Source organism: Talpa occidentalis, unplaced genomic scaffold (genome assembly GCF_014898055.3).
Source record: "Talpa occidentalis isolate TD23 unplaced genomic scaffold, MPIMG_talOcc4v2.1 talOcc4.11, whole genome shotgun sequence".
Classification (NCBI taxonomy): domain Eukaryota; kingdom Metazoa; phylum Chordata; class Mammalia; order Eulipotyphla; family Talpidae; genus Talpa; species Talpa occidentalis.
Genome location: NW_023601104.1, coordinates 33,613,410 through 33,746,383, shown reverse-complemented (window position 1 = coordinate 33,746,383; position 132,974 = coordinate 33,613,410). Strand labels below are relative to the sequence as shown.

Here is a 132,974-nt window from a genome sequence, read left to right as displayed (position 1 = left end):
TTTATGCTAAGAGCAATGTTTCATGTTTTTCTGAGATTAATCAATGCCATTAACTGATTCCATCACAACAATGAAACAAGGAAGGACTCAACCTGATGAATACTCCAAGTGGGCAGTCCCTAAATGGTGGGACTCTCAGGTTTTGGAGAATATCTACCTTGAAAATATTCCCCTGCTGGTTTAGTCGCAGCACTGTGAAGCTATCCGCAGCCACTGAAGCAACAGTTCGATCCCCTGCCAGGGGGCTGACCCACATGGAGCAGCAGACCTCCTCTGTCTCGCCTTCTGCTCCCGTCAGCAATATATTTCAGTCAATCTGCCTGTTGTGTTCCCCACTCTGTCTCTCACCCTCTGCACCTCTATCCTATACCCCAGTTCTTGTATGCATAAATAAATAAATCTTAACAAAAGAAAAAAGAAAGAAAATACACCCTGCTTGCAAACTGATCTCTAAAACTTCTTAAATAGGAATTCATTTAAGAATAATGAAAAATCAAACGTCAAATGCTAATTCCTCCAGAAAAAGGAACATAGCTACTTACATTTGCACTGAGGTGTAAAAACTGATAAACTCAATTTCCCTGGGAGCCCATTTTGAGGTCACAGGTTTGGAGGACAGGAGGAAATCTGATACCAAAAGTTAGGGGGGGAAAGTCACATAAAGGGAAAAAAGGATACATAAAAGAAACACTGGAGGCACCAGAGAGAATACCTAGTACATAGCACATGCTCAACAAACAATGTAGGAAGAAATGGAAGGTAGAAATCTATCTTATAAGTGGCATCTATTTCAGCAAGCGAATTGGTTCTTTTCTCTCTGAGCCCACATGTATCAGGTACTCATAAGACTAAAATCAAGGAAAGGAGAGACATGAGTCCAGGAGTCCTTGGGGACGGGGGTGGGGGGGTAGGGGGGAGGGGGGTGCATGAACCACAAGGAGAGGCTATGACTTTGCCTTCCAATAAGGAAGACATTCTGCTTGTCCCCAGGGGCCAGGAATCTGGGGAACCAGCAGGGATGGCGCCCCGAGAGAACAGTGAGTGTGCAGATGACCATGGCAGACACTGCACATGCATACCTGCAAGGTCAGCCTGGGCCCCCGGCTCTGGTGACCCCACATCTCGAAGGCCTCACTTACAAAAGCCACTGACATGTCTTTAGTGCCACCTGGAACAATCTGTTCATTATAAACCCCCGGAGGTTTCGTTCCAACAGCCCTATTGAATCATTATTACTGACCAAGAGTCATGGCCCCCTGTACACTTTTTCACATATGTTGGGGTAGACAAATCTGAGAAAAGCTGCTTTTGATTAGCTAAGGATGGTTTTTCTTTTCCTTTCTATGGACCATGAAAGATAAACTTCCTATTTTCTTTGTGCACCTTTCAACTAAATACATACTTTTGCCATATTCCTATAAGCCTCTGCTATCAGAATAAAAATACTTCAGGAACAGCTTAGTAAACTCACTGTGTTAATGGTAACTTGACCTTTCACTGATTTCAAATTAACCAAGAGGGCAACGGTAAGTTGCCTTAATCAAAGCATTATCTTCATTAAAGATTAGAGGTGAAGACAAGAGGGCTCCCAGAAAACTAGCAATTGCTCTGTGGTGGTCACAACCCCAGCGTTTTGAAGGTAGCATGATTGATGAGGCCAGAATTGAATTGGCTGATTAGTATCTGCAAAATATGAACCATGTTAACAATGATTCCTTCTCCCTGAGGTGTTCTAAAGATTGTTTGCATGGCAATCTACATTGTTTTTTCTAAATTATTTCTCATGCCATTTCCCCCCTCCATCGATGAAATATTTGTAAAGCAGCTATCATACAAGTATCTGTTGTCTGAACAAGTTCCCAAAAGGGGAAAGAGAGTATTTCTTGGAAGAAATGAAAGGCTGATACTTGTCAAAGAGAGCCCCATGTGTCAGATTTAAGTAGGACTTGAGGTTGTCCAGAGAGGGACTTTCTACTTGGCAATCAACTTGCGCTCAGGTGATGGAAAGACGTGCACACACACACACACACACACACACACACAAGGTATCCCCCCTCTTATCTTCCATCTCTCCTTAGATGTGTTCTCAGGAATTCAGTCCTTTTTAGGCTTTAGACAAATCATAAGCGGGGCAGGGTGAAGTGGACTGGATTGGTAGGAGATTTCCCTCAGAAAACAGATGCCTCCTGTGGTAGCAGAGACAATGCTATTTGTACAGCAAGCCATGCCATTTTCTCCTAGTACTCAGGAGAATTTCATTCTCTAGGTTTTAGTTCTAGCAAGCAAAGAGCAGAAGCAATGAACAGCATTTGTTGGTCAGGCCCTAAATTCTCATTAAATATCTTTTGCTATTTCACTGCCCTCATCTAACTGGTTGATGGGCTGCAGAGGAAACAGTTGAGGATTCTACCAAGGTTCTAGAAGATGAAGACATTACTGGATGGAAGGAGAGGGTCCTGAATCACCACTTGGTGAGCTGTCAAACAATTAAAATGATGGTGGTGAAAATGAACCTGTTACTGTGCTAAGCTGCTGCAATTTGGGGTTGTCTGTCATAGCAGTTGGCCTACCCTGATATTTGTCATTGAGATATGTGGGTTTCTGGGCAACTTCAGCAATAGAAAACAGCAGGAAGCCCTTATAGGGAAACAAAGTGCAGTGATTAGATTAGATGGAACAGGAAAGGGGCCGGAGTCCAGATCAGGGTCTACAAAGTACTATTAGAAAATATAGCCTGGCATTAGCTGCACATGAGAAGGAGTCTTTGGGGCTCCCACTGGTCTCTAGCCTTTAGGGAGTCTTTGGGCTGCATTACAGCATTTAGAAAGGAATCAGGCAGGGTAAAGTTTCAAACAAAAGGATAAGACATAGACCTGATGACTAAACCTGCAACACCAGGCAAGGGCTTGGACACAGAAGAACAAGACAAGAACCTCTTTTCTGGCAAAGAGATGTGTCAGAGGAGCAGCTACAGCATGGCTGACTCAATGTCAATCTTCTAGGGTAATGATATCTTGGGAGGGTTGAGTAGGGTTGTACTTACAGTAGAATACAAAGTGACTTTAACGACCACAGTCAGAGCATGGAGCACAGAGAAAAGTCAACCAGCAGAGAGAGAGATCAGAAAATAAGAGCTCAGGAAGTGAGACAAGAGTCAGGAAGCTAGTTGCAGGGTCAGGTGGGGACAGAAGAGGGGTTGGTGGGGAATGAGAGGTTAAAAATGTAATCTGAGGAAAATAAGCAAGAGGGACCTTCTAATATCAGGTCAGATAGACTAAAGGACAACCACAGGTGAGAGAAGGGGGTCAGGCAGTAACCTATACCAATCAGTAAGAAAAGGAGCCAATCACTCCTCCTAAGCATCCTCATTCCTCCCTTATAGGACCTTGACTGTGACAAAAGTGTTCAGTGTGTAGCTAAGGTCTGGCTTTCCATGGACATCCACTATAACCCACATGGTCTCACATAGAGAATCAACACTCATCTCATTCAGCTAGTAGGGAGTGAAATTATCGCTTTAGCTGCAGGCTCCTGGACAATGGCCTGTTACTTAGACTCTCATAAAAGAGTTTTTATAGGCAATGAGCTATGAGATTGTTAACATTTAGATTCTGCCCCATGCCTTGGAGTTTAGCTTGCTATATGTCAAGGATAAGAGTTCTGCAGGTTGATCATTATGAGGTGTACTGTATTTTATTTGTAAAGTGGTTAGCAGCTCTTGGAATAATTAAGCTCTCATCCAGAGACCAAGGAAACTCAAAATGACCGTGGCTGGTACAGGCATATTGAGTTAGATAAAGAGTTGAACCCTCTGGTGAAGAGTGGTAGATATCTCCTCACAAGACTCAATGTGAGTTGAAATTTCATTGGCCATAGGCGCAATCTCTACAACATGCTCTGAGAGACACGGTCTTTTGTTTTATAAGCTAAAGTCAAATTTCTAATTTAAAAAATCCTCCAAGAAATATCACACTGGCCTCTAGGCTATAGATAATCTCATTTATACTATAGTGTAAATAACTGATATTAGTTACTTTCCAGGGTTGGTTTTAATTGTGGAGAAGCAGAGGACAGAGTGTGAAAAGTAGAGGTAACACTACAAGGAAGTAAAGGTCACAGAAAGAGGAGTAACTGGTGAGACGACTGATATTCCTTTACAGTGTGACCTCAACTTATTGCTCCGGCCTTCTCTCCTGGTTGTCTACCACTGTCATCCCTGTCCTCCAACATTGATCAGATCACTGTGCATTTCTTGCATAGTGCCCTGTCACATCTCTGTGCTTCCCATGTGTTTTCCTCCATGCTCAGGACTTTCTCCACCCCAGCTGACCTGTGCAGCTCTAACCCAAAGCTCCAAGGGCAGGTGAAATATTACCTCCCCAGAAAAGCCTTTCAGGTTCCCAGGCAATCCTGCTGTTTCTTCCTCTGTGTTCTATTAGTGCTTTGTTAGGTGCTCTGCAGCACTGGTTATGTTAGATATCTTCTCCTCTAGGTTGTGAGGCCCTGAATGGCAGAGACCATCATTAATTTATTTCAGAATTCTATGTGGAACATAGAAGCAGGCCTTGTTACTTCCCAAGAGATGGCTGCTGGTCAGTGAAAACTTTTCTACTTCATTTCTTCCCTCAAAGTCCAACTTTTTCCTCACACTTCATCTTCTGTCCTTGGCTCTCTCTTATCTTCTCAACTCTCATTATTTTCTTTGTTAAATAAATGCACAAAGGTGGTGGGACAATTGTTGAAGATAAAAGTAAACTCTAAATATGAGCAAAACATCAGATCAACCTAAAAGAATTGCTTAGATGGCCGGCTTTGGAAAAAATTCCAAATCAAATCTTGATTTATTAAAAAAAAAAAAAACCCTTTACTAAGTAGCTTTTTACCTTTATTTTAATGGAATTTGTATACATTTTCCATTTCAATTTTCTGAGCTCAGATGAGACCAAAATGTTCCATCACTGGAAGATATTGTTCTCCTCAGCTGCCATGATAAGGATTTATATTTGAATCATTCTACTCACTAAATTAATGATCAGAAAGATAAAACTCAGAGCCAAAAACAGTATGGTGAAGTGGAAAGAACACAAATGTGAAGAAATTAGTTTTGGTCCCAGTTCTGCCTTAGTAGATGTGCACTGATTCTTTGTCTCAGGACTTGGTGAACTGTATTTTCCAAAGATGGTCACATTTGCTCCCATTCCTCATGCTTCTGTCACACTGTGACATTGGCTTGTGTTTCATCTCGTCCTCTCCCTTGGTCATGACTGAAGCTTTGGGACTGTCTCAACAGTAGATCAGAGCAGCAGCAATACTGTGTGACTTCTGAATCTAGATTATAAAAGAGTCACACAATTCTGTCTTGCTCTTGGGACACTAGCGATTCAAACTCAGTGACCATCATGTGTAGAAATCCAAACTGGCTCACATGACAAAAAATCAAAACAAAGAGAATGGTCACTGAAGAGAAAGGTTCCAGTCAACAGGCAAACCAGGTGAGTGCAGATGCATCAGGTAAGTCTAACCTCTAGCCTTGAGACAACCCCAGTCTTTTTAGTCTTCCAAGCTGAGGTCTCAGGCATCATGAAGCAGAAAAAAGCATTCCCTGTTGTTTAATATGAACCCTGGCCTACAGATCCATGAACAGAAAATGATTGTCTCATCCCATCAAATTTTGGGGTGCTTTGTTATGCAGCAATAGTAACTGGAATATTTGTGAAGATCCAATGAGATTAGCATGTAAGACTATGCTCCAGCAGTCTTTAAGTGGCCTACAAATAAAATTTGATAAGTTTACATGAAGCAGTTGTGCCAGCATTCACTAACCTCCTCACCCCCTGCCGTGGCAGGTGCTGAGGCACCTCTAAGGAACCTCAAGACACTGTGCAACCAGTTTGAAAACCACTATTCATTCTTATCAACCCATTCATTTCGTGCATGAGAAAACGTAGGGAGACCCAGAGTCACTTGTCCAAAATCACACAGCCAGCTATGTGCTTGCTCCTGTTTGTTTGCTACCTCCCAGAAGAGAACTATTTAGGGTAGGATCATACTTGTCTGAGAGCCAGAAAGTTGCAAGCAGGGACAAGCAAGATCATTGTGCAATATTTCTTTTCAAGTCTCCAACAGACACTTTGAGCTGTTGCCCAAGCATGCCAAAGACAAGCCTGTTTCATTTCCCTCGTTCCCTCCCCTGAGCCTCTCCCGCTGGGTCCTGTAGCATAGATCATCTCAGCAGGTAAAGCAGAAAGACAGAGCCACTTGTCCACACCCAGCAATGCAGCCTGTCAGCTCAGTGATGAATGGAGAGCTGAGTTCTTGCAGAGGTCTGCCTGGTTTGGGTGAAGCGCTGTTTGATTACCAGTCATTGGCATTCACAGCAAGTCCCTAATTGTCACTTGATGACGGGGTGCTGTGCTGTGGTTAAGCACGTAGGGGCCGCTCTAGGTTATTAACCTGTATGTTGCTCCTGTAGCAGTGAGGGCCATGGCGGGCCAGTACTCTGATCAAGTTACATTTAAGGCACTGCCTCTCATACTCAGCTAATATCCCAACTATTTCAACAGAAGGAACAAATAATAAACCCCCAAACCAAACCGAGCAGTAAGGATAAAGGTGAAAACTACCAACCCGAATGTAGTAATGCCTTTCCATCTGATGTGATAGGTCCTGCACCTGGGGAGCCCTGTGGTATTGATGAAGGTCTCTGACGCGCTGAAAGCTCCAGTTTCATAAATCACGGCGTTTGAAAGAGGCTTTGGTGCCTGTCCCCTGAATAAGGGTGTCATTCATTTAGGATTTATGACTCTGGGGAAGACAATTTATCTAAATGGCTACAGAATATTAATGGGAGACCTTAGGGTTTCTCATCCAGCTGATTGGGAGTTGTAGAGCTGGGAGATTTGAGAGAAACCCAGGCATATCAGGTTTAAATGAGCTTCCCCCCAAAATCTCTGGATGTGGCAATTAATGCACTAGCATTTGGTTGGAATATTAGTATCTGTATACTTGAGGAAGAGACTATGAATTATCTTTAAAGACAAAGCAAGATGTTTAACATAGTGCTTCCTGGCAAAGTGAGCAATTTTAAAAAGATGAACAAATTTTCAAAAGTGAACTTCTCACTGAATGAAACTTGGGAAATACAGAAAAGTTAAGAAAAATTAAATCCCTGGTATCCCCACCCTGCAATGATAATCACAGTGAACATGCCAGGTGCCTTCCCTCCCAGTTCTTTCCTGTGTACATACATGTGCATGTGCACGAACACACACACACACGGTTTTGTTATAAATACATATATATGTATAATTTATATTGAAGAATTTGTGTACTACTGCTTCGTATTCTGCTTCCTTACTTGACATTATGAGATATTACACATTCTTCAAAAGCATGTTTTGCAGAAGCAACAGAACATTTAGTCATCTGTATCTGTAGCAGAATATATTCAACAATTCCCCTATTATTAGATATCCAGTTGTTTCCAGTTTCACACTGTCTCTGAAATTTGCTTTCTGGTTCTGGTTAAATCTTAGAAGTGAGATTCCTGGATGAAAAGATATATACTTTTTCATAAGGCACTTGACACAAATTGCCTTTACGTTTCTCGGTCCCTGTACTTTTCTCAGTCCCTCTACTTTTCTTCGCAGTGGGCCACATGTGCTCCGCGGGACATCAGCCTGACTTCGCGTCATCCCTCTCCAAGAATGAGCTTGGAATGTGCTCTTCTTCCCCAGCATTCCCTAGCCCCACAACTCCACAACTGGGTTGTGTACCGTGGTCTTTAATTACTCCCACACCTCACCTGGGAATTTGTTTAGTCGGGGTTCCCTCTACCTACCCTGGCCTTGCCACCTATGCTCACCACTCACCATCCCTCCCTTCTCCCCTCCCACAAATCCCACCCATCTTCAGTTTAACTCTCTCCTCCCCCAATGAGGCTTTCCAGTCCACTCTCTGCACAGGCTTCTTCCCTTCTGAACTGCTCTATAATTTATTGTCTTCGCACCACTCCTCCAACAATTAATCACCACTTACCAGCTGCATGACCTTCAGTAATCCCAGAAGCTTGTGAGAATTTAATGAGATCAAGCCCATAAAATAAATACCTATCACAGAGTGGGGCCCGCATTGCAGTGGAGCAATAAATGAAAGCTGGTATTATTATTAGGGCCAGGTTGCCTTGGAACGCGTCTTTCTCCTGGTTAATGTTACATACCCCCTCCTCCGCTGCCATCAAACTGGGTGTGACCTGGATTCCAAATTCCCCAAGGCAGCTGCTTCGTGGCCACGCTGTGTCCTCTCTGAAGAAGTCAAGGGAATATTGCTGCTTGTGACCAAGTAGCCGCATCATCCAAGTCTCTCTTCCTTGCTTTCCCCAACTGGTTTTTGGCTCTCAGATGACCTGGGAACCCCGAGCTCTGAAACTTTCTGCCTCTGAATGACTTCCTAGGCTGCTGAAGTGCACAGAAGATTCAGCAGGTCACAGTGTTCCGTGCCAGCTTTGTGTTTCACTTGATGGAGGGGCAGACGTGACTATGTATGTGCATCAGAATTTCTGAGCTGGAAGGAAACTTACAGGTCACCTTGTCCATTGTCCCCACTGTCTGAAATGGGCAGGTGCCTTAGTACTGCATGAGTTTTGGTTGCTAGGATACCTGGTCTCTGGCTCTTTATTTATGAAGCTTTGTGTCCTAAACAAGTCACTGCTCTTTCTTGCTTTCAGTTCCCTCATGTTAAACTAGGACAACTGAACTAGATAACATCTGAAGTGCCCGCTAATGAAAATTTTTGATTCTCTAAGATGGACACCCAGAGAGGTTAAGAAACGTTCCCTAAAATTTCCCTTGAATAAAAATCTGACTCAAATTCCAGAGCCTTTTCAATCACTCTGGTCTCTCTTGCCAAGCAGAGGAACTCACCTTGCACTGTCCATCTGTTAGACACCCAGGTGGATCACAAACAGGTCTCAGTCAGGAGCCGGGTCCTCATGGAGCTCACAGTTTAGCTGGGAACACAGAGAGAAACAGAAAATTACAAAACTACTAGGTCATTCCCCAGTTTATAGTCTCCCCTTTCATTCACACAGGTAACAGAACTCCTAGTTTGAACTGGGCCTGGAGTGATACAGGACAAAGTCAACTGTCTCATCCTTTGTTGCAGCTCCATGTGGCCATGTGACGAGGTCGGGACAGTGGAATGAGACCGACCAGAACTGTTCTTGTGTCTCCTGGGTGACTGCTCCCTCCACCTCATTCCCCCGTTTTCCCACTGGCTGGAATGTGGACAGTGGAGGGGCAGCGTGAGCCATGAGGACAAAGGCATTCTCCTAGGGATGAGCGACAGAGCAGGAGCTGGGGTCTCTGCAGCTAGCACTAGCCTGATAATTCTTGCACTGTTAGGAAAGACAGGAATATATTTCTGGGTGTTAAATGAGGCACAGCTGTTATTTTTGGGTCTCCTTCACAGAAACTTAACTCACAGCCAAAAGTATTCATGGGCTAAAGGTAGGTCATTTCTAAAAGCGGTGGTGGTCAAGATCTTTATAGATGGTGGAGTATGAGTAGGGTTAAGAGAATGATGGGTGGAAGTTGAGAAAAGAGTCTCAGTGAAGTCCATGCATGGAGCCAAGTCACAGAAAGGAAGTGTGGATGGTATCTTGGAAAGGGGTGAAAGAGAAGCTACGTGTAAGATGATGGTTTCTGAACCAACTGAGCATCATAATCATTTGGAGATTTAAGAACAGATTCCTGGGTGTCAGTACCAAGTAACATGGCTACAGTAAACCAGGCTGGGATCCAAGAATCTGTATATAATGCTTCCCAATGATGGAAAGCACCATCTGCAAGAAGAAGTAGGTAGACGGGGACCAGGTCAGGGAGGGCCTTCAGTGCTAAGAATCCTATGCTCCCCGAGACTGTGCTTGGCACCACCTGGACTTCCTTCTAAAACTAGTTGTCAGGTAAGTAGAACTCAAGAGGAAGCATGTATGGTATCCTAGAAATAAGTCAGACCTGGGTTCTCCTGCTGGCACTGCCCACTGTCAGCTGTGTAACCGGGAGCATGAACCTCACTTTCTTTATCAGGAAAAACAGAAAACAAGTGTTGTTGTGGAGATGAAATGGGGAAATGTATGTGCAGATATGTAGGGCAGGGTAAACACTCAATAACGTCCCTGACACGTTAGCTGCCCTCCAGGCACTGTGCTCTGGCTCCGCCTGCTGTGCCCGAGGTGCGATGGTTGAGGGAGCTGGAGGGGTGAGGTGGGCTGGAGGCCAGGACTGTAATCCTGCCTCTGAAATTCACTCACCTTAGACCTTGGGACCCTGGCACTCTGCTAGAAGTGGGCCATGCCATCATGAGTCATTGGTCCTTGGATAAATAATTCAACCTTGTTGTTATTTAGTACTCTGTGGTCACTGCTGGAGACCTGCCAACATCAGACCAGGCCTCTGTGGTACTGAAGAGCTGTGGGGGACACCTCCCTTGCCACCCCCGGCAAGCTCAGCCTTCAACCTTGATTTCCATTAGCTCGAGCTAGAGGAGAAAGGGCACATTCTAGAAGCTCCCAGGGTTCTGCATTGAGACTTGGAGAAAATAAAAGGGCTTAATTACTTTGGGTTAAAGTACACAGGTATTTGACATTTTGAAAAATGGTTTTATGGCATTTTTTGATAAGTCTGAACCAAAGGCAGCTACTTATATTTTAGGGAGGTGACAGAAAAGGAGGAAAGAAGGCATGTTAGGAGCAGAGTGCTTAGTACTTTTCAAAGCAGTTTAACATTCATTACTAACTTATTTGATTTTCACAATTACTCAGCAAGGGAGAGCAGGCGGTAAAGAAATTCTGCCACTTACTAACTGAATGAACCTTGGCAAACTAAATCCTCTGACCTCAGTTTTCTTTTCTTTGAAATGGGATTATTGCCTGTCTGCAGGCTGGTGTTGACAATGAAGAGAAATGCTATCGTAAATAAAGTCTCTAGCGTAGCTGCTAGCGCAGAGCAGGGGCTCGCTGGCTGTGAAGCTCTGTATGTCCCCATGACATAGGTGAGAAAACTGAGGGGGGAAATAATGTGATTCTTGCCTGGTCTGGGGATTATTCTCATTACCGCAGATAGACTTCCCAGGAAAAGCTAGTTAACAAGCTAAGTAAATATTGCTTGTCCTATTTTCCCCCTGAATTCCATACTGGGAGAAAAGTCTAAAATGGACGTAGGGCTCTCAATAAGTAGGGTGGGAGGCAAATGGGAGGAGACAGATTCACTGTGGAAGGCAATGGCCAATCCCATGGGTGAGGGGAGAAGGAAGCTCATGGAGAGACTGGCTTCAGGCAGTGTGTCTTCTCTGCCAAGTGCCTAGTGGAATGAGCTGGCGGAGAGCACTGAATGAAAAGCATCCAGAGCTGGAGGAAGTTTGACACAAGGCTGGGAGGATGTGTCATGGCAATGCAGCAGCAAACCAAGGCTGGAAATGATCTCAACAGAATGAATGAAATGAAAAAGATGAAAAGCAAATGAATTAAACCCAAGGTCATGCATTGGCTTAAAATCCCAATTATACAAAATAATGAATGTGAAATACTGACTTGAAAGCAGAAGATGCTTTCTGCTTCCTCTCTGAAACAGAGCCAATCAGAAGGTAGTTTGCAGTAGATAGAATACTTGATCAGAAGTTGGGAACCTCTGTTTGCCCCCATTCTACGTAAACTGAGTCACTTCACCTCTCTGGGGTTCAGTCTCCTTTTATGGAAGAGTAGTGATTTGGACTATTGTAATAATCCATATGTTTTTTAACCTTATCAAGTAACTCTATCTCATTTTATCCATATCATGAGAACTTGGTAGCTTAGTTGATTCTAAGTTCAATAAGAGCTAAAAGTATGCAAATTGTGGTTGATGCAAACATCGGAGGTGCATGTAGGATGATAGTGATCCCTTAAGACAATAGTTCAGTTGACTTCAATTATTGGACAGACCTCTTTCTAGCAGTCAATTTGGGGACTAGGGCACATTTTGAGGGGTCTACAGGAAAATAAACATCTGTCCAGAGAAAGCTCTTCAAGACTGTGAGAGATTGTATTTGAATTTGGAAAAGTTGAGAAACTGGAAATATTTATTCTCAATAAGAAAACCCTGAAAAGGAACATAAGAGCTATAATTCCAATATCTGACAGGCTGCAGCTCAACAGATGAATCAGGTTATCGAACACTTGAACTCCTGCAGACATAGTCGGTCAAACTGAACTGAACATATGACTGCCCAGAGGAACTGGGACAGGAGACCCTTTTCTTGGAGAGAGCAGGCTATTGTTGGAGGCCTGCGCCAGAGGCCAGGAACCAACTTTGGGGAGACACAAGGTAAAACCAGATGTCCTCCAAAATGACCTCTAGTTTCAAGACCTAAGAATTCAAATCCAGGAAGGAGAAGGAAAGATTGAAGATAAGGCTGCTAGAACAACAAAAGGAGCAGGTGAAGGGAGGTCATGGGTCCAGAGGCTTGACAACCTCTGTAAGTGCAACAGTGGTTACACAGCCACTGCAGACAGTGTGTTAGGCCAATGAGGAGATGGGCAAGAAGCAAAGCCCCATGGCTAGTGGATGCCCTGCGCAGCCTGGGTGTGGGGTAAGTGATGAGGGTGGAGCCACAGATCAGCAGAGCTCAGTGGTTTCTGGTTTCTGTCAGTTTTGTCATTTACACTGTTGGACCCCAGAGAGCAGGGATTGTGTTTAGATCTTTCCACTTCCCCATCGGTGAACTGGTACTACTCAGTCTCTCTCACACACACACACACACACACACAGCTTGCTGCTCAGTAAACAACTTGTGATGGCGTGAATGGACAAAGGAACAGCTGGAGCTCAATAAACAGTTATACAATTAATTAATTAATTAATTAATTGAAGGAAAATTGACCCAGCCTTTCCTTCTGATCTCAAGAGGATGAAACTATGAGAAGGGAAGTTCACAGTGCAGACAAAGATGAGACCTAGGAAAGCAGGAAACATGCTGGAGGAAGGAAAAAAGAGAAGTGGAGAGGAAAACAAGATGCAAATAAAGATCAGTTATAGGGACCATCAACAGTGGCTTCCAGGAATGACCTTCCATCCACCCCTCTGTCTTTCCATCCATTCACCCATGCAGCCATCATTCATTCCATTATTCCTTCCTTCCTTCCTTCATTCGAGGGCCTGTCGTTCCAGCTGCTTCTAGAGACTGATCACCATTAAGCATAAAATTCAGCTACTGCTTCTAGTATCTATACCAGAAGATCATGAAAAGAATACTTGACCAAAAAATAGTATAAGAAACATGATGCTCAAGGTCACATATCAATTCTGTAGTTTCCTAGGTTGCCAGAGGCTGGATTGGAGGGGAGCTCCAGGAATACTATTTTAGAAATATTTCTCAGCTGTCTCCCATTTGTTCTGTTACACCTAAAATTTCCTGCCATGTATTTCTGAGGTTTCCCAGCTGGGGACATACTGTTTATGGGACCTCCGGGCACCTGACACCAGGCTGCTCATCTGCTGTTTTGCTGAGCTGAGGTGTTTGGTCACTACTAATCATATATGCAGTAGCCACAGAGGAGGCCTGCCAAAGCCGGTGCATTGGAGACCCTCCAAGGCCCTACAGCTGCTGCTGCTGCTACTGGTGTCCTCAGGTACTTGTGCTGGGGCCATTTCTGCCCCACACCTGTCTAATCCTATACCTTCTCATGCCCCACACCTGGCAAGATGCCCCAGTTGGAGACATGCTTTCTCTTCCCTATTGTGGCAACAGTTGCTGGTCCCAAAGCAACAGCTATCCTAAACTACCAGCACCCCCAAGACCATCAATGCAAGCTGCTGTTTTATCAATGATTTTTATAGTCCCTCCTAAAGAAAGGGGCTCAGACATACCCCATGGGGCTGGGCAAAACTCATTTGGAGTTGCAGAGTCCATAGTCCACTACCCACATGGGCTGTTCTCCCTAAATCTGACTTCAGTGACTCCCTTCTCTCTTTCTTTCAGATAAGTTCTTTTCTAGGTGGTTCCTTGGCTCTTCATATAAGTAGACCCAAAGTGGGCCTCCCAGAAGTCCACAAAACTGGAGTCTTCCACTACGGAAGTGGAAACCAAAGGAATTAGACACAAAGTAGTCTGGGTCCTAGCTGGTTGTGCAGCCAGGGGAGAGCTAAGCTTAGGGAGAAGGCACAGTGCATTTGTTATTTCATGTAATTAAATTCATTTCTGATGCCTGCCACATGCATCAGAAGGGCGGGGATGCCACATGTGCACATCTGTACCGTCCTGGCCTTGGTTACTATTTGTCTTAGGAGAGGAATGAATGGATTGGAAGGGAAGGGACTTACTTGCTTAAGAAGAGACAAATATTTAATAGTGACTATAAGGGCAGGACTGGACACAGTGCAGGTTTTCTGATCCCATGCAGACCGGGTAAAGGAGGAGTCAGAGTCCTCAGTGGTTTTTGCAGGTCTTTTATTGGGATTTACCCGGTACACAGCAGGCAGGGGTGCTGGGGGGCCGGGAGGTTGGCAGTGCTCCCAGCCCCCAGCAAGTCTTCATTCTCTCTGGGCTCTCCGACCTTCTCTCGGCTTCTGCTTCTCTTGCTTCTCTCTCGGCTTCTCTTTCGGTTTCTGCTGCCACTGGGTGATGGGGTGGCCTGGCGGGCTGGGTGGCCACGTCACCTGCCTCTGGGCCTAGCCTCGTCCCTGTGCCGAGTCCACGTATCCCCTGCGGTTGCCAGCCAAGTGGGGGGGGCTGTGTGGCTGGGCATTTCTGGCCTGGAGAGCTGGAACTTTGCACATGACATACAGGGTTGTTCCTGCTACAACTGCCCCCTAGCCCTGTTGATCACTACTGCTGCTGCTGGCGTCCCCATGACGCCACTCTAAAAGGCCAGTTTCTCAGCACAGGTGTACCCACTTCAGGTGCCTGCCATCAGGCATGCATTCAGGATCACAGGGTTCCCTCATCTACCCTGAGGGCGGGAGGGCAGAAAAGCTGATACCTTTTACCTTACTCTACAGTGAGTGTCTCTTTATCTCTCACAACAAACCTGAGAAAGAAATATTATTAACAACCCCTTTCACAGATGAAAATCTAAAATGCAGAGAAGGTAAGAAATTTGCTTCAAGTTCAGGCAGCCAGTAAGGAGCAAATTCAGGATACACACCCTGGTATGTGGAACTCCAGAAGTCCATCACACCCAGGGTCTCCTAGTGCATAGGCTGAAATGGATTGGCCCATAAGACCCTTAACAGTAGTGATGAGGACTCAGGCCTTACGCTAGACAGAGCTTTACCCAATCACCTCACGTAAGGAGGCACTGCAGTAGCACCCCCTGGCAATGATGATGCTGATAATGATAAAGACTGTGGGGATGTTGTGCAGGTCCCCCTCCTCATAAAGGGTTAGACTTCACAGCAGTAGAGAAAGGGTTAGTGGCCCCCAAAGGCATCTTTATATATGATAGATTATCAGACTGACTCCTGATCATTTCAAAACGCACATATTCATCAGCATTAACCAAGCCCCACGAGAGACCTCAGCCAGGAGATTCACCCAAATGCTTTTCCTAAATGCAGACTCTGTCTTTGTCCTCCTTGCTGACACCAACCATAGCAGACTAGTCACCTGATTGTGGCTAAGTGAGGAGGGGTGTCTGTGCACACCTACCATTGTGCAGGGGTGCTGTTCAGTTTAACAAAATAGGACGCACCTGTGCTTCACTCCCACAGTTGTGTACTTCCAAGTTTTGCCACTCTGGCTAAGGAGTGTTAAGGCTCCAAATGCTCTGCACCTGCCTACTGCATGATACCCACAAGTCCCCCTCCCCCACTCTATTCCACACTGCTCTTGGTGCAGGAAGTGTGTTGGCTACACGCTTCAACAGTGGATCTTTATGGAGGCACCGAGCACTCAGCCTGGTTCTGATCACTGTGAAGAAAAGAAAGATGGAGTTCATGGGCTCTGCACTCCAGGAGATGAGACCACCCAGGCACAACCACACCACGAGACACAGACTTAAGTGCAAAAGAAAAGAATTGAAAAATCAAAGGTAAATGCAGACCTGCATTCTCAGGCAAGGCCTCATGAAAGGTGGCAGGAGCTGGGGGATTAAATCTGCGTGTTAAAGGAGGTCTGCAGAGAAATCTGGGTTTGGGCCTCAGCTCTGTTCCTCACTGACTGGGTTGCCCTGGCCACGTGCCTTCTTTGAGGCAACGTTCTAGCCTATCAAATAGAACCATTTTATCCCCTTGTAGGACTATGGCCCCATCTCTACTCCCACCTCCAGGTGTCCAGTAAGGTGTCCCAATTAGGGCACACTCCCTTGGAAGCCTTTCTGATATCTCTACTCTGAAAACTATAATTGTTTTTTACAACTCATTTGGCAACCACATCTGACCCAACCTGACCTATTTGGCGGTAGAACCCAGCTTGATTGGATGGGAACCTGCTGAGGTTCTTCTTTACCCACATAGAGCAAATCATTACATGTTTCACTACAGAAATACAATGAATGTGTTCGATTCTGGTGCTGCCTCAAACCCCGCCAGGGGTGATAGGTAATTCTGAACTAAACATACTAAAATCTAAAGAGTTCTAGGGCCTGAAATACCTCTGGCCACAGAGCCCAGTGTTATTATATAACCTTGGCTAAAGAAGCACGGCAGGCATTTTCCTACTAGCCTGATGACTGTGACCGTGGCTGTGTGGAGAAGGCTGGCAGCTTTTATCTGTAAAGGGCCAATAGTAAATATTTTAGGCTCTGTGGGCTACATATGGTCTCTGCTATAACTATTCAACTCTGTTGCTCGAAAGCGATTACCATAAATAGGCATGGCTGTGTTCCAATAAAACTTTATTTACAAAAACAGACAGCTGGCTGGATTTGGCCTGCAGGCTGTGATGTGCCAACTCTGATGCAGAGGAATGGGTTTGAGAACTGGAAAGAACCCCAGAAGTCACCTACTCTATCCCATCGCCAACTCATTTTCTGAGCTCTGAAAGGGACAGAAAAAGGCAGAACGAGGTCTGGAGTTCAGGCCTGTGGTTCTCCCAATATCTACATCATTGTGTAACATTACTGAAGTGGACTTCACCCCAGGTACAAGCTGCTGACACAGAGCTGAGAAGAGGGCCAGGGAGCCTATTTTAATCTGACCCAGTGCCAGAGCACATCGGAAGCAGAAAAGAATCTGAATTTCCTCACGCAACAAAATGGAAATGCCAACTCAAAAATCAAAAGCAATGAGAAGTATAAAACCAAGTCCCAGTGCTCTTCATCTGTAAAGGCCATTTGGCCAACTGACTGGGCTGCAGGGTGGGTGTCACCAGCCAAGAAAGACCACAGCCAGAGTGAGGATGACAGATGACAGCTACCTGGGGCTGGTGGCAGGGGCAGCTCTGCTCACCATCTGCCATGCTCTTCCCTCTCCTCAGCCAGATGGGGGTGGAGGGAGCCCTGTCTTTTGGCCAGACACCAAGGGGTGCTAGCCCCTCCCTGACTTCATGCCAAGAAGCAGGAAAGCAATGACAGATGCTCACTGACAGCCCAGGGAAGGCACAGCTTGGGCAACTGGGGCAGGAGCTGGGTAGCAGGCCTGGGCTGAGGAGGCAAATGCAGAGATGATGTCCCAGAGCCTTAATGGATAGGATCTGTAGCAAAGTTTTCCTTCCACTCATGCTCCTGCACAACAGGGGAGAAGACTGAGACTCACCATCACATGTTTCTTAGAAGCAAAGTGGGAACTACAGCCATGTGTCCTGATTCTTGGCACACGTTTCTGTCCATCAAAAAATGCACCTCCTCCTTAAAAGACTTATGTCCATGGGAAAGGAGTCCATCTGTAAAAATGGGTGTGGTGTAGTGCCTGCGTCATGGGGTTTTTGTGAAGATTAAATGAATAACTACACAGTATAAGCTTTCCCAGAAGTGGGTTTCATCACTCGGCCTGTCCTATTGCTCCTCTTTGTTGATTCAGACTAATTGATTTTTTTCATGGATGAAAAGACTGATCTGGCTGGTCATTGATCGACTCAGTATAAAGAGTCTGCCTTTGTACTAGCCAAGAAAGAATGGTATGCTGCTAGATGGGTACACACACACACACACACACACACACACACACACACACACACACACACACACACCCTCTAACCTCCTCTATCGATATCCCTCATCATCTCTTCATTTATATATAAACGCCCTCCTCTTCCTGCCCAAGAGGTGGGAATGTGGGCAGAACATCCAGAAAGCCTTCTCCAGCACCCATACTCTGCACCCCTCGCAGGAGCCCCTGGTCAATGCTCCCTCTTCAAAGCAACAGGGCCCAAGCTGAGAGACGACGGTCCTCATCCCTGGCTCACTTTCTCAATTACACTGATGGACACAGGGTCACATCATGGCTAAGAATTCAGGGTCTGGGAGCCAGGATGTTGGGTTCTCATTTCAGCTCCATCATTTACTTGCTAGGTGACCTTGGGTTAGTTATTTAATCTCTCTGTACCTCACTTCCCCTATCTATAAAAATGGGGGACAATGGTAGTTGCCTTCTAGGTTTGTTGTGAGACTTCACCAGCTAATACACTATAAATACAACTGGCCTTCTGTATCTGCAGATTCAACCAATCTTGGATGGAAAATACCTATTATATATTCAGATCTACGATGGTTGTATCTGTACTGAACTTTTTTCCTTGTCATTTATTCCCTAAACCATATAGCATAATAATTACCTCCATAGCATTTATAGTGCATTCAGTATTATAAGTAACCTAGTGATGAGTTAAAGTATATGGAATGATGTATATAGGTTACATGCAAATATGATGCTATTTTATATAAAGGACTTGAGCATACCCAGAGGGTCCTGAAGCCCATCTTCTGCAGAGTGTGAGGGACAGAATATACACATTAGCACCATACTGGTGTGAGCTATTAGTGTTTCAGAAGTTCTGCCTCCTTGGGCCTGTCTTACTATTTTCAGGCCCAAAATGTAGGCAGGCCAGACCCCCATCAGACTGAGCCACCACTGCCCCCAAACATGCTTCGTACTCCAGCTTTGCCCTTGTCGGTGCTCTCACCTCCATCCTCCTTTTTTTGTCCCCCTGAGTGGTCCCTGTAGGCTCCTGCTGAGGGTGGCTTCCCCTGCTTTGGTCTGGAGGCACACCAACTCTGCCTTCCTCAGGTCCACACTAGGCAAGGCCTTGCACTGCTAGTGTAGTTCTGTTTCCATGAAAAAGAAGGGTTTGCATTCCAAGATTTTTATGTTGGGACCCTTGAATTGAACTTCCTGCTACTGAGTTAGCTCTCCTATGAAGGCTAGTCAATCTAGACAATCACACCCTGTTCCTCTTGCCTTTCTTTAATATTTGAAGTCATTGGTCAGCTTACAGGGGTGGCTCACCTTTTAAAGCATACAGCAATATTTCCTTGCTAGCAAATGTCTCCAGTGAGTAGCCAAGCAGCTCAGATTGGGTGTCTTCCCCAGGGTACCTTGAGAAGTACCCAATAAAGACTCTTGACCAATTGATTGACTGACTGAAAGGCATTTTAATGAGCAGGAGCAAGGCCCCAGGGCCAGCTTACAGAGCGGGGGGCTTGGTACTGCACCTGAGCATCCAGATGAGGTGAACCTCAACTCCTCTAAGCCCCCTGTCCTGGTTTCTTTGATCTTACTTCAGTTTTCCTTCTCCTGGGGACACACTTAGGCCCTAACTGGCTCCTGCAAAGAACCTGCTGGGATCCTGCCCCATCACGGCTGGGCAATCAGCTCCTGTGAGTACTGGGGCAGCCTTGATGGATTCTGCCTGGCGGGGGATTGTAGCCCAGTTTTCTAATTGACACTGCTCAGCAGAGGCCTTTTCAGATCAGAGCCAAAGAAAAATAGAAAGGGTAGTTTGCTTAGAATGGATCTTTGCTAGGTGGGCATAGTATTTTCTTTCTCTTTCTTCTCTTAGCTGCTTGTCAGTTATCTAGCTTCTCTTCCCTCTTTTTTCTTCCTCTGCCATCTTTTCTCTCTCAACACAGTAAGAGGCATTTATGTCTGGAGTGACAAAGTAATAGTTTTTAGTTTTGTTATATCTGACTCAAATAATTTTTGGAAGGCATAAAATAAATGGATGGATGAATGGACCGAAGCATGGTTGTGTCACATCAAGCTAAGCATGTGGCACTTGAACTTATCTGCCCATTATTATAAGGGACTCTTTTTTTAACCTGTTTCCTAGTCATTAGGACAGAGACAAATCTACAGCAAACCATTCTTCTTTAAATGGGAGGTCCCTACACTCCTATGTGTGGAGCGGATTTGTCGCCTCTTGCCTCCTTCCTGGGTAATTTCCTGTAAACTACACAGGCTTTCACCACGTGGCAGATCATGGGTGCCCTTTCGTAACCTGCTCTCCAAATGTCTACAGTTTCCATCATTGATTCTAAGGAACATACAACCAACTTACTCTGCCTTGTTCCTTTGTTTAATAGATGGAAAAACTAAAGACTAATGGGATTAGGTGACTGGCCCAAGGTCATTCAATGAGTTAGTGACAGAGCCAAGGCTAAGGGAAACAAATATGAGTTTCCTGGAGCTTAGAGCGGGCTTATTTTGGATTAGTATCAATTGAGGACTTTCATCAGTTGGAGGTATAGAGGAAATCCCAGTGACAAAGGATAAAAGAAACAAGAATAAAAAGAGGCTGCAAAAATGTTCAGACTATGCCCAGAGAGAAAAGGGGCTGGTTTGTAAAAATTGGGAGAAAAATAAGCTAATGTTTTCCAACAGGCCAGGCAACTGCCATGGTCACAAGGGTTGCCAAGGAAATGGAAATTAGGTGCTGGCTGGCCCCTGGCCAGCATGCCTCCCTGTACCACCTCCTGAGGTCTGGCCCTGACTCGTAGGTCTCTCTGGGTCCTCAGAAACCACCCTTACCCAATAGAAGACACCCACCTGTGACCTCAACTCTATTTGTCCTAGTGCTTCTCTATTTGCTGATCCCCTGAGTGATCTCTCAGAGCAGGACAGGCTATTGGAGGAGTCCCAGGAAAGTCATCTGTAAAACTGCCCAGAATTCTGGGAATTATTTAGAGATGCATACCTTTGCCTAAAGCAACCTTCAGGGTGTGTCAGAATCACTTGGAAAACTATGAAGACACAGGTGCTGTGCACTGCCCCAGTCTGGGTAGGGTCTTAGAATTAGCAATTCTAGCAAGTTCCAAGATGTTAGTGGGGCTTCAAGTTCTTCCAGTGAGACTACTTGACCTAAGTCTTTTGTACTGTCTCCATCCTTCAGAAGTAGCATGGCTAGATGGGAAGAAGGTATGATTTGGGATTAGATTAAGCGTTGCTGGGCAAGCCACGTCACTGTGCTAGGCTGCAGCCCTCTCACATATGAAATGAGAGGGTGAATGAGTAGAGTATTCTTTCTCTGAAGTTTGTCTTAGACACATTATGGTGAGGCGAGCTTGCCCAGCGCTGTGCCAGTGCAGGCAAATGCCTGCAGCCCCTGATCCCTGCACTTTACTCTTTACAAAATGGGTTCCCCTCTTGTGCCTTATCTGAACTCAGCCCACAAAGGAAATAGACATAAAACCACATGGAGACCAAGAATTCTTAAAAGGTGACACAAACAAGGCACCAACCTCAAGTTCTCGGCTTTCTATGGAGGAAACAAGGGGTGATGTGACAGCATGAAAAAGGATTCATTGAAGCTGAGCTTTCGCTGAGGGAAATGAACATGGGGGGATCCACAGCTGTGAAGTATGAGTGATTAAAAAAAAATAAAAACACCACTTCTCTGGTGTTCCAGGAACTAATTGGATGGGTACTGCTCATGTATTATCTGAAATTGCCACTGCTAAGGGTAACGCTAAGATATTTAACAACCACTAAGGCCGGGACACCACTCTGTCAGAAATGGCCCTGGTCACAGTTTTTGACCCCAGTCTGCAGGCTCCTTCTCACTGGGTGGCCTCCAGACTGCGATTCTGTGGCTAACTGGGGGCCTTGTCAAAGGGTGGCCAGAGTGTTTGGGGTGAAGGGAATCCAGGACTTAGGGTAGTAGTTTCACCAACCCCTCTGGAGGCATTTGAATGTTCTAACTACTGAATACCTCCACAGCTGTGCACCTGGCCGAATAACAACCTCTCAGGGAAGGTGTTGATATTCCCATTTCATAGATGAAGATGCCAAGGCTCAAAACTGAGGCGATTTCTCTGAGGGCCCCTGCTAATAAGTGAAATACTTGGCTGAGAAGGAAAGGATGCCAGAGCTGCTGGGAGGGGTAGGAGTGTCTGGGCCACAGTAAGGATTTCAGCTAGGAAATCTCCCCTGACAGTTTTCATCCGAGGAGCTTAGAGAAAAGCAGCCACTCATCGGATAGCTTACAAGGGGGGATCTCAAATCAGCTCCTTCCTCCCCAGGGAGCCCTGCATCTCACTTTAAATATAATGAAAACTCAGGAACCAGGCCCAGATGCTGAGGTCTCTCCCCACGAGAGGCAGGGCAGCACTCAGCTGCCCAGCTGCCCAGCACAGCATGGAATGTCCAGACACTGCTGGCCAACGGGCCATGGAACAGATCATTTCAACGTGGCAGCAGCAAAGGCCTGGCAGAAATCAAACCAACTGGCCAATTCTGAGAATTTGTGAAACACCTGGCATGTGGAGCCTTAGTGGGTGTAAAAGGTCAACTGGATTCCTGCACCACACAGAGCAGGGAGAAGGGAAAGCTGAGGGTCCCACTGTGCCTTCAGCTATCCAATCTCTCTTTCCTCTGGCATGTACTTTAGGGTGCTGATTTTAAATGCAAAGAGGGGTTTTAAAGATCTTAAAAAATTAATTTAAAGCTCTCATACCACTGGCCCTGCTCATTCACCACAATTTACTGATGGGAAAGTTGAGGCACAGTGTTGGCCTGCTTGCCTGTCACCCTGGAGAGTGTTCTCCTGATGACCTGTCCAATGCCTTTGGTCTTCCACCTCATCATGTGCCCCACATGGTGGTCAGCAAAGGGCAGAGTGATGATGTAGGGTAGGAAAAAATATCAGGCTTTTCTGCCCTCCCGCCATCAGGATAGATGAGGGAACCCTGTGATCCTGAATGCATGCCTGATGGCGGGCACGTGAAGTGGTTACACCTGGGCTAAGACTGTGCTTTTAAGGGCGGCGTCACAGGGACGCCAGAAGCCGAGAAAGCAGCAGCAGAAGCCGAAGAGAAGCCGAGATCACCAGAGAGCCCAGATAGAGTGAGGATTTGCTGGGGGCTGGGAGGCCTGCCAGCCTCCCGGCCCCCCAGCACCCCTGCCTGCCATATGCCTGGTGAACCCCAATAAAAGACCTGTAAAACCACTGAGGACTCTGACTCCTCCTTTACCCGGTCTGCATGGGATCAGAAAACCTGCACTGTGTCCATTCCTGCCCTTACAGATGAAGATAAAAATAATGCTGCTCCTCACGGGGCTGGGAAATCTGGGTGTGGAGAAAGACTGAATGCCTGAGGCTGCTGTCCCTGATGGATTATGTCTGGTAGAAAGTTCAGCTGCAGAAGCTCAGGGAGGGAGAAGTCAGTTGTTCAAGAACACTGGTGACTTGAGCTGGGCCCAAGGACGAGAGGGACTTGGAGGAGGGAAGAGAAGCAGGGAGACATTGAGGAGGAATGATGTAAAGGAGTAGGGGAAGGGAAGACCCCCACTTGGGGAGACATGGGATGTTAACCCTGAAGCTGTGCCAATCAGTTACTGTCTCACTCCCCTATGGTTCTTCAGCCAAATAATGGGGAGCTAGATGAGGGCAGTGGCTCCCCAACCCTACTGGCCATTAGAATCACTTGGGGGCTTTCTAATAACACAGGTCCTGGGTAGAGCTAGTTCTGAGGGAGGTGATTCAAGAATCGCACATTGAATATTAAAAGTAGATTTTACCATATGATCCAGCAACTCTGCTTCTAGGCAAACTTACCTGAAAAATACAAAAACGCTACTTCAAAGGGATCTATGCACCCCAGTGTTCATTGCAGCACTATTTACAATAGCCTAGCTCTGGGAACAACATAAGTGTCCAACAGCAAGCGAGTGGATAAAGACAAAATGTAATATATATACACAATAGAATACTACTTGAAATAAAAAAAAAGATGAAATCCTGTTATTTGCATCAACATGGATGTAACTGAGGGGATTATGCTAAGCTAAATAAGTCAGAAGGCGAAAGACAAATTCTGGATGACTTCACTCATCTGTGGAGTATAAAGAAGCAAAGCATTGAAACAAGCAAAACTAAACCAAAACAAACTCTAGAAACTCATGGAACAGAGCTGAGGTCACCAGAAGAAGAAATTTGGCGGTGGGTGGAGCAAAGGAGGGAGGGGGCCCAACCCAATGGACCAGCATGGAGGACTATGGGTACTTTCGTGGAGGGTGTGGTATAGGGACCTGCACCTGAGGACGGACCTATTCATACACAGTGTTGTAAACCAACATCACCTCAACAACCAATAATTTAATGTTTAAAAAAAACAACTACACTTTGAGAATCTTGAGACCCCAGAGTTCCGTTTTAGGGTCCTGAAATGCCATGACTTTATGGTATTTCCAACAGAAATTTGGATCTCTCCCCAAAGAATCAAAAAGCACACTATTCTCCAATATTTCCAGTTGAGAGGAGGCCCTGGGCCTGTGTCCAGAAGCTCCCGGAACAAGATCCAGAGCCTCCAGGAACAAGAGAAGCATCTTTCAAGGAGGGAAGTAGCCCAGCTCCTGATCCCTACAGGCCCTGCAGGTGCCCAGGCTGAGTGCTTGTCTGGCAGTCGTGCTTCTGCTCCTGGTAGTTATCCAAAGAGTGACGACTGTTGTTTGAAGTCATCTATTTACGGCCTTCTCCTCTATTGTAATCATTCTTTTTTACCTCGAAAGCCCCTCAGCTTCTCCCTTTCATCCCAACTTCCATTTCCAGGGTACATTTGTACCCCTTAACAACTGGGAGATACTTGAGGTTAGGATATATACTTTCACAAATTGAAAATAATTTTTTAAAGATTTATTTTTATTTATTTATACATCAAGAACTGTGGTGTAGGTCAGAAGTGCTGGGGGTGAGAGGATTCACCAGAGACAGAGTGGGGAGCAGAACAGGTGGATCTACTGAAACACACTGCTGAGGGGAGCAGTGGGCGAGACAGGAGAGGTCTGCTGAGCCATGTGGGTCAGCTCCCTGGCCAGGGATCAAACTCATGCCACAGTGGCTGCTGATAGCTTGATAGCACTGAAATTTTAACATTTGTACCACCAGGGAGGCCCTTGAAAAATTTTATTTTTTTGGCTATTTAACCTATGCTCATTAGAAGAAAATTAGTAGTTATATATTAGAAATATGGAAAGAAGAAAAATCATCCTAAATCTCATCTTAATCATATCTATTATTATGACCTGGAATGCATTCTTTCCAATTTTTTTCTAGCCAAATGAAATCCTACCATATTTCTTCAGCAAATTTGCTTTTCCATGCTTCTCACCTCATTCCTTTGAATAGAAACCTCATACTTGAACTCTCTTGACACCCCCAGACCTCTGAGCTTATTTCCATCTGTACACACACTCTCACTTTCCCTCTTCCCCTCTCTGCAAAGGAAGAGAACTTGCTGGATCAAGAACCAATACTTCTACCCCTGGGCACTCGATGTCAGCCCATCTCTGCCCAGTGACTGCTCTCCCATCTTCCCAGTTCTCATGCATTTTTGGGGTCGTCTTCTGGATCATTCCCAGTAGCATACAAACGTGCTCTAATATCTCTTCTGCTGCATGTGTTTCCCAGGCCTACTGTAAGAAAGCACCCCACAGCAGCGCTATGTCGTCTCGCAGTGAAGGAGCCTGGATCCCAAGTCAATCTGTTGGCAGGGTCATCATGTTTTTTTGTGGCCTGTGGGTGAGCAGCTTTCCTAGCCTCTTCCAGCTTCCGGCGGTAGCTTTTTGTTCCTTGATTCGCAATTGCCTCTCCAGTTTTGACCCCTGTCCCCACAGGTTTCCTCCCTGTCTGAGTCTCTTTCTTCTCATAAAAGGGCAACATTGCTTTGTCTTTCTCCATGTGACTTGTTTCACTTAGCATTAGTACTCTTTAAGTTCATTCATGTGCAAACGGCAAAATTTCATTTTTTTTTTAAATAATTGAGGAGTATTTATACATCCTGGATAGTATTTCATTGTGTAAACATGTTACATCCTCTTTATCATTCTCCCCGGGAGCTGCTATTCCCCTTCCAGGTATTTATCTGCGGAAATTGGAAACACTAGTTTGTAAGGATATATGCACTCCTCTTTTGGTTACAGCGTTATTGGCAACAGCCAAGCTGTGAAAACAATTGTGCTGAGTAAGGGCCCACCCTACTCTGATATGATCTCATCTTTGTTACTCCTGCAAGGACCCTATTTCCAAATAAAGCCATAGTCACAGATAGTAGGGGTGGGACTGCAACATATCTTTGGGGGGGAGGGGCACAGTTCAACCCACAACCACTTCCACTTCCTTCCTGCACCTCCCTTTCTCAGTTCCCACCTCCTGCACTCATCCCTGTCACTATCCTGGGCTCTTCCTTGTTCCTCTTCAACCTGCTTCCTAGTCCCACTTGTCCTGCGACTCAGAGGGGATTACTTCTGTCACCATCAAAGTCACTGTCACCAGACTACTCTTAGAAATGAACTGGTCTATTTCCACTTTTGCTGCTCAATTTATTCTCCATACTGAACCAGAGTGATGTTTTTAAAATTTAAATCAGGTTGTGTCATTGCTCTACTTAAAGCTGTCCAGTGGCTTTCTACTGCTTTTAGAATCAAATCAAAATTCCTTAGGTGAGCTATGAGGTTTTTCTTCGTCTGCCCCTAACATCATCTGCCCCATGTCTGCCTTGTTCACCGATCACTGTTTACTATTACCTTTCTCACTTCTATAGGGCCTCTTGCCACCCCCTGCCCTAGAATGTGATCTCCAGGCAAGTGAGGCTTGTCTCTGCTCACATGGGTACCCCCAGTGTTACCACTAGGGTCTGCTGCATAGTAGGCACTCAGAAACTGTGGCGGACAGCCTCCTAGAGGACCTCAATGGTCCCTGCCCCCAGCATTCAAGCTGCTGTGCCCCCCTCCACATGGAACAGGGCCAGTTTGGATTCTCAACAGAGCATTATGGAAGGATGAAGTATGACTTCTGCTGTGGGCCATGAAAAGCATTGTCATCTTTGCCTATGTTGTTTTTCATTGCAGTAAATCTGGTTTCCATAATTGTATTTGTTTTAGGAGCTATAGGTTCAAACCTCTCCAATTGTATGTTTCACACCTTCCCCACCACCAAAGCCCCGGTAATCCTCCACATTGGGCCCCCTCCCCTGACCCTACCACCTTCCTCTTCCTGTGGCCTCAGTTTTGCAGTCAGATTTCAAGGGTTTGCCATTGATTTGATTTTTCTCTGACCCTTTGTTTTACTTCTCTACATTCCACATGTAAGTGAAATCATCTAGGATTTGTCGTCCTCCTTCTGACTTATTTCACCTAACATTAGTGTCTCCAGATCCATTCATCTTCTCATAAATGGCAAGAGTTTAAAAAAAAATGAGTTCTGGTCATCTTTGCCTTGTTCTCTGGGATCGCCGGGAAGCCAGCTGCTAGGCCGTGAGGACACTCAAGCTGCCCTCTGGAGAGGCCCATGTGGCAAGAAATGGAGACCTGCCCACGGACATCTTGGTCTCTGAACCATCATCTCCCTTTTCTCTCTCCAGGGGTTGTGGCAGAGCAGGATCAATGGGGAGTCCTTGCAGAGGCCATTTTGGGGACCTGCTTACCTCTACAGATGAAGGTGCTGGCATTGTGCCCCCCACCTGCTGGCCATGTCAGGGGGCCTGGCAGAGTGAGCTCTGCTGTCTGGCCTCCATCACTGAGTAGGGGAAGCCTGTTCTCACTGATGGATGAAAAGGCACTGCCTCCACCTCCCACTCCTGTCCATTCTATCAAGGTGCTTGAGGAAAAGAAAAGAGGTGATATTTAAATTAATGCCTCGGGCCTCCCCGGTGGCAGCGCTGCGGGTTGAGTGCCATGCTGTGAAGATGTCCGCAGCCTCTGCAGAGTGAGTTTGATTCCTGGCCAACTAGGGAGATACCCACATGGCGCGCAGACCTCTCCTGCCGCCCGCTGCTCCCCTCAGCAGTGTCTTTGGTCCTTCTGCCTGTTCTGCTCCCCACTCTGTCTCTGGTGAATCCTCTTACCCTCCCGCGCTTCTGACCTATACCCCAGTTCTTGTATAAATAAATCTTTTTAAAAAATAGTTAGAAAAAAAAATTAATGCCTCTGACAAAACTTGGGTAAGGTGGCAGTCAGAATAAGCCCGGTAGCTCCACTCGTCAGAGAGCAGGTGGCTGTCCCTGCTTCCAGACCCTCCTGCTGGAGCTTCCCCAGGGCTGGGGAGAAAGCTGAGGAAAGGGGAGAAGAGGGAAGAGCCTGGGCCAGGGGGAAGGGAGGGAGAATGGGAAAGGAGGTGAGAAAGAGGTGGGGGAGGGGAAGGGGAGCAAAAGGCGGGAGAGAGCCAGGAAGGAGGCGAGGGGAAGGCTGATGAGGTCGAGGGTTGTTGGAACGCAGATTTGTCTGGCAGTTAGTGATGTCTCCAAAACCTACACCTCAACTCCCAGAGCGGGTGAGTAACGTTGCCTTCAAGGAGATCCCTTGGGTAGAAGGACAGGTTACGTCATGGCCCAGAGCTGTAGACCCTAATCAAAAGTCCCCGTTTTCCCCTCTACCTTAACTCTCCCACTGCCTGATTTTGTAAACTCCCTTTAATTTTCAAAGTATATCAAATGTTCATCTCAACTTTGGTGTCCACCCATTGGACACCCACCTGGTTTCTTGTACCTGGAGTAGCGCTCCCCTCCTCTGGGTTATTCTAGAATCTAGATCAACCTCTTATGGCTTCCATTTCCCTGGAGAAGCTGCTTTCCACAACCTTCCCACAACCCCCAAAGGCCCAGCTTCTTCATCACGGCTCTCCTAACTTATTTCTTATCAGAAATGGAACAGATGGTGCCAGCCTGGTGGATCTGAGGGTGTGGTAGGGCCACACACCTCTCCTGTGGTGCCATCCATTCCAGAGTTGGGGAGGTGGGTTTCCACCTGCCCACTAGGTGATGAGAAACCTGACCTCTTAGACACCTGGTGCTTATTTAACCATTTTCACAGCTCACAGTTACCTTCTTAGAACTAGGGTGAGGGGGAGGAAAGGAGCCCTCAGCCCTCTCCTGCATTTGCAAAGCCCTGCAGGGGCCACAAGAAAACCACGCTCCCATGAGCCCCTTGCTCAAGGTCACCGGGTCCACAGGGTCCGAGGTGGGACCAGTCTTGTCTCCATACTTGAGAACAACATTTCCTGGGGCATTGCACACGAAGTCCAGGTTGGACTCATTATTCTGCATTCATTACTCTTATATTAATTTGTTTCCCTTCTGACTTTAAAAGAAAGAAATAAAAAACAGTAAAACATTTTCCTGGGCCCCAGGCACAGTGCCCACTGTCCTCAGAGACCCGCCCTGCCGTCTCGCATTAAACACCCAGCACAGCCAGATACACTGCTGCCGGCTTTCAAAGCACCGCCACAGATGTGGAGGGAGATGAGATTATTAGGGGGGAAATAGAGCTAGCTGATGAATAATGGAAAACACCTGTGCACCTCACCGCCCTCCAACTGGGCCACACGCACAAGCCACATTTGATCCCCCAGCAGCTATGAGGCTGGAGTTCAGGTTTCCCCTGGGTGCCCTCAGTCCCCACCTCCCCACCCTACCTGACAAGGCGGGCTTCTGGCTCACCAGAACAGCTGCCTAGCACTCTGCCCTGTCCTCCCTCACCAGCAGGACTTTTATCCCAAAGATCAAGAGAAGGTACCTTGTGACTGGCAGTGGCTCCAAGTTCCAGAATATGCTGGGAGCCATCCTTCCATGAAAAGGCTGAGTTACCCTTTCTGTGGGAACCTTTGAAGATCCCAAGTAATGACTTCTGTAGTTCCACTGCAGGCAACTGCAAGGGTCACAGCCTGTCCTTTTCCTTCAGGGAGGAAGCACGGAAGCAGAAATGGCCCATGTGGGCAGCACAGAGTACCAGCCCCCTGCCCGCGTTGGAGCAGACATTTCCACAGCCATGCACTGTCTGCGGAGACTGGCCTTGAGTCCTTCACGGCCCTGACAGTGCAGGGCCCCTGTCACCTGTGAGTCCTCCCAAGTTAGCATCCCTGATCTCAGCCGTTTCCTTCAGGCCTTACCCCTCCACTTTTTCCCCAAAATTCTAATGAAATATGTTCATCAGGAATCCAAATATGGCACTGCATATTTTTAATCCTTAAAATAATTACAAGTATATTATCACTGTCCCTATTTTACAAAGCAGACACTGAGGCTTGAAGAGGTTAAATATTTAGCCCAGAATATAACAACCAACAAACGGTAGAGCCAGGGTTTGAGTCCAGGCTGACGAATCCAAACCCAGAACATAGTTCAGCGGAGCTACAGCTTCTAAAAGGGCTCATACCCTTAGATTAATGATGAAACATTGCCTCCGGAATTCCTGGCAGTGGGGAGCTAGGGAAATCAGGCTATCATTAACCCAGAACCACATGTGAGCCTGCCTTCTGAGACTGGGATCCTAATTTGTTCTCCCTTCAAAGGCTCAAGATGCTGTGTGAAGTCTTTAAAAGAAGTTTGGGCTACAAACCTCTATTTCTCCAGGGCACCTCTGCCTCTCTTGGGATGCTTTCAACTACGAGCCATTTGGCTCCTTGGGAGGCCCTGGCAGTGTGTGGGCAAGTCAGGTCCCCAGTGTGGCCTCTAGCAGCTGTTGGCTCTCTGTTAACTCGAAGGGCCCAGTTACAGCAAAGCTCATTCCCTGTATTTCCACCAGTCTCTAGGCACACACCCAAACCAGGTTAGAACGCGCTAGGAGGAAGATAAGCAAAAAGTCAGCCTCACCCAGCATCTGGGCAGGACGGTGGTGATGGGCCACCAGAGGCAGGACCCTCGCCACGGCGCCAGCCCCCTGGAACAAAGGAAAGCAGATGGAGGCTCCTTATCTTGTGTCTGCTCCTCCTCCCGGTTCAGCATCCCAGCCACTCCTATCACCTCTCTGACCTGGCTCACCTGTTGGAGAGACACAAATCCCCCACTGCAGACCCTCTCCTATCATGGCACTCAGACTTCTCCACGGGAAATGAGTTTGGGGCTATCTTATTTCACCTTTGGCCCTTTGAATTGGCTGTACAATCTGAATTTTATAGTCGTGCAAAACAAGTTGAAGAGATTAAGTAATTTGCCTGGGGCGACACAGCTAGAAGGCAGAGCTCGGAGCCTGTCCTAAGTCCGCCTGACTGCTTGAACTAGATGAGACCGTCCTCCCTCTCCCTTTCCTTCCTCTCCCTGGCTCATTCCAACCTCCTCACGGCCCATCAGGCTGAATAGTAGATCAGAGCTACGACCTCCTTGAGGAGGCTGCCTCCCTTCCCTGGGCTTACCAATGCTTCAGAAGCACCTGCAGGATGAGCTAAACACAGACCCTCCTCCCCCAGGTCCTTATGAATAAGGAAGTCTGGGGTGCACCAACAATTTGCAAAGCTAAGCTCCCTCAGCAGGCGGGGACCACATTTTCAGAAGTGCTGCTCCAAATCCTAAGATTTGACCTCTAAAGGCAGAGTTTCAGTCATATAGCAGGAAAATATTGGGGAATGGAGGGATTTTTCCAATGCCGCTGGAATCCTCCCAAGTAGGCAGCAGCCTGCTCATCCCCCAGGCAGGTGGCTTTTGTTGAACTATTTGATGTTCTTCAAGGTGAAGCCAAAGAGTACTTTCTGTAACTTGATCTTACGAGAAGGGCGCCTGGTCTCTGGCACTGGTCAAGCTGAGGGCGGGAACTGCAAATGGAAAACAGGACAAAAAGCCAGGCAGCAGCTGTGAGCTGCCCCTGAGGCTGACTGAGGTTTTCATTAGCAGGAGCCCTATTTGCCCCCGGGGTGAGTCTGACACGGAGGCTGACAGGCCACAGCAGATGCCGCCCAGTGGCAGCAGCTGCCCCCAGCTGCCCCGACACACACAAAGCAGTAACGGGGCTAAGAGGCAGAGCAACTGCTCACCCCTGGGCACCCCACCAGGGCGGGGTAGCTGCCTCACCACCAGACATATGCTGGCACAGCTTCAGATGCAGGAAGGAGCCACGTGCGCACCCTGGCAATCCCAGGAAACAACTGAAGCAGATATGAGTGGAATAAGGCAAAAAGGGCAGGGTCTGAATGACCAGTTCCCTGCCCATTCTGTCAAGGCTAATGTGTATTGGGCATATATTCCAGGTACCAGTCACTAGATGGATTGTCATTTGCTCCTTACAATAGCACTATCAAGGATTCATTAGTTTCATTTTACAATTAAGAAAAGTGGGGTTTGGGGAGATGGAAAATTTGCCTAAAGCAGCAGAGCTGAGACCTGTGTCCAAACGTATCTCCGCTAGATGCCGAGCTCGCTTTGGCATTCTCTCCCCACTGAGCTTGAATTCCCTTTTTCACTAGTCGGTTCCTTCGTTCATCGTTCATTCATTCCTACTGCATTCCCTCATTTAAACATTTTAGGCACCAGGGTAAGAAGGGGAGACCCAGTCTTTACCTTCAAGAAATTCACAGATATGGAGAAGAAAAACAAGTGATCCAGAGTGATGAATGTCATGACGGGTTAAGTGTAGGGACTTCTCATCATAATACAAACAGCCTCGTCTCCAGGACCCTCACGTCACTTATCCTAAATACTATGGTTCCAGGAAAGCAGAGTAAATCTGTAACAGTTCTTCCTAAAACTATTGTGGCATATTGTACTTTATGTCCACACAGCACTTGTGGCCAAGTGAGTAACTTCAAGTTTTCACGTAAGGTGTTACCAGCCTGACCTGCCAGCCATCTTGAGTTGAATAGCTAGAACTTAAGACATGACTGCCGTTCATCCCCGCTGGTCCCCATTCTGTCAGGGAGAATTTTGGCTATTTCCCCCAGTCTCTTTTGTACACAGTTTTGAACAATGTACCTTCCATGAAATCACCAGCTAGAGCCACTACCCCAGTGACACTCACCATCCTGAAGCAGTAACAACAAAACTGGCTAGAAATAATGGCGCTCCCAGGCACCTCAGATGTCACCAGTAATGTCACTCCATAGCTCCAGGATGAAAGGAAACTAGCCTATGTTCAGCACCTACTATGAGCCCAAATCTGCCCTCTCCCTCACCCTCACTTTCTACCCAAGTAGAGACACATCGCCCCACCAGCTCTGCGCCTTTCCCTACCCACATGAGTGAGGGGCTTTTCTCCACATCCTCACCTTCACCGCACCAGCCCCTTCTGGCACTTGAAGGGTAGTCTAGTGAGTGGTAGCTAGCTAGCAAAGGGAGAAACGCCTTGTCTTCTGCAGGTGAAGGCAGAGGAGCTCAGACCCAGAAGGAACAAGTTCAGCCGCTGGGCCACCTGCTTCAGGACTCTTGGAGAAGGATCCCAAGAACTCACAGAGATTCTCTACAGCTTCCTGGAGAATATTGCTCCCAGGCTGCTAGAGGAAAGAGGTTTCTTACTATTGAGACATGACTTTTCTCTGCAGCTGCAAGAGAGAGTGGCAGGTTCCACAGGCAGAAGACTTGCAGGGGTCCTGAGACTCACTGCTCATGGAGCTTAGCAGCAGGCAGGAGCTGCAGGAACTCTGGCTCTGTAGCTGGAGAGACTGGATGAAGGTAACAGAACCACAGGAAATAAGGTGGTGGAAGGGACCGGAATGTGTTTCCCTTGGAATCGGCAGGAAATGTAGAAAGCAAGCTACTGGGGCCTCCCCGGTGGCGCAGTGGTTGAGCGCTGGGTTGCGAAGCTGCCCGCGGCCTCTGCGGCGCCGGTTCGATCCCCGGCTGCTCCCCGGCCACCAGAGGAGGGTCCCATATGGCGCGCAGACCTCTCCTGCCACCCGCTGCTCCCCTCAGCAGTGTACTTTGGTCCTTCTGCCTGCTCTGCTCTGGCTCTGGCTCTGGTGAATTCTCTCACCTTCCCGCGCTTCTGACTGTACCCAGTGCATGTATAAAACAAACAAACAAATAAATAAATAAAACATGCCTCTATTAAAAAAAAAAAGTTAAAAAAAAAAAAAAGAAAGCAAGCTACTGTGTGTGGAGCAGGGAATGAGGGATCTGGAGCTTGAGCTGAGCCTTCAGAAGTTTTCTTGGAGGAGGCAGAAATAATCCCAGGGAGAGATGATGTCCACTAGGGCAGGTTCACAGCCAAAGCTGGCCCATCTCCACTTCCTAGACTCCTCTAATTCTGCCACCCCTCTGGGCTCCAGAAACAGCCTCAGCACTGCCCTGATGCCCCCAACCCAAGTCAGCATTTCATTGTTTCACTCCCAAACAATAGGAGCCATGTAATAATGATAATGTTACACCTAACAATTGAACAGTAGAGGTTAATTACATTTAAAAAAATCTGTGCAAAAGGAAGATGTTCAAACAGTTGGGCAGACCAATTGAAAGCCAATGTTGTTAGTAAAATGAATTTCAAATGAATTTTACATCCATTGTTCATTTTGCTTTTCTTTCTCTACATCCTGTAATTTGCTGACAGTGACTGATTATTTAAGTGAATAATATCTGTGTACCTGCATCATTTAGTAACAAAAAAAAGCTGCACATGATCATAACGTTAATGAATACTGTTTACTTAAATTATCACTGCCTACTTAGTTTGTAGAAGGAATTAGGTCAACAGAACTAGTCTCAAAATTCAGGGGATCCGAGTGACTGGTGGACCCATGAGCATTGGGGTGATCCTTACAGCAGGGGTGGGTCCCTGTGCTTTGTAGATACCAGCTCCCAGCTTCACATCACATGTGGGTCATCAATTACTTTTTTTTTCCTGGCAAATGAAACCAGAAACTTAATATTACACAAACACACACACACACACACACACACACACACTTCTGGAGTGGGAATCCAGAAACCTCTTTTGGTTAGATCACTTGCTATTCTGGTGTTGAGAAAAACACTACTTGTGTGTGGGAGGTGAGGAAGAAAGGTAAAGAGAGGCTTATGATAGACCCATAGTAGTATTATCTGGATAGAACTACACCAAACACACACACACACACACACACACACACACACCCCACCCCCACCCCCTAGAGGATGGAGTTCTCAAATTCAATGTGTACCAGAATCAGCTGCATGCTGGTTTGCTCCTGAAGGAATCCAGGAAAGGCTCCTGGAATTTTCTTCCGGTATTAAATAGGCATCCAAACTGATGCTAATGTGGTGGATCCTGGATGACACTTTGAGAAACTCCATTTGTCCCTGACCTCCTTCAATCTTCTTTCCAACTGCTTCTTCTGCCTGCTCTCCCACCCTCAAAATAACTTTCTGTAAAAACCACTATTATTGTCCCTAAGTTACGATTGAAGAAAGTGAGGCACAGAGAGGTTCAATATGTAGTGATGACAATTCCAGATTCTAGCAATAGACCTGGAAAAGAAACTTGCTTTTTAATTCAGACTAAGTGTGTACTTGTGGGCTGGTAAATTACATAACTGTTCTGAACCTCAGTTTCTTCAACTTTAAATAGGATGCTATCCTTCCTTAGTAGCAAATTAAATGGGATTAAGTAAAATCCTTCACATAATGTCAAATGTTTGAGTCAACATCCAATAAACTGCAGTTTTTACTCTTTGCTGCCTTAGGATACAAGCCCAGCCTCAAATGGGAGCTAGAGGAGCTGTGAGTAACAGGATGGCCCCCAGCCCTGCATCATAGGCATGCAATCCAGCCCGAAGTTCACTTATTAAAAATTTCATTTAAAGGCCTCCTTGGCGGTGCAATGGGTTAAGATGCAACTTATGAAGCTATCCGTAGCCACTGCAGCACAAGTTCAATCCCCGACCAGGGAGCTACCCACATGGTGCAGCAGACCTCTCCTGACTCACCGGCTGCTCCTCTCAGCAGTGTACTTCAGTCAGTCTGCCTGTTTTGCTCCCCGCTCTGTCTCTGGTGAATCCTCTCACCCCCCGCCCCACACATCTGGCCTGTTCTTGTATGCATAAATAAATAAATCTTTAAAAAAATAAAAATAAAAATTTCATTTAGAAGTTCACTCATTTAAATAATATACAATTTTACAGTGATAAGTTCACAAGTATGAAAATAACCTATATATATATATATATATATATATATATATATAAAATGTTCCAGTATTGTCTAGAATACCAAAGGATTGAAAACAATTGAAATGTCAAGTAATTGAGGGCTATAATAATATTATATAATATTAAGGTTTATACATAGTATGAAATGCTATGCCACTGTATAACAGAATGAGAAGTTCTTAGGCACCGATGTAAAATATCTCCAAGTTTCAGTGTGAATTAAAAATCAGAGATAGAAGGTAGGTAGGTAGGTAGGTAGGTCGATAGACAGAGTCTAGGAGGACAAAAAAGAAACTATCTTTGGTTGTCATTGGGAGAGGAACTGAACTGGGGCTGGGTGGACAGAGGTTGGAGGAAGACTTTTTGCTATAAATCTTTTTGTACCTTTTGAATTTTTTTTTAATTTTTATTTATTTATTTATTTATACAAGCACCGGGTACAATCAGAAGCACAGGAGGGTGAGAGAATTCACCAGAGCCAGAGCGGGGAGCAGAGCGGGCAGACTGATGAAACACTGCTGAGGGGAACAGCAGGCAGCAGGAGAGGTCTGCGCGGCAGGAGAGGTCGGCACGCCATGTGGGACCCTCGAATCGAACCTGCCCTGCAGAGGCTGAGGGCAGCTTCGCAACCCAGCACTCAACTGCTGTGCCACTGGGGAGGCCCTGTACCTTTTAAATTTTGAACAATGTGAATCTGTGACAATTTCAGAAAATAAGTTATAGCTAGAAAAAATGTTCAAATCACTATTTCCTTATTCATCCACAAAACAGATGGTTGTTGAACCTGCTACGATGAACACAAGAGGCAAGAATCTGTGCCCTTGTGGGTTTATACTCTGGCGGGAGAGAAACAATGCATATAACAAATGAACGCAGTGCAGTGCAGGCTAGATCGTGACAGTGCGGGGCTGGGGAGCAGGGGGACATCAGAGAGGGTGAGCAGAATGAGACTGTCAGGGGTCCATTTTTAAAAGGGGGGGGTCAGTATCAGCCTCTCAGAGATGGTGAGTTTTGAGCAGAGAGTTGAAGGAGGCACAGGAGAAGCTAAGACAGCTGGAGGAAGAGCCCCGCAGCCTGGGAGAATGGCCAGGGAAGTCTCTGAGGGGGAGGGACAGCGAGGAGGTGAGTGGCTGGGCTGGGACAAGATGGAGAGATGTGGAGAGGTGGGAGAGCGAGAGGGAGCGGGCAGGGGCAGGGGAGACTGGATAGGGCCTTTCAAAATAGAATAAAGAATTTAGCTTTTGTTTTGAGTTAAGTTAGGAGCCACTGAAGTTTTGAGTAGAGTGTGGAGACCTCACTTACACTGGTTTGTGTATTGAGAAAAGACCATAGGAGGTAAATGTGGCAATGGGAAACTCTATTACAATAATCCAGGCGAGAACTTATAGTGACTGTGTTCATTTCCTGAGGCTGTCATAATCAATTACCACCAGTTGGGTGACTTGAAACAACAGAAATGTATTTTCTCACCAGTTCTGGAGGCAGAAGTCCTGCATCCAGGCGTCAGCGACTGTGTTCCCTTCGAAGGCTCCAGAAGAGATAACTTCCTTGCCTTCCCAGTTTATGGTGGCTGCTGGCTCTCCCTGGTTTCAGACTATTGAACTCAAATCTCTTGCCGCTGTCTTCTTATAGCCTTTGCTCTGCATCCCTGTGTCTCTCCTCTCCTCTGCCCTTCTCTTATCAGGACAGCTGTCACTGGATTTAGGGCCCACCCAAAATCCAGGATGATCTCATCTCAAGATCTTAGATTATATCTACTCAGGCCCATTCCCACATAAGGCCAGTCATAGGTTGCAGGGGTTAGAACATTGGCGCATAGCTTCTCAGAACCAGGAGTCAATTCTCCACAGTGGCTTAGAACCAGGATGAAGAAGTGCAGCTATTGAATGTGATTTAATTCTTAATGTATTTTGAGGGGGTTGAGAATGGCAGAAGTCAGGAATGACTCCAGTTTTCAGCTGAGCCACCAGGATGGAGTTGCCAGGATGGATGGATGTTGGAAAGGTTGCAGGTGAATCAGAAGTTTGGTTTTAAACATTTTAAGCTTGAGATGCATATCAGGCATCCACGTGGAGGTGTCAGGTGGGCAGGAGTCTAGTGATGCGAGGGTTAAGGGGAGAGCACTGGGCTGGGATGTAAATCTGGTCTCTGGCATGTAGATAATATCTAGATGAGATTGTCTCAGTAGTGAGCTGGATGAGAAGAAAGCAGTACCAGGACTTGTGCTGGTACAAGAATTTGGGCAGGAAAGAATTTGGTGGTTCCTACTCCCAAGTAACCTATGATGGGGTAGGTGTGGGAAGGCAGGTGTATAGATCAGTGCTCAGTGTCCCAAGTGCCAGCTGTCCCTCCTTCCCAACCAGCACCCAGGCCACTCTGGGATGTCACCCTTCCTCCATATCTCCTCCAAGTGCCTGTAGGTCGTGGCTTCTCTTTCACAAGACTTCCTTTAAATCTCAGTTTTTTTTTTGAACTGCACATATTTGAAAATAAGAGCAAGCCAAAGAAAGAAAAGTCCCTTATGCTTGGGGGAATTCCCTAACTTGGCCCCCCCAAGTTCATTGCCACTACAGAAGATAATTCCCACTTCTGATTTTTCATTCCAAACAAAAGGCCAGCAAGACACTTCAACTCAGATCAAAACAACTCTGCCTATCTGCGTGGCATTGCCAGTCTCTGTCCATTTCTGGAGACTTCATCCACCCCCACTCCTATTTGTTAGAAGATGAGAAAACAAAATATATTGGCAGGTTGTCATGAAATATTTTCTCCCCGAATCCAATATATGGTGTGTGATTCAAACCTATTTATACTCTTAAAAAATTAAAATCAATGCTTCTGTCTGTGGCATAGCCATTTATTCTTATCAAGTTCGCAATGAAGAAGCTATAAAGTCTGATGAGGGCTTTTTCCATTCAGGAAACTTGTTTCTGCAGATGGTTAATGGGGCCAAGGTTTTGAAATGGCAGGAGTGGTCAGAATGAGCAAAGCCAAGGTCAAGGAAGTCACACTTTTGTTGACTTATCTGAGTTATGTTTTATGGTCATGGAATGTAAATTATCCTTTAAGAGTAAAGGGGGCAGGAATTTGCCTATAGTGTTGAAGTTTCAAATAATACTATTAATTTATCTACCATTTAAGATGAGCACCACCATCATCACCCCTCAGGCGGGGCCAGAACCTACAAATACCCTCACGTACGTGCACAGAACATTTTGCAAGATGAATACCTGCAGCATTCTTAACTATGGCCTGAGGCCATAAATCATCTAAAAGTCCATCAACGCACATCTGTTCTACCACCTCTGAAATGGATTACTAGGTATTTTAGGAAAGTCAGGATGTATTTGTCTGTTAGGGCTGCCATAACAAATCCCACAGACCAGGTGACCCACAGAATGAGATTTAGTTTTTCAAAGTTCTGGACACTGGAAGTCTGAGATCCAGGTGCCAGCCGATTGAGTTCTCCTGCAGATTCCCTCTTTGCCTCCTAGATGGCCTGTGCTCACTGGACTGTCCCTCTGCTTGGGCACTGGCCTGATGTCTCTGTGTCCTGATCTCTTCTTAAGGACATCAGTCATAATGGATTAGGACCCACCCTAACGACCCATTCTTAGCTTAATTATTTATGTCTTCCAAGGCATTACCTTCAAATACAGTCACATTCTGAGGTATTGGGGTTATGAATCTGGGGGAAAATTCAGTCATATACTCTGACTTGGCAAAATGCTATAAAATTCTGCTTAAAGAAAGAAGCAAATTGCAGAAGAGTATGTCGAATATGATCCTAATTGCTTTAAAAATAGTGTGTGTGTTGTGTGTATAGAAAAACATCAGCCAGGGCACACCAAGCAGTCAACAATGGCTCCCTCTGTAGAGAAGGATGGGAGTACAGAGGACCCCACTTTTTGTTTTATAAATGCCTGTATTATCTATTTGAATTATTTTTCAACAACCATGCAAGAAATAGGTCTGTAATTTAATTTTTGCAAATCTGTCAGGAAAGACAGGCTGCTTTTGCTCGTTGGGAAAGTCCAATGACAGAGCTTGCCTCTGTATTTTCATCGCCACTGCCTTCATCATCATCACCATAGCAAGTGCCTATGAAGTGCCAGGTGTTTTATTATAAATCTTATTTCCTCCCACTATAATGCTATAAGTTACATATTAGCACCCCCATTTTAAAGATGGAAAATGAGCTTCTGAGCTCATTACCCTTCTGAGGGTAAACAATTGGCTCAAAGTTATACAGCCAGTAATTGGCAAAGCAGGAGTTAGCCTGGGGCCTCCAGAGGCCATCATCCATCAGGCCAAGTGGAAGGCTTGATTTGCATCTTTCTCTCTTGTCAACAAGACAACCTGGAAGGCCTGTTGCTACTCCTTTAAGCTGGTGTTCATGAGCCACACCTGACTCTGTTATAAGCACTTTACATCTGCTCATAGTTTCCTTTGTATAGACAAAAACAGTGAGGTGCAAAGGAGAAGGAATCTGATGAGCTTGGACCTCTGGCTTTGTACGAGTTGCTGAACAGCTTGGTGTTCTGCTCTCAAAGGCTCACAATAAGAGGAGGCAGGAAGAGCATCTAGAATACAAATTCCTATATCACTGAAAAGGAATCATTGAGAACTGCAGGCCAAATGGCAGTGGGAACCAGTGCATTCTCATTATGGGAGAAAATGGATGCTGCAGTGCCAAGGGCAGTGCCTGGCACAGTGTTTGTCCTCCTGGACAAGCAGGAATCTCAGCCCACAGGTAGTGGCACTAAGCAGGAGCCACAGCAATAATTGGGCATAGAATGTGGGCCTACATCTGGAGGTAAAAAAGAGATCCAGAGCCAAATATAGGACTTAGTCAAGAATCAAGCTGGGAATTTCAGACCAGAGCTGAGAGTTCAGACTTAACCCTATGGGGTGGAATGAGGGGTTCTTCCTTGATCATTGGGGCAGAGCTGGTGGGGCGATGTGTCTCTACTTGGGTAGAAAGTGAGGGTGAGGGAGAGGGCAGATTTGAGCTCATAGTAGGTGCTGAACATAGGCTAGTTTCCTTTCATCCTGGAGCTATGGAGTGACATTACTGGTGACATCTGAGGTGCCTGGGAGCGCCATTATTTCTAGCCAGTTTTGTTGTTACTGCTTCAGGATGGTGAGTGTCACTGGGGTAGTGGCTCTAGCTGGTGATTTCATGGAAGGTACATTGTTCAAAACTGTGTACAAAAGAGACTGGGGGAAATAGCCAAAATTCTCCCTGACAGAATGGGGACCAGCGGGGATGAACGGCAGTCATGTCTTAAGTTCTAGCTATTCAACTCAAGATGGCTGGCAGGTCAGGCTGGTAACACCTTACGTGAAAACTTGAAGTTACTCACTTGGCCACAAGTGCCGTGTGGACATAAAGTACAATATGCCACAATAGTTTTAGGAAGAACTGTTACAAATTTACTCTGCTTTCCTGGAACCATAGTATTTAGGTTAAGTGACATGAGGTTAAGTGACATGTCCTTAAGGTTGGCCAGAGAGACATAGACATAGACTTTTTCTCTGCTAATTCAGTGACAAAAGACAACTGACCTCAGCCTCAATTTTGGGGGACACTTCTCACTTCTCACTTCATTGGGGATACTTCTCAGCCAGTGAAAAAACAAGAGGAATTGCAAACCAGCAGCCCTCAGGCTGGATCCAGCTTGCACACACATTTTGTTAGGCTTCTGCAATTCTGTAAAAAACAACAAAAAATTTTTAATGACCTGATAGAAATAAAATATTCAAACAGAAAACCAGGTTACCGACAACTTTTGAAAATTCCAGGAAATCTGGTACCAGTCTTTAGTGACAACACTTGCCTGGATCTGAGCAGTGTCTGCTTCCTTTAGATCAAGCATTTGCTTGCCAGTTTGCCACAGTCCTCACCACTCCCTATTGTCCCCCAAAATTGAGGCTGAGGGTCAGTTGCCTTTTGTCACTGAATTAGCAGAGAAAAAGTCTATGTCTATGTCTCTACGGAAAGTAGAAAAATGAAAGAGTGAGAAGACCAGATACTTTTATTGTAATTGGCCAGCTCCATTTATTTTTATTTCTATCCTGGTGTTTGTAGAAGTTGCATTTGCAGAAGGAGTGCAGTGTATGTAGAGGAAGAAGTGTAGCATATAGAAATATCTTATGTGGACAGGTTAGAGTGGCTATAGAGGTTCAGTTTAAAGAAGAAAAGGCTCAAAGGATGCAGTGCAGGTATAAAAAATGATTGCCATAGTGCAGAGGGAGTGACCTGTTTGTTACTTTGACGGGCAGACCAGATGATGAGAGTTTTAGAAAAGCAGACTTAAGCTTAATATACAGATGAATTTTTGAGCAATCAAGCCTTCCAAATGGGAATGAGTTGTCTAGAGAAGTGAAAAATTATAAGAGGAGGCAGATGTTGTCAGGGAATGTGCTAGAAAGAAATAAAGGAGGAGGGAATGTATAGCCAGGAATTCTGGTCCCACCATTTATTCACAGTGACCTTAAATAAATCACTTAACTTGATGCCTGTAAAACAGACATTATAATCATGCTACCATTTAATGATGTGGTGAGGGTAAAATTAAAGAGCGCAAGTAAGTTATTTTGTATAATGTTTGGCATGCAGTAAACACTCAATAAATGTTAGTTATTGTTTGCAATTGGGTGAAAGGTTGGATAATTTATTTCAAAGAGCGTTGCCAACTCTAAGTTCTGTGATTTTTATGTCTCATTCATCTCCATTTCCTCCCTCCACGAAGTTGCTGAAAAGAAAGAAAATGAGTGAATTTCAATCTCATTTTCTTTTATTGCTTCTCTCCCACTCCCACCAAAGCACTTCTAACTCATAAAATGGCCACAGGCTAACTTTGTGAACTACACTTTATTTTTTAGCTCCTTCTGCAGCCTCTTCTTTTGTGCCAAATGTCCTGGAAGTCTGCTAAGGTTTGCAGAAGATATGCTCATTTGAAAATATTTGCCCATCTCCCTTGCTTCAAATTTAAAGTTGATTGTCCTGAGACCTTTCATCAGTAGTGATAGCAACGGGATGAATCAAGTTCAAGATCAATCAGCTTATTATGAAATGAAACTGGAAGAAGCAGACAGGCAAATAGGAAATTCTGAGCCATTAAACTGAGTCACAATCTCTTCCTTCAAGCATGTGCTGGTTGTATAGGCTGCTGGTGTTTGTGAATTTAGGGCTAAATTTGGCAGAGAAAGGGAAAATCCTGAAAGGAACACAATTTTTTTTTTTTTTTGGCAGAATATGTCTATGGCAGACACTGAAAAATAGTAGACACTGCATTACTTTTTCCTCCTTACTAGTCAAAACCTGTTTTGCTGGGGCTGTGAATGTACCCAGTTAATCACACTTCCCCAAGCCCCTTTGGGGCAGTTGGTTCTGACAAATGAAACAGAGGTTGACTTCTTGTGACGTGAGCATGATCAAGCTCTTACTTGTTTAAGTCACTGTATCAGATGCTCTATTACTTCCAGCAAAACAGGATGTCTGCCATTCTCAAATGCTCAACTGGGTAGCCAATAGTGCAATTCAACTCTGACACCATCTACCTGGGGTTAGCGTCAGACCCCACAGGCTAAGGGTCAGTTCCATAAGACAGCCTCCATTTCAGACCCAGTTATGGTTCCCTAGGCCACCAGCATTTATGACTAAGCGGCTGTAAATCAGGGGTTCCCACAGAGCCTTCCTCAGGTTTTATAATTTACTGGAATGCCTGCAGAACTCAGGAAACCACTTTAATTGGGTTTGCTAGTTTATTATAAAAGATACTGCTCACAGTCAAATGGAAGAGCTGCATAAGGCTAAGTATTGCGGGGGCTGGTATTCTTGCGTGTGTGGAGTCTTCAAGCCCTTTCCCAGCACCACCTGCTAGCACTTCCAAGAGTTCACCGATCTGGAAGTAACTGAAACCCTACAGTTTGGAAGTTTTTTATGAAGGCTTCATTACACATGCAGACTGACTAAATCATGGCCACTGGTGATTGAAAGCTATCTTCAGCCCCTCTCCCCTCCCTGGAAATAAAGCTGAAATTTCCTACCCTCTCATCATGCTTTGGAAGCTATCTGGGGGGCCTCCAGCCACTAGCCATTTCATTAACATACAAAAGGTACTTATCTTCTGTGATTCCAAGGGTTTTAGGAGTTTGGGGGCTAGGAAGAAACCCCAAATATTTATTTTTTAATTATAACACAAATTCCCAGCTATTAATAACTACCTACCAGGTTTTCCCCCTACTTTTACTATGTAATGAAATTCCAAAACTTAATGACTTAAAACAATCACAGTTTTGTTATTTCTAGCTGATTCTTCCACTGGTCTCCCTTGAGGTCTCGTGTGGTTGTGGTCAGAAAGTCCAGGTGGCTTTGTCAATGCCTGGCACCATGGCAAGAACAGCTAGCGACAGGGGCCTCCCTTTTGCCAAGACTAACCTTGCAGGGCAGCTGGCTCCCGAGAGTGAGCTTCCCGAGAGGGCACATTGCCTGGGCTAGGACACACCCAGCCTGTGCTTACATCACACTTGCTAAGAGCTCACTGACTCAGCCCAGAGTCAGTCACGGGGAGAGGACCCTGCAAGGGCCACCAAATTAACAGCTTAGCACCCAGGGATGCTGCAGAAGAAAATAGGACTGTGTAAGTCCCCAGCTCCCTTCTACATGGTAGATTTTTTTTCTTTGTGCAATGTTTTCCATAATTTCATCCTTCCTCTCATTCTTGCTCATTCCCTCCCTTTCCTTATAACTAATCCGCACCCCTTTCCCCCAGAAAAAAAGCAAAACACCGCCAAGATCCTGCAGATGCATCCCAATGAATCAAGATCTAGAAATTAGGAATCAGGAATTAGGAATTAAGAATCAGGAATTAGGATCTGAACTCTTTAAACTAGATATAACCTGATTACCTAGAGACATGTTTTGAAGGTGGCAGGGTGATGGGGGGGCGCGTTTTTTTTTTTTTAAGTAGGGAAATTTCATATTAGAATTCAGTTTCCTGACTTCTCTTGAAAATTTCTAGAGCAACCAATTTCTGGGCCTACATTCTTCCACAGCCACAAGTAAGGGCCGAGTTGAAACTCCCCCGCAGCAGGCCCAGGCGCTCCAGGTCACCATTGTCCCCCACTGCTCCACAGTGTCTTGTTCCCACTGAAACCAGCATTCTAATTTTTTTTTTAAGGCATGTTTTTATTTATTTGTTTATACATGCACTGGGTACAGTCAGAAGCACGGGAGGGTGAGAGAATTCACCAGAGCCAGAGCAGAGCAGGCAGAAGGACCAAAGTACACTGCTGAGGGGAGCAGCGGGCGGCAGGAGAGGTCTGCGCGCCATGTGGGACCCTCCTCCGGTGGCCGGGGAACAGCCGGGGATCGGACCGGAGCCGCAGAGGCCACGGGCAGCTTCGCAACCCAGTGCGCAACCGCTGCGCCACCGGGGAGGCCCAAGAAACCAGCATTCTAATGAGAAGTTCTCTGCCTCACTGTAGGGGAAGTAAAGTATCAGGCTTTTTTGCCCTCCCGCCATTAGGATTGATGCAGTCCTGAATGCATGCCTGATGGCGGGCACCTGGAACAGGGTGTGGGCATATGCAGATGGGATTCACCTGGGCTAAGACTGGGCGTCTAAGGGTGGCATCACGGGGATGCCAGCAGAGAGCAGAGCCACGAGAGTAGAGACCAGAACCACGAGAGGAGCAAAGAAGAAGGCCACGAGAAAACGCTGGAGAACCCAGATAGAGTGAAGACTTGCTGGGGGCTGGGAGGCCTGTCAGCCTCCCGGCCCCCCAGTATCCCTGCCTGCTGTGTACCAGGTAACTCCCAATAAAAGCCTGCAAGAGCCACTGAGGGCTCCAGGACTTCTCCTTACCCCATCTGCTCAGGTCATAGAGAACCTGTTCTGTGTCCTCCTGCCTTACACTCACTCACTTCTGTTATCTGCCTGGCATCTGAGGCTTTTGAGTTACAACCCCTGCTTTAAGCTTATTTTGAATTTTCTATTTCACCACACCCTCTGCCAATTTATCCCCACTATAAAAAATGCTGATTGTTATTTTCTGCTCACTCACCATAACTCCATTATCGTGCCTCTTCCAAAGTCTTTCCCAGCTTGAGTTCCACTCATCAAATAATGCCTTGCTACTCATTTAAGTGTTTCCAAAACTCCCTTTACAACAGCCCTTACAACAGACCTTTACAACAGCCTTGCTTGACTTCCTAATGGCAAAGCAGCAGCGCACTCATCTGAATTCAGCCGAGCTGATGTCCAGGAGCCCAACGCTACCCCTCCTTCCTGAAGTCTCAGGTTAGAGCTGGCTGACAAATGCCACATGCCCTGGATTATGGAAAGATGCTTGACACAGGGAGTCTTCATGTGATGCAAATACTATCACTTGAGGACAAGAAACACAACTGAGTCCTTTCCAAGTAGGTGCACTTGGTCCAGAGTTGGAGATTTTGAGGGCAGTGGGTCTCAAAGTGTGGTCCTCAGAGCAGCAGCAACTGTATCCCCACAAGCTGGCTAAAAATGCAGTCTCTGCCCCGCTCCTACAACCTAGTGGGTCAGACACTCAGGGAGTAGGGCCTCAGAAGCTGGGTTATAACGACATTTCTAGGTGGTTCTGAAACGTTGCAGTTAAGAGCCACTGACTTAGAGTCACCTGACACCATTAGGTCTTGTGCTTCCAATCTGAGCTAAGCAGAGCAAGGAACCCCCTCCCCTGCAGCTGTTTCTATTGCCTTTGTTATATTTTTCAAAGCCCCTCATGGCTGCAGGATAGCGATTCCCCAAATGGCTCAGCATCAGCCCCCCTCCCACCTGGAATCAGTGGGCTGGCAGGGCCTGGAGGTGTGTAGTCTAACAGGCTCCCTAGGTGGTTCTCCTGATCACTTAGGTTTAGAAAGCATTTGTAGAAGTACACGCTAATGGGGTCACCTCGTTCTACCTCTCACTAAGCACAGGTTGGGGCAATTTGGCACCAAGTTCCTGGAAAACTGCTTTCAAAGCCCTGTCATTCTGCTGCTGATTTTGAAGGGCTCCAGAGTGACACCCCATCTTCACACCACACCACCTCTGTATGCAAAGGCTGCCATCCAAATGCCCCCTCAGCCAAACTATTTGGTCTAGTTGCCATTTGGGGCTTTCTGTAATGGCATTTGACCCATAATATGCTTTCTGCCTGGCCACAGGGGATTGCTTGCAGACCTTCTGGAGGGTTAATAAATAAATGATGGACTTCTTTCTGGCCACGGGAAACCATCTCAAGGTCAATGATATTGCAGAGCGGGGCTTTACAGAGCTTGCTAAGATTAAAAAATCATCAGCTCCCACTAACCACATCCCTTCTTTTCTGAAACTTTGAAGCTTCATTGCTGCAAAAAGGAGCACAATTAAGCCTCGATAAAATTTTAATAGCGGGAATTATGCACTCTGCAACCAGCCTACAATTAGCTGTTGCTATGCTACGGGCAGAACCTAATCACGATAATGAGGCAAACAAAGGGAGGGAATTAATCAGGGCTATAAGGTTAGTGCCTAGCCGGTTCCATCTCAGAGCACTGATTTCTGAAACACAGCAGTTGGGCCCCTGGGAAATTTCAGTCCTACACAAGGTTAGATTAGCTGGTGTGGGGTGTGTGTGTATGTAAGAAAAGCTATATGCAATATCATTCCTACCACCACCATGAGGACACATTCATTTAAAAAAGTGATCATGCTCCCACTCTATGCAGGAAGCCATGGTAGATTCTGCAAGAGGGAAACTGTTACATGACACAAGACCTAACCTCTAGGACTTGGAGATTTCTCGTGTGATTCTTGGACCGCCAGCATCAACACTACCTGGAAGCTAAAAATGCAGAATCTCAGGTCTGCCCTCGCGCCACAACCTCATGAATCACAGATGGATTTTTAACAAGACCCCAAGGAGAGCTGTGTGTGCACTAAAGTTGAGACACCCAACTCAACCTCATTTCAAACTAATAATGTTTGTGTTATCATAAATAAAATGACTGTTTCTGCTAGGTTCTGTGTGAGGCTTTCTACGCTTATCTCATTTAGTCTATGAAGTTCCCCCATTATGCACATGAAAAAGATGAGGCTCAGAGATGTGAAAAAACTTCCCAGAATCACTGAACTAGAGAGATGAGAATGGAATTATCACTCCAGGGCTTGTTGACTGCAAAGCCTGGATGCTTAACCCTGGGTTCATAGTGCCTCCTGTCACACATAGACGAATGGTGAGTAAAGACAATCACAATTCAGATTGTATGATTCAGACTGTATGATGTCTCAAGGGAGTTTTATAGAACAGTTTTAAGAGATCATAAAGAGGTAGTGGTCCCTTGTTGGCTGCAGTGACCAGAGATGGAAAAAGCAGCATTTGAGCTGGAACTTGAATGGTGAGTAAATTCATACAAATACAATGGTGCGAAGGGCATTCCAGGCAGAGGATTGGCTGAGCACAATGACGTGAAGGCACCAGCAAACGTTAGTTGGTAGTTAGGATATCTTAGTACCTCCTTTCCAACCCCACTGACACGCTGTAGGGTAAATGGAAGTGATCAGGATTTTTCTGCCCTCCTGCCATTAACATCAATGATGGACACCTGTGGTCTTACACGCATGCCTGATGGCAGCACCTGGAGAGTGGTGTGGGTGTGCATAAGTGGCATGCCTGAACCAAGAGACGGAGCATATAAGGGTGGCAGCAGAAGACAGAGGCAGCAGAGGATCATGTGACAGAGTACAGAAGAGACCACCGAGAGAACACCAGCGAGCCCAGAAAGAGTAAAGATTGGCCAGGGACTAGGCCACCTGCCAGCCTCCTGGCCCCTCACCCCCCACCTGTCCTGTGTCTGTTATCTCACTACAAATGGTGCAGAAAGACCATTAAAAGTCTAAAAAGCCACTGAGGGCTCCAGGACTCCTCTTTTACCCGTCTGCCCGGGTCCATAGAGAACCTGCTCTGTGCCTTGATGGCACTGCACACGCCCAGTTTGAATCCCCCAGACCCCGAGGCAGTTTAGGGCTCTCAGGCTCACCTCTGGTTTTTTTCCCTATGTCGGCCATGCCCCCTAAAATGATTCTCCACAGGTTGTCCTGTCGTGACACACCCCAGCTCAGATACTCTCCACAGCTCAGACACACTCCACAGTGAGTAAGACATTTAACTACCAAACACGTGAGTGGGGGGCTGCATTATGGGAGGCCTTGGGTGTTAAGATCAAGCTTTGAACTTCATGCAGAGAGGATGAGGTGTGTGGAGAGTGTCTGAGGTAGGGTGTGTCACAGCAGGCCAACCAGCTGTGACATTTTAGAGTCATTCTAGGGCGCATAACCAGCATAGGGGAAACAAAGAGGGGAGTCTAAAAGCCCTAAGCTGCCTTGGGGCCTGTGGAATCCAAATTGGGTGTGTCAGTGGGGTCAGAAAGGAAGAGGTGCCAAGAGGTCCTGTGTGGAGGGGGCGCGGGACATTGGGACAAATCAGAGTCTCTGCTGAGTCAGAGGGAAGACTGTCTTGGCGAGGAAAATGGCAGCTTGGTTTGAGGCGTATTACATTTGATGTGATGTGCAGCCTCCCATCAGCAACATCAGTGTTCATTCAACAGATGCTTATGGAGAAGGACAGCAAAATGAATGAGGCCTAGACGCAGAGAAATGACAGCTCCTGCTAGCCAAGCGCTGTGTGCCAGCCAGTCAGTGCTTTCCAGGCACTGCCCGGATCCTCACCCCGTCGCTTGGAAGTCAGGGTGTACATGTAATCACATGTGGGCTTTAAACAAGACCAGGACCTGGGCCCCATCCCTAAAAAACATTCCTCTTTCTGCTTTGAGTGAGGGTCCTGGGCCAGTGGTGTCTTGACTGAATCTTGATGGAAACTTCTTTAATTCTCCGATGTCCTTCAGCCGAAGACCAGCAGGAACACATCTGCAGTTAAACAAGCTGAGTTTATTCCTTGTTGTGGAGAGGGGAGGGAGAACATACCTCAAGGGGAAACTTGGAGTGTGCTGTACCCAGGAGAGAGTGTTACAAAGAACTGATGATAGCACCCGGCTTTGATAGGAGTGGTTTGGGGGAGGGTCTAAGCAAGCAAGGGTTGCTCCAGGCGAGGGGCAACTCTGACAGAATGAGTCCTGTCTCTGGGGAGGTGGTCCTAGAATGAAGACAAGGTTGAAATCAGTAAAGATGTAATAGTCATTCATCTTGGCCAAGAGAGGGGGTGTTTGGCATTTGGTGGTAGAGAGACCGTGTTTTTATCAGCACTTAGACAAAATGATAAAGTTGCTTCAGAATCTCGTTTTATTGTTGTCTCAGGGTAAACTTACTGAGGTCGTTACTCTGTGAAATTGTTCTTAATAAGAGAAGGACCTGGCTTCGCTGGAGCACCAGGCCAGATGCGAATGTCAGGGGCTGCCACTTTGTGCTTTCTCACTCATGGCTATGCCCTCCTTGCCATTTCCGCCCCGATTTCTCCACCACCAAAAGCAAGAGAAGACAGCGTCGAGGGGAAGAAGAGTCTTAAACTAAGAAAGTGAAGTGGAAGTTGAGGTGAGAAGCGAAAGGTGAGGCTGGGGCATGTGTACCTTAAGGGATTCTGCTTCCCAGCAACACAGAGAACTGCTCCTCAGCTAATTATGGCGGCAGGGCTGGGAAAGGCCCTGGTTGATCCAGCAGGTGAGGGGAAAGCCATTGGGTAAGTTCTCACTGCCCTGCACCCAGCCCTCAGGTGTCAGCAGCGAACTTGCTGCCCAACCCCTCGGAGCCCGAGCTCTTTCCAGCCATCTGTTTGTACCAGGCGAGAGGGGGTGCTCGGCCTGGTTTGAAGGGGAAACTGCTCGTGGAAGAAGACACAGAGGGACAGTGAGAGGATCCAGAGATTAAGGCCTGGGCGTGTGTTTGTGTGTGTGCTCACATGTGTGGGCACTCACTTTGGCTTAGTGCTGTCTTTTTTTTTTTTTTAAAGATATATTTATTTATTTATACAAGCACTGGGTACAGTCAGAAGCGCGGGAAGGTGAGAGAATTCACCAGAGCCAGAGCAGGGAGCAGAACAGGCAGACCAACGAAATACACTGCTAAGGGGAGTAGCGGGCGGCAGGAGAGGTCTGCGCACCATATAGGACCCTCCTGCGGTGGCCGGGGAGCAGGAGCAGGAGCAGCTTCGCAACCCAGCACTCAACCGCTGCACCACCGGGGAAGCCCTGGCTTAGTGCTGTCTTGACCAGACTATACATAAGGCGGTTGATATCCAAGATGTGTAGGCAGCAGGCTCCCCCTGAGTCTGCCCCACAGCAAGTGTCTGCAGCCTCCTCTGCCCTCCACCCCAGCTCATCAACGGAGGAGAGGGCCTTTAGCCTCCCACTTGGACAGGGCTGCCCTCTGAAAGGCCTGAGTGGGACTCTGATGATGCCAGAGCCCTGGAGCCGAGAAGGCAGGTAGCAACAGACACGCAGTATTCTCTGTCCTTCTTGCCTTGGCTCTGGAGTTTCCTCTTCCTGGAAATCCTGTGCCTTCTCAGCTCTAGTCAACCTTCAAGACCGAATGCAATCGCCTGCCTCTCTAAGCGGAATCAATTCCTCCCTCCTCCTCCCTCCCTGAGGGAGGCCTTCGCCTGGCTTCTACTGAAAAAGTCTCACGTTTTATTTATCATTGTGTGTTCCTTACCTAATCTCTGGCTGGACAGGGCGCTCGCTTATTATCACTTGGTCCCCAGGCCCTAGAACTTGGCCAGACTCAGAACAGATATTTGATGAATGTTGAGAAGGGAAGAACAGGGAGGAGGTTGCTACCCTAAACTCCCAGCAAAGTCCTAGGTATTGTGGTGGCTGCAGAACCCCCTCTGGCAGCTAAATATGTGTCTGGTTACTATTAAGAGATGAGCAGCAGCTTCCTCAATTGGGTCGCCCCCTCCCATCTCTGCCCTTCTTATCAGAGCTTCCCTGGATTCGGGAGTGAAGGAGGCAGACCTAGGAGATCCTAAAGTCCAGAGAGAATCAAGACCACAGAACGTGGCAGGTGTTCTGGTAAGAAGGCCTCAAAGGAAGGGGTGACAGGCAGGCGCCTCTCCTGCTGACATCATTTCAACCCGGTGACTTCTGTTGCTCTGTGGATCCAGCTCTTCACAGAAGCCACAGAGAAAAAACAACACAAGACAATAACCTAAACGGAGATCCCAGGGAAATATGATGAGGGAATAGGGGACTGGGAACACATTACTCACCCGCTGAGCTCCCTTGGGCGCTCCCTGTACAGCAGCTGGGGCCCTGTGCAGAGGTGGCAGCTGTCTCCTGGGCCCTGCATGGGGGGAACCTGTCAGTTGTCATGTTCAAGTGCAGCCAGGTCTCCTCTTGCAAACTCAAGTCGTGCAGCTTTTTGATTACACACTTCAGCACCAGAGCCTCCATGCAGATGCTAAATGAAAGTGATGATGTATGCACGTGCATGATTCACACCATTTGTAGTTGGCGAGACATGGAGACAACAGAGAGAGACAGTGAAGGAAGGAGGGATCTCTTGTTTCCTTTTTTTTCCACTTGAAGATGAGCATACTGGATGGCACCTCAAAACTCACCAACCTACCAAGTCCTGCCTCCGGCCACATCAGAACCTACAGAAACCTCTTTCAGAAGTTCAGAGATCTAGCCAGGGCAGAGAGGAGTGGGGAGAAAGTTGGAAAGAGCATCTGAAATGTCCCCCTTTGTCCACCACCGTGGGGGCATCAAGGATCCCCAGGGGATTTGGCAGTTGGGATTTCAAAGAGGCCTCTAGGTCTAGTGGAAAGAGCAAAGACTTGGAAGTCAGGTAGGCCAGGGTTCAAATCCCGGCTCCACTACCTAGTAGTTCTGTGATCTTAGACAAAGCACTTGAACTCCCCGAGCTTCTGTTCCTACTTCTAACAAAGAGATCATGGCTGCTGTGTGAGGCCTGGCATATTGGAGATGCCGGAGAAAGGAAGTCCCCTTCCCTCCACTCCCATCCCTCCTCAGGTCAGCCTTACCAGCACCTGCCCTGCCAACACACACACCACAGTCAGTCTCATTTTCCACAAAATTAATTATCTAGGACTCATTGGTATCTAAAGACTCTGTGGGTGTGTCCTTGGCAAAGAGGAAGCAGCTGGCAGGAGCTGACAGGAGGAGGTAGTCAGTGGGTTCCAGATATTGACTCTCCTGGGCGTGAGGCAGAACTTTGAACTTGTAAAGAATGTCCACCCAGCTGCAGGAAGGCTGCAGGGAGGATCTCGGGCTGGGATTGAATCAGTCTCTCCCTTCTCCTCATGATTTTATCAACTCTAATCGCCTCTGTGTCCAGACATCCAGCCTCCGAGTTTTCAGCTTCAAGTGATTCATCTCAAAGGCCACCCTCATGGGCCCTCATCTGTTGTCTAATTGGAGAAGGGGGTGCTGGAGGCCCCAGTGCCTTAATTGCATTTGTTAATGGGTAGGTGCAATTATCCCTGGCACACTCCTGCCTACTGCCAGGCAGACAGAAGATGATTAAGGGGATCTTTAAAACTCCAGCTCCCCACAGCCCTCTCTACTAATTGAGCAGTGGAGGAAGTGATATCGAGCTCCCCCACTCCTTTCTTTAAATGAACTCCTGGCTCCAAGTCCTCCTTGGAGCAATACATTGGCCACATGGCTCAGAGCATTTGCTTCCAAGGCTATTCGTCACCCATCACTTAGGCACAGGGCCCAGCGGGATCGCCCGTGGGACCATCCATCACCCAGAGCCTGGGGAGAGCTGGTATCATCCAGCCTAACTGTGGCACCTGATATAACTGAGAGGTGATCAGAAGGTGTCCCGCTGTCCTCTGACCTCGGCCACCAGTGCTCAGCCATCCTGGACAACCACAGTTGCTGCTGACTGGCCCCCCTCCCTGATTTAGCATGTTCTTCACCCAGAAGCCAGAGCTATCAGCTAGCATCATAAACAGGGGTGGGCACTATGTTAAAAGCCCTTTAACAGCCTTCCAATTTACCCAGATTGCAATCCACACTCTCTGCCATCTCCTGCAAGGCTGCAGATGGGTGGCGCCAGGCACACGCTCTGTCTTCAGCCTGCATTCCCCCAGCCTTGGCTCTTTTCAGCCGCCCTGGCCAGGGGTCTAAACATCCCCAGTTTGGGGACATTTGCACGTGATCTTGCCTCTGCTCAGAAGCACTTTCCCTCCCGCTTTCATGGTCAGCCCCATCATGCCCTTCGGGTCTCTGTGCTATGACAGCCATACCTTAAATAGTTTCCCACTTAATTCCTCTTTAAAGAAACCACTTGCATCCTGCAAAGCACTTATCATAATTTTTCATCATTTTAGTTTTATTCTTTTGCTGTACACTTTTGCTGCTGTGTCTGCCTCAGTGGGCTCCATGAGGTCTGAATCCCCTTTGAGTTTGCCATCCTATCCCAGGTACACTGGGATACAAATCCTCAGTACTTCCTCACTCATTCAAAAATCAATATCTGTTGAACCCCTACCATGTGCCAGGCTCTTTTTAAAGTGCTAAGAACAGAGCAGAGAACCAACAAGGGGAAACTTCTGCCCTCCTGATGCTTATGTTCTAGGTAGGACAGAGAGGCAGGCAATAAACAATGAACAGAGTAAGTGAAACACCCGCAAGGGCAGACAGTGACTAGGGCTCATCTACCAATCCAGGCTAATGCTGAATAATTCTCTGTGGTCCTGGGGATACTGGGTAAAAAGCCAAAGGATAAAGGAGTGTGTTTGTGCGAGTGTGTGTGTGTGTGTGTGTGCGCGCGCGCGCGTGTGTGTGTGTGTGAGAGAGAGAGAGAGAGAGACATGGAGACATGAATGTATTTTGATGTCATGAAAATGAAGACTGTCAGGGCACAGCTTCTACCTTCTGGTGCTCAACTCCCAACTGCCACTGCCTCCTTGCTGGCTCTGGCTTCTGGGCAGCACCCCCTCCCCTGCCCGGGTATCACATTTCCTTCCTCACCCCCATAGCCACTCACCCACCTGTATCCACTACAGCTCACCATAATGAGGTGAGTTTGGGTTTTGGCTACCCTGGCATTCATACCCCTTACTTCTGGAGATGGCACCCCATGTTTTCCTGGAAACCATTCCCTACCCCATTAGATACAGTTTTGGTAGGACAGTCAGTCACAGCCTCTGCCCTCTCCCAGCTGACAGGCCCCAGGGCCCTGAGACCCTGTCCTAAATGAGGTTGAAAAAAGGCTGAAAACAGAAGTGTACGCATGCTGCTAAGATGGTTGTTCACTCCTGCTCCCCAGGCCCTCACAACTGCCCTGCCTCCTGTCCTTGCCGGTCATGCAGCTCACTTTTCCTTGGCTGCACCAACCAGTCTTTGATTCCTTATTATTTACAACAGTGGGAGGTGGTTTCTGTGGCTTGCCACCAGAGGTCCCTGTGGGTGCCCACCCATCTCACTGCACCCGTGTAAACTGCTGGGGGTGCAGCCCAGTTCTCATGTTGCTCAGTGTGGGGGATTTGGGCTAGAATCTGAAGTCTTTGGATTTCAAATTCTTTGTCAGTAAAATGAGGACAATAATAGCTCATTCCTTACCTATTATAGTGAGGATTATGACTTGAAGTGTTTGCATACAAACGGACCGCCCTTCCAGTGTCTCCCCTCCAGTCCTGGAGTTGCTGTGGTGAAGTAGGAATAGCCTTTCCCCACAGATGTTGCCATGGGAACCCCAGCCACAGGTTCAGTGTTCTGGGGTGCCTGCAGCTGCTGGGGGTGCTGACAGCAATGACTCTGCTTTTTGGAGCAGAAAGGCCCAGCTTTTCCTGTCTCCCAGGCCCCAGCTCCCCTGGGTCACAGAAGTCCAACAACAGCTGCTGCACTTGGGAAACGGGAGGAGGAACATACCCGGTGCTGCTGGCTTCTAGGCTTGGGGGAGGCGGGGCAGGAGGAGGACCACACTCTGCTCAAAAGTCTCACACTGGAAACACACCCGAAGACGCCATGTTGTTGAGCACTCCAGCAACAGCTCTTTAGTGAGTCAGTTCTGGAAGGCAATGAGGATGTAACAGGGTGGTCCCCAGGAAAGGGGGAGGTTCCCTGCCCCACCAGAGGGAGGGTGGAGCTGAGCAGGAAGAGGAGAAGCTGGAGAAGAGACTGAGGAAGGAAGCAGGATGGAGCCAGGAGACCTGGAGGAGGCGCATGCAGCCTAGAGACACGTGAAGAAACTGCGCTTGCCTTTTGGTCATGGACTAGGTGACACAGATGTGGGTGAGACCCATGGGGAGGTGACAATGGCAGCTTTTATCTTGATGTTGATTTTGCTCTTTTCCTTCCGGGCTTGTCCGGTTGTTTGTGACCCTTTTCTGTGGGTCCCCACTGGAAGATGCTTTAGACTTGTAGCAGGCTTTGGGGCCTTGTTCTGGGCCGATCCCATATGGATGGACTTTTACCCACGAGGGGACGGGTAACTTTGGGTGCTTCATTTAGAAACTAGACTCTTTGCCTTTCCTGTATTGTTTCCTAATTAAAGTTCCTTCCCATTAAAGTCTTGTATGTTTTGTGTTGATGCGGCGGATGGCAGAACCCATTTAGAATAGGCAGGTTTGCGGGCCTTGGGCTGCCCCTCTCCCTGTCCTATAACAAGGAGGGCTGAGACCTCAGTGGAGCCATAGAAATTTAAAAAGCGACAAGGTTACCATTTGTGGAGTGGCCACCAAGGGTGAGCCACTCAGCTGAGTTCCAAACCACAAACTGGACCAGGAGGCAGAAGCATGCCCTATGACCCACATGGGGTCACAGCGCATACCTGAGTAACCCCTGGCCAGGAGCAGTCACTGAATGTGACCTCATCATCGTGCAGGCTCACTCATTTCTCACTCACACCCGGAAATGTGTTCAACCCAGTAGGGACTAGACACGTGGCGTCAGAGGGAGGAAGCAAGGCGCACGCAGTGAGGAGGACAGCAGCCAGGATTCAAGAAAGGACTGTGAGGGTAAGGGGCAGGCCAACGGCAGGGCCTCCAAAGTCAGGGTGGCTGAGCTGAGCCTTGACGGATGCATGGTTGACAGTTTAGCAAAAGAAATGGGGTGAGGGCAGGAGGGATTTTCACGTAGTGACCCTAACATGAGCAAAAGAATTGGGGGCAGGATGGCTTCAGTTACTACCCTTCCTCTGGGGCACTCAGTGCAGGGGCATCCAGTGCAGGGGCTGCGGCCAGACCACTGGTGAACCCAAATGGCAATGGCCTTACAGGGATGCCAAGTGATCTGAACTTCTTCCTATAGTGAAGGGGAGGCCTCTGAAGGGTTTTAAATGAGAAGTGATGTGGTGAGACCCCAGACACTGCCTGTTCTGGGGTGTACGATGGACTGAGGGTAGGCCAGAATAAGGGCTGTAGTCCAATCAAGACATGATCGCTCCTGTCAAGGGACCAGGGCTGTGGTGAGGAAGGGGGTAAAGGGGAGAGGCATTTCATAGCAGAGACGTTTCAGACATCAGTAGACTGTCATTGGCAGGATGCTGAGAACAAAATTACACTCCTTGCCAGAAACCTCTGGTGCGTCTCTGTCATGACTGTGCATGTGGGTGTGTGTCTCTCCACATGCTTGCTGGGCTTCCACGAGTGTGAGGCAGCTGGATGCACAATGGGGTCTAGGCATGACCCTGTGCCCGTGGCTGGCGTTCTCAGCACAGCTGTGAGAAGGCCTGCGTGTCTGTCTGCTGCTCCCAGTCAGCCTAGGAGGCCCCGCTCCTCCTTGTGCTTGGGCTCAGTCCGGACTTCTGCATGCCAGCCCCCTCAAGGGACTTCAGCTGCTTTAGAGGCTCCCACTACTAACATGATATGCATCTTCCATCCCTGTTTGATGCCGCAACATGAACCCCGAGGCAGGTCTTCAAAGGGAGCAACTGGGGGCAGAAAGAAAGAAAGGAAACATCAGGATTAAAACTGTGGACTAACCCTGTCCCTGCTCCAGCCCTAGCCCACGGGGCTCCCCCACTGATGGACTTGGACCCTGGGGGTTGAGGGGTCCTGGGAACAGGGAGATGGGCAGGGCTAGAGGATGGGAGGACTGGAAGCTGCCCCTCCCACCCAGCAGGTTCCAGGCTTAGGGAGTCGGGTCCCCAGTAGGAAACAGGCTGCCAAAGGACGTGCCCTCAGGGTGGTGCATTTCCTTCCTCCTATCTTGTCTTCCCTCCTTCCTTCCCCTCCCTTTCTCCCCTCTTTAAAACCTTGCCTCTTCCTTTCCCTCTCTCCTTCCCTAACCACCCCTTCCAGAGGACTCCAGGCTTTAGACTCCCATTTGTGTACTAACTCTGATATTTGGTGAATATGTAATTGTAGACAAGTGTCCCTCTATTTTAAAAAGTATCTACCAGGGCCTCTCTGGTGATCAAGGGGTTAAGCACAGCACTATGGAGCTATCCACAGCCTCTGTAGCACGAGTTCTATCCCTGTCCTGCCAGGGAGGTGACACACATGGCACAGCAGACCTCTCCTGTCTTGCCCACTGCTCCCCTCAGCAGTGTATTTCAGTAGATCTGCCTGTTCTGCTCCCCACTCTGTCTCTGGTGAATCCTCTCACCCCCTCAACCTCACACCTCTGGCCTGTACCCCAGCTCTTGTATGCATAAATAAATAAATCTTTAACAAAAAAGTCTCTACTCTCACCTCACAAGTTTGTTTGTTAGAATTAAGTAAATTGACGCAGGCAAGAGTGCAGCATAGTGCCATGTGAGTAGCAGACACTCAACTCACAGTGACCATCAATGCTGTTGTGCAGTGGTAAGTCCTCTCCACCTCAAACAGCTTCCTGTGGGAGACACCGGCAGATAAACAGGGCAACAGGAGGTTTCTAAGAGGTGGGTGCTAGGGTGCTTGGACGGGGCTCAGAAGAACAAGGATCCACTCTTCCTAGGAAAGGAGTATGATCAGGGAGAGCTTCCTGGAAGAGATGATGTCTGAATCTTAAGGACAGCTTTATTTCACCAAATGAGTCAAGTCCAGGGTGAAGCCACCCAAGCTAAGATTTTGCCAAGGGATGGGAGGGGAACTGCAAAGACCCTGTGGTGTATCAGCTCTCAGGTTCTGCATGAGAAGCTGCAGAAGGCTTTTCTTATTAAAATAATATGTACGCAGAAGAATAAAACCTCACAAATTATGTACAACTCAAATCGTTGCATAGTGAACACAGCCTGCAGCTATCACCTGGATCAGAAAACAGAATTTTCCCTTTGCAGGCCCCTCCCACCCAAAGGCTTCTAACACCACAGATGCAAGGCTTGCTTGTTTTTGAACTTTAAAGGGATCACGCAGTGTCTAGCTTCTTTCATTCAATGCTGTGTTTGTGAGCGCCAGTGAATCGCAAGTTACCATACACTCACTGCTAAGGGGCACTTGGGGAGTTTCTGGTTTGTGACTGTTATAAATATCTCTATTATGAACAATTCTTATGCTGCCTTTGGTACATTTATAAGCACGTTTCTGTTAGATATCTGCCTAGGCTATGAATATCTGGGGTAGACATGAGTATGTTCAGCTTCCGGGGTACTTCTGAACTTGCCAAAGGGACAGTGCCAACTTACCCTTCCACTGGCCGTGCATGACAGTTCCAGCAGCTCCACAGCCTCACGGACATCTGATATCGTCCATCGTTTTCATTTCAGCCACTCCGGCTCTGGTGTAGCTCTAATCTGAACCTCTGATGGCTGGTGAGGGTGCACCTTGTCATGTGCTTACTGGCCATTTGGAACCTTTGTGGAATGGCTGCTCTAAGGTTTTGCCTTAGTGATTTGTATATTCTGTATATAGGCTCTTTATATATTTTTTATATATAAGTCCTTTATTAGATCCCCAAGTCCCATTTTTGAGAGTCATATTTCTGGGGGCCAGTGGGGAAGGAGAGCTGGTGAGGCCCTCTATACCTAACACCTTAGTGGGACTGAAGTGTTTCCTTCTGTTTCTGGGTTTGGGAAGTCCTTCAAGAGAGGACGCCTCCTCATTGAGGGTACATCTCCCTTCCCCTTTCAGTCTCTTTCAGTTGGGAGAGATGGGAATACAAATGAAGAGACATGGAAGAGAGACAAGAGCAAAGATCTGGAGTTTTCCCAGTAGGGAGAGGAGCTGGGGCAGAGTTTGACCTTCCTCCTCCTCTAGGCACCAACATTTGGTGAGGTGCTACTGCACCCCTCTGAGTGGGGAGCGAGGAAAACAGGCACAGCCAGGATTGGGACACCCCCACAAGAGATAGGTGTTAAAGCGCCCTCCCCCACTTCCAGAGAGAGGGTGCCCTGAGCCCAGGGGCATGAGAGGAGACGAGAAGGGAAAACCAGGAGTCAGAATGTCTTCGGGTAAATGTGACCCCCCCTTTGGACAGGACTACCTCCTTCATCCCAGTTCCCCTGGCCTTGGCACGGCAGGTGTCCTGTGTTTGCCTACTAGATAGTAAGGGACATGTAGAACTCTCTGAAGGTAAGTTTCACACATGAGAGGAAGGCCTGGAGGTGCTCATTAGTATACAAGTTGAATGAATGAAGTTTTCCCTGTCTCTTCCCTCTTTCCCTCCCTTCCACAAACACTTACTGAGCATGTGCTAGACTCTGTGCTAGGGTCAAAGCAAACAAAACAGACACAAAAATCCTGACTTCATGCAGTTTGCACTCGAGTGACCAGCAGTAGAGACAGACGTTCATCCAGTGAACGCACAACAACGATCTGGCAGGGGCATGTGGAGGCATTTGGGCTTGCGCCGCCCCACTGCTGCAAACACCCCCCCAGCCTGGGAGGAAGCCCAGCCTTTGTGAGCTCTGTTTCCAGAGGCCTTTGCATTTCTGGGGGAGCAGCCGCAGGCCCCGGTTGCCAGGCACCCAGAAGACTTCCCTCCCCTTCCTGGCTTTTGTTTTGTGAAACCGTGTTTTCAGGGGAATTATGCTAGATTGTCTGCAAAAGGGAGGGCTGGAGTGTGTGAGATTGAAACAACCACAATAGAGAATTGGGAGATTCTTCCAAGCAGAAAAGGGGTGGTTCTAAGAAGGGCACCCTGGGGGTCTAGTGTCTAGGAAATCTGGTTGTAACCATTATCCGTAGTGTCCAGGGTGGAACACAGCCCAGAGGACCTAGCCTGAATCACATGGGGTCTGTAAAATCACATGGGGTCTGTAAAATCACATGGGGTCTCAACAAAAGAGGAATCCCAACATCAACAGAGACAGTTTGCCACCCTCGCCACCCACACCCCCAGTTCCTCTCCTGTTCTCCCCACTTCATGTTTCCGGGACTCCGAGCTCTCATATATTTTGCTGACCTTCCTCATCCGTGTGCCATCTACTCCTTAACTCCAGTGGTTGCCCTCAGTTGAGAACCCAGATCTGTTTTTCTGGCATCGTCCCCCATGTCTGAGTGGTCGAGGCTGAGTGAACGGGAAGGGGTGGTCTAACAGGGGAGTCTAGCAGCCTATTTGTCAGGAAGTAGTGAGGACTGAATGAGGTAGTCTGAGGGCAGCGTCTGCTAGAGTGGCCGGCAGCGGAGAGTGGCAGTAAACACCGCTGCTGCTCCGAACCACCTCTCCCAGCCCGGGGCAGGGAAGGCAAGCCCAAGATGTAGAAGCACCTGGTACCCTCAAGTCATTTGATCACAAGCAGTTGGTCCAGCACTGGCTGGAAAGCGAACTCGAATCTAGAGCACACATGTCATCGTCCACCTGTAACAGGGTGGTCTCCAGGAAAGGGGGAGGTTCCCTGCCCCACCAACAGGGAGAGGGGTAGCCCAAGCCCCGCAAACCTGCCTATTCTAAATGGGTTCTGCCATCCGCCGCATCAACACAAAACACATGAGACTTTAATGGGAAGGATCTTCAATAAAACTAGGAAACAATACAGGAAAGGCAAAGAGTCTAGTTTCTAAATGAAGCACCCAAAGTTACCCATCCCCTCGTGGGTAAAAGTCCATCCATATGGGATCGGCCCAGAACAAGGCCCCAAAGCCTGCCACAAGTCTAAAGCATCTTCCAGTGGGGACCCACAGAAAAGGGTCACAAACAACCGGACAAGCCCGGAAGGAAAAGAGCAAAATCAACATCAAGATAAAAGCTGCCATGGTCCCCTCCCCACGGGTCTCACCCACATCTGTGTCACCCAGTCCACGACCAAAAGACAAGCGCAGTTTCTTCACGTGTCTCTAGGCTGCATGCGCCTCCTCCAGGTCTCCTGCCTCCATCCTGCTTCCTTCCTCAGTCTCTTCTGCAGCTTCTCCTCTTCCTGCTCAGCTCCACCCTTCCTTGGGTGGGGCAGGGAACCTCCCCCTTTCCTGGAGACCACCCTGTTACACACCATGCTCTGGGTTTGCAGCCTCCTCCGGCCATGGGAAGCAAAGCGCAGCGGCACTCTGGGAAGTGCATCATCAGATGTCATCGTGGTGTGAGCGCACAGAGCGTAACTTACATGACCTCTATGGTGTAACGTACACACCTGGGCTATAGCAGGACCGCTGCTGTATATTGGCCCACCGTTGACTGACACCTCGTTATGTGGCGCATGGCCCATGTATCTGTGTTCTTGAAGCAGGGAGGGGCATTTTAGAAAACCTACTCGACATCAGTGGGGCAGACCCAGGACATGCCATTATACACCACTGACCCTGGTGACACTCCAGTATCTGGGCAGCAACATTAGAAGAGGGGAATCTAACCTATTTTCCAATGTTTCATTTTAGTGAGTAAGCAACTTTAGAATCATGTTAATTGTACTGTCAGGGAAATGATACAACAGAAGGGGGGTTGGGAAGAGGGGGAGACCTGTAGATTGCAAAATAGAAAATCTACTGATGTTCTGTAGGTGACAGTGATTCAGGGACATAGAAGTGTCAAAGTTGTGAAATCCTGACATCTTCCCTCCCACCCCACATCCCACTCACCTGAGGAAGTCTCTTCTTCATAGGAAGTCTCTTCTTTAGCTTGTGTGTTCTTTAGGACTCTATTGCAAACAAACATATAAAATCTGAGTTCAAACAGACTTATACTTGCATAATTGATCGACTTGTGTAATTGAGAAACCTGAGGTAGGTCTGGCTTCAGGCAAAGCTTGATCAAGCAGCTCAAGCAATGTTATCTAAGATCTGGTTTTTCTCTTTCCTGCCATCTATAATTTTCCTGCCATCTTCCCCGGTCCTCAGTTAGAGGCTCTCCAGCAGCCCCAGGCCTTTCCCTCATAATCACAACTCTGCTTTGGTTCCCTGACCTCACATCCTTACCTCATATCCTTTCTCTACTCCTCCAAGTGGGGGTGTCTCTTCTGATTGAAGGATTCCTCTATCCGAGAATAGCCTCCTTTCCTCTCCTCACTCACATCCGTGCCTCCTTTCCCCCCCTTTGGTGATGAGGGTTTACACAGCCATCCCTAACACAGCCATCCCTAAGCAGGCAAGTGAGAGAAGGGATGTGATTGCCTGTGGACCCACTGCCTTCATTCAAGTGACATGAAAGACAAAGGAGAAAGGTGGCTTCTCAAAGCACCCAAATTGGGGTACAGATATGGGGCAGCTATGACATCACTTTCCCATATATCCTCCTAACTTTCTACAGTACCCCCTTAGATTTCAGAGCCCCCTAATTTTCCATCCTTTAGGATGGGATGTTCTCTCCCGAGAATCCTAAATCCAAATCCACAGTCTGGAGGTTGCTCCTGTGGCTTGGAACCACAGATCCAACTGCTTGCTTGGCTGGTCAATTTGGAGGTACTGCTGGGGCCTGGTACTCAACATATCTAAGACCCAAGTTACTCTCACTCCCCAAACCACCTGGCGCCAGTCCCACTTCCCTTTATGTGCTCTTGAATTCTCCACTGAGCTGGAAACTTGCTCATCCTGGACTCCTGCCTCTCCTCACTGCCCTCAAATTGAAGCCAAGTCACAGATCATAAATCTCTCTCTGGAATCCATCCACCTCTTTGTAGCCCTGCTGTCGGTTCCAGCTAGGTGCTCAGGAAGTACTGGTGACCCAGGGTTTTTCTTTTCCCCAAAGTCCCCCCTCCCCCACCATGCTGCAGGATCTCCTGTTCTCTGCCGCCACAGCATCTTGCTCCATGGACAGAGTCCAGCACAGTGCCTGGTGCTTAAAGATTTCCACCAAAATATGTGGGTCGAACAAATGAATGAGTGAGCATGAGAAGAGAAAGGGAATTCTTGGGGGGAAAGGTCAACATCCCCGAAGGCCCCGGGCCAGGAGGTGCCTGTGACTGCAGGTGCTAGCCTCGAAGAACTTGACCCACCTTGCCCGCCCCGCATCAGGGGAGGGCTGCCGACCACCGGCCGGGGGGCTGCAGAGAGGCTTCTGGTGTGAGGCGGCCATGGAGGCCAAGGATTCCTAAAGACCCAGCAGATCTCCAGACTCTGGATTCCAAGAGTTCAGTGTTTCTCTTCAGCTCAGCACAGTCAGTCTGCTAGCTCCTAACAGTTGAATTGCTCCATTTCTTGTTTGAATTCACTAGAAAGCTAGCACATAGCAGCAGGGGCCCTGGGAACAAAGTGTGCTTGTTTCTCCCCCACCCTGGTCACGGGGGTGGCGTGTGGGCTAACGACACCTAGCACTCAGCTGCCGCAGTGCCATGAAAACGTGCATGAGGGAGAGGGGAAATGTGCCCATGTGGCTGTAGAGAGCTTGCAAGCTTTATTAACCTTCTGTGACTTGGCAGAGATAGCAAACCCACAAATGTGGAAATAGACACATGGCTGCGTGACTTGGGTTCTCTCTGTGAGGTCTCTGTCCTTTCACAGACAAAGACTGGCTCTTCTCTCTCCTGAGGAACAAGGGCTTCCTTCAGCCCTGGCGGGCTTCGAGAGAAAGGTAAGGAAGGGGAAGAAAACCCGGCCTGTTGTGTTCCAGCCTGGGCACCTCACAAGCATTATCTTGTTTAAACCTCCCAGTCACCCTGGAGACAAACATCCTTCATCCTCATTTGTGCAGATGATGAGACAACGGTCCAGAGAGGCCCCCTGACTGGCCGGAGGTGGGGTGATGGGCGAGGGGAGGAAGTGGGGCCCAGATGTAAATCTGTTGTTCCTATAGCCTTAAGGGCACCAGCTGCTGACACAATCGTAGGGTCCTGTAGACCTGTGGCACAGATGCCAGGAGCACGAGGGACTGGGGATTTATCACGCTTCTTTGACTCTGCCCTCGAGGAGAAGCCTGAGAAGTTAAGCCTTACAGAACAGCTCAGTGAGCAAACTTAGTGCAAGAAAATTATGCATACATACATAGAGATCTAAAATTTATATTTATATAAAGATATTCAATATAATATAATATATATATACCATGATAGCTTCTCCGCCAGGATACTCCCTATGCGGCCCACCGATTTTTTTCTCATGCTGGTTGAAACTTTTTTAATACAGAGAGTTACCAAGAAGGTCAAAAATGAATCCAACCTCCCTGATCAGATTAGCCTTTGTTGAAATTAAAACAAAAACAATCTAGATATAAGCTTGGAAAATTCGAACAGCATGCAAATTAAAAACTTAAATACCATTTCCCTCCACCATTCTCCCAAAGGCTATGTTTGCTAATATTTTCTCATGATTCCTTCCAGTAAAAAAGGAGCATGTATAATCCCAGAGGTCTATTTTATTTTTGACACAAATAGAATCATTCCACACCCTCTGGGTGTCCTACTGTTTGTTCTTTTTTATTCATGGACATACCTGAAAAGATCATTCCATGGTAGCACAAAGCCATCCACCTGTCTTTTGCTGAACACATCAATGTTCATTTTTTTTTTCATTTAAAAAACCTGGTTTTTGGCCTTTTTTTTTAACTGGACAAATTAAAGAAATTGGTGCTTGGTCTACTTCAGGCATTGCAGATGCACTCTTCCTGTCGCTCACTGCTTGCGTTCAAAGCAATGTTGGCATTTCTTGTTTCTAGAGGTAGCTCAAATGACCACTCCCTGCAATGCCTACGGGGAAGAAAGAGGGCTGTATTTATTTTTTATTGCTATGGGAACAAATTACCACAAACCTAGTGGCTTAGAAAAAGTCAGGCTTACTGCCTTGTACTAGGCAGGCAGAAGGGCTGCCTTCCTCCTGGAGGTTGTGGGGAGAACCCATTTCCCAGCCTTCCCCAGTTTCTAGAGACCACTGTGGCCGGTAACCCTCTTCCATCTTCAAAACCAGAAGCACAGCATCCTCTCTCCGCTCTGATCTCTATTTCCCTCTTTCCATCTTCTCTCTGTCTGGGCCTCCTGGTTCCATCTTATAAAGACCCTGTGAAGACACTGGGCCCACCCAGATAATTCAGGATAAAATCTCCCCATCTCAAAATCTTTCATGGAACCTCATCGTCCAATACCCTTTTGTCATGTAAGGTGATGTATTCACAATTTCCAGGAATTAGGACATGGGTGCTCTGGGGAAACATTATGTGGGTGAGAAAGAAAGGAGGGGGTGGGAGAAATGGGGTAGTAATATCACTGCCCACGCGGCCATCCCCCATCTCCGGGATGCTCTACACGTAGTGTGGCCTAAACCTCCCACAGACTTCTACTTCCAACCCCAGCAGGAGGGTGAAGTGGGTAAGGAGCAGATTGTAGATTAAATAATGTCTTGTTCGTCATGTACAACATCTCAGAGGCAGGGGTGTGAACTGTATGACCTCTCTAGGTACCTTCCAGTCTGACATGCTGACAGCTACTGTGTCCCCGAGCCCCATAAATCTGCCTTGGTTCTCTTACTCTGAAACATCCAGCCTTAAGGCCTCCCTAGACAGAAGGTCATAGAATATTTGCCCTTTTTGCTTATAAAAATAGCACATACCTCCTATTAAAAAAAAATTGACAAATTCAGAAAAATTTAAAGAAGCAGGAAAATGTGGCATCATTAGCCTATTTCCTTCTAGTCTTTTTTCTATGCATATATTTTGTACCTCTTGTGAGAGAGTTCTTTCTGGGGTCTTCTGGGGAAGGGGTGTCAGGAGGTCAACTTGCTACCTTTAGGTTTCCCAGCAGGTGGATGCTCTGCAGGCCCAGAGGCTCTCAGTGAGGGTGATGTTCACTCACCAGGGAAGAGGCTGAAAAGCCTTTCTCTGCAGTAACCCTAAAACCAGAGGGAAAGTTTCAGTTCAATATAGAATGAGAAGCCCATCTCCAAGTCCTGCAAATTGCAGTCCTGTTTGGTAGGCACAGGAAGGTGCAGCAGGTATCTCGTGATGTTCTGAGACCTTGTCAGGGTCTCCTGCTTGGATCTCTGTCCCCCACTCTCTCCTCCTGTTCAGTTTTTTCTCCTCAGAAAGCCAGCCCCTCTTCTCCTGGGAATGTTCTGTCTTCCTGAAACAAACAAGGAATGCTTGGGTCGCCATTTGTGCTTCCCACATCCCCAATGTCTGGCTTTGAATGACCACGTCTTTTCTCTCCTGCTCTGACAGAGGGGAAGGAAGGAAGGGGAAGGCTTTCCCTGGGAAGCAGAGTATAAGGGAGGGAGGGCACTGTTCTCTGGGGTGCAACGGTGTGTCTTCCACTGAAACTGTAGCTGCTTCACCCAACAGTGCATCTAAAATAAAACATATCTCACCAGCCAAAGACTAGTGTCTTCCAGGAAAAAACACAAGCACACAAATAATATTTGACCTACACAAGACTTTAATATTCTTCCTATTACTATACTTGTAACTATTTCCTGTGAGCAAACACCCAGACTTTATTAGCCGAACATTTACCTCCTCTCCAGCAAGGTTAGATGACAAGATATCATTCATGAACATGACAAAAAGCACACTGTTTTAGTTGTTTAGAGAAGGGATAAGGGTTGTGTATGGGGGAGACAGGAAGGGAAGGTGAGAAGTCTGTTTTCACTCTATCGCACATATTTTTAACACATTTGAAATTGTATAATTTTGTATCCTGCCTTTTTTTTTTTTTTTTGCCATATCGTAAGTATTCCCTCTATTTTTTAGACTCCTCACACATCCTGTCTTATATAAGTGCCATTTTAAGTGATTGTATAACATTGCCTTGTAGCATACAGCCCGGGATTTTTAGGAGCAGAAAGTCAACAACCCAAGATTATTCTTGCTAAATCCTTAAGAGCTCTAATAACTAGCTTAGGAAATTCTGGGGACTTTCCACAGAAATTGCTAATGCGCATTCTTTCCAAAGAAATCGCCAACAGGGTCCAATTCATATTAGACTGCAAATGTTTCCCAGGTAATCAAGGATTTGTGCACAAAGCAGCGTGGCTAGTCACAGGGTCAAGAAACATGTTCCCAGGAGGACCAAGGATACAAAAAGCAAGTGCAAAATATACACTACCTGGGTGATATGTCGGCAGATGTGACCTGGCCCCAAGGAGTAGAAGTAAAGACAGGTCATCTTGTACACAGCAGATAGCTGTATTGCTGGACAGGAGTCAACAAGTCCCAGGACTAGCAAATTCCTGACTTTGAACTCTAATTCTGAGACTCTGCAACTCTCTCCGTTCTCAACATTGATTGTACATTAAAGGGGGAAAAATAAAAGGAAACGCCCAGGACTTATAACAGATTGATTTCACAGAATAAATAAATACATACATATAAATATATATATACACATATATGTGTGTGTGTATATATATATATATATACACACACTCACACACACACACACATACATATATAGCTTTCAAGAAGCCTAGGAGAGACAAAACTCCCTGTCCAATCCAATGCCTGCATTTTAGATACCCTAGAGGCCTTTCTGGGGGGAGGGTTCACTCTACCCCTCCCTGCCCATTAGGAGTTAGGAATTTGTCCTTAGTCAGGACCTGGCAGAAAACACTGGGATATCAACAATTTCATGGAGCATTTTGTGCCCAGTTGTTGCTTCTTTTCTGGAAGAAATTACTCTATTTTCGGTAGCCTCATTGGGGAGATGAGGTGAACAGGTCAGACTTTGCTATGACCAGTGAACTCAGTTTCTGATGCTCTCAGTCAAGAGTGTCATTGGGATAGATGCAGGGACCTCCCAGAGGAATGGCAGCAACTCATTGCCCCTTTGGGACAATCCTGTGCTTTCCAGAAGGCCCAGCCTGAAAAGAGACATACTACTTGGCAGGAAGTTGAAGAACAGGACTGGAAACCCATCTCCAAGTTACAAGTACCTTCCCAGCCAGCCCTGAGATATCCCACCTTCCCCCATCTATGATCCACAGCCCTAACACCCCTACGCAAATATCTAATCATTCCCAAGAGTCATCAGCTCTGCCTGGTATGCCATGGATCCACTTTCCTTCCTCCAACTCCCCAGCACAGGAGCCATCTCCTAACCGGTCTACCAACCTCCAGTCTTTCTATCCCCAGACTGTTCTCTATGCCTCAGCCAATGTGATCATTCTAATCTGAGAACTTCTGATTTGAAGATAACGCGAAGGTAAGAACCCTTTCTTTTACTGGAAATAGTCCAAAAGCAAACAGGAATTGAAGAATCAAAACACAAACTCCATTTGCAGTGAAAGCAGAGAAATTGAAATACAAAATAGGTGGAAGAGTTGCCAAAAACAATGGTCCTCAGCAGAGACACTCGTAGAAGGAGTGGACTGAGAATACCATGCTGCAGACTCAGGATCATCCTGCAAACATTTAACCAGAAGATGCGGGGCACACCTGGAGACACAGGCCAGAAAGCCCTCCCACCTGCAGCAGCCGAAAGTGGCTACATGTGCTAGTGGCACAAGCTCTGACTGATCAGGACTAGGTGAGGCTCCATGCACAGGACCCATGTCTAAAGGAAAGTGGTCTGTCTGTGTGGCCACAGGGGAGGAGAGAGTTTGCACTGGGAAAAGCCTCCCCATTGGCTGGAGAGAATTCACGGTTTAGTGCATTTTTATGAAGGAAAATTTAGCCTACCTGGAAGACAACCTTGACTGATCTCCTACAGAAGATCTATGGGGAAGGAAAAATATCTGCCAAGTCCTGAATAACTTATACAAAGATTTGACAAGAAAAGGGGAGGGAATAAAACATAAATAGCAGGAGAAGAATATACTTCCAAAAATGTTATCATAGAGCAGATAAAAATTCTAACCAAAAAATTAAGAAAACAGTGAAGGAATTGCCTCTGGAGGAAAGTGCATACATTAGAGATGAGGACTAGGCGAGGAGCAGCAGGAGGAGGGGCAGAGTGCAGGGAAGTGCAAGAACAAAGACAACCATCTAGCCTTCACTCTTACACTGTACTTTTATTTATTTATTTATTTTCAAAGATTTATTTATTTATTTATACAAGCACTGGGTATAGTCAGAAGCGTGGGAGGGTGAGAGAATTCACCAGAGCCAGAGGGGGGAGCAGAGCAGGCAGAAGGACCAAAGTACACTGCTGAGGGGAGCAGCGGGCGGCAGGAGAGGTCTGCGCACCATGTGTGCAGCCGGGGATCGAACCGGCGCTGCCGAGGCTGCGGGCATCTTCGCAACCTAGTGCTCAATTGCTGCGCCACCGGGAGGCCATGTACTTCTATTTTTTAAAAAAGATTTATTTATGTATGCATGCAAGAGCTGGGGTACAGGCCAGAGGTGCAGGGGGTGAGAGGATTCACCAGAGACAGAGGGGGGAGAAGAACAGGCAGACTGACTGAAATACACTGCTGAGGGGGGCAGCGGGCGAGTCAGGAGAGGTCTGCTGCGCCATGTGGGTAGCTCCCTGGCAGGACAGGAATAGAACTCATGCTTCAGAGGCTGTGGATTGCTTCATAGTGTGGTGCTTAACCCTATGTGCCACAGTGTAAGGGAGGCTCCCTTACACTGCAGTTTTAAATTTGAAAGAATTAAAGGGAAGATAAACACTTAAAACTGAAGGAGAGATGGCAAGAGGACTAAGGAAAGTATGCAAATTAAATGGAAATAAAGCAAGGAGTAGAAAGAAAACGGTGGATGTGAAAGACAAAGATGTTTTACATGTGTTAAAGAGAGAAATTGATAATACTCATTGGTCCTCAAGAGGGAAATTGGGTCAGTGGGGAGAATGAGTGGGTGGGAGGGGGGAGAGTAGTGATGGGAGGCAGGGTTTTCACTTTCCGTCTTTAACATTTGACTTGTATGAACACACTCGCTCCTCAAAAAAAAATTCTAAAGGAACAATCCCCACAAGCCCTCAAGACACATTCACACTCACAAACCTGACGATGTCACTCTCCTCGCTCAAAACCCTTCAGCCATCTCGTTGCTGTTAGGATGAAGGACGCGCATGTCAAGATGGCTCCTGAGCAGGACAACCACAGTCTGTATTGCTCCACGGGGCCCTTTTGATATTGAAAGGCAGTGCTATGGAGGGACACTGGGACCAAGGTCACTTACAAGGCCAGTCACGATCTGGTCCCGGCTGCCCTCTCCAGCCTCACCTCTCACCTTGCTACCCAAGGGCCCTCACCCCAGCCTGCTCCAGCCCCCTTTAGTTTATTCTGCCTGCCAAACTGAGTTTACCTTTTTTAGCATTTACATATTTTATCAGTTCTAACATGGACATTCCCTGCCCGCCCCCAACCACACATGCACATTTGCGCATCTGAAATTAAATTGGCTCTTACAATCCACATCATGTCACCATTTAACACATAGCATTTTTCTTAGTGGAGCAGAAATGAACGGTGCCTCTTACAGGGGAGGGCAACTTAGATTGGGCGACGCTGCAGACCAAACTGCAAATGCCCAGGCCTCTCCTCTTTCCACAAAATGGGTTTGAGGTGGTGACCACGAGTTATTTTTTATTGAATGACCAGTGGTACTTACTGGAAATTAGGAGGTACACAATAAATGTTTTGGGATTTTTTTTGAGAATGCATAAATAAAAGCATTAATCTTTACCATCTTTTCTGAAAATATCTCATGTAGTTCTCTACTTAGGCCTCAAAGCTTAATTAGCTACTCAAGACTTGCAATGACTTGCAATTTCAGGGAAAAAAATGGCTACAGTAGAGGACTTACTCTTGAATATTTTCCTCCTGAACATGTCTGGTTCTGAGTCTTTGGCTCTCCAATACCCAAACTCGACAAAGGAAATTTAATTCCATATAAAATACATCTTCATGTTCCTAACAACAGGACTTAAAGTCTACAAAGGAAAGTGAAACAAAAGTATTGTTTATATTTTCTCTTTTTTCCCCAAAGTTTCCATCTCACCCTTGACTTGGTTCACCAGGTAGAAGCGACAAAATGCAAAAAACACATTTATTCATTCAATAAACATCTGGGAGTCCCCATGATCTGCCTGCACCCCATGAAACAATCTATGACGGATGAGTCACACATCTATAATGGATAGCACACACAAATAAAAACATGGCGTGTCAGAAGTGCTGATTGTAATGATGGTAACATGAGAATGTGGCATTTTATTACAGCTGTGGCTCCTCAAGCTTTTCAAACCATAACAACCACCAGGAAACTCATTAAAAACACGGGCTCACCAGCCACTGAATCAAGATCTAGTGGGGAAAGCCAGAGCAAATTCCTTTAGGTTGAGCTCCGACTACCCATTGTGATCCCTGGAGGGCTGGGCTGCCTTAGGGGCTTTGACCTTTGGCTGTGTAGTAGGCTCACAGGAAGAACATTAAAGCATATGATGTCACTCCAGAAATGGATGATATAATCCATGTCTCCTAAACTTTTCTATTTATAAGTTTGCCAGGTAATGAGAGTGAGCAACCAGTTGACCCCTGAGGACTACACTATCTCAGAGATGCAGATCAAAATTAGGAATTTGTTATCCCTCCAGCCTATCCACCCCTACACAGGGATCAGGAATTAGGCTCTTGCATACTTCTGCCTGCCTGCATCCAAGATATGTCTTCAGATATACACCCAGTGACAGACAGACGGCTAACTCAGGTTCTACGTCTTTTGCATCTGGTTGTACACTTTTGCCTGGTTCTCCCTTGGACATGCTTTCTGTACAAAGCCGAGCCCAGAGGCAAGCCCTGCTCCCCGCTGCAGCTGTGGCTGGCCTCCATCGCTCTGTGCACCGACAGCTGGGACCCCCTGCAGCAGCACCTCTAGACACCCAGCACAACTTGCTCGCAACTAGCAATTTCTCTGGAAAGTCTCCAGTGTAAAATTTCCATTAGTAGCTTCATTTTGAAATCCCATCAGGTTACCAGGTGCTGTGCCAGGAACTCACCATGCAAACACCCTCACAGCTCCCCCTTCAAAGAAGAAAATGTTTACCTTCTTCAGCTCAAAATTTCCAGAAGCATTACATCTCTACACCTGGCCTCTGATGGAAGCTGAAGAGGGAGAAGAGAAGATTGGAGTCCCAGGCGTGAGGGGCACAGCAACCTGCTTTCCTTATGACTAGCCTCAGAGTCCTCCTACTCAGAGGCACAGGCTAAAAGAGAAGAACCCTCCCCACCACCCTCACCCCCTTCACTTTGTCTTGGCTGGAGCTGTGTGGCTCCTGTAAGCCTCAGTTTCTCCAACTGTCTGTGTAGTAAGGATCAAAGGCAAGAAACTGGAGCCTTGCACACAGTAGGTAGCCATGACTGCTCTCCCCTCCTTTCTGCCTGCTGGTGTTTTGCTTCTAGAGAATTGATTGTGCCGCAGTTTTTCATGTCATTGCTCAATGAGCTGGAAACAGCAGCCCTGCTGATTAGAATGCTGGTTTGCAGGGACCCGAGTGGTAGTGTTGACATTTGCAGAAGGCTTTCTTGCTAAACTTTAAACACTTTGCAGACTAATCCTGCTGGCATTGCCTGTTAGTGATATTTCTGTGGCTATGACGGACATACCGAGTTCAATCAGACACCCAGGGAAAGGGCAGGATAATTGGTTTCCTTTAGGGTTCTGGCAAAGTTAGGTGGACACCACATCCATTTTAGCATGAAGGAAACTAACGGGTATTGAGCATTACCTGTGTACATAGCAGGAGCTCAATAAATGTTGACAAGTTGAATAATGTGAAGGAATCAGTGGATGAATTGCACAGGCCGAAATGAAGTATGCATTTTTATTCTGTGCTGTTTGTTTTGCTTTGTATAAAAAGATAATTTCAATACTGATGCATTTATTTGAGCTCAAGGGTGTGTCAGGCCCTGTTCTAAATTCTGTCCTAAGCTGTACTATAAACAACACAAGCAAGGTCTCTGCCTTCCGAAAACTCTCAGTGCAGAGAAGGTGACAGAAGAAATGGAAGTATTTACCTGTCTTAGTCGGCTCGGGCTGCTGTAACAAGATGCCACAGACTGAGTAGCTTAGACAACAGACACTTGTGTTCTCAGTTATGAAAGCCAGGAGCTGAGATCAAGGTCCTGCTTGGTTCTAATGCAAGCCCTTGCTAGAGGAACTGCTGACTCACTAAGACCGCTCACAGCCTTTCCTCCCTGCATACAACAGGGCCTCTCTGGTGTTTTTTTCTTATAGGGAAGCTTAAAAGGGCCTCAACCCATGACCTCATTCAACTTTAATTACTTCTTTATTCTAAATAAAGCCACATTTGGGATTGTATTCAGGGGGGTGTCCTGAACATTAGCCTACAGTGTAACAAATCCCATTATGGAGAAAGCCCTGGAGGTTCTGAACCCAAGCTGAAGGGGAGCTGGGAAGGGGGAAGTCAAGGGAGGTCACTGGCAGGGAAGGTGGAAAAGAGGTGGAGAGGATGAAAATGCCTGCCAGGCACGGGCAACTCGGCTCCTGGGGAAAGACCTGAGCACAGGCAGGAAAACGAGAGCAGCAGCAGAACTGGGACTGGGTTAGTAGGAATGGCACAGGGGCAAGGTGGAGGTGCTGGGAGACTCCAACTGGCCTTGCAAGCCCAGCTGGGTCATCTGATGGCCAGGCACTGCATGTAAGACAGGGCAAAATGTGTCCTTGCTGTTGAAATAACTTGATGTGGGAAAACCCAGATGGTTGGTGGAGTTCGATTGCTTTCATTTTAAATCCACAGGTAGAGTGGGTGGTTCCCATAAGCTTTGTAAGGTTATTGGCTCTAAAGGTTTTAAGCTCAGTGAGCTCCGTAAGGCCAAACCAGGGCCCCTGAGGGCTAAAGCAAGGAGGTGACAAAAACAGCCACAGCTGTGTGGCAGATGCAGGGAAAGTTTGTTCTGTAAGGACAAAGGTGATGGGTGGGTGTGGCTGCGGAGCTGGAGGCCCAGCCTGGGAGATGGGAGGCAGGGAAGGAACTAGGTATTTGGTCTCTCCCTAACCAGGTCAGTCTTGGTCTGCTCCTTTTCACAGGCCCTCCCCAGCCCTCTTCTCTGGCAGGCGGGTGGGGACAGGCACAGTGTACAGGACAGATCCAGGAGGAGACCCACTTCTTTGTCCAGTGCAGCCATGACCATCTGGGTACCAAATAGCTCTGTGCCCTCCTCCCATCTGTGGATGCGCTTTGGTCCCTGCCTGATCCTTCCCTCGGCCTTCAAGCAGAATCAGCTGGGATTCCCTGTCTGTCTGTGGGGGCGTGCCAGCAGTAATCTGGCTGTCTACTTGTTGGTACTGACCCAGGGCACTTGGGGAGGGAGCTGTGCTGGAGGACACCTAACCTCTCAGAGGCAGCACTCAAGAAGTGGGAAGGCGGGGATAGAATGAGCACCTAGGGGGAAGTTATGACAAATGGCTCAGGGGTAGATCCCACTCAGGCCCCATCTCTGCCACTTCACTCTGTTGACATGTAATTACCAGGGGCCACCTCTGAGCCAGGCCCTATTTGCAGGGCTGGGATCCATTGGACACTCTTAAGAGGGCTGAGAAGGACAACAAGCCCGGCTGGACAGTGTTTCCCTCAGCTGGAGGGCAGCATGCACCAGCATGAACTCACAGGGCCACTGTGAGGCCTGGACTGACAAGCACTTTGGATGGTTCTCACAGCACCTGGAAGTAGCAAAGGCCGGATAGAGGCAGTGGTTACAACCAAGAAGAGCCATGAGGAGAGAAAGCCTCCAGGACCCCCAGATTTCCTCTTTGTGCCCATTTGTCCCTTCACCGGTGACTCCCGTAAATTTTGTTAATGCCTATTCTAGCCAGAAAAAAAGATCCTGGTGTTGATAAAAGAGCTTATAAATTCATTCTCACTGAAGTGAAAATGATTGGTGTAGTTTCATGCACTATTTCTCCTGTTACATTTATACTTGGGGGTGGGGGGAGCAGGGCACACTGTGTTTGATCAAACCACAGAATGAATGTCATTATGAAACCTCAGGTCAAGCTAAGCAGGGGCACTCTGGCCTACTTGGAAGCACTTCACTGATGCTGTTGAAATCGTCATTTTTAGGGAGCTGGCCCCCATCTCTCCTCACCCCCCATATCTCCCCACCCCCCTTTCCTCTCTGACTTTGCCTCGCCTCAACGGCCATGGGCGTCCCTGATGATTCAGTGAGATTATGTTTCCCCGGGCAGGTGTGCATCTTGTTTAGTCACATTAAAAATAAATCACTTGGCCACACACAGTCGAGGCATCAATCTGTTACTTTCCTCGGCTTTCCAGGAACAGACTGCTCAGAAAGCAAACAACTGTTGGGTGAAATGGGAGCCGAGAAAGGCTGAGATGGAGGGAACAGAGCCCTTCCCAGCACGCCCCAGGCTCCCCAACCAGCCAGGCCCAGTTACCCACCAGCACCAGCGCTGTGTCAGGACTGCACTCTGACTGTGACAGCAAGCAGGAAAGACAAGGCAAAGCCAGCCGGCCTCAGTGACCACCCACCACGGCCAGGCCCTGGGCTTTCTTTTGCATTTGCTCTCTTTTAAAGGGATCAAGTACCTGGTGAAGACCCCTGGACTCTTCACCTTGCAGCATTTCTTAGCTTCAGACTACAATCATGGCATCATTTCTGAGCAGCTCTTACCAGTATGAAGCAAAGCCTTGGGGTGAACTGACCTAGCTCGACCCTGTGGGCAGATTACGGAACTTCTCTGCACCTCAGCTTCTTCATCTCTAACATGGGGATGAAGAAGATCAAGATCAAATGAGATAATACGGTGAAGACACTAAATAGGCAACTAAAAAAATGATAGTGTCTAATCTCTTCTTCACAACATGCACACAATATCACCCTCTTAGAGATCTTAGTATTTTTACCAGCTGGGATGGCAGAGTTTCAGAAAAGGGCATGGTGGGATATGTGTGTGTGAACCAGATCTTGGCGGTGGTATCCGGTCAGGGGGTAGAGTGTCCAAACATGTCCCTGGTGAGCCAGGCTTCCCATAGGCATCCCATCTGGTCTCCTCCCACATTGGGTCTGGGCTGGTCTGGGACTTGCTTTAACAAGTAAAATGTGGTAGAAGTGACGCTGAGACAGTTCTGGGCTTAAGCCTTAAGAAGCCCTAGAAGCTTGCACTTCTATAAGCTTGACATGTGAGGAATTTGGTATTCCTATGTTGGAAAGACCATGTAGACAGGACACAAGGAGAAGGACAATATATGGGGGGAAGGAGGGGAAGGGAGAGAATGAAACTCTGCTCCACGTAGCTAAGGAACAGACACTTAGTCTTTGAGAGTATGAGCTCTGTCTTGGTGTCCCAGCTGAACCCAGCTCTCAGCCACACTCTGAGGCACCAGCCATACGAGGGACATATCCCGGCTCCCCAGCCAGCCTGCCCCCCTAACGCCTGAGGCCCCAGTTGGTGTCACGTGCAGAACTGCAGTGGATCCCAATAAGCCCATGGACTCATGAGGCAAAACTCATGAGGCAACGGCTGTCTTAAAAGCCACTGACTTGGGGCCTCCCCTGGTGGCGCAGCAGTTGAGCGCTGGACTGTGAAGCTGCCCACAGCCTCTGCAGCGCCGGTTTGATCCCCGGCCACCGGCGCAGACCTCTCCTGCCGCCCGCTGCTCCCCTCAGCACTGTATTTTGTCAGTTTGCCTGCTCTGCTCCCCGCTCTGGTGAATTCTCTCACCCTCCCATGCTTCTGACTGTACCTAGTGCTTGTATAAATAAATAAATAAGTCTTTAAAAAAAATTTTAAAAAAATAGGTCTCTATGACCTTAAAAAAAAAGCCACTGACTTGGGGGTGGGGGGGCGGTCACCCAGCAATAGATAAGTGCAACAGTCAGCAATATTTTTATGTTTTCTCTATGTAACAAACTATGTTGCCTCATTTTGGGAGACCTGCCCTGGGGAGCTGCAGGCACGAGAAGACTGACACAGGCAGGCACAGAGATTACAGACACCTACTACCCTGTCAGGGTGCAAGGGCAGCCTGAAGCACAGACTGCATAGTGATGGGGGGGGCGGGGGGGCGGGGGGAGCACTTCCTAGAGAAGAAGAGTTTTGACGGAAAGGGAGAGGACATTAAGTAACATTTCAGAAGATGGGGTGGGGCACTGATAGCAACATGGTGAGCAAATTAAGAGCGTGGGGAGAAGTAGCCAAGAAACTTAAGTTTGGTAATGGGTGGGGATGAGCACCACAGCGCTGACGGCGCCTCTAGCCGAGTCGGGTTCTAGGCCGGCAGTGGGGACCTCGGGGAAGCTAATTATTTCAAGGTCTCTACTTTCTCCAGTTTATTGGGTAAAATTGCTCTTCAAAAATGGCAGCGTACCCTCACAGCTGAGTAAGAAATCCCGTGATCATGGAGTCTCTTGAGGGGAGGTTCCATGAGTGTGAACTCACGGGGAGAGGGCGCTCAGAAGGACTAGGAACCTGTTTGCAGAGGTCTCAAGGACAACTTGAGGGGAGCAGGAAGAGAGGTGGTCAGGACTGTCCGTTTAGCTAAGGAGCAGGGTCTCAGAGGCTGTGGGAGTAGGAGCAGCAGCCCCTGACCAGAGCTAATTGCTCAGTAATTAGTAGGTTAATGGCTCACGGCAGGGATAATGCAAGACTGCAGCCAGATGGCAGGGAGTGACTTTGAAGTCTCCCCTCTTGCTTCCCTCTCCTTCCTGTGTTTGGTGGAGCTTTGAAGCTCTCGGCAGAAACCAGGTGACTGATCACCATAGCACCAAGTTTTAGGAGGTACCTGAGTTTGTGGGTCACCCAGCTTACTCCATTTACAAGCGTGGCGTACACTGTTATTAATTTTTACAGTGAATCAGTGGGGAATATGTTTACTTATAAGTCACACAACTCCTCCCTGACCTATTCCCTCAATCCACACAGAACTGCTAAGAGCAACCTCACCCCAGGCACTGGTCTGGGGATATATGGCAGAGAGAAAAGCAAACTGCTGGGGTTGTAGGACAAGAAGGCAGCTGAGATGAAGGAGGGACATGACGTGCCCTGGGCCAGAACTCTCCCTCTTCCCCTCCCTTTATCCCAAGTGAGGCCACATGATCTGGGATGGTTCTGGATGTTCAAGAATTTTTTCAGGAAAAGAAAGACTTTTCTGGAAGCCGCCAGCAGATACTATCACTGAGAACAGGCACATGACTACCCCAAGAATTTTCACAACTCGTTAACCTGGGGGTGCCTGGAACCAGTCGCGGTTCAGTTTGCAAGGAGAAGGGGAAGGACGTTGGGGTCCGGCTGTCTCATTCCCTCCCTGTGCCTGGGTGAGAAAAGATGCTGACAAAGGTAAACAGTCCGTGCAGGAAAACCTACTGCCGCAGATCTAAGTCAATATTAAAGAATTAGAAAATGACAGTAGATACCATCTAAGACTGATCTTAGAGAAGTCCCCCGCCTGGGCCTGCTGCTGGCTAAGCTCCTCTCCAAGTGCTCTGTAGGAAAGGGGAAGAAGGGATTCATTGTCATTCTTTCAGATCAGCTGGATATCTCTCTCTCTCTCTCTCTCTCTCTCTCTCTCACACACACACACACACACACACACACACACACCCAGCATCACCACCTGTGACCCTGAGAAAGTGGAAAAGTCTGTGAAGGGGAACTGCAGGCACAGGCACGGAGGGGGGCACAGGTATGGGGACTCCCCGCTGCCCCGCCCATGGCCCTTCTGGAGGACACACCCGAGTACCAGCCACTCCCAAAGGGGTGCTCCATAATGTCCAGCCCCAGTGGCCCAGCATGGCTGATGGTTTCACAGCCGAAGGCAGCCAACTCATTGGTGGGCAGCGAGGAGGTGAGTCGACTCACTCAGATGCTCGGAGGACCTCTTGAGAGTCAGAATAAAGAGACACAGAGACCACTGCCCCAGTGTGAGGTGACACCTGGCCTGCAGCAGAGGAAGCCAGTGAGGAGATGCCAAGCTGCCAGGCCGCATGGGGTCTCAGGAGGAAAGGGCCTCACAACTGACTTGGGGTCATCCTGTCCTGGGTGGAGTTGACTGTTCTATCCTGGCCACCAACTTCCTTCTACTAGGGCCACTTTGAATAGGTGTTTTGTGACTCAACTTGACTATTCTTGCCGTGGGGAGGCCTTGTCCTTACCACTCACCCCTCCATTCACCCATTCTGCCATCCATCTCCCAGCCCCTGCCTCAGTCTGGCTCCTGTTCCCCAACCCCCTCGGCCCCTGCATTGCTCTCCCCTTCATTTCTTTTTCTGATCTTTCTAACATGACCTTGTCACACTCACTTTAGCACCTAAGTGGCTTCTCATTGCTCAGCTTCCTGGCCCATCTGCATTTTGACCTCTGACCTGCCCTCCAGCTGCCCCAGATAAACACGCCTCTGTGCCTGTGCCCAGGTGAGTGTGCAATGTACCCGCTTCCCTGTTTCTTCTTCAAAGCCAAGGTCAGTGGTCATCTGGCCTCACCCCGGCTTTGACTCCCCCTCCTTAGGCCAGCACAGCTCTTCATGAGGCCCTGACTGGAGTGTACCTCAGGGGATCAGCGCTGTTGGCCTAAGTGTTTCTCTCTCACTGCGGGCGGGGCTGTGCTTGGTCCTCATCCCCTGACACAGTGGCTGGCACAGGGCAAGCATTCAACAAACACTTGTGGGGTCAATGAATGATGAATGAATGATTCTGTAGGCCTCAGCCGATTGGATAGGGTGTCACGGGGGCAGTGGAGGTAGGAGAAGGGGGATTTCCTCCCTCAGAGCTTAGCCTCAGTCCAGACTGGGTGGGAAGTCAGTATTTTTTTGAGGTCCTCCTGCCTCCTGCCACTAAAATCCACCTCCTCTCCCTGCTTCCTCGGGAGCTGGCTTTTCTGGTCCTCAACACCAGAATGGAAATCCCCCAGGAGCATTTTCCTGTTTCCTCTTCTGGAGAAGAGCAGCACAGAGCCAGAGAGCAGAGGGCAGGGAAGCGTGGCTCAGATTTGATAAACAGGCAAGAGATTTCAGAAGCAATCAGGAGAGAAAAGAACATACATTATCCCCCGAATTCACAATGCAGCGCTAATGAGCTGGGGGAGCTATGATTTGATCTCCTCCTGCCTCCACAGCCCAGGATTACAGGGTTTGGGGAAGGACCCAGGGGAGGGTGCTGTCTGCTCAGCCTGACCAGAGCTACCCTCAGGACGTGAGAGCGGGTGTGACTGACCCCTGGGAACCTAGTGGTCCAGGGACAGAGGTGTTTATTAAGGCTCTCACATGTGGCTCTGTCATCAATGGCTGAAGACAAGGGGCTGCAGATGCCTCCTGGCTGCAGGGGGTAACCGGAAAGAGGGTCCTCACCAGAACCATGCAGACATGGACTCCAGCCTCCAGAGAAATAAATGCTCTTGTTTATAAGCCACCCAGTTTACAATATTTTGTTAGAGCTGTCCAAACAGACTAAGACTGAAATGACTAACAGAAGTTCCAATGTATTAACACTTACTACAGGAGTCCTCCCCTTTACCTTGGGGGACCCCTTCCAAGACCCCCAAGGATGCCTGAAACCACAGGTGTAACAGAACACTACACACCATAACATAGGGTGCTGTGGTTTTTTTCTAAAGATATAGATCTATGATAAATGTAATTTATGTTAGGGACAGTAATGGATTAAGAGCAATAACTAACAACAAATAGAACAACTGTAACAATGTACCGCCATCAGGTATGTGGATGTGGACTCGCTCTCCAAACACCCTGTTGCAGCCGTCTTTTCAGACTGTGGTTGAACGTAGGCGACGCAAGCCACGAAAGCGAAGCTTGGGTAGGGGGGACTTCAGTATATGCCAATCACTGTTTTAAGCACCTCACACACATGAACTCAGGTAACCCTATCTCCGCCCCGTCCAGCAGGGACCATCAGTCACAGTTTACAGATAAGGAGATGGAGAGCAGGGACCTTGACTCCTTGGGTCCACAGTTGGACTCCAGCATGTGGACAGCAGGAACTCAACACACCTGCCCACTCCACGGCGCCATCATGCGCTCTGCTGTGGGGTCAGGGAGCCAACAACCCCCCCTCCACGGTGGCAAGCGGGGTGGGTGGGGGCTCTGATGCTATTCAAGAAGCCCTGCCTTCCCTTCTGTCCTCTCCTCTCTGCTGCTTCTTTGTCCATGCTCTCCCTGTGTCTGAGCAGAGAGGAGTCAGATTTAGTTCCTGACCCCAGAGAGACTACATCTTCAATTTTAAAAGCAGGGATAACCTGTGCATATAAATTATGGTAAAGCAAGAAAACGCACAAAGGAAGCAAACAATATGCTGTCATACTTGTGCCATCCAGGTTTCACGCATTTGTTCATTCACTCTCGGTGCATTCCCGGGCTAAATCCGGGAGGCAGGGCTGCGTGTGATGTCCGCCCCCTTGTGGCGGGATGAGGCAGCGGCTGCCCCCTCAGGGTAGCAGAGGTTTGTGGAGAGCAGCCAAGCAGGCCAGGCTCCCATCCCAGCGCTGCCCCCTCCCATCTCCTCTCTGCTCTCAAGGGTGCTTTCCCCGGAGCTGCCCCCACTCGAGTGGGGACTCCGCTGTTGAGAGCAGCAGGTCCATGAGCCTTGCCCTGCGCCTTTGGGCTGACTGCCCCCTCTGGCCTCCCTCTCTCCCTTCCTCTGTGGTGGTTGGCAGAGGGCCCCAGGCTCCTGACTGGCCGCTCACCCACAGATTCATCCACAGACAGCGACGGCTGCTTCCCCGCCTGCCCCCAGAGCTCTGTGGGGTGATTGATGGGGCTGCTCTGCCTCTGGGTCCCTGAGAGCGCTGTTGAATAATAACTTGGCAAAATTACTCTCTTTTTTGCTTTCCCTATTTCTGATTCATTTGCTCCTCCTAAGTCATTCATCTCTTTTGAGTTAGAAGAAGAAAGACAAAGAAGAATGGGCAAGAGCAGGAGGAGGTGCCACAGAGGCACCAGGGGCCAGGAGTCACTCCTCCTCGTTTTGAGCTGGAGAGAAGCACTCCTCTGCCTGACCTTGGGTGCCAGTGTGGGGGTGTGGGGGGTGAGGGAGGGGACTCTCCTGAGGGACCCTTAAGTTGTACCTGAAAGGCAGCTGCCTGCCCTGCCCACATGCGAGACAGGAATGTAGCCTGCAGGAATGTAGAGGTTTCTCACTCCTGATGGGGAGCAGCAAAGAAGGGAGGAAAAAGAAGGAGAGATTCAAGTGAGTCAGGTGCTTACATGCAAGAAGGGGGTTCAAGTGAGTTGCTTCAGCCCCCCAGCACTTTTATTGATCCCCTACCACACACTAGGCACTGGGGAGACAAGTGCCTAGTTCCCACCCTCAAGAAGCTCATGGAAGTAAACAGGTAAATACTATACCTGTGACAGATGGTCTAGAGAAGTAGGATTGATGCAGTCCTGTGGAGGTGGCATTGATTCTGTGATGACAACTGGGCTGGTGGCCTGGATCCAGATCTGAAGGTGGGCAGGTGCTCCAAGTGTTAGGCACTGCAGAGGCAAAGGCTTGAAGGTGTGAAACTGTAGGGTGTTTGAGGGAATTCTAAGCACATGGTCTTTTTAGAGTGCGGTGGACCAGTAATAATACCAGGTAGAGTAACAGCAGTAGCTCTTCCAGTGATGCTGTTTGGGAGGCCCTTGTGCCCCCATCTCAGAAGAAATAGGACAGGTGCGCACCAGTGTGGAGGCTAGATTAGCATCAGTAGGCTCCTGCAGTCATCCAAGCAAAAGATAATTGAAGGATTGAACCAAGGTAGGGCCAGCAGGGGAGGGAATGGATCTGAGAAACATGGAGTATGCCCCATTGGCTGGGCTTTGGGGATTGGCTGAGGGAGATGGGGAGGCAGAGAGTATAGGGTGCCAGTGGAAACAGGGATCCTAGCACAGAAACTTCCATGAAACACTGCCAGCGCCTCCTAGAGAAGCCCCATTCCAGCCTCAGAGACACAAAATTCATTTCTCTGGGTTATTTAAAGATAAACTTAATCTGTATTCATAAATGCATATCTGGCCAAATTTGGGTGACTCTAGAACTTTTTGCCTTTACCCAAAATAAACCTTGTTCTCCTCTGCCACACTGAGGCTCACTACATGCTTTATTTCGTGTTCTCCATTAGTCTTGCTCACACAAGTGAGATCTTTCAACACGGCCCCCTTTGTCCCTGGGGAGGAAGGGGCAGGGCAGCCATTTGGGGCCACTGCATCAGGCTGAGGGGAGGCGGGACACTCCCACGAGAGACAAGTCTCCTTCCAGCTTTCTCTGCCATTCGGCTGGAGTATTTTCCCCCCGGGATGGATTTCCCCATAAAATAAATGTCTTGTCTGAATTAATCTTATTTTTAAAAGGAGAGAGTCATCATATTGTAAAGACAGATCATAAAAAGATGCATCAATCTGTCAGGAGGATGGGTTCATGGGAGTGTTTGTTGAGTAGGGCCCACCCGTGCGCCTGCCTGAGGATTTCTGACTGTGAGGCTGGGCCAACACACTGGCAATTTCTCCAAGGCCTCTGCCATCTGTGGGACCAGTCTCGTGTCAAGAAGGGGCCTTTCATCTTGATCCTTAGACCTCCAAGGGCCACAGCTTTATATATTATATATGGGTGCTGTGACAGCTTTTCTTTTCAGGAGACACCAGGGAGCAACCCCCAAGCTGAAGGGGCCTGGCCCTCCATGCCTGCCCCCAAATGCCTTCACTTGAGAGGTAGTCCGTGTTAGGGTCTTAGACAGCACCCTAGACCATCTCTCCATTTTGTTTTATTCTTTTAAGAAAATGACACAGGCCGTAAACACATAAAGTAAAACATCACGAGTAATAGACGGAGTGAGAGGTGTGAAAACAACATCAGGCAAGCTGTTACCTGGGCAACACAAAAACACCTGGGCTGGAGAGGAGAGTGGCAGCTCCTCCTCCCTCAGCTCCCCATGGCTGGCCCTGTGCCCTGTCCCGTGCACTCCAAATGCTTTCCTAAGCATCTCCATCTACTTACCCCGACGGGACATTTGCATCGTTTATTTCTTGTTGCATGAACAGAATCAGATGCAACACTGGGTACCTGGCTGTTAGTGTCTTGTTTGCTTTACTTAACATTCTATTTTGGGTTCCTTTGAAAAATAGAACTAATGATATTCAACCAAAGCACATTTATCATACACATTTCAAACTTTATAGAGGAGGAAAAAATAAAAAGTAAAAACAAAAACCCAAAACCCAAACCCTTCCCTTCCTGTCCCTCCATTTCCACTCCTCAGCAAACAGATGAAATAAAAATCGCTCTCTGTGGATCTTTCTAGACATGAGCACATACAACTGTGTAAACGCAGACATCCTTAATCTGTTCATTTTCTAGATGAGGAAGTGAGAGGTCAGAGGCACAGCCCAGGTCACATGGCGGCTGGGGCACAGGAAAGGGGGAGCCCAATGCCAGGACCTCAGACTGCCAAGGTCTTCCTGCTGCCCCTCTCAGAGGCATGTGCTAGAGCTGGCCGTGGCTGGTGTCTGACCCCTGCCTCCACCTGATCCTGCAAGATGGTGACAGTTCTTAATCTTGCCAGTGTTGTCTTCCCCCTGCTAATGCCCAAAGGCTTTCAGGATGCTGCCTGCCCTTGGGCTGCTGGTCCGGGGAGGGGGGACCTATCTAATCTCCTGTTTCCCTAATGCCTGCCATCTCTGTCAGCGCTGTCCTCATTGAGCAGCAATATTCAGTAAGTGGGCTTGTGCGCGCGCGCGTGTGTGTGTGTGTGTGTGTGTGTGTGTGTGTCTTTGTTCCCCCTGTTATAAATAACAATAGACATGCAGAGGACCCTTCCATTCCAGTTAAGTACCCCCCTCCCTGGCGGGAGCTGACATCCAGGTTGGGCCCACTGTCCCTTCCTCTGTGCCAGGTTCTGGGGCCCCAGGCCTGACCTCGGCGGGCTTACAGCTTGGGGCAGGGCAGGCACACACCTCCATAACCATTCTTTATTTGAGTCCACTGTGTTCCCCCTCTGTTCTGTTTGTGTGTCAGTCTTAGCCATTTTGGGTCCAGATGTGTCTACAGCATTGCCAACATCTGGGCGACAGGAGATAAGATCGCTGGCTACATACATGCATTTGTTCCTTCTTGAAGGCAGGATGTCCCCCATCTGGATGTCTGGGAAACATCCAAATGGGCAGACCCAGTGTTCTCTGCACCCACATATTCTATCCTGCACCTACAGTGATAGGAGGTGGCACATACAGAGAGCAGAGCCTGGGCCCATAGACTGTCTCAGCTGCGCCTACTCTGAGCTTGCAGGTGGAAGAGAAGGAAGGACTCCAACACCGCTGGATGTGGTAGGAAGGGAGAGGTGTGTGTGTATTGGGGTGAGGGACTAGCAGCTACAGAAACTCTGTTCTTGTAAATGAATACTCTGGACTTCATGGTTCTGACGGCCCTGGACCTGGAGGTGCTGTTTTGAGCCTTGAGATTTGGTGTGGGGTGCGGTCTTCTCCGGCCTTGATTCGCCAGCACTCGAAGGAAACTCCTTCCCAGCAAATGTGCTCTCGCCACATCCCTGGTTCCACAGCGCCCTCCAGTGGGGAAGCGGAGTATGTCTGGGAGAACGCGTGCCGCGCTGGCCATCACCAATGCCCTTCATGGAATCTTAGACCTATGCTCCCGTTCTTGTCTGCTCCTGCCCCGACTGCATAAAGAAAGCTAAATGAATGGTTGGCTGTTTGTACTTGAGTGGGATATTGGTGATACAAGGCTCTGCTCCAAAGACTGTTATGAGAGAGCAAAGGGCTGAGGTCTGGAGCGTGGTGTTTTGGGCAGTGTGGTCAGGCTGGAATGGATGTAAGATGGTGACTCGTGGGGGGGGGGTAGGGGTGTGTGTGTGTGTGTGTGCATGCGTGCACGCACAAAGTCCCGTGAGAAACACACTCTACTCTGCCTACTTTCCAAAATAACTTTGGAACATCCTCTTTCATATCCCAGCCCTAAGTTGGGACACCCTCTTAGCTTCTGTGTCCCAGATAGTGATGGCTTTTTCCCAAACCTTCCCAAGTCTGATGAAGAGGGGAGAACACAGACTCAACAGGAGGAATGGGGTCCCACACTGTAGATGGAAGATTCCTGCAGAGGACAATGAAACAAAGTCAGCGAGATAAGTTCTCTGCAAAAAGAGGCAGCAGGGGGAGGGGTGGTGGGTGGGTGGGAGCTTGGAAGTTACCTCAGGCTGGTAACTTAACTTCTCTGGGTCCGAGTTTCTCCATGTGAGTTGCGTGTCTACCTGAGGTGGGTTATAAGTTAAAATACAATCCCGTGCACGAGGCCCTGATACAAGGACTGCCAACTAGGCCAGCTGCTGCCCCAGAAGAGGCTCGCTGAGGTATGGTTCCCCTTTTGTGACACCACGCTGGGTGCAACTGCTGTCACCACAGGGCAGCTAACGCCCACTCCTCCTCTGGTGTTCTTTCTCCAGGTCTTGAATACAACATTCGTCTTGGTCTGTCCTGGTCCTCATGATAGGATGTGGCCTCTCTCCCAAGATGCACTTCCACACTCCCAACCACCACCCCTTTCCCTCACTGCTTCTTTTTGAAGAGAACTTATCCTGCTGACTTTGTTTCATTGTCATCTGCAGGATTCTCCCATCTACTCCTCTCACCCACTGCCCACACACACACCCACCACCTACTGCATCCAAACTCCCTCTTAGATACCCAGTCATTTTTACTCGGTGTCCTCATCATAATTGTCGCCTAGTTTCTTTCTGTCTTACAAGCCCAGGGAAAGAAAAGTACAACCCACAATCCCCCTGGAAAGCGCCTGAGTCTCATCTCCTGAAGGAGCTATAGGGACGAGTGTTTAGAGAGGCACAGAAGAGGCAGACCCTCACAAGACCAGATGTAAGGTAGAACAATGCCCAGGAAATGTGGGGCTCACAGGGGCTTGTGATGGGGATAAAGGGGAAATCCCCAGCTCAGATCCAAGGAAATGAGGCCACCCCTGTCCTCAGTCCAGGGCCCCTCCTCCCCAAAGTGTCTCCAAAGAGAGTTTGTGCTGCCACTACTCCTCGTCCCCCCAGTGTCAGAAGCAAATAGAGGTGGAACAGAGCGATAGACCCTCAAACGCCTGGAGCCTGGAGCGACACATGGATGGGGGAATACCCCGAGCTCTTATGGCGGGTTCACCTTCACTCTCATGACCACTGTGGCCAGGCAATGGCACCAGTCTCATTTCACAGAGGGAGACGCAGACTTCTCCAGGGCCACGCAGCTGGGGCACCGCTGAGCCGAGCTTCAAGCCACAACCTGCTTGGTGCCCACATACGGATGCTGACGCAGTCCAGTTTCTCCAGTGACGCAGAGCACGCCAGAGAGGGGAGCTCGGCATGCAGGGCAATGCAGGGCAATGCAGGGCAATGCAGGGCAATGCAGGGCAATGCAGGGATGCCCCTGAGCTGGGGGGGCGAGAGGGAGAGAGAGAAAGGGGACAGAGAGTAGCAGGTTGGTGGAGAAATATGCTGTTTATCACACCCTGTGGGACTGGATTTTGGAGAAATACACATTCCAGCCTCATTCCCAGACATCCCCAGAATATCTGGGAATGAGACCCAGGAGTGTGCATTTAAAGAAAGCTCCTCCGCGTGGCAAAGTGTGCTTTAAAATGAATCAGAAAATAAGATAAATTGAGGGATGGATAGACGGAGTATAAATGAATAACATGTACTTAAACACAGCAAAGTGTTCATTGAGGAACCTAGGAGGAGAGTAACGCTACCATTCTTTTAACTTTCTGTATTCTTAATAAAATGGAGGAATCGTTATGGAATGATTGTGATGATTAGGCAGATCACTCTTGGGGGGGAGGGGGACGTTCCCTCACAGGACTTCTGAGGGGTGGTTGCCCTGGGAAGCACCCGCCACCGCCGCCACCTCTGCTCTGGTCAGACTAAGATAGAACAATGCCCAGGAAATGTGGGGCTCACAGGCACTGGTGATGGGGGCACAGGGGAAATTGCTCTGCAGCAATCCCAGCACGCACAGCAGCGCTGCCCGAGGACCTCCCCCTTCTGGGGTTCTGAGGAGTGAGGAGTCCCTTTGCCCCCGGGGCCTCCCGTTCCATTCAAGGAGCCGGGTTTGTCAGGCCGCGAGTGAGGTGGGCGGGGTGGGGGGGGGCACTAGAAGTTCTTTTAGAAGAATCTGAAGCCGAACTGTTCACAGTGTTCCTTGAGCACATTGACCAGAGCCGGGGAGCCACAAAAGACCTACACCTTGCCCTTTTTCTCGGCAGCCACTCTCTGGAACACCGGGAATTCAGAGTTGGGGAGGTGGGGCCGCTGGCCCGCCCAGGGACACGCCCGCCCCACAGCTGGGACTTGGTGTCTGGCCTGGCCGGGGGAGGCGCTCCAGGGCACAGCTAGCTGCTAGGCTTCAGAGCAGATTCCAGCACGTAACCAAGCTCACTGGGGAGCCTTGTGAGCATAACCTGACCCAGATGCCACTGGGGAGCCTTGTGAGCATAACCTGACCCAGATGCCGTGAGGGGCCAGGAGGGAAAGAGTCAAACTGAGGCCCAGAAAAAATAAGACCCGAGGTTGACGGAGCTGCATCTGCTGGAGACATGCTTTGGACCAGCTGCAGTGTGGAGAGCGCTGGCAGAGCCCATGGGACCCTGAAACCTGACTGCTCCCATCTCCTGCTCTGGCTGACCCCCTGACTCCACTGGGATGTCTCTTTCCTGACATCAGAATTTTCCCAATGTGGGGACCTCTTTCCACTGCAAATTCTGCTTAAGCACTGCCTTTGGGGGCTCCTTGGTGGCCTAAGGGTTAAGTCTCAGCACTATCACCTCCAGGGCCTGAGTTCGATCCCCAGCCAGGGAGCTACCCACATGGCACAGCAGACCTCTCCTGTCTCACCTGCTGCTCCCCTCAGCCGTGTATTTCAGTAGATCTGCCTGTTCTTCTCCCCACTCTGTCTCTGGTGAATCTTCTCGCCACCATCACCCCTCTCCCCGCCCCCACAACTCTGGCCTGTACCCCAGTTCTTGTATTCAAAAAAAACTTGCCCTTTGTGGAAAGCCCTCCTTGATGCCCGCGTGCCACTGGCCCCACCCTTCCCCCTCAGTCTCACTACGTAGACATGGATTCTCTGCAGCAGTTTGAAAACCACCCCTCCGGGATCATTTTATGCTCTACACTCAGACTCCAGGAAGAAAATAATAATAATAATAAAACCAATTTGAGAAATAAAATAGAAAGACTGCAAACTATTTCAGGTCTCTGGGCCTCAGTTTCCCTATTTGTAGCAGGAAGGGGTAAGCACCGATGCTTTCCCAGGACACTGTTCACTCGGGCCTGCTGACTTTGGTGAGTAGAGAGCCTGACGCCTAGCTCTGACTGGGAGAGGCCTTCAAAGTCATATATGATGACCTCTTCTTTGAACAGATGGGGAAACTGAGACTAGTGATGGAACAAAGCAAGCCAATGATGGAGTCTGCAGGTAGGTCCCCTGCTTTACTTTCCAGCTCTCAGATTGTAGCTGGACTCTGATGTTTTGCCTGAACTGCTTGATCCAATTCTCCCTGGTGCCACCTCAGGCACCAGTCCCACAGCTCCCTGCAGGCCGCAGGATTCCAGCCAGCCCTTACCTTGCCCCAGTCAGGCAGCCCAGGCTGAGTGCACACCTGGAGGACAGTGATGGAATCCTTGTTCTCCTTCTTGGCCAGGAGGTTAAGAACCATCTGTAGGCCGATGGCCTTCATGTCATTCTTGCCCAGCACAGAGGTCATGTACATGTGCAGCTCCAGGAAGTGGCCTAGGGGTGGGAGGAGAGAGTGGCACTGCGGGACCAGCACCTGTGAATGGGGCCAGGGCACAATGCCAGCCACCTTGCCCTGGGATTTAGAGGAAGGACAGATGTCTTAGAATTCCTTCAACTGGCCATAGGGCCATGGGCCTCCATGTCACTGGTATGGTAGAAAGGAAAAATGGCCTTGCTTGAACGCCTGCTCTGTGCAGGGCAGACACAAGCCACTTTATGTCCATTGTCTAATGTGAGTCTCAAGATCACTCCAGGAGTCAGCCCTTACATTTATAGAAGGGGAAATAGATCCCAGGGCACTGTGGCCGTCCTTAGCCTCTGAAACTTAGGCCCCGTCCTGTCTCACAGTGTCTGCTTAGTCTGGGCACACAAGCCACACACCAGGAAAAGCTAACTTAGACCACATGCTAGTGATATACAGGGAAGGTCTGGAGCAGGTGGAGCTGCCTCCTGGGTGGGTGGGAATCAGGTTAGGTCTTGGAAGAGAGGCAAGATTCAAAGGGGAGGTGAAAAGAAGGCGTGAGCCAAAGATGAGGGGCTGGAACACATGTAGTGTCGTGGGGCTGCCATGGCGGCCTGGCTGGAACAGAGGGTCCTGGGATGGGACCAGCAGGAGATGGGAGTGAGTGAATACAGAGACTAGAATGTGAAGGGTCTTGAAATATCCAGCCAGGAAATGGGGGCAAGTAGAGGGCATCTGAGCTGGGCACGCCAGGCTGGAAGCAGTGGTTCAGGAAGGGGAGGCAAAGACTAAAGGGATGGGGCAGCAGAGACTGGCTCACACAGACCCAGCAGGCCCAGAGGTGTGCTGAAATAGCAGACTTCAGCCTAGGAGCCCCTAGAGGCCAGGTGGACACTTCCGCCTCTCTGCACTCTAGCAGTTTCCTTGTTTCTCTAGATGTGGCCTGCAAATATTTGTTCCACTCCAGAAACGGCAAGAGAAAAGAGAAGATGACATGGCGCTGGAGGGAGAGAAGGAGGAGCCATGGAGGATGACTTGGCAAGGCTTTCACCCTCTCCAGCACTGCTGCGCTTGACACTGTCAGCCCCTCCAGTTTCTCGGTCACTCTCCTAAGGAAATCATCCAAAGGAAAGAGAAAAACTTCTGTGCATGTACATATTAATTGCAGCCTTATTTATGATTGTGGAGAATAAGGAATACAAAAAGTCCAGTAGCCAGGAATTGATTAAATAATTTATGGCAAACCACTAACTGTATCATTCATCATGTAACCATTAACAACTATTACTGCTGCTGCTGCTGCTGCTGCTGCTGCTGCTGCTGCTGCTGCTGCTATTACTATTACTACTTCTTTTGCTAAATTTTCTGAACAGTTACCATCATTATTATTACTACGACTACTACTAAATTTACAGAACCGTTATTACTACTACTATTAAATTTCCTAAGCAGTTACTGTTATTATTACTATCACTACTATTAAATATATTAGTCAGTTACTATTATCACTGCCTCCACTACTTCTACTATTACTAAATTTACTGAGCAGTTAGTAAGCTCCAGTCACTGTCCTTAAGTGTGCTCAGATGTCATCTCATTTCATCACCATGACAATTCTATAAGGTAAGTACTAATGGTATCCAATTTTTCATATGAAGAAATTGAAGCAAAGCCATTAAACAGTGTGTCCAAGGTTCTACAGTTATTAAGGGATAGAGTAAATATTGAAGCCAAACAGAATGATTAAAGCTTAAGCTATAGAAATTAAAAAGCATAAGCTACAAATTCTTTAATTCAAGCAGTGGTATATAATTAAAGTTGAAATCAGAGGCCACAAGTTTTAGCTGCAGTTAATGAGAAAGAAATGAGAAGGAATACAGTTGTTGACTCAAATGGCTTGAGAATGCAAAGCACTGAGTTAGCTGTTGCCCTTTGTTTACAAAGGTTAGCAAGCAGCAGATAGCCAATATTTATATACCAGCAACTAGAAAATGTAAATTAAATCTAAACTTTCCCCCAGGCTTGTCATCATAAAATTGAGTTTCTAATGAATTGATATACTTAAAAGCATTTAGGACAAAGTCAATGCTCTATAAATATTTGCTACAATTGTTATTTACAAGAAAGAACAAGGACTTCTACTGCAACATCCTAAGGTTTAATAGTAATCTTCCATAGATGATGTGTGCTTTCAAGCTTTGACTGCTTTAGTAAACTATATCAGCTTGAATGTTTTTTGTAGAAAACTGTGTTTGAGTACTTGAATTTAGAAACTATATCATAGGAATTTGAATTGACTGATGGCGACCTTGTGATAATTAAACAGCTAAATTGGATCTAGTTCCAATGAAGTCAACCAGTATAAAAAGAACACGCTAAACTCCCTTGAAGTTAGAGATCTAACCAAAGATAGTCCTCTCCTAGTGGAAATTATTCCATTAAGTAATGGACTCAAATAATGCTCAAACAGAATGATGTTAAAACACAGCACAAAACCTCAGCTTTCCACCAGGATGTTCGTGAAGACTGTGATGTCACATGTTGTCATACAGAGTTCAGTAAAAGTAAATTTAAATACATTTGATATATATATATATCATAAATATAAATATCATATATATGATATATATATGATACCACATTCTGGGGAGCAGGAAGGAGGGGAGAGTAGAAGGCCTAGGGGGAAAACATTAAAACATTCATTTTTGAGTAAAGAATCAAAGAAGGGGTCACACGGGAAAAAAACTTATGCATAATAAGGTGTTTCATGTTTATCTCAGGCCACTCACTCAACATTTTGGTTGCCAACTAACCAGAAAAATATTGAGTATTCACCCCCATGTATATATGTGTGTGTATTTTTACACATTAGTCTCTACTAACAGGTTATGAAACTTAAAAATGTATGTTGGAATAAAAAGAACCATATCTACCCTCTCACCTTAAATAACTGGATAAATGGACAAAAATGTGTAGAACAATGGTTTCCAGGCATGGGTCAACAGGAGCACATGGCCTTAATGGAAACAGTGAAATGAACCCTATGTTTGACCCAATTGACTGTGCTGTTCTCACTAAGTTGAAGAGACAGAAATTGGAGTTCATGGAGGCGAAGCCAGAATATTCTAGGCACAATAAGGGGTAAAGGGAGTTTCAAGAGAGGAAGAAGTTTCTGTGCAGTTTTCCATAAGTCTTTGCTCACTATCACTCTGTACTTGTGTGAAAGAAATTTCCCAGAAAACACAAAATAAGCAACACCTGGCGCTCAAAGAAAACTGGAGGAGTTTTGGGCCTCCCCGGTGGCGCAGCGGTTGAGCGCTGGGTTGCGAAGCTGCCCGCGGCCTCTGTGGCGCCGGTTCGATCCCCGGCTGCTCCCCGGCCACCGGAGGAGGATCCCACATGGTGCGCAGACCTCTCCTGCCGCCCGCTGCTCCCCTCAGCAGTGTACTTCAGTCCTTCTGCCTGCTCTGCTCCCCGCTCTGGCTCTGGTGAATTCTCTCACCCTCCCGCGCTTCTGACTGTACCCAGTGCATGTATAAACAAAACAAACAAATAAAATAAATAAATAAATAAATAAAAACATGCCTCTATAAAAAAAAAAAAAAAAAAAAACTGGAGGAGTTTTTTCCCACCACCAAGAGTAGAAGGAACTTCTTGTAAATGGGAGGTCAACTGGAAAGAGTCCTCAGGTGCAGCACCTACACTGGGTGGGGCTTATTAGCTCACATGAGAGGCTGCTCTAGACTCATCCTAACAGAAGTTAAAAGCGAGTCTTGAAAGGATACACATGATGCCTAAATAATTTAACTGTGCACCACAAGAAAGTACAGCCCTATTTAACAAAATATCACAAAAATCCAGAATATCAATTTGATTCACAATCCCTGACATCCAATAAAAAATTATAAGGCATGCAAAGAAGCAGGAGAATGTGACTCAGAACTAGGGGAAATTAATTTGAAATGCACCCAGAAATGACAGAGATGATGGATTTAGACAAATATATTCCAACAAATATTATACATATGCTTGGGAATGTAAAAACAAATACAATGAGGAGGGAAATGGAAGATTTCTAAAAAGAAACCCAAATGGAACTTTATAGAGAAGAAAAATTGGATAGAATTAAGAACTATTCTAGGCCCTTTGGTTTTTGATATTAGTTTTAGAATCAAGTTTTTGATATCTATTTTTGAAAACATGCTGGGAGACAGAAGGGAAAATGGAAAGAAAGAATAACTGAAATTTATTCAAATTTGATGAAAACTACAAGCCCATATATCCAAGATGTTCCATGAAACCCAAGTACAAGAGACAAAAAGAAATGTTTTGTAGTTTGTAGTATGCAGATCATGCCCATTTTTTGCTAAACTTATCAGTGTTCCATATATTTTGAAATGTTACTTAAATTTTTTCAGTTACTAATTATTTGTTAGTAAATAGAAACACAGTTGATTTTTGCACATTGTTCTTATATCCTAGACCTTGTCGAAGTCACTATTAGACTGATCTAAATTTAGAGTTAAGCTACAAAATTTACAGAAGGAAACACAGAAGAAAATACTCATGACTTTGGACAAGGCAAAGATTTTAGATACAAAGATAGGATACAAGAAGCAGGAAGAATAATAGGAAAAAATCTGATAAATTGAACATCATTAAAACTTCAAAATTTTGTCCTTCAAAAGACAGTTTAAGAGGGCCTCCCCTGGTGGCGCAGTGTTTGTGCACTGGGCTGCGAGGCTGCCCACAGCCTCTGCAACGCCAGTTCGATCCCCGGCCACCGGCGAGGGTCCCAAAAAAAAAAAAAAAAAAAAAAAAAGGCATTTTAAGAAAATGAAAAGACACACCAGAGACCTCAGACTGGGAGAATGTATTTATAAAATGTATATGTAACCTAATTAGTTGACCTGTTTCCAGAACAAAGAACTCTTATGAGTCAATAAAAGATGAAAAACATCTGGACAAGATATTTGAACAGACATTTTACCCAAAAAGTGTACAAAGAGCAAATAAGAATGTGAAAAGAGATTCAACATTATTAGTCACAAGGGAAATACAAATTAAGGGCATATTCTATTCAAATGGCTAAAACTAAATATAAAAGTCTGCCATTATTGACAAGGCTGAAGAGAGTTGAGGCACTCTCATCCATTGCCAATAGAAACACAAAATGGAGCCTCCCCGGGTGGTGCAGTGGTTGAGCGCTGGGTTGCGAAGCTGCTTGCAGCTTCTGCAGCGCTGGTTCAATTCCCGGCTGCTCCTCGGCCACCAGAGGAGGGTCCCACATGGCGCGCAGACCTCTCCTGCCGCCCGCTGCTCCCCTCAGCAGTGTACTTCTGCCTGCTCTGCTCTGCTCCCTGCTCTGGCTCTGGTGAATTCTCTCACCCTCCTGCGCTTCTGACTATACCCAGTGCTTGTATAAATAAATAAATCTTTAAAAAAAAAAAAAAGAAACACAAAATGATAGATGATAGTCACTTAGGAAAACCATTTGGCAGTTAACTTATAAAGTTAAACTCACCACACAACATACTACCCAACAGCCCACTCCTCAGTATTTACCAAGAAGAAATGGAAACATATCTGCACTTGAATGTACATATACATAGCAACTTTATTCAAAATAGCTAGGAAGCATTAGCCCAATATCCACCAACGAGTGAATGGAAAGACAGACCCATAAAATGAAATACTACTCAATAAAAAGCAAGAATAACTATTTACTGATACATGTAAGCACATGGATAAATCTCAAAGATCATAAGTTAAATGAAAGAAGTTATAGAGAAAAGTAACATGATTCTATTTATATGAAATTTTAGAATGGGGGTATTGATGCAGAGTGGGATAAGGGAACTTTTGGGGTAACAGAATGTTACATATTTTGATTATATTGATGGTTATGCAACTGTACAAGTTTGTCAAAATGTCACTGCATTCATTGTGTACTTAAACTGGTGAATTCTATTGTATGTAAGTTATCCCTCAGAAAACTTTTTTAAAAAGGCAAGAATTAGAATGATCTGAGAGGCATGTTAAAATGTATATTGCTGGGCCCTACTCCCAGACAATCTAATTTGGTAGGGCTGGGATGAGGCCTGGAAATCTAAATTTTAGCAAGTGCTTATTCTGAATGAAAAGAAATGTCATTTAAAAAGAACAGAAAAGGGCCTCCCCGGTGGCGCAGCGGTTGAGCGCTGGGTTGCGAAGCTGCCCGCGGCCTCTGCGGCGCCGGTTCGATCCCCGGCTGCTCCCCGGCCACTGGAGGAGGGTCCCACATGGTGCGCAGACCTCTCCTGCCGCCCGCTGCTCCCCTCAGCAGTGTGTGCTTCGGTCCTTCTGCCTGCTCTGCTCCCTGCTCTGGCTCTGGTGAATTCTCTCACCCTCCCGCGCTTCTGACTGTACCCAGTGCTTGTATAAACAAACAAACAAATAAATAAATAAAAACAAAACAAACAAAAAAAAAAATACACTTAAAAAAAAAAAAGAACAGAAAAAAGAAGGCTATTTATTTTCATAAAATATGTTTAAGAAAAAATATCAGAAGTTCTTTAAAATGCCTGGAAAAAGCTGACTAGATAGGAATATGAACGAGCACTTTCCCCTCTATTTTTTATTTTGCAAAATGGTACATTTTACTTGGGGGGGGGAACAACCCCCCCCCACACACACACACATGCTTAATAGAAATGGGATCCTCTAAACACCCTCTTATGCAGGCCCATTCCCCCGAAACACATCCCTCTCCTACCCTCTTCAGTCTCCTCATCTGGGTCCAACTCCAGTCCCATCAGCAGCCTCACAAACCACTTGAAAGACTGCTGGTCTTGATGGATCCAGATGAAGTCCAGCTTGGAGAGGGGCCCTTCAGTTCAGAGGGGCCTGCCTCACTCATAGCACACTTGCCTTGAGCCGCACACCCAGTGACCACCACTGAAGTGAGGGAAACTGAGGCTCCCAGAATGGGGAGCTTGCCCAGGTCACAGCACAGCATGAGACCAGCACCCTGTTTCCCGGCTGCCAGGTCAGACATGCTCTAATCACCTAGCTATTGTTTATAGCGAGCAGTGCTCTGGCTTAGGACAGCCAGAAAAACATTAATTACAGGTTTTCCTTGCTATCTGAAAGTAGAAAGTTCCTATTTGGTAGGTTATTTTGGGAAACCTTGGAGTGCTGAAACTGTTTTCCATATAGGCCCTCCCTGGTGGCTCAGGCAGTTAAGCACAGCACTGTGAAGCTGTCCGCAGCCTCTGCAGCACTGGTTCAATCCCAACTGGCCTCAGGGCAACCCATGTGGCAAAGAGACCTCTCCTGTCTTGCCTGCTGCTCCCCTCAGCAGTGTATTTCATCAGTCTCTCTATTCTGCTCCCTGCTCTGTCTCTGGTGAATCCTCTCACCCTCCTGTGCATATGGCCTGTACCCCAGCTCTTGTATAAATAAAAAAATAAACCTTTATGGTAGCTCCATTTTTAGTAGACTAAGGAACCTCCAGAGAGCTTTCCATAGTGGTTGAACCAGTTTGCACTCCCACCAGCAGTGCAGGAGAGTTCCTTTTTCACCATGTCCTCACTAACATTTGTTGTTGCTTGTTTTTTTTTAAGATTTATTTATTTATTTATACAAGCACTGGGGTACAGTCAGAAGCACGGGAGGGTGAGAGAATTCACCAGAGCCAGAGTGGGGGACAGAACAGGCAGAGTGATGAAATACACTGCTGAGGGGAGCAGCGGGTGTGGCAAGAGAGGTCTGCGCACCATGTGGGACCCTCGCCCGCTGGCCAGGGATCGAATCCGTGCTGCAGAGGCTGCAGGCAGCTTCGCAGCCCAGCGCTCAACCGCTGCGCCACCAGGGGAGGCCCTGTTACTTGTTTTTTTGATATGTGCCATTCTCAGTGGTGTAAGGTGGTATCTCAGTGTGGTTTTGATTTGCATTTCCCTGATGATAAGGGATGTTGAACACTGGGAAGGAAATTCTATGGGGACTCAAACTGAGGGAGTGGGGGGAAGCAAATATTGTTTAAATAAACAAATAAATAAATAAATAAAAATAATAAATCTTTACCAAAAAAAATCTTCTTAAAAAATGTTTTCCATATAAATGTAATGGCGATGGTGTTCCTAGTCCCACGAAGTAACTTACCAAATCACATCAAATAGGAGCATTCTGCTTTCTCATTAGCAGGGGAAACCTGTAATCATATGTTTAGACTCTCTATTAAGTGGCCTCTACAGAATTAATAACATTTCCAAAACGCAAACATGTTTTCACCTTTTAAAACCACCAGCAGGGGGGCCTCCCTAGTGGCACAAAGGGTTAAGCCTCAGCACTATGAAGCAATCTGCAGCCACTGCAGAATCAGCTGGATCCCAGCCAGGTTGCTCCCGCACATGGTACAGCAGACCTCTCCTGTCTTGCCTATGCCTCAGCTTCAGCCCAGGGGTCAGAGGCCTCCAGCAAGGAAGTCACTGTGGCGTTGATGTGCAATAGGCCCCAGGGAACTCCATGGCAGGGGGATGAAGTCCTGGAATACCAGGCCTTGGTTTTGTTTCAAAAGGGATATTGCTTTATTATTTAAATCACAAAAGCAATTAAGTTAGTTTTTAAAGATTCAGAACTTTTAAAGAATATAGGGGAAAAGTACCCTGAATCAGAGGACATCACTACTCTAAATATTTTCTCTCTACGTCCTTCCAGAATGTTCCATCTATACATACTGCTTTGTAACCTGCCTTTTCCACTTATATATCTTGACTAGCTAATGCACACACATTTACATAATATATTTTTTAGGCAACTAACATTCCACTATAAGGGTGATAAGTAATTTATTTAGCTACTTCCCTATTGGGCATTTTGATGAATCTCATTCTCTCATTTTGTTATAAACCACTACCCATAAATTAGCACCTTTCTCATTGTGATCCCTTTGCTCTGATTTACTGTTCTTAGCACTTATCACTTGACACATTTGTTACCCCCACTTCTGGAAGGTAAGCAGTGATTATGTCTGTTTTGCTTACTGCATATCACCAACATCTAGAACAATACTTAGAAAACCATAGGTGTTGTGTGCTTGGTAAAAACTTGCTAGATGAGGGCCTCTCTGGTGGTGCAGGGGTTAAAGTCTCAGTACTATCAAGCAATCGCCAGCTACTGCAGCATGAGTTTGATCCCACATGGTGCAGCAGACCTCTCCTGTCTTAGCTGCTACTCCCCTCAGCAGTGTATTTCAGTAGATCTGCCTGTTCTGTTCCCCTCTGTCTCTGGTGAATCCTCTTACCACCCCCGCCCCTCCCCCCCTGCACCCCTGGCCTACACCCCATTTCGTGTATACATAAATAAATAAATAAAATCTTTTTAAAAAATAAACTTGCTAAATGAATGAATGAACAAGGTGATTAACATACTTATTGTGCACCTGTTGATTAGCTTTTTCAGGTAAATCCCTAAAGATGAAAATTCTGGGCCAGTGAGTATACATGTTTAAAATGTTCACACAAATGACCAGACTGCCCACCAAAGAGATTGTGCCAAGTCTTCTCTGGAATGGTGCCTGAGGCTTCCACCCATTCACCTGTCTCTTAGCCCGGTATCGCCGACTAAGTTTGTGTTCGCCCTCCTTATCCATTCTCATTTTCTCCAGAGCTGCTCCGATGTCTCCAAATCCCAAATCCTCCCAGACCCTGCATTCACTCCACACACTGACAACCTGTCAGCTTTGTGGGTTTCATCAGGGTTCAAAAGCTAACAATCCTGATGCTAATGCTGACAAATGGCCCATCTGGACCATGCTACCCAGCTCAGTAGTTTCCACACTTTCATTCCATTGGCCCTTAAACAATCATGTGAGGAAAGGAAGCCGAGGAGTCACTGCAGTGGGAGTCACTGCCCTTTTCATTGCTGAATCATCTGAGGTGCAAAGTGGTTAAAGGCTGCGTTCAACGAGAAAGTGTAGGAGCAGAAATGTGGAGTTGGGTTTTCTGATCTCATTTTACTCTCTCTCTCTCTCTCTCTCTGTTATCCTCTGTGTTCTAACAAAAACATGGGAATGGGGGTGGGGGACCTGGGGTGGCCAGTCTTCAAGGATGCTTTTGGGCCACATGGTCCAGAGTTGCTTTGCCCCAGTGCTACCATCCAGCCAGTGTGCACAACAGCAGCTCAATGATCGATGCCCACTGACGAGAGGAATTTTGTGATTTGCCATCACAGAGGCATGCCACCTACCTGGGGCCTCCTCTGACTCTTCTCAACAGCCTCTTGGGGTCACAGCCCACAGGTTCTGATGCCTTGAAGGACACATACAGTCCATTGGTCCACCTGCCTCGGGACCCAATATGTAGCCAGAGGGTGTCTGAGCAAGAGGCAGGGCAGGGGAAAGGGGATTTGTGCTGGCCTCCAGCAGGGAGCAGGCCTGTCTCACTGGAAGGTCTGAGGGTGGATGTCAGCTTCTCGGGTCCCCAGCTGAATGGTCTTCCTCAGGACCAAACCAGTAGTCCCAACCATGGGACCTGCAGAGCGGATGCCTCTGGAGCAGACCTTGCAGCCCTTCTCAGTGAAGTCAACCTAAACCTGCTTCATAAGGGCAGGGGAGGGATCAGAGCACCCTGGCACACCCTCCTCAGAGCTGGCTACTACCTTAATACCTCTGTGGGTTCTCAACTGCCCACACCATCCAGCTTCCAGCTCTGCATCCAATGTCCTCCTGAGTCCACCTTGACTCTAACTGGCTTCACCAGCCATGTTATCCGCCTTTCATACTTTCTTTGATCCTCTCTCCAGTCCTTCTCTCTCCATCCGCACCCCTCCACCTTCATCTCTACTCCACCCCTATCCTTAGCTCTAACACCATCAGACAATCATTACAGGCTTATATGCTTTTGCTTAGACTTCTCCCTCTGCCTCCTTCCCCATCAAGAAAACTCCCACAAGGGCCTCCCTGGTGGTGCAAGGGGTTAAGCACAGCACTATGAAGCAATCTGCAGCCTCTGCAGCACAAGTTCGATCCCCGGCCGGCCAGGGAGCAACCCACATGGCGCAGCAGACCTCTCCTGTCTCGCCCGCTGCTCCCCTCAGCTGTTCCCTGCTCTGTCTCTGGTGAATCCTCTCAACCCCCCCCCCCCACACACACACACACACACCTCTGACCTCTACCCCAGCTCTTGTATGCATAAATAAATAAATCTTAAAAAAATAAAAAAAGAAAGAAAACTCCCACCAACTTTACCTTCCCAAATATGCCAAGCTTGGCACACTCGCCTACCTCACCAGACCCTCCCTGTAACCTGAGGGCTATGTACGGCCCTATCACCCTTACAGCAGGTGTTGGCACATCTGCCTCCTAGTTTCAGAGGGGGCTTCTAGACTTTAACTTTGCATCTCTGGCCTTGTTCCCAGATCAGTGTCCTCATTCTCAGCCCGTGCCCACAGGCACATGGCCAGGACTCAGTCAATGCCTGCTGAGCACCTAAAGGAGTTGGTGTACCTTTCTGCTCAGGAGCACTGCTGTTGGTGAAGGGATGCCACTCATAGCACACGATGGTGGGGATATTCAGATGTAAGTCTCCAGGCCTGTAGAGGAAAAGAAGGGGTCTCCTGATGAGGAGATGAGTGATCTGGAGAGAGAAGGAGTTCAAGGTCATTGATGCTTTGGCCGTGGGTACATTACTTTTCTGAGCATCAGATTCCTCACCGTGGATGCTGTTTCCTACTGCAAAGGACTGCTATTGGCCCAGAGTGGGTGCTCCACATATGTCTATTTTTGATGTGATGAGATCAGTGCAGGGGAGAGTCAGGGTCTCCCAACCAAATCCTTTGTGACCTCTGCATCTTGAGGAAGCTAGAGAGAGAGGGACACAAAAATGGAACTAAGCAGCCTCCCTGGTGACGCAGCGGTTGAGCATTGGGTTGCGAAGCTGCCTGCAGCCTCTGCAGCACCGGTTCGATCCCCGGCCACTGGGTGAGGGTCCCACATGGCGCGCAGACCTCTCCTGCCGCCCGCTGCTCCCCTCAGCAGTGTACTTCGTCAGTCTACCTGCTCTGCTTTCTGCTCTGGCTCTGGTGAATTCTCTCACCCTCCCGCACTTCTGACTGTACCCAGTGCTTGTATAAATAAATAAATAAATCTTTTTAAAAAAAAAAGATGGAACTAACATTTCCAGAGCTAGGCATGACTTCATATATATTATGTCACTTAATTCCTAAAATAACTACAAAGGAAGAATTATATTTACATTTTATAGATAAAGAAACTGAGTGACCAGAAAATAGTAGAGCAGGGATTTGAACCCTGGTGAACCTGTGTCCCTCCCCCTTCCAATGCCATTTCCAGCCTAGTTTAATCCAAGTAAGTCAATGGGATAAGCCAGCGATAAAACAGCAAACCATTTTCACGTGGCAGACATAACTCGAGTGGCACAGGATCAAGGGCTAGGCAACTCAAGTGGCCACTCCTATGGATGTAGGGGCTGGAGCAGCCCCACACAAGGAGCAGCAGCAGCAGCAGAGCCACCAGGTCAGGGAGTCTGAGGCATGGACCCAGCTGATGCCAGGTCTTGCGGTGCGCAGCAGTTCCCAAAATTGGAAGGGGCTGGCCTGGGACTGGGCCTGGAGTGCTGGAGATAAGCACAAGACAAGCTCTTCCCCAGCCACCTTCCCTTCGGAATTCCCAACCCCTCCCTATCACCTCGCAGGCAGGGAATTTTAGCCAGAATTCTGGTTTATCCAAAGCACCCCTTCTCTGCCCATTGGGCAGGCAGGACACAGCGCTGTGTGCCATGTCCTGTACTGGGGACTGGAGAACTGAGTGGTTTGTGAGAGACCTAGGGCCCTTCTACACACCCTACCCAACCCGCCCCCGGCCACTCAATGTGGTTCATAATGTGGGCCACAGTGTGCACAAGGGAGAGCCCTTCCACCACGTAGCCCATAAGGTAGTAGAACTGGACATTTCGGTCCAGCAGAGGACCTGAGCCAGCCATGTGGCCCAAGGCCTGTGAGGCAGCACCTGAGCATCAGTACCTGGCAGGGCAAAGCAGAGACAGGCCCACCTAGCTCTCCCTCTGCCCTGGCTTCCTTTCTCTGTGGGGGTTTCCTGAATGCCCATGGGTTGGTGGTCTTCTTAAGGAACCCCACTACCATCTCTCCTGCCCCCAAGGCTTCATTGCTTTCCTAGGTCCACAGCTCCAAGTCTCCAGAATTGTGCCAGCAATAGAAAATGTTAGAACGTCTGCTGGTGTTACTGTGATCTAGACTCGCATACGCTTTCACTAATAGTCAATGTCTGTGCTGGCATGGTGTCCCCATTTGGTCTCTATATTAAACAGGTTCATGTCACATGTGGTTCTTGAGGTATACTAGGGGAAGACCCAGTTTTCCAAGGGACTATTGAAAAGGGCTCCCACACTTGCTTGTGTCCAGCTATGCAGTCCTACGGATTATATTATCTGGTTTTAACTCAACTAAGCTAATTATCCCTCACAGAAAAGACAAGTAGCTTAAAATGACTCCCTGCAGAGATGTACATATGCAAAGTAGTATTAATAATGCAAAAGCTAGTGGCAAGATCAGCAGTGTGCCTCCTGCTGCTGGTCTGAACTCTATGTAGCCAACGTGAGGTTAAAAGTAAAATCTGGGGCCTCCCCGGTGGCGCAGCGGTTGAGTGCTGGGTTGCGAAGCTGCCCGCAGCCTCTGCAGCACCGGTTCGATCCCCAGCTGCTCCCCGGCCACCAGAGGAGGGTCCCACATGGCGCGCAGACCTCTCCTGCCGCCCGCTGCTCCCCTCAGCAGTGTATTTCGTTAGTCTGCCTGCTCTGCTCTCCACTCTGACTCTGATGAATTCTCTCACCCTCCCGCGCTTCTGACTGTACCCAATGCTTGTATAAACAAACAAACAAACAAATAAATAAATAAAACATGCCTCTATTAAAAAAAAAAAAGTAAAATCTACTCTAACAAGAAGCTGATCTATCAAGACAATCCAAACTACAAGTGTCCATCTCTGATGATTAAGAATGAATCTTGCTTTATAGTTACCTTATGCCATAAGTCCATTGGCATGTATTGAGTTATGGAGAGGGATTTTTTTCATATTTTGTTTTTTGGTTTTTTTTTTTTTCATTGTAGGAGTGTATGACAAAATACACTTGGAGACCTCACTCTCTGACCCAGAGGATCACTCTCTGACTCAGTCAGGCATTCAAGGTCCTGGAGAATTCTCTCTGTGGACTTGGGCACAGGGGCCAGACCCGCCCTCTTCGGGTACACCATAGAGTCATGAAGACTGAATGGAAGTGACTGGTACACAGTAAGCATACCAGAGTACCAGGTGTGTTACTAAGTGCTGTGTGACTATGGACAAGTCACTGTGCCTCTCGGGCCTCCCTATCCACCACTGAGTGAGCTGGCCCAGCTAATTTCTAAGGTGTTATCCTGCCCTGGCATTCCAGATGAACACTTTTGGGTAGCCTGGTCTAGGAGAAGCCTACATCAGCACCCCTGCCCGCTACCCCCGGTTGTGACTGCAGAGCCCTACTGTGATGAAGCTGCAGTCAAAGTTGAGACATTGGCCATAGGCCTTGGCCACCACCCAGAGGGGGAAGTAACTCGTGTCCATTGATGGGTGAATGGGTACACAAAGAGTGGAACATGCATACAAAGGATTATTTTCCAGCCTTAAAAAAAGAATGAAATCCTAAGCTCTCCAGCCAGCCTGTGACTATACAGGTGCCTCTCTTTTTCTTTCTCCTTTTCCTAATAAACCTGTCCTTTTAAAATGTAAAAGAAAGAAAAAAAGAATGAAATCCTGTCTCGTGGTACAAGTATGGACCTCGAGGACATTATGCTAATAAGCCGTTTACAAAAAGACAAGTATCGCATAAGCTACCTAGAGGCATCAAATTCTTAGAGATGGAAAGTAGAATGGTGGTTGCCAGGAGCTGGGGGGAGGGGGAAAGGGGGAGTTATTATTTAAATGGCAGAGTTTTGGTTTGGGAAGATGAAAAAGTCCTGGAGATGGATGGTGATGATGGCTGCACAATGATACGAGTGCAATTAATGCCACTGAACCACACTCTTAAAAAAGGGTCAAAGCAAGGGGGGTGGGAATTGTACGGGGACTATAACCAAGATGAAAATGCATACATTGTGCAAAAATGAAAAATGATGTAAAATATATAAAATTTAAAAAAAATTTTAAAAGTCTCCTGGAAAAAAATGGTTAAAATGGTAAATTTAATGTTATGAATATCTTACTACAATAAAAATGATATTATAAAGCAATATATTCTTATATGAAAAACATCATTCAGTGGAGAAAGGCAGTTAGCATAGTATAATCCCATTTTTTAAAAGAATAGTGTGTGTATGTGTGAGGGAAAGAGATCAGTTAAAAGGCAGTATAAAAATGTTATGAGTGACTTGCTTTCTTCTTTAAACCATTCTGTGTTGACTGAAATTATTATAATAAAGAAAAAGCAGCAGTCTTTTTTTAAACAGAAAAGAACAAAAGAAAGTTCTGGCTTCAGGTGAGTTGAATCAGGGGCACTTGTCTCCTGAGTCGGACTGCCCCCTTTTCCCTCCCATGCCTCATCACCACAAAAGGGAGGCAGGGTTCAGTCAGAGAGAACGGGGTCCCAGAGAAAGAGAGCCCTGGATAAACAGCCCTATGCTGGGAAGTCGCAGAGACAGCTAATTACCTTTATCCCCTCCCTCTGAGCCCCGCAACTTTGCCCCCAGTCCACTCCTAAGGGTCCACTCCAAGGAAGGACCCTTACCATCCATGTCATACACTTGGAAGAGGAATTTGAGTTTGTCCATGGGGTTACCGTGGATGAGCAAGACCAGCGCCTCATGCAGCTCCTGGAGGGTGATGGTGCTGCTTCCACCCAAGTCAAATAGTGAAAAGAATCTCTAGGCAAAGAAAGACTAGCAGGGGAGAATGAGGGAGAGGCACAGGTGTGGCCCAAGGCATGGGCTTGAATTCATTACACGTGTGTGTGAGCGTGTACACGTGTGCAGTGGTGGGATTCAGCTGGAGCTCTTGATCCTGAACACAGAGCCTGATTGACCCCCAAAGGCCACCCTGACGGGGAGTGTACATGGTCCATCCTGCCTACTGGACCCTGGAAGAACTGTTCAGAGCCCTGCAGCAGGAAGATGGAATTGTGTTCGGCTCTTAGGCCCTCTTTGGGCCCCTGTGCCTGATAATTGTATAGACTCTCTGTCCCCTACATGCCATCATCCCCATCAGTTTTGCTGTCCAGACCCCCTGTGGCCCCAACACGGGTTCCTCCTATAGGCTCCTCCCATGTCCTGTCTCATTTCCTTGGACTTACTCCAAAGGATAAGTAAACCTGGGGAGGACTTAAAGGGTGGATGCCATTGGAATCCCTGTGTCTTTTCCTGTACTTGATTAGGTTGTGTGTAGCCTATACTTAATTAAGACTTATTCATAAATGCTGATTCACTCACTCCATTCGCTCACTCATTCAACAATCGTGTTCTGGGCAGCCCCTTCCTTGCCAGGCCTCGTGTTGGCCACTGGACACAGAAATTAAGAAGCCCATTCCGCCTCCCCTGGTGGCGCAGCGGTTGAGCGCCGGGCTGCGAAGCTGCCCGCAGCCTCTGCAGCGCCGGTTCGATCCCCGGCTGCTCCCCGGCCACCAGAGGAGGGTCCCACATGGCGCGCAGACCTCTCCTGCCGCCCGCTGCTCCCCTCAGCAGTGTACTTCTTTGTCAGTCTGCCTGTTCTGTTCCCCGCTCCGGCTCTGGTGAATTCTCTCACCCTCCCGCGCTTCTGACTGTACCCAGTGCTTGTATAAATAAAATAAAATCTTAAAAAAAAATTAAAAAAATGTTTAAAAAAAAATAAAAATAAAGTATGAGAGTAGTTACATTTAAAAAAAAAAAAAAGAAGCCCATTCCGGGCCTCCCTGGTGGTGCAAGGGGTTAAGATACAACCTATGAAGCTATCAGCAGCCACCACAGCGCAAGTTTGATCCCCAGCCAGGGAGCTACCCACATGGTGCAGCAGACCTCTCCTAACTCACCCGCTGCCATCTTCAATCTGGCCGAGCACCTTCCATTTTGCCTACCTCAAGTGGGAAGTCTAAAAACGCACTGTGAGAAAATCACCAACAACTCACAGCAGACCCTACTGGGTACCTCATGAGCCGTGTGATCCATCACCAGTGACAATCAAATCAACAAAAATGCTGAAGCACTTGCCTGAGCCATGCTGAGTCCTTTACTCATAGTGCTCAGTTTAACCCATAGGCCAGCGCTGCTTGGTGGGCATGCTCATCATCACTCCACATATGGGGAAAGTGAAGCTCAGGGAGGGAAATGGCATGTCCAGGTTGCTCAGCAGGAATTCAGCCTGTATTGGACTGACTCTGAAGACTGGGCATTCACTGCCCCAGGAGCTAACCTCACTGTATAAAATTACACTGGACCAGTCAAATGTAGAGGTTCCCAGTTCAAGGGACCTGGGAAGAAAGGAGGTCTGCATGCTCTATTTGTTTAAAAAAAAAAAAATCTAAGAGAAATGACACAATCACTTAGAACACCCCCATGAAACTAGGATTCTAAGTGTTTTTGTACACATTGTCCTGCCTGATTAAGAGATGAGCTTGGGCTGCTAACCCTGGATGTCTGTTGCAGATCAGTATTCCCCTCCCCATCCCCCAGTGATTTTAGATGTGTCTGGTGAATTGCCAAAATAAGGGAAATAATTATTGCTTTGTTTTATTTTAAAGCAGGTCAGTAGAAGAGATTTCTCCAATATGTGAGCCATGTGGGATATTACAAGAGGCCCTGTGGGGCAGTCAGGTCAGGACCTCTGAACCAGCAGGGGCTTTGAAGTCCCTTTGCTGTCACGCACAGAGTTCTCTGCCCACAGGCTCAGTGGTGTTCACTTGGGTCACAAAGAAAGATCTTCTAGTGACCCCTGGAAATACTCCCACCTGACTAGGCAAGAGATCAAATCTATTGGGTCCAAATAGTTTGCAATAGAGTATCAGAGCATCTGTTTTTCTTTCAAGGGTTACTGCCCCAGGATTTATGCTATGATAACGGCATTTTCAGAGCTTTATCTCATGACCTTAGCTTAGGCTTGACTTGTTTTCCATAAAATCAAGAAAAACCTTCAAGGTCAATTGATCTTTTTTAGCTTAAGTCCTTCTCTTCACCCTTCCCCAACCAAACCTGGTGGTCTTTGAGTTGCACACTTGCAGCCACAGAGTGCACCCTTGCTTGGGAATTAGCAATTGTAGAAACTATTTTGATAGGTCAAATAAGCTTCCTTAAACTAGAATGAAGAGTGAGATAGAAAAATTCTATTAAATGACTTCATTCAATGCAAATCCTAATGATCTATGATTTCAATCAAAATTATTTCCTACGTTCTTAACAGATGTAGGAAATAGAAAATTCTTTCGAAGACATAAGACAAGCAGTAAATATGAATTATGCTTTCAAGTTTTGGCTGATTAAGGGAGGAAGGGTGAGACAGAGAGACTGTTTCCCCATGGCATTGGAATTATCTGTGCTTGTGTTTCTGTCTCCAGCACTGGATTGTGAGTTCCTAACGGCAAGGTTTGTGTATCATTAATTTTAAATCCCAGGAAACCAGCAGTGTGCTCAGTAACATAGTTGGCATTTCAGGAACAGGAATTTAGATCCAGTTTTTCTTTGCAACAACTTAGTAACAGGCCCCACTGGACTACAGTTTTCTCATCTGTAAAATGTGACAAGTATCCCTCCAACAAAGGAATAGTTACGCATTGCTTCACAGAATTTCTGTTAACGATGGAGTGCATATATGACAGTGGTTCCTATAACTAACCTAGGTGTGTGGTGGGCTATACATCTAGGTTCGTGAAATTATGTCCACGAGGATTGCACTGTAATAATGAAATCACCTAACAGTGCATTTCTCATAACCTATTGGGATCAATGATATAACTGTGCATTTGTGTAATGAATACATCTGCCTCAATTTGATAGATATTTATGAAAAACTTACCCTGTGTGTTAGAACTCTCTGAATATACAGACATAAGTAAAAGAATCCAGCAGGATAAGGCAGATACAGGAGTGTGTACAGAGTGGACAGTAAGCACTAGGAAGAGAGTATTGGGAGGATTTCCGAGTGGAAGAGACAGACTCAAAACAGGTTTTAGTGTGTGAATAGGCATTTTCCATGTGGAAAAGGATAAGGACATTCTAGGCATCTGGCAGAGGCATGGGAGTGGGAGTGCATTCTGTGTTCAGGAACTATTGCAGTTTAGGTATAACTAAGCAATTACCCAAGAAAAAATAATATTGAAAGCAGACCTGGAGCAGGGAGCAGTGAGATCATGAAGGGTCTGCTATCTGGAAAACTGAGAGCAAGGACTCTGCCCTAGAAGCTGAGGAGCCAGTAAAAAAATGTTCAACAATGACACAGTATGGTCATTGCGCTTGCCAAAGCACTGACAGATAAAAATCTCATTCATATCCTCAGATCTGGATAAAATGCAAGTTTTTAACAGAAAGAAAATAAATATTGTGAACATTTATTTTTAAAGGGTGTCTATCAGGTCTCCCTGGTGGCGCAGGGGGTTGAGATGCAGCCTATGAAGCTATCCACAGCCACTGCAGCACGAGTTCGATCCCCAGCCAGCAAGCTACTCACATGGCACAGCAGACCACTCCTGACTCGTCCACTACTCCCTTCAGCAGTGTATTTCAGTCCTTCCTCCTGTTCTGTTTCCCCACTCTGTCTCTGGTGAATCCTCTCACCCCCCCCCCCATACCTCTGTCCTGTGCACCAGTTCTTGTATGCATAAATAAATAAATCTTTTTTTAAAAAAAAAAAGGGTGTCTTTCACTAAACAAACATTTTCAAAGAACACTTTTCCCAATAATTTTTGCATGTTTATAAAATTATAAATATTGATTATAGAAAATTAGAAAAATACCTAAAAACACACAAAAAGATTAAAATTCACTGTTAACCACTCACTCAGATAAAATCACTGTACCAATTAGTGTTCTTTTCCAGTCACAGGCAGAAGGTAGCCCCACTTGGGATTCAGAGTAGGGGTGTGTCTGAACTCCTGTGCCTAAGTTGTCTTGCCTGTGGAAAGGGGGGTGCAAAGGTGAGTGTTGGAGTGGCACCTGGGAGGAAAGTTTGGGTCTAGCCTTCAGTTTTACCCTTGAACTCTAGTCTAAGCTCTCAGAAGAGAAAGAGGATGCTCTCTCCATTTTTGCAGGGAATTCAGAGGTGTCTGCTATTGTTTGGGCTCAGAGGTCTTGAATTTTTGGAGGCCCAGGAGATGGCCCTGCCCTGGGAGGTGCTTTTCAATAGGACACACGCTACAAAACAGCTGGAGGAAATGACGTCAAATGTGGCCAGGCAGACAGCTCCTGAACACCAGGCTGTGAACAGGCTGGCTCGTGAGCACTAGTGAGACACCAAGGCCACCTCAAGAAATACCTGGGGAAATCAAGAGTGATGTAAAGGAGGCTGAGAACCCAAAGTCTGTGAGAGGTGAGCAGAAATGCCAAAGTCATTCATACTCACAAGCCAGAGCCAGGAAAGTAAGAAACTGCATCTTGGGACTTTTGGTTAAGATGGCATTACTCAGCACTGTGAAGCTATTGGCAGCCACTGCAGCAAAGAATTTGAATCTGCCCCGCCCGCCCCCCCCCCCCCCCCCGCCCACGGCCAGGGAGCAACCCACATGGTGCAGCAGACCTCTCCTGTCTCACCCACTGCTCCCCTCAGCAGTGTATTTCAGTCAATCTGCCTGTTCTGCTCCCCCCTGTCTGTGGAGAATCCTCTCACCCCCCGCCCCCCCGCACCTCTGGCCTGTACCCCAGCTCTTGTATGCATAAATAAATAAAGTAAAAAAAAAAAAAGATGACATTATGTTCACTTTTGAGATCCCCAGGTCTGCATCACACACAAAGGTAGATTTTTGATTGAAAAGACAATCTTCTCTCAGAAATAAGACAAACATCCCTGTAGACCAGGGAGGAAGGCAGAAACATGCAATGGGGAGCAAAAGGGAAGCCCTGGTTCTGCTCAGCTCTGGGTTCAGAGGCAAACAGAGGCTTCTAGTTGTTCTGCTGCTGGGGAGGGTTGTGAACCTGACAAAATCACCACTTAAGGATTTGAAGGAGCCCATTGCTTATGGGAGAAGGCTGAAAAAAAAAAAGCTATAGCTAACCATTGCCTGCGACTATGATTTGTATTTTGTACTTAGGAGAAAATGAGAAATTGACAAGAGTTGCAGCAGGTCAAAGCTGTTTGGTAACCAGGCCCCACCAGCATCCTTAGATCTCCCTGGACAGAATCCCCGAGCTACCAAGGTAAGGCCAGCATTAAACTGGGGGGCCCTCGGGCCTCCCTGGTGGTGTAGCAGGTTGAGCACAGCGCTGTGAAGCTGTCCGCAGCCTCTGCAGTGCGGGTTCAATTCCCAGCCAGCCAGGGAGCTACCCACATGGCGCAGCAGACCTCTCCTGTTACACCCGCTGCTCCCCTTGTAACAGGGTGGTCCCCAGGAAAGGGGGAAGTTCCCTGCCCCACCCAAGGGAGGGTGGAGCTGAGCAGGGAAAGGAGAAGCTGCAGAAGAGACTGAGGAAGGAAGCAGGATGGAGCCAGAAGGAGACCTGGAGGAGGCGCATGGAGCCGAGAGACATGTGAAGAAACTGCGCTTGTCTTTTGGTCGTGGACTGGGTGACACAGATGTGGGTGAGACCCGTGGGGAGGTGACAATGGCAGCTTTTATCTTGATGTTGATTTTGCTCTTTTCCTTCCGGGCTTGTCTGGTTGTTTCTGACCCTTTTCTGTGGGTCCCCACTGGAAGATGCTTTAGACTTGTGGCAGGCTTTGGGGCCTTGTTCTGGGCCAATCCCATATAAATGGACTTTTACCCACGAGGGGACGGGTAACTTTGGGTGCTTGATTTAGAAACTAAATTCTTTGCCTTTCCTGTATTGTTTCCTAATTGTATTAAAGTTCTTTCCCATTAAAGTCTCATATGTTTTGTGTTGATGCAGCGGATGGCAGAACCCATTCAAAACAGACAGGTTTGCGGGGTTTGGGCTGCCCTTCTCCCTGTCCTGTAACACCCTCAGTAGTGTATTTCGGTCTGTCTGCCTGTGCTGCTCCCCACTCTGTCTCTGGTGAATCCTCTCACCCTCCCGCGCATCTCGTCTGTACCCCAGCTCTTGTATAAAAATAAATAAATCTTAAAAAAATGGGGGGCCCAGGAAGCTGGGTGGAAGCAGATGCAAAACTGCTAGAAAAAGGCTGAACATGCACACACACACACACACACACACACACACACACACACTTACCTTTTAAAACAAGGCAGCAAGGGCCTCCCCTGGTGGTGCAGGAGGTTGAGCGCTGCGCTGTGAAGCTATCCGCAGCCTCTGCAGCGCTGGTTTGATCCCTCAGCCAGCCAGCAAGGGTCCCTCCTGACGCTGCAGACCTCTCCTGTAGCACCCGCTGCTCCCCTCAACAGTGTATTTCAGTCAACCTGCCTGTTCTGTTCCCCACTCTGTTTCTGGTGAATCCTCTCACACTCCAGCACATCTGGCCTGTACCCTGGTTCTTGTGTAAATGAATAAATAAATATTTAAATAAATAAAAAACCAAATAAATAAAAATAAAACAAGCCAGCAAGCTGGTATTCCAAAAGACCTACAGAAAATGAATGCTAAAGAAGGCAGCCAAACTAATAAGAGGGAAAATTCATTCTATAAAAAGTGAAAATAATCAATTTTAAGAATAGTTAGAATATTTCAAGACAGAAAGGAAAGGAAAACATTCAAAAAAAAAAGAATAAGAATTTAAGGAATAAAAATGAGCAGAAATGAAAACCAGCCCCACTAGGTGTGAAGAAGACCCACTTAGAAGTATGGAGAAAATATGGTTATTAAAATTTTCAAATTATTCAATAATTAGAATAATGGTTAGAATAGACATAGTTGGAGAGTGACTTCAATCCCCCAGAAAGCACTTGGAATCATTTTATAATTTTTCTCACTCACCAACACATTTTAAACATTTCTTCTTATTATTAAATATGAATGTGTCAATTATTAAAACTGTTGTAAACTAGCCTTTTGTCTTTGGACATTTAATTTTCTTACTTAAATTTAATCACTGTAAGCAAGTTGTGAGAAACCTTATGATTAAATCTTTATCCAACTTCCAGTGGTCTCTCTAGATACTAGAATCCCAAAAAAGTAATTATTAAGCCTAAAAGGCATGAACTCTCCTAAGTCTTTTAATATAGTCAAATAGCCAAATTGTTTCCCAAAAATCTGGAACCAATTTTCATTCCAACCATGTTTCACAAGAATGCCTGTTTCACCAAACACTTGTAAATACTAGTAATTATCTTTTAATGCATTTGTCCATTAAGCAAAAATAACATCTATCTCAGCAGTTTTTGTCTTTGCTTAGTGATTAAGCAAACATCAGTGTGTAAGGAAAAATCGCAAATCCTCTTTTCCTCATTTCTTGTGGGAAGTGGGGCATATTTTACCATAGGGGGAAGAGAGCTTCTTTTCTCTAGTTCTGTTCCCCCTTGACTGCTTTTTGGTTTTTGTTTTTGATTTTTTTTAAATAAAGCACTTCTCCCACTATTTTTATCAAAGGCATGACATATTTTTACTCTAGTCTGAGAGCAGATTATTTGTTGATACTTGGGACTCTTTTTAAGTTCAGAATTTGTATGAAGCCCATGAATTTTCCCTTTTTGCTGTAGGGTGGAGCCACTTTGCTATGCCAGGATGAGTCAGGAAAGGCAGCTGAGATGTATGCAAATGGGACGGCGGCAGGGGAGGGGGGCAGGGGGGGTGGGGGGGTGGGGGGGTGGGGGGGTGCACTTGCCTATGCTCCCCTTTGGAATCTGCATCCCCTCACCCACTCCAGGATGGTGTGGTGCACATTTAACGCATGTTAGATGATACATGTTATGGAAAAAAGAGCAGGTTAATGCACATTAGTGGTTTCCGATGGGATGAGACCCAAATTTAAAACAGGGTGATCTACACAAAAATCTGCAAAGAGCTGATGAGACTCAACAACAACAAAGAAAATAATCCAGTGAAAAAATGGGCAGAAGAGCTAAAAAGAAACTTCTCTGAAGAGGAAATGCAAATGGCCAACAGGCATATGAAAAAATGTTCAACATCACTTGTAATCAGGGAAATGCAAATCAAAACTACCATGAGATACCATCTCACACCAGTGAGAATGGCACATATTAAAAAAACTAGCAACAACAAATGTTGGCGAGGGTGTGGAGAAAAAGGAACTCTCCTGCACTGCTGGTGGGAGTGCAAACTGGTCCAACCACTGTGGAGAGCTGTGTGGAGATTTCTGGACCTACTAAACATAGAGCTTCCATATGATCCAGCAATTCCACTCCTAGGTATTTACCCAAAGGACACAGAAACATCAATTCCAAAGAACACCTGCACCCCTATGTTTATAGCAGCACTATTTACAATAGGTAAGCTTTGGAAACAGCCCAAATGCCCAAAAATAGATGACTGGATCAAGAAGATGTGGTACATATACACCATGGAATATTACTCAGCATTCAAAAAAGATAAACACATGCAATTCGCAGCAACATGGATGGTGCTGGAAGGGATCATGCTTAGCGAAATAAGCCAGAAAGAAAAAGAAAAATACCGGATGGTCTCACTCATAGCAGGAATCTAGAAAACTTAAATAAGGGACCAGGAAAATGAATAACTATAAGAAAGTGAAAATCAAAATAAACAAAAAACTATGAACCAGAGACACTTTTTGGGGGTGGGGGGCGGGAGGGGAGGGATTGGGGTCAAAATGGGGGGGTTGCAATTGTATGGGGAATATAAAAATAAAATTTATTATATAAAAAAATATTCAAAAAATAAAACAGGGTGATCTAAATAGACTTCATTGAGATGGCGAGAGACGAGACAAGCAAAAGTTTGAAGGTAATGAGGGAGTTACACAGAGAGAGAGTTCCAGGCAAAGGAAAGAATCAGTGCAAAGGCCATGGGGCAGAAGTGTGCCTGAGATGTTCAAGACAGTTCATGAGGCCATACCATGGCAGGACTATGGGGAGGTTTTGGTGGTTATTCTAAGTAGTATGAGAAGCCATTTAAGCAGGGGAGTGAACCTCATCAAGTTACATTTGAGAAGGATCTCCAGGGCAGTTGAATAGAGAACCAACTACAAGGAGGATGTAAAGAGGTTGTCAGAGTTGTCAGGTGTTGGTGGCTTTGGCTAGGGTGGTGGCTGCAGAGAGGTGGAGAGGCGGTCAGGTTCTAGATCTATTTCTAATGTAGAAGTTTCTTTGTGGGCTGGAAGACAAAAAGGTGGGAAAGAAAGGAACTGAGAATACTGCTCAATTAAGTGAATGGGAACAGGTCGTTTGTGAGATGGGAACACTGGGGCGGCTCTGAATTAGGGATAGCAGGAGTTTGAGAAGCATGCTGACATCCAAGTGGAGACTTAAGTAAGTGGCTGGCTCTATTAGACCACAGTTTGGGGCCAAGGTTGGGGCTGAAGAATGTACTTTTTGGCATACTTGAAGCCATGGAGCTAGAGGAGCTCAGTGTGGAAGCTAATCTAGACAAAAAGAGGTCTGATGACTGAGTTCACCTTTTGAAGAGCAGATAAAGAAACTGGATATATCTTCAAGTAGAAAAACAGAAAGGACCAAGGAGGCATGATGTGTGGGGAGAAGTTTCTGGATGACAAGCTTATAAAGGAATTCCTTCTGGACCCTGCTCCTGGGATAGAGTGCTAGTCCTGCCCATAAAAAGGAGGAATAGGCCAAGTGGAGTACCTGCAGCCAAGTGAGAAAAGAATCTCAGACTGATCCAGGGACTCTATGTCTTAATTCTGGTTCTGGGAATATGGTTTAACAATGGGTCCTTGGAATAAGGCTAATAGTTATAAATTCAGACTTTTTGTTGGACTAAATAAAAATATTATTCTTGCTTTTTGTTCTTAAGAGATGCCAAGAACCATTAGGCCTGGAGGCCCAGGAGAAGAAAATGTGAGCCCCTGGTGTTGGGCCTTAGAGAACACCTGTCTCAGGGTCCCACTGTGAGTGTGGCCTGAGATCTTCACCACAGTGAACCTGCTGTTTTTCCCTGTCTTTCTCTGCCTCGCCTTGTCATTCTTTTACTCCCTTCCCTTTCCTTCTTGTAACTGTGGGTAGCATTTGCCCCCACAAAAATTGCAGTGTTCCCTTCTTTTAGGGCAGTAGCCCCAGCTTGTTCCCAGACATGGGTTCTGCAAGAGAAGCAGTGGGACATCTGGAGATCTGGTTCATGTTGGCATAATGCAGGCTCCATCTTCACCAAAATGTCCTAGCTGGCTGTCAGGAGAGCATCTCTTCTCTCCAGGATCTGAGCTCACCTGAATCTGTTCCTTAAATCCTGGTGAGGTGGGGGTAGGGGCATAGTAGCATGGTGTAGTTTGGGAAATCTCTCTCTAGAGTCAGCCCCTGCCTTTTAGTACCAAGCAGATGATAGCTCTCCTCATTTCTTCACCTGGTGAACTCCTACTTAACATTCAAGGGCCACCACACATGACCTCCTCAGTATACTCCTCCCCGACCCGAGAGAGTTTAGTTCTCTACTCTAGTCCTCACTGTTCTTTCTTTACTTTTAACCTATCAGATCATACTTGAAACAAGGGAGAACTTACTGGAATTTAAAGTACCATGATAATTTATTGAGATATTATTTATGTCATTTATTGTTCTCATTGACTTATCAAGAAAAAACGAAAGCTAACTGGAGCTCCAAGGCCTGGAGAATACCCCGGTTTTCTTGCTATAGCCAATAAGGGCTCACCAGTCCTCTGAGGAGAGTAAACAATTCTTCCAGCTTCTGGTTTTGAGAGTGGGAGATGAGTGAACCAGAGAGGAGCCCATGGTGAGAATGGGCGGCCCAAAAGACAACTTTCATAGAGGACTTCATTTAGAAAGAATGGAGATAGTCAAACGAGATTATCCCAGAGGGGAGGAAAGTGGGGACTTGGTGTTCCAAGGTAGAAAGTAATATTTTTAGGTAAAGAAAGACCATTCGGATGTGGTGTGTACACCGTGCCGATGACTGCACAGTGTTTTCCTGATCTACCACTGACTCGCACGCACAGCACTGTTAGAGACAGTGTCAAAACACTCAGGACCCAGGCTGGCGTCAGGATGCTGTCATTCCAGAGTGGGGTCTAAGTCCCCTGCACACAGAGCTGGGAAGACCAGGCCTGCATCTTGTGTCACCAGGAGCAACAGCTGCTTTGGCAACCAGTGCTGCAAGACCCCCTTTTCAGATTGCTCAATGCCAAGGGGGCTTTGGCAAGCCCAGGGGGGAGAGAGGTGAAAGCAAGAAAATGACAATACAAGATTTCTGTTCAACTTTACTTAAGGAGGATCCTAAGATTTAATTTACTCTTAATAAAAGCAAGTTATCCATGAAGTAAAAACTGAAACAGCACAGAAAATAGACAAGAAGACTTTCTCCCAGGGCGGCCTCTGGTCTGAGCCCCTTTCCAGACGGGATACTGTTAGCGGAGTCGGTGTCCATGCACATGGCCTATGACTACAGAGCTGCACATCACACACGCATGCACACACACTAGTGTATGCTGCTCTGTCCCTTGCCTCCTACAGTCTGCTTTGGAGAACAACGTGCATCAGCTTCTCCAATGCCATCTCATTCCTTTTCATGACTGAAAACATCCCATTTCTGGGAGTTCCAATACTTTTTTTTTTTTTTAATTTTTTTTTAATAGAGGCATGTTTTATTTATTTATTTGTTTGTTTTGTTTATACATACACTGGGTACAGTCAGAAGCGTGGGAGGGTGAGAGAATTCACCAGAGCCAGAGCAGGGAGCAGAGCAGGCAGAAGGACCGAAATACACTGCTGAGGGGAGCAGCGGGCGGCAGGAGAGGTCTGCGCGCCATGTGGGACCCTCCTCCAGTGGCCGGGGAGCAGCCTGGGATCGAACCGGCGCCGGCATAGGCCGCGGGCAGCTTCGCAACCCAGCGCTCAACCGCTGCGCCACCGGGGAGGCCCCAGTTCCAATACTTTTGATCTGATTTGGATACCCTCGGGAATATGAAACTAAATGTACCCCATGTCATGGTATCTTTTCACTCCTGTATTTATATGGGAATAATTTAATAGTCCACATTTTTCAAGATTTGTATCTGCATTCCCTCCCTCCTAGGATGTCAGTCCCTCTCCCAAAAAAGCAAAGTCTGAGATGGACAGTGGTTTGGTGGTGCCCAAAGATCAGGAAGCGAGATAAGGCAACAACAATAGAATAGACACATAGGAAGCTCCTTTGTGGTGATGGACACATAAATGTATGCATGTGATAACAATGTAAAATAGACCCCCCACATACTTACACACAAACAAGTCATGTAAACACAATGAAAACAACAAGGTCAGTAGGTTGTACCAATATCCAGCTCCTGGTTTTAATATTACACTGTAGTTGTATTTCTGATGTTGCCATTGGGGAAAACCATATTTTGCAACTTCCTGTGAATTTATAATTATTTCAAGATGAAAAGTTAAAACAACAAGATCTTTGTTTCCTGCTTCCTAGTATTCTATTCCCAGCCTCTAGGGCAAGCCCTGGCACAGAGTAAATGTAAACCAGAGAAGCACAGAGTCTCTCCTTTCTGGCCTCTCCTCTGACCTCCATCTGTACAATGAGGTCACTAGACCGAATGATCTCTAGCAGCCACACAGCCCATACTTTCCAGTCCCCTCTTTCTGTTCAGGAAGCACATGCAGGGTCCTGCCTATGCAGCCCATCAGCTGGCTACCTTCTCAGCAGTGATCCCCACGTACTCCTTCTTCCCTCCCCCTCATCCCAGGGGGTCCATAGGCTGATATCTCATAAGTCTCCAGCAGACTATAACAGTTGCATGACAAAATTAGCAACCAAATTAAAATGGGAGATGTAGCACTTTTTTTTGAAAAATGACATTTCCAAATGTCTCTGAGCTGAGCAGCAGAATTTGTCAGCTATAAGCAGCTAGACTTGGTTTACTCCACAGGCTGAGAGCACACAGCCACCTGAAGGAATCACATAGTAATTGTGTCAGGGGTGTCTGGGCTCCCAAATGAGACTGCTTATTCCATGGTCTCTACTGAGCACCTCTGGAACTGGCTAGGATTTATAGGAGATATTGGAGTGGACAGCATTGGTGCTCCATCCAGACCCCCTTTCATCATTTCTGTGCCCCTGCCTACCTTCCACAGCTGGCACCTTTATCAGAGACAGAGCCAGAATCACAGAGATAAATAGCCTCCAGACTCCTCATTTCTTTAAAGCAAAAGCACAGAGATATCTGTAGCAGCCAGGCTATTGAACAATAAATTCTGCTTTTGCTTAGTATAAGATTTCCAACTGATGTGGAGATAGTGGAATCTCTCACCCTGATATAATCAGTGATATGACTAGGAAAACAGTTCCTCCCCATGATGCTAGAATATACTCCAAAGATAAGAAAAATTATCATTCCATGTTGGGAAATGTACCCTGCCTTAAAAAATGTTATGTCAAAAATAAAGCAAAACAAAATCTATAGAGTCAAGTCTATTTCCAATTCTTTGAGCTGGTAAATGTGGACCCAAGAAGACTGACAAATTAGGCATAGAAGAAACATCTCAACACAATATAAGTAAAATATTGCAGGCCCGCAGATATACTCAATGGTGAAAGGTTGAAAGAGCAGGAACAAGATAAAAGTGCCCATTCTCACAACTTTCGTGCAACAAACTACTAGAAGTTCTAGTTAATCAGGAAAGAAAAATAAATAAAAGAGAATAGACTGGAAAAAGAAGTAAGATTGTCTCTATTTACAGATGACAGTTTTATTTATAAAAAAAACCCTAAAAACTCAGCCAAAAACTTTGAGATCTAATCAATGAATTCAGTTAAGTTGTTAACATATAAAATCAGTAGCATTTCTATACATTAATAATGAATTTACTGAAAAAGAAATCAATTCCATTTATAATAGCACAGTAATAAAATACTTATGAATAAATTTAACTAAGGAAGTGAAAAAGATCTACTCTTAAAACTATAAGACACTGAAGAAAGAAATCAAAGACGACACAAATAAATGGAAAACTATCCCATGTTCATGGATTGAAAGAATATTGTTAATATGTCAACATTATCAAAAGCCATCTATAGAAGCTTCATTATCTGCATCAAAGATTTCAAAGAACATTTTCTTTCTTTTACAAAGAAACACTCCTAAAATTTACATGGAACTACAAAAGACTCTGAATAGCCAAGAAAATCCTAGTAGCAAAGCAGAAGGCATCACATTTCCTAATTTCAAACTATGCTATAAAACTATAGTCACCATGTATGGACCTAGACCTTGCTTCCCTAACTTACCTGTTATTGAGTGCTCAGGCTAATAGAAATTCAGTCAATCACCAGTGAGAAACCCTCCACCCGGCACAGGCTACCAGCTTTCAGGCAGTGACTCCAGAATTAGCTGGAACCTGATGGCTGTGCAAAGGCAGATGGCAGAAGGCTGATAAAGAAGTCACCCAGGATTCATTAGCATGCTGAAAAGCACACCCCTAGGTGGAAACTTAAGATGCTAATGAGATGTACAACATATATAGAACATGTAACCTGCCTGTGCAAGCCCAGTTTAAAACATACAATGGTGCTGTTCCCCACTATGTTATACTGGCAACCAATCCCATAAACCAGGACCCAAACAGCTGTCAGGAGAAAGAGTGGCTAAGGGAGTTCCCACCCCTATCCTATTATTTAATCTACAATAAATGTTCCTTGAAACCTATTACTGGCTTTTCAAAATTTGTGAGGGATAAATTGGTCTAAATTATCAAAGACCCTTTCGAATAGGTAACAGTACCAGCATAAAAGCAGATAAATACAGCAATGGAATAGAATCAAGAGCACATAAATAAACCCAAGCATATATGGTCAACTTATATTTGAAAACAGAATAAATAATACTCAATGGAGAAAATAAATGGGATAATTGGATATTCACATGTATAGGAATGAAACTGGACACCTATCTTTTTTTTTTTAAAGAAAACAATTTTTTTTAAGATTTATTTATTTATTTATTTATTTATACAAGCATTGGGCACAGTCAGAAGCACGGGAGGGTGAGAGAATTCACCAGAGTCAGAGCAGGATGCAGAACAGGCAGAAGGACCGAAGTACACTGCTGAGGGGAGCAGCGGGCGGCAGGAGAGGTCTGCGCGCCATGTGGGACCCTCCTCCCGTGGCCAGGGAGCAGCCAGGGATCGAACCAGCGCTGCAGAGGCTGCGGGCAGCTTCGAAACCCAGCGCTCAACCGCTGCGCCACCGGGGAGGCCCAACTGGACACCTATCTTATACCACACAAAAAATTAACTCAAAATGGGTGAAAGACTTAAATGTAACACCTGGAAGAAAACACAGGAATAAAGCTCTTTCACATGGGTCTCAGTAATGATTGTTTTCAATATGACACCTAAAGAATAAAGAACAAAATAAAAAAACAAGTTTCTGCACAGCAAAAACAACTATCAGTAAAGTGAAAAGACAACCTACAGAATGCAAAAAATATTTGCAAACTATCTGACAAGGAATTAAAATCCAAAATATATAAAGAACTCATATAACTAAATAGCAAAAGAAAATATCAATAATTTAATTCAAGTCCAAGGACTTAAAAGACGTTTCTCTAGAGATGACTATGAAAATCCAACAGGTACATGAAAAGATACTCAACATCATTAGTCATAAGGGAAACGCAAATTTAAACCACAATGAGATATGACCTCAAGCCTATTAAAATGGCAATCATGAAAAAAAAAGAAAGGTAAGAAAGGCTGGTGGGGATATGGAGAAAAAAGAACCTTATATATTGAGCATGGGGTTGTAAATTGGTATGATCACTTTGGAAAACAGTATACAAAACCTTCAAAAACTAAAAATAAAACTATCATATGGTCCAGCAATTCCGCTTCTGGGTATATATCCAAAGGAAACAAAAATACTAACTCAAATAATGCCTACACCCTATAATCACTAGGGATTACTTAAAATAACTGGGACATGGAAACAACCAGTCACCCATCATTAATGGATAACTGGATAAAGAAGTTATGGTACACACACCATTTGTTACAACATGAATGGAATTTGAGGACACTATGCTAAGTGAATGCTAAATAAAATAAGTCAGATAAACCTAGATACTGTATGATCTCACTTAAATGTGAAATCTAAAAAAAAAAAAAAAAAAACCCTCATAGTTAAAAGAGATCAGACTTCTATGGTAACCAATGGTAAAGAGTTGGGGGAGGGTGGCAGAAGAGGGTGGTAGTCAAAAGGTAAATTTTAATCTTTCAGTTATAAGATAAATAAGTACTAGATGTTTAATGTACAACATGATGACTATAGGTAACAGAACTATATGATATATAGGAAGGTTGTTCAGAGTGAATCTTAAGGGTTCTGATCACAAGGAGAGCATTTATTTCCTTTTTTCTTTCCTTCTTTCTTCTTATTGTTACTATTTCAGAAGGTGGATGTTGGTTGAACCTACTGTGGTAATCTTTTCACAATATATATAAATCAAATCATTATGCTATGCCCTTTAAATTGATGTACTGCATGTCACTTATTTATCAATAAAACTGCAAAAAAAAAAAGGTCACAATGAGATCACTACACATCTATTAGAGTAGTCAAAATCTGGAACACAGACAGTAGTAACAAATGCTGGTGAGAATGTGGAAGATGCTCCTTCATTGCTAGTGGAAATGCAAAATGATACAGCCACTTTGGAAGAGTTTGATTATTTCTACAAACTATATACCCTTTTCCTATACAACCCAGCAATTGTGCTTCTTTATCTAAAAGAGTTGAAAACACATCCACACAAACTCCTGCACATGGATATTTATAGAAGTTTTATTCATAAAACTACCAAAATTACCAAAGCTTGGAAGCAACCAAAATGCCCTTCAGTAAGTAAATAAACTGTGGTACATCCAAACAAACAATTATTTGGAATTAAGATTAAATGAGCTATCAAACTATGAAAAGACATGGAGGGGACTTACATATTACTGAGAGAAACCAATACAAAAAGCCTACATACTATATGATTCCAACTCTATGACATTCTGGAAAAATGCAAAAGTAGAGACATTGAAAAGATCAGTGGTTGCCAGGAACAAGGGGAGAGACAAGGATGAATAGCCAGAGCACAAAGGAATTTTTTGAGCTGTGAAACCATTCTTCATGCTACTATGGTTGTGACTACTTGTCGTTAAACATCTGTCCAAGTCCATAATGTACACCAAGAGTGAACCCTGATAAATATGATGGACTATGGATGATAAAGGTGTGTAGGTTCATTAATTTTAACAAATGTACCATTCGGTGGGGGATGTTGATAATGGGGAAGGCTATACATGTGTGGGAAGAGAGGAAGTTGGGAAATCTTGTACTCTTCTGGTTAATTTTGCTTAAAACTGCTCTAAAAATAAAGTTTTTTAAGAAGGTAAAACCATTAAAAAACTAGAATAATATAGTATATGTAGTGAAATCTCAGAGTGGGAAAGGCAGTACACAAAACATAAAACTTTTTTCCAAAGGAAAAAAGGTATAAATTTGATTTATAGATGTTTTAAATTTCTACACAGAAAAATCAAAAGGTAAACAATAACTGGTAAGAATATTTGTAAAACTCTAACACAAAATTCCAATTCCTTTATTATCTAAAAATGTTGTATCACTAAGAAAAAGAAAACCAATAGAAATAAATACAGACTATTTCCAGAAATAAAGAAAATACATCCAACTTCACTGAGAAATACATTGAAACAGAAATTAGATAGCATTTTTCATTTATCAGATTGGCCAAAATGTAAAAGCTTGCTAAACATTATATAATCAAAGGCATGAAAAAAGTGGCAGAGTTGAAAACTTGTCTACACACAAACCTCCACACATGTTCCTTAACAGCTTTATGCAAAATTCCCCAAAACTGGAAGCAATCAATATGTCCTTCAACAGGTAAACAGATAAACTGTGATACATTCAAACAATGGAATGTTATTTAGTACTGTATTGCTAAGTGAAAGAAGTCAATCTAAAAATGATTCCAACTATGTTACATTCTAGAGAAGGCAAAAATAAAGACAACAAAATTATCAGTGTTGCTAAGGCTGGGCGACTGGGTTTGGGGAGAGAGGAGGGGTGAACAGGAAAAGCACAGAGGATTTTTACACAAACTATTGTATGTAATAGTGTAGTGGTGGATACATGTCATTACACATTTGTCAAAACAAAGAATGTACAACACAAAGAATAAAGCTTAATGTAAACTATTATGGACTTCAATTAATAATAATGTATCAATACTGGTTCATCAATTACAATAAATGTACCACACTAAGACATGATGTAGACAACAGGGGAAAGTGGGGGGAGGGGAGGAAGGGAAGTATGTAGGAACTCTACTTTCTGGTTCATTTTTCTGTAAACCTACAACTGTACTAAAAGAATGAGGATCTAATAGGTTGCTATTAATTATTCTATAAAGTGTTAACCAAAGAGAAAGCTTCCAGCATTTGATGTCTAATACACACTGGACCAGCAAGGGATCAAATAATAGATGAGTGTGTCTTTATAGATGCCAGCTAAGAAATAATATTTCTATATTCCAAAAGCCAGTTGGTTAATCTATCTAGGCTATGATCATCAGAGGCTGCTAAAAGTACAAAAGGAGACACAACCAGATGAAAGAATACTCTGCCATCTTGACCAAAACAAAGACAAATCTGAGGGAGATAAAGCCTTTCTAATTCAACTACTAATTTACAGAGTTCTTTAGCTACTCCATTAATTCTTTGATCTCCTGCATTTCTTTTACTCCCCTCTTTAGGGACTCAATTTCATTCTTCTGATAGTTGATTATTTTTCTCTTATCATTGTTTTCCTTTATGATTTCTGTCAGTTTTTTAATCGTGGCAATTCTAAATTCTCTTTCTGGAAGGCTCAGAAGTTCTTCCAAGTTACTGTCATTGAAATCTGGTGGGTGGTTTTCTTTTTGTGGTGTGCCTTTTTCCTGAGGAGTTGCTGGGTTGCGTGTAGTTTTTCTACTCCCTACTGCCTGTTTTCTAATTTGTCGTCTGCCTTGGGACACTCTGTTGCTGGTACGGGCCGGCATCTTTTTGGTGTGCTCTTTGTGGTTTCGGGAACTGGCGGTCTAAATGAGTCAAATACTGTTATGCCAGAAGTCTAGTGAGGCAGTGGTACTTTGAGTATGTTAATTGTCACTGTCTCAGAATATTTCCTCCTTCTGTGTTTAATTACAAAGGTGTGTCTTGAAGTCCCACAAACTTCCCTGTAGGTGGGGCAGCTGGATTGCACTCTGGGATCCAAACCACTGGATCCCTCTCTGGTTTCCAACTTCTTGCCAGGCAGGACCGGGCTTGTGGGGGCCTTGAGCTCACCTCTGACTGCACAGGGAACCTTTTCCCTCTGGTTCCACAGTTTCAAGCAGTCTTTATTGAAGAGAGGTCCCTGTTCTAAAGTGGCGATGCAGGGACGCACTCCCCTGCGCGCCTGGTCTGCCCAGGCTGTGGGTGCCCGCTCCCCCCTGGGCTCTGACTGCTGGCCAGAAGGGGGCTGGTGTGGGCAAACTTCCCCACTTACCTCTGGCTCCTTTGGGAGGCTTCTGCCAGTTTCAAGCAGTCTTTACGGAAGAGAGGTCCCTGTTCTAAAATGACGATGCGGGGACGCACTCCCCTGCGCATCCCGTCTGCCCGGGTGGTGGATGCCCGCTCCCCTCTGGGCTCAGACTGCTGGCCAGAAGGGGCCTGGTGTGGGCGAACTTCCCCGTTCACCTCTGGCTCCTCCAGAAGCCTTCTTTCAAGCAGTCTTTACTGAAGAGAGGTCCCTGTTCTAAAATGGCGATGCGGGGACGCACTCCCCTGCCTCAACTACTAATTTACATAAAATACGGAAGACAGGAACTTGTGCTGAATGGCATTATAGGGATACAATCAGAAAAATTCACATTGTATAAAACCATCAAATGACCAATTTCTTAAATAAATTTGTAGAGGGAAAGAGAGGGAAGAGAATGTTTACATTAAAAGATACTTAGTAAAATCAAGCAATCGCAATTTATTTGGATTTTGGATTTTGATTCATACAAACTCCAAATTCAAATTTGAACATTGACTAGATATTTTATATTACAATATTATTAAAGTTTTATATAGATGCTATTGTGGCAATGTTTTAAGCTTATAGAGTTTAACACTGTTATATGAAATATATACATGAAATCAAAATGTATCTAGAATTTAAATTCACCATAAAAATAGGAAAGAGGGAAAGGAAAGGAGGTATAGGAAAAAATCATTATTATTTAATCATTAATACTTAATTGTGACAGTGAATGATGGACACATGGGTTCATAATTCTGTTTACTTTTGAACATGTTTGAAGTTTTCTATAGTGAAATTATTTTTCAACATAAGCAACAACAAACAGTAAGGAGTGTTATTATGAAACAAAACTGAAATCCTTCTAATAATTTAGTTAATTTTTCAGGAATTATTTTTGATGCCTGCCATATCCATTCATTCACTTATAATGTAAGGTTACTTACATTATACTCTTGAGGTTACTTACATCCTGTTGATTCTACCTCTTGTTTGCCACTTCTTTCCACCTAGTTCAAGCTAAATTTGGCCTGTGTACAGTGCACCTATTGCCTTTGCCTACCTCCAAAACTGTAGCCAGGATTGTTTTGTTGTTGTACTGGAACATAAATTTGATCATACCAATCCTTTTCTTAAAACTCACTAATGTCTTCTCGCTGATCATAGGATAAAGGTTAAAATCTTCAATAAGCACTCTAAGGCCTTGAAGAATCAATTCAGATGCTATGTACCTCCTCAGCTCCATCTTGAGATGCTTTCCCTTGACTTTCTATACTCTAGCTACATTTTGAACTTGACATACTCATTATAATAGCAGTTACACACATGTTCTCCCTCTGCCAGGGATGTTCCTTCTCTGTACACACACCAGTATCCTTCAGATTTCACCTTAAATGTTCCTCTCTTAAGGTAGCTTTCCCATTATTCTTGGATAAGTGAGGTCAAATACTTTACATCCTCATAACAACTCGTCACAAATGAAATTATGAAATTATTAAAGTTATTGAATGTCTATCTTTCATACTGTAATATAATCTCAAAGAGTGAAGGATATAGGTATTATTATTGTATCCTCAAAGTCTAACATTTTGTTCTGCATACAGTAGGCCAATAAATCTTTATTAAACTATAAATGGCTGCTTAATGAATAAATTTAAATATAATGCCAGTCAAATCATAAAACAGTCATCTGCATCATAATGCAATATTACACAATTAACCTTAATGTTTAGTCATATTCCCAGTAAAATATTTGCAAAGTTTCAATGTGTATATATACAAAAATATAAACAAAAAGAGGAAATAAAGTGACTTCATTACAAATCCAGAGCACAGTTCCTTATTCATACTTCAGAAGTACTTAACAACAAAGGAACAGAGAGATATCTTCATAAATCATCCACCTTGCAAAGGAGAGACACATATATCCAAATTAAAATAATTCTGATTTAAACTCCAAATATTCTATTTAGGCCAAAAACTCAGACTTTCTGATACAGACCATATATGAGAATTTTACATTTATATGCAATTATTTAAAACCAGCTACATATACAGAAATAAAGAATGCACAGTTTCTTAACTCTTATAAAATCTACCTAGGGAAAATCAGAGCTTAAAATTTTAAAGATTAGATCTTCATAACTTAAAATTAGTAAGAAAAACTACAAACTCCTGAATCAAAATTTTATTTTAAATTATTAGGCTTTCAATGCATATGAAAATTTTTCATGACAGGTTAAGATGTTAGCACCTGAAACTACAATAGAAAATATTTTTGTACAACTTTTGCATCACATTATACTTAGCTCTCCTGTGAATGAGTGCATAGTTTGTTTAAATCAGCTTTGCCATGGAGCATCCAGTATGTTTAAAATTTTTATATTATTGTTTAATAACTTCCTAATAAAGTTTTGAGTTTCTACTTGTTTTCCACATAATATGTTTTTCAGCATATGAGCTACTACAATAGCTTTTTCTCTCAATTCTGGTGGAATATGCCTAACATCTAAATATTTAGCTAATTTATATCTTGAGTAATACAGTGTGTTGATAACCGTTTCAATGTCATCAATTTCACCACTGGTTCTTCCTAGTGGTAATATATGGGATTTATACATTTTTTGTAATTTATGTTCTGCTGCAGCTGCCAGAGCAAGGCTTCGTTTTAGATGTTCTCTCGCGGCTCTAATGTCCTCTCTGTATTCTGGCTTGAGGCTCTCAGGAAGAGGTATATGGTGTATCTGGTTATCAATATCTGAAATTTTTTTCAAAATTTCTTCATGTTCCAAACTCTGTGCTTCATATGTTGGTTGCATATAATCTTCACCTGAGAGCTGAGGAACATCTTCTCCCTCTGTGGCGCTATCCTCCATAAAGGTCCTGCTTAGAGTGGTGACAGTTGACTCTGGTGCCTCAGTGGGTTTTTCAGCTGGCTCTGGCTCTGGCTCTCTTATAATATAAGGTTCGTTTGAATGCAAAACAACAGAAACATTGTTTGGTTTAATTGACCAGAAGGGTCTACTTGTAGTAAGTTGTTCCCTCCTTATTTGTGTGAAGCCTGTTGTAGGAGACACTGTAGGTTCTTCACTGATAGGACTGATTAAAACACCATTCTCAGCAGAAGTATCTCCATGTGTAATTACCTCCTTAAATTTTGATACCTTTGGTACTACAGAATAAACATTATTTGGAGATTTCGTTCTTTTCTCCTGACCTGGCTCCGTGGTGGGGACACTTAGTATTAGGTTCTGTAAAACTTGTACATAATGATTCAAGTTTTGTTCTTCATCAGGCGTCACAGTTATGCCTTAAGAAAAAAAAAATCAAATGATAAGTAACATTATTATATGTGACAGAGTGACGGAATCTACTGACCTTTTTTATATGCTATCACTTAAAAGTTGAGATTATGAAACAAGAAATAAAGTAGTTTAGACAGGCAACTCTCACTTAATAAACAAAATTATTTTTCAGATTATTTTAAAACAGAAGAGCAAGATTAGTGTAAAAGTTATGCATTAATCCCCTGTGTCTTTTTTCTTTTACTCTCCCAAATAACTTATGGTTCATTAGGTAACTAATTAAAACAAAATTCTTGCTGGAATAGGCTCATACTAATTCATCAGAGATGATCATCAAATTTTTAGGAATTCTGTGAGCCAGATGTTAAACATAGATATAATTAAATTTACATTATCTGAATTTCCAGTGAAATTGTATTCAAAGCAAAGGTAATAAATATTCAAAACTTACTACATTCTTATTTTATTTCATTTTCCTATCATTTATACTCTTGACGTTACTTACATCTAGTACGTCTGTATGGCAAAACTGCTATATAATGGTTTGCATTACTTTCTGCTTTCCTGTTCAGTGATGTCAAGTTGGTAGTTTGAAATGAAACATTGTGGGAGAGTTTACATAAAGTAGATGAGCAAGTAAGTGTGAGAAATCAGGACTTATCCTTCCCTCCATAAAACCATTATTAAAAATTTGCTAGTATACTACTGACTTCAAACCAATAAAGATTAACAATAACCTATGGGTCATATTCACCCAACTGTTTTTGTAAATAAAGTTTTAATGGAACCTGGCCAGCTTCACCCATTTATTTATGAACTATATAGTTGCTTTAGGCTTCAACAGTAGAATTCAGTAGCTGCAACAGAGACCAACTGACCTATGAAAGATAATACTATATAGAATGTTTACTTATTCCTGGTATAAACCATGAACATTTCACTCTTACAACAAAATGGCAGTTTTATTACTCTGGTATTTTGCAGCATCTGAGTGGTGAATTTGCTCAGCCCCAATGTGGAAAACAGAAAAGATTACATGGTAAGATATTCTGAAATTCTGTTCAACTCTTTTGATTTTTGAATTGATTTTGCTACTGTCATGAATATACATTGACTTAATTCAGGAAAGCAAGTCACTTTTTACCAGGAAAGCAAGTCACTTTTTACCAAACTCTAATGTATAACTTTTACCTGAAGCATCCCTCTGAAAGTAAAATAACAAACCATCCCTCTGTAGGCAAAATAAAATAGCTCTTTGGTAAGCACAAAATATTAAAAATTTGCTTTAGATTTACATATTTCTCCTCTCTTCCTCAACTCCAAGAGGATGGAAAGTTAATCAAAATTGAAAGCACATTTAGAAATTTAAAAAAAAAATCCTATTGAGAAAAGTTTAGTGAGGTAATGTGATAGTGGAAAGGTACCAGATTTGTCTGGAGAGCTAGATTCTAAATGTAAATTCTGCATTTTATGTCATGCTTAAAAAAGTTTTGCATACCCCAAAGCCCATATAATGATGATGCATGAAAAAGAGAAAATATAGAGGGCCTCCCCTGGTGGCGCAGGCAGTTGAGCGCAGTGCTGTGAAGCTGTCCGCAGCCTCGGCTGCGCCAGTTCGATCCCGGTTAGCCGGCGAGGGTCCCACATGGTGCGGCAGACCTCTCCTGTCTCGCCCACTGCTCCCCTCAGCAGTACCTTCCATCCGTCTACCTGTTCTGTTCCCTGCTCTGTCTCTGGTGAATCTTCTCACCCTCCCGTGCATCTGGCCTGTACCCCAGTTCTTGTATAAATAAATAAATAAATCTTTAATGTATATATATACAGTAGCATAAAATTTGAAAAAAAAAGGAAAAATATTGAACATAAAGTAGATTTTTATATAATCCTTATAATTTTTTTAAACTCGGTGACATAGTATCATATATTTTGTATGTGAATTGTAGATTATTTTTAATGGACTAGAACAATAACATACCAAACTCATGTGGATAGTTACCTCCAAGAAGGAGTGGGACTAAAGTTGGTCATTAAAGGGATTTTAAAATTATCTATAGTGTATTACTCCCTAAATACACACATAAAATCATTTACTACAGTAAAACTATAAAAAGTCACATTTTAAAAAGGAAAATATTTTTGTATTCTTATATGCATAAAATACATTGTTCTGAATCTAGAATTTTCTTGAAGGAAAGTATTAAATAAAATAAATATGTTAGAGCAGTGGAAATATGCCAGTGATTCTGGTCCTGGCTCTACCACTTTCTAACATCACAACCTGAGGTTATTATTTATTTCCCTGAACATTTTCTTAACCAAATAAATTAGATATTTGAAAACACATTGAGAGCCACAGAGCACTATATATTATTCTCTGTAAAGATACCCGCTTACTTTTTTCATTTGAAAATAAATTCAAATCCCTAAAAATTACATTAAAATTATGCCTTGGATTCTATTTACTATGAAATGTTAGAACATTTCCTGCTAAACATACAGAACAGATCAGGATATCTAATTCTCCATTACTATTTAACACCATGTTAAAGGTAGCAGTCAATGTAATTAGACATGGAAAAATAACTGGAAGCATGAGAACTGGAAAGAAAAAGGTGAAACTATCTTTATATGCAAATGATGTAATTATAAATCTGAGCAACACAAAACAATCCATTGAAAAGTGGCAAGGTATAAAATCAATATACAAATATAAACCAGTTAGGAGATAAAATGAGAAAGATCCCATTTTGATAAGAAAATAACTAATCATAAGTTTAAAAAGACATGTCCAAAATCTATATGAGGAATTAGAATAGGCTGAATAAGAGACATATAGAGATTAAGTCCTAATCCTGG

The 132,974-nt window shown here is 46.1% G+C and overlaps 2 protein-coding genes and 1 long non-coding RNA gene across 4 annotated transcripts in view; all 3 read right to left on the bottom strand.

Moving 5' to 3' along the window:
* Positions 1 to 57,189: 57,189 nt before the first annotated feature.
* On the bottom strand, positions 57,190 to 87,618 carry LOC119238796 (uncharacterized). Of its 2 annotated transcripts, XR_008549375.1 has the most exons (9): positions 87,476 to 87,618; positions 87,302 to 87,378; positions 83,646 to 83,774; positions 83,366 to 83,440; positions 67,094 to 67,263; positions 65,875 to 66,128; positions 63,091 to 63,149; positions 58,852 to 58,993; positions 57,190 to 58,088 (listed from the first exon to the last, which is right to left on the bottom strand). It is a non-coding gene; the product is annotated as an uncharacterized LOC119238796 (long non-coding RNA). The 2 variants fall into 2 exon arrangements; XR_005123669.2 differs by lacking the exon at positions 87,302 to 87,378.
* A 1,810-nt stretch (positions 87,619 to 89,428) lies between these two features.
* Positions 89,429 to 108,270, bottom strand: NOX5 (NADPH oxidase 5). The gene is given in 15 exon segments (XM_054692849.1): positions 89,429 to 89,558; positions 90,902 to 91,067; positions 97,790 to 97,889; positions 101,280 to 101,389; positions 102,521 to 102,650; positions 103,166 to 103,178; positions 103,386 to 103,548; positions 103,551 to 103,649; positions 103,886 to 103,996; positions 103,999 to 104,022; positions 104,025 to 104,055; positions 105,569 to 105,638; positions 105,920 to 105,935; positions 106,809 to 106,959; positions 108,262 to 108,270. Coding segments are annotated over 15 exon segments (1,323 nt in total).
* A 19,071-nt stretch (positions 108,271 to 127,341) lies between these two features.
* Positions 127,342 to 132,974, bottom strand: part of SPESP1 (sperm equatorial segment protein 1) — a 17,247-nt gene continuing 11,614 nt past the window's right edge. Inside the window, exon 2 of the mRNA XM_037502805.2 lies at positions 127,342 to 130,123. Coding sequence (XP_037358702.1) covers positions 129,156 to 130,123 — 968 coding nt within the window. The 3' untranslated portion in view covers positions 127,342 to 129,155. The remainder of the gene's footprint in view (positions 130,124 to 132,974) is intronic.